Source organism: Cervus canadensis, chromosome 7 (genome assembly GCF_019320065.1).
Source record: "Cervus canadensis isolate Bull #8, Minnesota chromosome 7, ASM1932006v1, whole genome shotgun sequence".
In the NCBI taxonomy this organism is placed as follows: Eukaryota; Metazoa; Chordata; class Mammalia; order Artiodactyla; family Cervidae; genus Cervus; species Cervus canadensis.
Window position 1 is genome coordinate 35,322,462 of NC_057392.1, and position 105,191 is coordinate 35,427,652.

The 105,191-nt window shown below is 37.6% G+C and overlaps 2 protein-coding genes across 4 annotated transcripts; one reads left to right on the forward strand and one right to left on the reverse strand.

Moving 5' to 3' along the window:
• Window positions 1-11,646: 11,646 nt before the first annotated feature.
• On the reverse strand, window positions 11,647-41,390 carry NAA50 (N-alpha-acetyltransferase 50, NatE catalytic subunit). 2 transcript variants are annotated; one of them, XM_043474872.1, is made up of 5 exons: window positions 41,063-41,390; window positions 16,276-16,409; window positions 15,744-15,863; window positions 15,371-15,437; window positions 11,647-14,664 (listed from the first exon to the last, which is right to left on the reverse strand). In XM_043474872.1, exons 1-5 carry the CDS (start codon window positions 41,068-41,070, stop codon window positions 14,487-14,489), a joined length of 507 nt encoding a protein of 168 aa, XP_043330807.1. In that variant the 5' UTR covers window positions 41,071-41,390; the 3' UTR covers window positions 11,647-14,486. The 2 variants fall into 2 exon arrangements, with proteins under 2 accessions (XP_043330807.1, XP_043330806.1); XM_043474871.1 differs by having other exon boundaries at window positions 16,276-16,412; window positions 41,063-41,389.
• Window positions 41,391-42,013: 623 nt separating this feature from the next.
• On the forward strand, window positions 42,014-100,565 carry ATP6V1A (ATPase H+ transporting V1 subunit A). 2 transcript variants are annotated; one of them, XM_043474869.1, is made up of 15 exons: window positions 42,014-42,225; window positions 70,033-70,127; window positions 73,896-74,024; window positions 75,812-76,026; window positions 76,309-76,446; window positions 77,813-77,964; window positions 81,757-81,919; window positions 83,031-83,139; window positions 87,574-87,696; window positions 87,792-87,906; window positions 88,502-88,565; window positions 93,203-93,406; window positions 94,662-94,756; window positions 96,262-96,433; window positions 98,212-100,565. In XM_043474869.1, the coding sequence occupies exons 2-15, from the start codon at window positions 70,043-70,045 to the stop codon at window positions 98,302-98,304; spliced, it is 1,857 nt and encodes a 618-aa protein (XP_043330804.1). In that variant the 5' UTR covers window positions 42,014-42,225; window positions 70,033-70,042; the 3' UTR covers window positions 98,305-100,565. The 2 variants fall into 2 exon arrangements, with proteins under 2 accessions (XP_043330804.1, XP_043330805.1); XM_043474870.1 differs by lacking the exon at window positions 42,014-42,225 and adding an exon at window positions 43,077-43,098.
• Window positions 100,566-105,191: the final 4,626 nt, after the last annotated feature.

The window sequence follows — 105,191 nt, forward strand, 5'->3', positions numbered from 1 at the left end:
TAAAGGTAGAGTGATGGGCAGGACCGAAAGCCAGTAGATGAATGGGAAAGAGGTGGGCCTGGTTCCTTAAAAGGGACGCCTTGAGAACCTAGCAAAAGAGGTGTTTGAAGAAACTTCTTTTGTATCCTGTTCTCTGTTCTGCTTTACACGTCTTTTGTAAGAGTTTGAAAGTGGAAAAACTGGAAAGGAAGAGGACACGGAAGGCTTTCAAGAACGATTAGAGAGATCCTCTTATCCTAGAGGGCAGGAAGGCGATATGAGGCTCTGTAGTAGAAGGTGAGGAAGAATAAAAAGGAATGCATACATCTCCGGCTGCCATTTCACTGGAAGACCATTGCCGACCTGACGCTGCTCGAATTTGTTGGCTGCGATCATCTATCATTTTTCATTTGCCCCAAAGGCGGATTCCTGCGAACTGGAGATGACTATGTTAAGAAAGGTCCTGGGGGGCTCCTAATTAGAGAAAGCGAGTATGTGCCACTCGGGGGATGGATTTGGAACTTCAGGCTTGGGTTCCTAGATACCTAGATCTGGAAGGTACAGAGCCGCGGGTGATAGCATGGAGACCAGGGTCCGCTAATTCCAAGATGGGTTTGGGGCCTTGGAACTGTGGTCACATCTCCCTTTTCCTGGTTTCACTTCCTATTTCATAACCCCTCCTCTTCTGAAACAGGTGTCCTCCACCTAGTGGTGGTGAAAGATTTCCAAGCGCTTCCACCGCCAGGTTTGGGAATGTCCCAGATCTTAGACGTCCGGGGACTAGACCAGGTAACTTCCAGAAGGTGCACACGGGGCATGGTATGGTGGGAATTACTTGAGCCTGTGTACACAGGAAGCTGATCTTGTGTTGGGAAAAGGTGTAAAGTTAAATAGTAACCGCACCTTATGTTTGTACAGCAGTTTAAAAGCTATGATGAAAAGAAAAAAATAATAAAAATAAAAGCTATGATGAAACGAATACAAGGCTTTTTGTCTTGTTTCTAAACTATGGCACTGTGAACAGTCTGGTAATTTTCTTTAACTTTTGCATCTCAGCATATGAATTTCTAGTTAGTCTCTGAATACATTCAGCACACCCAAATCAAAGCTGCAGATAAGAACTACCCTAGGATTCAGAGGCTAATAGTAATGCTAATAGACCACCTCCATGAAATTGTATAGCATTAGTTAGTATGTCCAGCTGTAGGAAATAATTTCCATTGTAAACAGAATATAATGTATTCTGTTTAAAAAATTATTCTGGTTAATAAATATAGTATCTAGGGTATGTATGATTTTCTAAGCAAGTACAATGCGTCTAGTCTAAAGTAAAATAACAAATAGTTTTGATTGTTCAGAAAACAGACGGTAAGAGTTTCTTTGGATCACCATTGGAATACACATGAAAACCTTTCTGGGACAATGTAGAAGTGTTAAATAAGAGAAATTTCTATTTGATAAAATGTGGGGAGGGGGATAAATTGGGAATTTGAGATTAACAGGTACAAACTGCTACATGTAAAATAAACAATAAGGACCTACTGTATACAACAGGGAGCTATATTCAATATCTTGTAATAACCTATAGTGGAAAAGAACCGGAATCACTTTGCTATACATCTGAAACATTGTAAATTAGCTATGCTTCAAAAAAATTAAAATTAAAAGTAACACAACAAAATGTTCTAAATGTTTGCTTTTTAATTTAATCCTCATTCCTGACTGAACCCCAAATCCCAATCATAGATCTTTTCATTGACTTTGCCAATTCAACATTGGTTTATTGCTCTACATATGAGAGGATGACATCAAATAATGGCACCAGTCCTATTTCAGGCTAGCTGCCATGTGCTTACATTGCCGTTTTTTATTTATTTATTTATTTTTTAAGTCGCTCAGTCGTGTCCCACTCTTTGGGACCCCATGGACTATACAGTCCATGGAATTATCTAGGCCAGATTACTGGAGTGGATAGCCCTTCCCTTCTCCAGGGGATCTTCCCATCCCAGGTCTCCCGCTGGGTCAAACCCAGGTCTCCCGCATTTCAGGCGGATTCTTTACTAGCTGAGCCACAAGGGAAGCCCCCTATACTGATAATAAAATACGGTGGTCAAGTGAAACTGATCCCTTTGCCTCCAGGACAAGTCCATTTTTTACAGGGCTCAAGTAAATTTGATTTTCACCCACATACTTAAGATCCTTCAGTAGCTCTAAAACTCTTCTTAAAGCCCCTTGCTCGCATTCCCAGTTTCATTTCCTGACATCCCTTTTTTTTTTTTTCCTGTTCCTGGGGATGAATGACTAGAGAGGGGCGCCGACATCCGCAGGGAGGGGGGCGTCTCTGAGTTCTGCTTTAGTGAACCCTTCCCTGCTCCCCGAGCAGGGGACTGCGCAAACTGTGCCTACTTATGGGGGACCGTTGAGTGCAGAGCCTGGTGGGGCACGAGAACGGGGTGGGAATAGGGGGCTTGCGCGCATCCCTCTTCTCTCCAACCTCTGGGCGCCCTATATCCCAGGCTGCCCGACCCTTGGGGAGCTCCCGCTGCCCCCCGCCCCCCGCCCCGCTCCAGATGCGAGGCGGGCGGCGGGAGAGGCTCCAAGCTGGCATTTTCTTTTAAGAAGCTTTCAGAAATGAATGGCAACGGTATATGCGAACCGTCCATTGTTTTCCAAAATGGTCGTAGTATTTCTCATTGTCAACAGAAATATAGGCGGATTCCAGGTACTCCTCCTCATCGCCAACCCTTGATAGAGTCAGTCTCCTTCATTGTAGCCCACATACTGAGTGTGTCTCTCACGATTTTAATTTGCACTTCTCTTATTACTACTGGTGTTGAGCACATGTCCTATGTTTATTGGACACATGCACATCATCTTTGGTAAAGTGTTCAATTATTTAGCCCATTTTAAAAGCAGGATGCGGGTGGCTCAGACAGTAAAGAATCCACCAACAATTTAGGAGACACTGGAGACGCAGGTTTGATTCCTGGGTGGGGAAGATCTGGAGAAGGGAGTGGCAACCCACTCCAGTATTCTTGACTGAAGAATTCCATCCATTGGGTCGCAAAGAATCGGACACGACTGAGCCTCTAACACTAACACTGTCTTATTATTGAGTTGTAAAATGTTTTTTACGTTCTGGATAAACGTTCTTTCTCAGATAAATGTTGTGCAGATATTTTCACCTAGTCTGTATCTTGAAAGCAACAAACAAAATTGCTTTCTTGAGGTATGATTGATCTTCAATAAACTGAACGTTTAAAATGTACAGCGTGACAGATTTTGACATTTGCAAGCAGCTGTGAAACCATCTCCACAATCAAAACTGAACACATATGTCCCGCCCCGTTTCCTTCATCTCCCTTTATTCACTTGCCCTCATCCTGTTCTCCAGGCAACCACTGATCTACTGTCACTATACATTCTTTTCATTTTCTAGAATTTTATATAAATGTAATCTTTCTATTTATACTCCGTTTTTTCTGTGTCTTCTTTCATTCAGTATGGGTAGGGGGAGATTAATCCACTTTGTTGTGTGTATCCATTAACTTTTGTTGCTAAGTAGTATTCCATTATATGGATGTATCATGTATATTCATGTTGGTGGACAGTTGGATTGTTTGCAGTTTTTGACTATTACAAATAAAGATGCTAGAACAGTTGTGGACAAATCTTCTTATGGACATTTGCTTTCACTTTCCTTGGGTAATAACTGGGTAAATATCCAGTGGAATGGCCAAGTTAGATGCTGCTGCTGCTGCTAAGTCGCTTCAGTCGTGTCCGACTCTTAGCGACCCCATGGACTGCAGCCCACCAGGCTCCTCCGTCCATGGGATTTTCCAGGCAAGAGTACTGGAGTGGGATGCCATTGCCTTAGATGCTAAGTGTACCTTAAAAATAAAAACCTGCCAAATAATTTCCCAAAGCTGTACTAATTTATATTCTCACTAGTACAGTTTAGGGATCTGAAATGTACCATATCAACACTTAGTAAATCTTTTAAAATTTTAATTGTGACCTTAATTTGCATTTCCGTAACTAATGATACTGAGCATTTTTCATGTACTTATTAACCATTTGTATATCTTTTGTGAAGCTGTTTTAATCTTTTGCCCATTTTTATTAAGTTGTTATTGAGTTTTAAGTTCTGGATTCTGGACACATATCTTTTATCACATATGTGATATGCAATATATTCTCCCAGTTTTGAGTTGTCTTTTCATTCTTTTAACTGTGTTTTTCAAATAGTTGTTCTTAAAGTCAAGTCTATCAATTATGTCTGAGTCATGCTTATGGGATCATATCGAAGAAGTCTTTGACTAACACAAGTTCACACAGATTTTTCTATTTTTCTTCTAGTTTTACAGTTTCATGTTTTATATTTAGACCACAGCACACTTTAATTGTTGTATATTCAGAAGTATGATCAAAAATCCTTTTGTATGGAGAATATGGATCATATTTTTGTATTAAAGAATCCAATGTTTCAAACACCAATTGTAAAGACCATCCTTCCTCCACTTAGTTGTCTTTGAATTTTGGGCAAAAATCAAGTGACCACATATGTGTGGTTGTTAGTTGAACTCTATTCTGTTCCATTGATCTATTTGTTGATCTTGACACCAGTACTAGACTGTTTTAATCACTGCAACTTTGTAAGTCTTGAAGTCAGGTAGTGTAAGTCCTCCAATTGTCTTGTTCTTAAATATTTCTTAACTATTCTAGGTCATTTGCATTTTCATATAGACTTAAGCTTGTCAAGTTAAGGGGTAGAAAAAGCTTGCTAAAATCTTGAGTGGGATTTATAATTCAATTTGGAGAGAAATTTTAACTTAATATTTGGATGAAATGTATTCTCTCCCCATTTATTTGGGTCTTTTAAATTTTTCTGAGGGTGTTTTATAACTTTCTGTACACAGGTCTTGCATATATTTTGCTAATTTTTCTCTAAATATCTCATACATTTATGCTATTGTAAATGTTATTTATGAACTTAAACTTCTAACTTTATTAGCTGGAAATACAATGGATATTTGTATCCTGTGGACCTGTTACACTCATTATTAGTTCTAATATTTTTATTCATAATTAGCACTTTCTACTTCATATTAACTACAAATAATGACAACTTTCTTTCTTTCTATCCAGACTGCAGGCTTATTCAGTTTTTATATTTTGGCTGCCCCATAGGGCATGTGGGATCTAAGCTTCCCAACCAGGGATCAAACTCACACTCCCTCCATTGACAGCATGGAAGTCTTAATGGATCATCACTGGATTGGCAAGGGCTTTCAGAGCAGTACTGTACAGAAGTGGTGAGAGGAGTCATCCTTGTCTTCTTCACAAGCTGAAGTATAAAGTACCCAGGGTTCCCAGTTTGGTGAGCTCTATCAATTTTATTTTTTCAAAGAAGTAGCTTTTCATTTTAATTCTCCTACTGTTTTAAATTTTGTGGGTTTCTGCTCTTTATTTCCTTCCTTCAGCTTACTTTAGGTTTAATTGGCTCTTCTTTTTCTAGTTTCTTAAGGTAAAAGCTTAGATCTTTGATTCAAGATCTCATATACAAACAATAAGGATTTATCATATAGCACAGGGAACGATATCAATATCTTTAACAACCTAAAATAATATATATTTATATACACACACTTTGTTGTGCACCTAAAACTACACAGTATTGTAAATCAACTATACTTCAATGGCAAACAAGAACTCATATACACATTTAATGCTATGAATTATCTTTTAAGCATTTTAATCCTACAGCATTGACATATTGTTTTCATTTTCTAACTTTTCTTGCAATTCCTTTTTTAGACACAAGTTATTTAGAAGAATGTTTAATTTCCAAATATTGGTGGGGGTGGGGCAGGGCAGGTTTTCCAGACTTATTGATTTCTTGTTTAGTTCTGGTGAAGGTTAAAGGACATAGTTTGCACAGTATAGACCCTCTTTTATAATATACTCTGACATATCATCTACCAATAGTTCTAAATCACAAAAAAAAAAAAAAAATTTTAATATTTGGCTGCACTGGGTCTTAGTTGTGGCATGTGGGATCTAGCTCCCTGATCATGGATTGAACCCGGGCCCCCTGCATTGGGAGCTTGGAGTCTTAGCCACTTGACCACCAGGAAAGTCCCCCAAATCACCAATTTTAGTTGTGAATTGTCTGTTTCACATTAGTTTTTTATGTATTCTGAAGTTCTGTTATTAGATTCATATTCATTGAAGACTATATTCTCTTGGTAGACTCCTTTATCATAAATCTCCTTTAACCCCTGGAAATATATTTTGTTCCAAAATCTACTTTGGTTTAATCCACTCCAATGTTTCTTTTATTAGTGTTTACATTGTCTTTTCCATCTCTCTTCTGGTTCACTTGTGTTTAGTGAACCCATGCCCATTGCATTGGAAGTGCGGAGTCTTAACCACTGGACCACCAGGGAAGGACCCATACACTAAGTTTCATAGGACCTTCATATTTTATATAAAATATAACTTTCACTAATTTCCCTCCTTTATGATAATTGTGAATGGGTTAATATTTCATTATCTAGTTGACAAGTGCTGACAGTATGTTCCTAATACTTGTGTCTCACTTTTATTAAACTTAGTTGGTTCTGTATTGAAATACTGTTGAGATAACTTGGGCTATTAAGATCACCAGGGCAGGGTCATTCCTATCTTTTCCACTGTGGTACTGTCAGGGCCTCAGACATTGGGGGTACATTCTTTGACCATAACCTCTGTACTAAGCCTTTTAAGTTACAAGAATTTTTTTTTTTTAATAATTTTAAGGACTGGCAATAATCCAAGAACTATGCTCTAAATTTGTCCAAAGGGCTACATGTTACTAGCTGGATATGATCTGGAGTGAAGAGACACTAGGCAATCTTGTCCAAGGAAAGAGGGTTTCAGTATGCAGTAGTTAAGACTGCAGGAGTTATCAGTGCTCCAACTAAAACCAACTAAAAAAATCATCTGAGAAATGTGCACAGCAGGATCAAAGGTCATATAGATTTGCTTACACGTAAAATAAAGGAACTGAATCAAGTCCCTAATGGGTGGTCATTCCTAGGGTCAGTATTAGGGGGACGAAATCTGTTAATTAACAGAGAAAAGAAACCAGTGATGAAGGAAGACCTAGGGAGGCAAAAGTTTTCTCTGGATTTTGATGTAAAAGGTCAAATTGTGTGGAAAGTCATTCTTAATTTAGCTGATAGTATAATTTCCAGCTACCAGTTGAGCTCCTCTGCTGTTTCTGAATTGTAGCTTCCTCAAGGCAGTTTGTAATGGGACAGGCTGAGAACTGGGGGACAAGCTGAAACTACAACATGTAACTTACATGGTTTCTGTGATATAAATTCTGAATTTATATCTTTTACACTTCCTTTCATACTTTTAGTCTCAGTTCTTCCATGGGAATTATGCTTTTTGTTTACACTCAAACCAATGTTAAAAGACAGCAAGTCACTATAAGGAATATTCTTCTCCACCAAGTTCTTTCCAAAGTTAAGGTACTTAAGATCTTTGGGGGTTCTGGCTATTTTACTTCCCTTTAAAGACTACGTTTCTTATCTGCCTAGTTCATTTGTCCCTAGAGTTGAGAAACAATTTACAACATTTATGTCAAAAAAGCTGACTGTGGCTAGATCATGAACTCCTTATTGCCTAATTCAGACTTAAATCGAAGAAAGTAGGGAAAAACCACTAGACCATTCAGGTATGACCTAAATCAAATCCCTTGGAAGTGACAAATAGATTTAAGGGACTAGATCTGATAGAGTGCCTGATGAACTATGGAAGGAGGTGATATTGTACAGGAGACAGGAATCAAGACCATCCCCAAGAAAAAGAAATGCAAAAAAGTAAAATGGCTGTCTGAGGAGGGCTTACAAATAGCTGTGAAGAGAAGTGAAAAGCAAAGGAGAAAAGGAAAGATAAATCCATTTGAATGCAGAGTTCCAGAGAATAGCAAGGAGAGATAAGAAAGCCTTCCTCAGGGATCAATACAAAGAAATAGAGGAAAACACAGAAAGGGAAAGACTAGAGATCTCTTCAAGAAATTTAGAGATACCAAAGGGACTTTTCATGCGAAGACAGGAACAATAAAGGACAGAAGTGGTATGGACTTAACAGAAGCAGAAGATATTAAGAAAAGGTGGCAAGAATACACAGAACTACACAAAAATAGATCCTCAAGACCCAGATAATCACGATGGTGTGATAACTCACCTAGAGCCAGACATCCTGGAATCCGAAGTCAAGTGGGCCTTAGGAAGCATCACTACCAACAAAGCTAGTAGAGGTGATAGAATTCCAGTTGAGCTATTTCAAATCCTAAAAGATGATGCTGTGAAACTGCTGCACTCAATATGCCAGCAAATTTGGGAAACTCAGCAGTGGCCACAGGACTGGAAAAGGTCAGTTTTCAGTCCAGTTCCAAAGAAAGGCAATGCCAAAGAATGCTCAAGTTACTACACAATTGCACTCATCTCACACACTAGTAAAGTAATGCTCAAAATCCTCCAAGCCAGGCTTCAACAGTGAACCGTGAACTTCTAGATGTTCAAGCTGGATTTAGAAAAGGCAGAGGAACTATAGATCAAATTGCCAACATCCGTTGGATCACCAAAAAAGCAAGAGTGTTCCAGAAAAATATCTATTTATGCTTTATTGACTATGCCAAAGCCTTTGACTGTGTGGATCACCACAAACTGTAGAAAATTCTGAAAGAGATAGATGGGAATACCAGACCACCTGACTTGCTTCTTGAGAAATCTGTATGCAGGTCAGGAATCAACAGTTAGTACTGGACATGGAACAACACACTGGTTCCAAATAGGAAAAGGAGTACGTCAAGGCTGTATATTGTCACCCTGCTTATATAACTTATATGCAGAGTACATCATGAGAAATGCTGAGCTGGATGAAGCACAAGCTGGAATCAAGACTGCTCAGAGAAATATCAATAACCTCAGCTATGGAGATGATACCACCCTTATGGCAGAAAGCGTAGAACTAAAGAGCCTCTTTATGAAAGTGAAAGAGGAGAGTGAAAAAGTTGACTTAAAACTCAACAGTCAGAAAACTAAGATCATGGCATCCAGTCCCATCACTTCATGGCAAATAGATTGGGGAAACAGTGGAAACTGTAGCAGGCATTACCTTTTAGGGTTCCAAAGTCACTGCAGATGGTGACTGCAGCCATGAAATTAAAAGACACTCACTCCTTGGAAGAAGAGTTATGACCATCCTAGACAGCATATTAAAAGGCAGAGACATTACTTTGCCAACAAAAGTTCGTCTAGTCAAGGCTATAGTTTTTCCAGTAGTCATGTATGGATGTGAGTTGGACTATAAAGCTGAGCACTGAAGAATTGACGCTTTTGAACTATGGTGTTGAAGAAGACTCTTGACAGTCCCTTGGACTGCAAGGAGCCAGCCAGTCCATCCTAAAGGAAATCAATCCTAAATATTCATTGGAAGGACTGATGTTGAAGCCGAAACTCCAACACTTTAGCCACTGATTCGAAGAACTGACTCATTTGAAAAGACCCTGATGCTGGGAAAGATTGAGAGGAGGAGAAAGAGATGACAGAGGATCAGATGGTTGGATGGCATCACCGAGTAAACTCCGGGAGTTGGTGATGGACAGGGAGGCCTGGCGTGCTGCAGTCCATGGCATTGCAGAGTCAGACATGACAGAGTGACTGAACTGGTATCAATGAAAGGCAGCTAGTTTTTTCACAATGGAAGATGGTTAAGGAGAAAGTCATGCAAGTTTATTATAGCAGCTTTTAGGTTGCTATAATAAAGCTCTCATCTTGTCAGATTTTACTGTTCTGTATACTAATTATTTCAAGTTGTGTATTCAAATTTCACCTGCATGAGCAGTTTTACTTGTGGTACCTATTTTTAGTGTATAGTTTCATTTCATTTTAGTATATGGATTACTAGTGACAAATAGGATTCAAGATCCTTCAAATCTTTACAGAGAATTTTTTATATTGCCAATATGGTTTTTAAAAGATGAACTAGATGGGCTCAGAAGTTTGGTCAAGGAAACAAAAACATTAGTCATTTTCTTGAGGCTATAGCCATTTAATGTGATTTAAATTATAATTGAAATTGGAAGTGTTAGTTGCTTGGTTGTATCCAACTCTCTGCAACCCCATATACTGTAGCCACCAGGCTCCTGTCCATGGATTTCTTCAGGCAAGAATACTGGAGTGGGTTGCCACTTCCTTCCCAGGGGATCTTCCCAACCCAGGGATCAAACCTGGGTGTCCTGCTTTGCAAGCAGATGCTTTACGGTCTGAGCCGCCAGGGAAGGGGAGAATTAATTTATACTTAGATTCCTTTAAAAAGGATGTCTTGAGTTTTTGAAGGCAGTAATAAGAATTAAAAACTTGGATAAAGTTCAGCTATATGCAAGTTTTCAGCTTATCAGGAATATCTAATTCAAAGTTCACTAACACCAAATATCCCAACCCAATAGACTATTTTCCCAAATGCTGGGTTTAAGCTTCATCACAAATTAATATAAAACAGGCTGTAAGTCTTTGAGATTTAAATTCTAGGTAGTGATTGATTCATATTAACTTTATGCTCCCGATTCTTAGAGCAGGTTTTTTATTTTATATTTTTATCAAACTGCTTTAGAGAACTGAAAAGGTTAAGCACTGCTGCCCCAGTTAACAGATTATGTATTCTCTGACTTCACATTTCTCTATGTCTCATCAAGGTAACTAACTACACCTACATTTAAGAATCTGACTCACACCTTTCTCCATATGGCTATGTTACTTGGTTGTATCTCAAACTAGGACTAAATTCCTATAGCATGGAATTGTAAAGAAGTCCAATTCAGGATTCTCTTCTATATGGCTTATTATATCTGAAAAGTTCTCAAAGGCTCACCACTTCCACTCACTGTCACAGTACTCAATTTCCCAGGAATGTTCAAATTGCACAGCTAGAGAAGTTAGAATCATATAAGAGTATGGCTTCTGCTTACTCTCTAGGATCCCTCGCTCTTGGGCCAAGTCAGCTGCCAGCTGTCATTCAGGAGGCGCTGTGGAGACACCCACATAGTAAGGAACTGAATCCCTCCAACAGCCATGTGAGTCAGCCATCTCCAAAGTAGCTTCTCCAGGCCTGGGTGACGGTACTGTAACCCAATGAGACCTTAAGCCAGAATCGTCCAACTAAGCTGCCCTTGGATTCCTGACTCAGAAACTGTGGGTGATGATGCATGTTGTTTTAAGCCACATTTTTTAAGAAAAAAAATCTGAATATAAGTTATCTCTAGTCAATGAACATTGCTAATTAAATCACAGTCTAAAGTGTCTATAGTGTTTTTTAACAACTGCATTCAAAATATAGCAGCAGTAAGACAGCCCTTTGGATCTTACTTTTTTCTCTCACTGGGACTGAACTTTCAGCAGATTCTGAACAGTGTTTCTATCAAGTTCCAAAAGGTCTGAATTAGGAGGCCTTGATTACATTGGGCCTGTTTTAATTAAAGTTAGATCTTAAAGAAATGTGAAAGTACATAAAATAGTATGGGCAACAGTAAACAATGACTATATAGCTGCTGATCTCAGAATTCAACACAATGCATTTACATTTCTTTGACATTTACCAGACATCACAGATTTCTACCAGAACATCACATAAGTTTATTTCAGATGTAACAGCAATGTTAAAATCAACAAGTTTAAATCTTAACTGCACCAAGTAAACTTAGCTATTTAAGTATTTTTAAAGTTATTCCCTCCAAAAAACTGAGGGAGCTCTTCTTTTCCACCCCACATTCCACGGTTTCTCAATAGTTAGTTCTATTCTGGAGGACTCTCAATTGATAAGTAAACTGCTTTGGGGATATTTCAGAACTTTTTTCCCCAAATGAAAACTAATCTGGACGAATTACATATTGCATAGATTTCTCTGCAGATTTTCTTTAGAACCTAAATGTAATTACCATATAATTTTACCTATTTGCCCCACAGAAAAAAACTATCTTCCCTAAAAAATATGATGGATACATCTTGTGATCTTCTAGTTAATAGAATTATTTTACCTCAATGATAATTATCGTATTTCAAAATAACCTACTCAACATGGGACATTATTTCAGTCTTTACTGACTTCTAGGCACATGAAAGAGTGCCTAGCTTCTACCTCTTCTACATCCTCCTCTTCCATAAATGGATGGAATTATTTCATGTAAGTCTGATGTAGGACAATTCACCTTTTACAAACACAATTTAGGTTAAAGTCAGTGACTAGTGTGGAGAAAGAAACACTAAAATGATAGGGAGCCTACACACTCAATTCAAAAGTTAATATTTTTTCCTCCATAAATAATATGTACTTAATTGTCATGAGGCAGCTATTCGGTTTTCATTAACCACATCTAGGGATACATTCATAGGACTGATTAGATAGTCCAGGTGAAATGGTTATAGAAATAGAGGCAGTGTCATCTCACAAAACTCATTTATATATCAAAATCTATTTTGACATCTGAAGTTTACAAAAAGACTGAATTCTTCAAACTAATCTTGCCTTCTGTAACTCAAGCACTCTTCTCTTGGCAAGAGCAAGCTGAAGCTTATCCATGAAGGTAAAGGTGCTCAATGCTAAACTTTTCTTCTAAGCTTAGATTTGGACTGCTTAAGAAACTGATACCCAAGAAACCAGCAAGGTCTTTCTACATTTTTACTATCTTAAGATTAGAACTCTATGAACTCACTCATCAACTATCTTCCTTTTCTATATTATTCTTGGCACTCAACTAAGACTGTTGAAGTCTATTGTACCTTGCATTTTCACATTCTCAAATAAGAACTTAAGATTATAAGATGTGCATAAACATTGTGTAAAATAATTTTGTCATTCAATGTATTTGAAGAGATGAAACTTTTATGCCAGAATTTACACAAGAAGATAAATGTTATGAATCAACCTTCTTTTTAAAGTCAAATGACAGAAAATTCAAGCTCTGTGCATCGTTTTAAGTCTAATGAAAACATTTCTTAGGCCACTGGTATTGGCAATGTAGAAAATTTTGAATATTGGAGATGGGATTATGGAGGAAAACCTGAAAATTTTAGAGGTCTTCTATCTTACAGAAAGTTACTGACCTGTCAAAGCCACTCCCTAAGTGCCAGAAAATGATCTGGCGTAAACCAGTCCTGTCAGTATAGGAGGTCACAGTGACATTCGCATTATTAACACTTCTAGACTTCTACTTTTCCCAACAACAGAAGCAATGTGTTTAATAATTCCCCCTCCCCCAAATCCTTAAACTCAGTATCACAGGCACAGAATGTAAGCAAATCTGGGATGTTCTCCAACAGATAAGCAATAGCACAGCTATTTTATTCTCAAAAATACTGTCTAGATATTCTTTCCTCTAAAATCAAATGCTCAGTGGCCACACTTCTAACAGTCTGCGTTAGCTGACATTAAATGCATTTATTGTGCCACAAATCCATCTAAGCTTCTGTTTAGGTATTTTTTTGTATGTCCAGGAGACAATACCTACTTCAGGTTTATTTAAGGGCACTGACCTATAAAGGACATCAACTCCATATTTAAGGTCTGACCAACTACTGTGGGTTTACTGAAGAAAAACAACAGGAGAAAAAAAGCAGATCACAACAAACCTCTTTAGGTCAGTTAAAGGCTGTATCTCTAGCTGGGATATTAAAAAAAAATAATAATCTCACCAGCCCATATGCTAAAAGATAATGCCACTAGTTAACAATCAACAGCAGGAAAAACAAACCTGCTAACCAACAGCCCACTCATTAGCAAAAAGCAGTTTAACTCACATACTGAGACCAAAGTCTAATACTACCAATTCAAACTGTCCCACCCACTTTCAGCCACCAGCAAGGAAGGAAGGAATATTGCTTAACAGAACAAAATAAGCTTAGTATTTCTTACAAGGATAACAATGGCCCAACTCCTGAGATAATACTCAGAAGGACAAAAGGTGGATTGAAGGCAATGTATAGGGATTAGTATCCCACAAAATCTTTTAAAAACCCAAAGTACCACAAACACACTAAACTTGTCTAAGAGTTAGAGAACAAGATGTTGCTGCTGCTCCTTTTTGTCCTTTGAAATATACAATATTTTGTAGGCTCTGCCTTTCAATGTGAAAGCAGGACATTAAAAAAAAAAATGGAAACTGACACTCAAGATTTTTGGGACCATATATACCTTAACTGTGAAACTAAACCGATCTATACCTTCTCCTTCCTACAATCAAACCACCTCACAAAAATAAAAAAACTAAAACAATCCAAACATGATTAATAAGTCCTTAAAAGTTTAACACTTTTAGAGGAAAGGGAAGCAAGTTTTGAAAGGAGGAAAAGTAAGAACAAGAAAGGGGGAAAGTTTTAAAAGAAAGGGGGGAGGGGAATCAATGGGCCTCTCTTTTATTTGGCGACAAGCAAGTGCAAGAAAGTTCATCTGTAGTTTGTTCAGTTGTCTGTCTTTTGCACATCTGCGTTCTGGCCAGAAGGGACTTTGAGGTTTTTCTGCAGCACATGAGCATCTGCGGGCTCTATCCTCTTATAGTAGTTCTTCTTTGTCTCAATAATCTCAAAGCCAAACTTTCTGTAGAAGTCAATTGCAGACTCATTGCTGATCTGGACATGCCTGAGATGTAAAAGGGTATCAAAAAAAAAAGAAATGAAGATTTCATCAGCTTTTATGTATCCTCCACAGATAGCTTCAAATTGGTTGAAAACAAGAATAATCTTAATATCTGTATTATAAAAGAATCCACACTGGAAGCTATATCCAATATCCTATGATAAACCATAATGGAAAAGAATATTTTTAAAAAAGCATGTAAGTGTATAACTGAGTCACTTTGATGTTAGCAGAGACTGGCACAATATTACTGTAAACCAACTATGCTTCACTGAAAAAACAAGAACCCAAAGTTGCTATCTTCACCTTACTCTTAAGATTCAAGTATAAATCAGCTAAGTACCCTCTGATTTTGATTATTAAATTCTACTACTAAAGAGCGTGTCACTGAAAGCCCTGAACAAAACTCAGAATGACATGATAAAAGTAATATTAATGTTATTCATTTCTTAAATTCTGAAGACTTAATCTTGGCTTCACATCTGTGACTTTGGAACTCCCACCCGAAAGTAATAAAGCAAAGTAAGAATGTTTTGTCGAAGGTTCCTTAACTATTATTAAAACAAAACAAACTTCATAACTATTATTAATACTTCCATGGTATTTCCAAAAGACAATAAGTGACCAGATTTAAATTTTTCTAGTAAAGATTTCTATTGCCAATTTATTAAATTCTTTAGATACGATCATTAAATATGACTTTACTTACAGATAGATGTTGTCAAAAGTGCCATCTTTTTCACAGATGTTTAAGACATGATTTAACATTTTAGTTCCTATTAACGAGACAAACAACAAATAAGTAATCTCATAAAAATCAATTTTTAAATTAAACATCTTTTTGAGTCCTAAAGGAATTTGAGGTAAATATCAGGCAGCCTGATTTTCCAAAATTTTGTTCTCCCTATACTACCTACAATGTTTAAAACTTCTGGCAGAAAAGCAATCTTACACCCTTCCAGTAAGAAGGAAAACAGAAAAAGGAAAAGGGGTATTAGTAACAAATCTATACAGGGCTTGCAACTGAATTATGTTAATAAGCGTCTTTGAAGAAAAAAACAAAAACCACAAATAATTTTTACCAATTCCTAGCCTTCGGTATGGTGCCAGACATCCTAGTGTCATGATGTAAAGTCTCTTCTGATTCTGCGAATGATCCACCCTACAGCACACGGCACCCACTGCGATATCATTGAAATAGGCTGCCACAGAAAACAAAGACACAAGGTTTAGCAGACACAGACACATTTTATTGAATCTTCCCTTCCCTTAGACAGTTAAATTGCTGCTATCAGAATTAATTAAATTTTTATCAGATACTCTTAAGTATCAATACCCTCAAAAATATCCTAAACCTTAAGAATTTAAGACCCCTTTTGAGTAAAGCTAAATATGTGAAAACACGGACACAGCCTAAATAAGAAAAAATATTTAGCATTTCCTTCTAAAATTAAAGTATCTATCTTGATTCTTCTCAGAACCTGGACTGCCCCCACTTCCTCACCTGTAAAACAATGAGATTAAATTAGTTATCTCTTTTTTTTTTGCCCTATTTAAAACCGAGGTGTCAAGAACATGAATAAACAAATGAAAGGAAGAAAAAGAATATCCTACCAAGTTTTGCTAGTTCGCCAACCTCCAGCACATCCTTGTAAAACTTGTCATTGTAGCTGACTGGAAAGATGACCTGGTTTAATCTCTTCAGCTGTTTAATATTGTGTGGTGTCACATCTCCCAGCTCGATCCGGCTACTGGAACAAACCAAAATGTACTCAATAAAATATAATAAGCTTCATTTATTATGATGGACATAAAATTAAATTAAATTAAAAGGGTACCAAGTCTTTTTTACATGACTGACAAATTCGGCCCTTTCATAGCAACCTTATAGTCCTATGAACATCACCATTTATAAGTAGCTTTTGCCTGTCATTCCGTCCAGATTCCAACTCCTAGCTTTCATACAATTGTGTATACATTTAGAGACAAATACAATAAACAACAATTACTAAGAAGGCCAGAATAATAATCGACATAAAGGTCAACATTTTCAGAGAAATTTAAAGATACCTATGACTTATCAAAAAGATTTATGATACCTTATTGGCAAAGGTGTAGCAAGATTTTTATACTCTGCTGGCAGAGATGCAAATAGACACAGTATCTCTGGAAGACAATCTAGCACTATGCACTGAGAAGCATAAAAAGTATACCTCCTTAGTCAAAGCAACCCCACTGCAGGAATTTATTCTAAGAAAATAATCAAAACATGCAAAAATCATGTATATTCTATTCACTTGACACAGAAACCACACATGGGGTGGTAATCAAATGCAGATTACAGGAACCACCCACTCCCACCACACACACACATCTTCAGAAGCAGAATATCTGGAAATGGAACATGGGAATCTACATTTTGAAAACAAAACCAACCAAACAAAACAAACCCTAGCTTGAAGACTACTTATCAAAAACACAAAACACACAAACACAAAAAAACCTACTCTTCAAAAACAGCAGCATTGCTAAGAAACTATACTTAACCAAAACAATTTGGTTCCATGGGAAAAGACTAAAAAAGTTTTGGGATTCACAGTGATAAAGTTGTTTTGCCCATAGTGAAAGTGAAAGTCACTCACTCTTGTCCAACTCTGGGCAACCCCATGGACTATACAGTCCATGGAATTCTCCAGGCCAGATTATTGGGGTGGGTAGCCATTCCCTTCTCCAGGGGATCTTCCCAACCCAGGGATAGAACCCAGGTCTCCCATATTGCAGGCGGATTCTTTACCAGCTGAGCCACAAGGGAAGCCCAAGAATACTGGAGTGGGTAGACTATCTCTTCTCCAGTGGATCTTCCCGAGCCAGGAATTGAACTGGGGTCTGGTCTCCTGCAGTGCAGGCGGATTCTTTACCAACTGAACTATTAGGGAAGCCCAACCTGTCAACAAACAAAATTTTTAGGAGCTCAAGTCTATCTCACCACCACAAGCTAAACGTTGATCAACAGTGACAAGACAAACCTAAAATCTTAATAGTAGGTGGTAAAAAGATTTACAGAAAACAATGTCAAATCAAACATTGAATTCAAAAATAAACAAATGAATTAAAAAATAAACAAAACAATCTGGGGTCAACCAAATTAGAAAATTATGGAGGTCCTACTGCTAGGTGCTAGTTCCAGACCACAATGGCATTAGTCAATAGCAGGAAAATGCAAACAATGCACCCTAATTAATCATTTACATCATATGCACAGAGGTTTTGAAAACTCTCTGTTGGAGAAATGACTAAATAAAAAGGTTAATCATCACACTTTTATAATGACTTAAAAAAAGAAAAAAAAAAATCTGAGTGTCCACCATTAGAGGACTGGTTAATTAAATAAAGCATGATACATTTATACTACTAGCACAGAAAAATATTGATATATTGTTTTCTGGGGGGGAACATGTGTGTGTGTATCTTTTCCCAACTTTTGCTAACATACAGAAAAATGTGGTGAGAATTGTAGATAATTTTGATAACAATATTCTCTGAAATATTATAACAACAACAAAAACCTGATTACAGACCATTATGCTCATTTGGAACATTAGTCTTTCTAACTCAATTATTTCATTTTTATAGTACTGATTTTTATTGTTCCCTAATGACTGACCACACTTGTATATCTGGCCATGTCTTAAAATGTAGGCACACTGAATTTCTTAGCAACCACACAAATTTTAAGATGCAAGACATTCCAGTAAAAAACATAGTCTACTCTTTTATAAAGAAGGATTCCTTTCATTTAGTTAATTTTATCCATCAACTTTTTATTTTGGTGAGAACATTTAAGTTCTACTGTTAAAATTACACTATAGTGTTATCAACTATATTTTAGATTCTCTGACGTTATTCACCTTATAGCTCCAAGTTTCTACCCTTTCACCAACCTGGCAACCACTTTCCTACTGTTTCTATGAGCATGACACTTTTCTTTTTTAAAGAGTCCACGTACAAGTGACACTATCCAGTATTTGTTTTTCTTTATCTGGCTTATTTCACTTAACCAAATATTACTCTTCAGTATTATACTACAAACTGGGTACAGTAATTTATTTTAAATATGAGACAGGTTATATTGATTATATTTAGAACACACTAAAAATCACTCCAGGGAAATTTCCTGGTGGCCCAGTGGTTAAGACCCCACAGTTTCATTGCAGGGGGCACAGGTCTGATCCCTGGCTGGGGAACTAACATCTTGCATGCTGTGCAGAACAGCAAAAAGAAAAAAAAGAAAAAGAAAAAAAAACTCCATTGCTCTTTAAAGCCGGTCTCTGTATTTTAAGTGATTGAAAATTTACATTATGAACTCTAACAGTAAACAACAATAAAGGAAAACGTCAAAATCCAGGAAGTGAAGCTTCTAGATAATAACTTTAAAGAACTTGAGTTTTTAAGAGTTTAAGAATAATTTATAGGTAATTACCATGCAGATGGTGACTGCAGCCATGAATTTAAAAGACACTTGCTCCTTGGAAGAAAAACTATGACAAACTTAGAGGCTGTATTAAAAAGCAGGGACATTATTTTACCAACAAAGGTCCATATAGTCAAAGATATGGTTTTTCCAGTAGTCACAAATGGATGTGAGAGTTGGACTATAAAGAGAGCTAAGCGCCAAAGAATTGATGCTTTTGAAACGTGGGGTTGGAGAAGACTCTTATGAGTCTCTTGGACAGCAAGATCAAACCAATCAATCCTAAAGGAAATCAGTCCTGAAAATTCACTGAAGAGACTGATGCTAAAGCTCCAATACTTTGGCCACCTGATGGGAAGAACTGACTCATTAAAATAGACCCTGATGCTGCGAAAGATTGAAGACAGGCGGAGAAGGGGACAACAGAGGATGAGATGGTTGGATGGCATCACTGACTCGATGGACAGGAGTTTGAGCAAGCTCCAGGAGATGGTGACAGACAGGGAAGCCTGGTGTGCCGCAGTCCGTGGAGTTGCAAAGGGCTGGATACGACTGAGCGACTGAACTGAACTGAACCATGCTTCAAGATAATAAATAAATTTTTAAAAAGATAATAAGCAGGTACTGTGTGATTTCAAACAGAAGAAAAAGGTGGCAGTGGTGCGGTGTGTTAGACTGAAACTATAAAAAAAGGTAACTACTAAAAGTTTCCATCAGGGTGGGCAGTCATGACTGAACACAGAACTTTCCTTAGTGGTCCAGTGGTGAAGAATCTACCTGCCAATGCAGGGGGCACAGGTTCAATCCCTGGTCCCAGAAGATTCCACATGCCCTGGGGCAACTAAGCCTGGTGCCACAGCTCTGAGCCCGTGTGCCATGAAGCCCATGCTCTCCAACAAAAGAAGCCACTGCACTGCAACTAGAGACAAGCCCTGGCTCAGCACAACTAGAAAAAGCCCCTATGCAGCAACGAAGAACCAGTGCAGTAAACAAATAAATCTTTAAAGACTAAATATAGAATACAATACTGAATCATTAGGGAATACACAGTTTAATCTTTCCCTGCCTAATTTAAATCCAGCACCACAGAAATGTTAGGTGTATATAATATATAATCTTCCAATATTCTTCTCTGCACATACACAGTAACAAACGTTTAAGAAAGACATTAACCAAGTTTGATTTTTTAAATTGAAATATAGTTGATTTACCATGTTGTGCCAATATCTGCTGTACAATAAAGTGATTCACATAGATATATTCTTTTTTAAATATTCTTTTCCATTATGTTTCTCCAAGGAGATAGGATATAGTTACATGTGCTATACAGTAGGATTCTGTTGTTTATAATCAATGTTTATCATTACCAGACTGTCAGCATATTGGAGAAACAGAAACTCAAAATGTCTATTAAATGTAATTTTGTCAGCAAAATTCACCTTCAAATACAATTTAACTCTCTTGAACATGATATTCTGATTGAAATGGAACACTTTTGTAATCCTGATCACTTAGTTCCAAATTATTCCAAGATGTGGATATTCTAAATATATCAGAGTAGTATCAACTTATAAATTAAGTACAGAATGTGTAGTATTAAAGGCATAAACAGACAACTACATAGAAATGTCAAGTATTTAGAACACCATTTGGTTGACTGTAAACAACCAAAAAGCTTTTAAAAGTCTGAAAGAATTTGATTCAAAAATTAATAGCTTTAAAAAATTTTAATTGAAGAAAATTATTAGAGCTTTTAAGAATTCCATGTGTGAACCTAAAATTTTCTACAGTTCTTAAGAACATAGTAAGTTACCTATTAAAGCATAAATCAATTCTATTTCAGTATGTATTTCAGTATCTATGTGCTAACACCTGGAATGCAAAGGAGTTTACATCTAGTAGAAAATACAGGTGTATATAATACAGTGTGATCGTAAGAGCAAACATATCAGTTCAGTTTAGTTTGGTTGCATCTGAATCTTTGCCACTCTACGGACAGCAGTATGCCAGGCTTCCCTGTCCATCACCAACTCCTAGAGCTTGCTCAAACTCATGTCCACTGATTTGGTGATACCATCCAATCATCTTATCCTCTATCGTCCCCTTCTCCCCCTGCCTTCAATCTTTCCCAGCATCAGGGTCTTTTCTAATGAGTCAGTTTTTCCCATTAGGTGCATATGTATATAAAATGTAAAAATATTAGAATGGAAGTGATCCTGGGAAAGGTAATGGAGGATGACCAGGAGTTTGTTTTGTGGGAGGGCAAGAACTGCAAAATACATCCATGTACAAGGGCAAAGGAGAAGCCCCAGCAAGACAGTAGAAGGGGGGAAATCGCATTTACAATCAAATCATACCCGCCAGAGATGCTCAGAGGACTCAAACAAAACCTTGTGTATGTGTACCAGGAGACTCCAGAGACTGAGCCAGACCTGCCTTTGAGGGTCTGAGTGTCTCCTGTGGAGGTAGGAGTCAGCAGTGGCCTGCTGCAGTGTCAGGGACACTGAGTGTGGCAGCGCAAGCAGGTCACCATTCTCTTCATTACCTCCACCATAGTTTGGCCTCAGGTCAAACAACAAGGAGGGAATACAACCCCGCCCAACAACAGAAAATTGGACTGAAGATTTACTGGGAATGGCCCCACCCATTAGAACAAGACCCAGTTACCCCCTCAGTCAGTTTCGCCCATCAGGAAGCCTCTATAAGCCTCTTATCTTTATCCATCAGAGGGCAGACTGAAAACCAAAATCACAGAAAACTAACCAATCTGATCGCATGGACCACAGCTTTGTCTAACTCAGTAAGACTATAAGCCATGCCATGTAGGGCCACCCAAGACAGAGGTGTCATGGTGGAGAGTTCTGACAAAACGTGGTCCACTGGAGAAGGGAATGGCAAACCATTTCAGTATTCTTGCCTTGAGAACCCCATGACAGTATGAAAAGGCAAAAAGATAGGACACTGAAAGATGAACACCCCAGGTGGGTAGATGTCCAATATGCCACTGGAGATCAGTGGAGAAATAACTCCAGAAAGAACAAAGAGACGGAGCCAAAGCAAAAACACCCCCCAGCTGAGGATGTGACGGGTGATGGAAGTCAAGTCCAATGCTATAAAGAGCAATATTGAATAGGAACCTGAAATGTTAAGTCCATGAATCAAGGCAAATTGGAAGTGGTGAAACAGGAGATGGCAAGAGTGAACGACGACATTTTAGGAATCTGCGAAATAAAATGGACTGGAATGGGTGAATTTAACTCAGATGACCATTATATCTACTACTGTGGGCAAGAATCCCTTAGAAGAAATGGAGTAGCCATCATAGTCAACAAAAGAGTCTCAATAGCCGTACTTGGATGCAGTCTCAAAAACGACAGAATAATCTCTGTTCATTTCCAAGGCAAACCATTTAATATCACAGTAATCCAAGCCTATGACCCAACCAGTAATGCTGAAGAAGCTGAAATTGAACGGTTCTGTGAAGACCTACAAGACCTTCTAGAACTAACATCCAAAAAAGATGTCCTTTTCATTATAGAGAACTGGAATGCAAAAATAGGGAGTCAAGAAACACCTGGAGTAACGGGCAAATTTGGCCTTGGAGTACAGAATGAAGCAGGGCAAAGGCGAACAGAGTTTTGCCAAGAGAATGCACTGTCATAGCAAACACCCTCTTCCAACAACACAAGAGAAGACTCTACACATGGACCTCACCAGACGATCAATACTGAAATCAGACTGATTATATTCTTTGCAGCGAAAGATGGTGAAGCTCTAGACAGTCAGCAAAAGCAAGACTGGGAACTGACTGTGCCTCAGAGCATGAACTCCTTATTGCCAAATTCAGACTTAAATTGAAGAAGTAGGGAAAACCACTAGACCATTCAGGTATGACCTAAATCAAATCCCTTACCATTATACAGTGGAAGTGACAAACAGATTCAAGGGATTAGATCTGTTAGAGTGCCTGATGAACCATGGACGGAGCTTTGTGACACTGTATAGGAGGCAGGGATCAAGATCATCCCCAAGAAAAACAAATGCAGAAAGGTAAAATGGTTGTCTGAGGAATAGCTGTGAGAGAAGAGAAGTGAAAGGCAAAGGAGAAAAGGAAAGATATACCCATTTGAATGCAGAGTTCCAAAGAATAGCAAGGAGAGATAAGAAAGTCTTCCCCAGGGATCAATGCAAAGAAATAGAGGAAAACAACAGAATAGGAAACAATAGAATGGGAAAGACTAGAGATCTCTTCAAGAAAATTAGAAACACCAAGGGAACATTTCATGCAAAGATGGGAACAATAAAGGACAGAAATGGTATGGACCTAAAAGAAGCAAAGATATTAAGAAGACGTGGCAAGAATACACAGAACTATCCAGAAAAGATCTTCATGACCCAGAGAACCACAATGGTGTGATCACTCACCTAGAGCCAGACATCCTGGAATGCAAAGTCAAGTGGGCCTTAGGAAGCATCACTATGAAGAAAGCTAGTGGAGGTAATGGAATCCCAGTTGAGCTATTTCAAATCCTAAAAGATGATGCTGTGAAAGTGCTGCACTCAATATGCCAGCAAATTTGGGAAACTCAGCAGTGGCCACAGGACTGGAAAAGGTCAGTTTTCAGTCCAGTCCCAAAGAAAGACAATGCCAAAGAATATTCAAACTACCACACAATTGCACTCATCTCACATGCTAGCAAAGTAATGCTCAAAATTCTCCAAGCCAGGCTTCAACAGTACATGATCTGTGAACTTCCAGATGTTCAAGCTGGATTTAGAATACGCAGAGGAACCAGAGATTAAATTGCCAACATCCATTGGATCGCAGAAACAGCAGGGGAGTTCCAGAAAAACATCTACTTCTGTTTTGCTGACTAGGCCAAAGCCTTTGACTGTGTGGATCACCACAAACTGTGGAAAATTCTGAAAGAGATGGGAATACCAGACCACCTGATCTGCCTCCTGAGAAATCTGTATGCAGGTCAAGAAGCAACAGTTAGAACCAGGCATGGAATAGACTGGTTCCAAATCAGGAAAGGAGTACATCAAAGCTGTATATTGTCACCCTGCTTATTGAAATTATATGCAGAGTACATGGGAAATGCTGGGCTGGATGAAGCACAAGCTGGAATCAAGATTGCCAGGAGAAATATCAATAAGCTCAGATATGCAGATAATAACACCCTTATAGGAGAAGGAAATGGCAACCCACTCCAGTTTTCTTGCCTGGGGAATCCCATGGACAGAGGAGCCTGGTGGGCTACGGTTCCTGGGGTGACAGAGTTAGATATGACTAAGCACAAGCCACTTTTAGAGGAGATAAGATATCTCTTAATGAAGGAAAAATACTTAAAGAGAAAGTTAAGTGTATTCTGTCATGTGACAGGAAGAATAAATTGAAATGAGCAAAACAGGAAAAACTGAAAGTACATCAGAGGTCTCCAAAAGAAAGGAAAGGATCTCTTGATCATAAAAGTGACAATGCTAAAGTTTTGAATAATTGTTTTGCACAGATCAATCATGTGCAGATCAGTTCTGAAACTGAAGCCAAAAAAAGAAAATAAATTGTACTTTCTGAATTAAATAATGGAGGGGCAGAGGATCACCAAAGATGAGAAAGTGGAAGAAAAAAATATATACTATTAATTATCTATTGTGACATAATAAATAACTCTGAAAGTTAAAAAAAAAAAAAAAATAACACCCTTATGGCAAAAAGCGTAGAAGAACTAAAGAGCCTCTTGATGAAAGTGCAAGAGAGTGGAAAAGTTGCATTAAAACTCAACATTCAGAAAACTAAGATCACAGCAGCTGGGCCCTTCACTTCATGGAAAACAGATAGGGAAAAAAATGGAGACAATGAGAGACTTTATTTTTTTGGGCTCTAAAATCACTGCAGATGGTGACTGCAGTCATGAAATTAAAAGATGCTTACTCCTTAGAAGAAAAGCTATGACCAACTTAGATGGAATATTAAAAAGCAGAGACCTTACTTTGCCAAAATAGGTCTGTCTAGTCAAGGCTATGGTTTTTCCAGTAGTCATGTATGGATGTGAGAGCTGGACTATAAAGAAAGCTGAGCATCAAACAATTGATGCTTTTGAACTGTGGTTGTGAAGATACTCTTGAAAGTCCCTTAGACATTAAGGAGATCTAACCAATCCATCCTAAAGTCCTGAATATTCATTGGAAGGACTGATGCTGAAGCTCCAATACTTTGGCCACCTGGTGCAAAAAACTGACTCATTGGAAAAGACCCTGATGCTGGGAAAGATTGAAGGCGGGAGGAGAAAGGGATGACAGAGGATGAGATGACTGCATGGCATCACCGACTCGATGGACATGACTTTAAGCAAGCTCCGGGAGTTGGTGATGGACAGGGAAGCCTGGTGTGCTGCAGTCCACGGGGTCACAAAGAGTCAGACATGACTGAGTGACCGAACTGAAGAACTGCAATTTAAGGAGATGGTAGAACACCAACAAAGAGAAATCATGTACTCCCCAAACCACATGCAGTTTGCTATAGTAAAAGTATGTTTTTATGTAATAAACATGGAAGCTAGGGTTGAAAAGGAAGCAGAACCAATTTTATGAGGGCCTTGCACATCAAGTCGGTATTGCTCATGTTCTCTACCTACCTTTTCTTGGTGATTTCAATCCATATACAGTCCTATGAATTTAATGCTGCCAACCCAATTTCTGTCACTTCTTAGAAGTCACTCCCATATGCAAAAGCATCTCTAACAGACACTTCAAATCAAACATATCCAAAAATAAATATCTGATCTTACCCAGAAAATCTGCTTCGCCTGCAATTTGCCCTATCTCAGTTGGTGGCTTTTCCATCCTTGGCTGAAAGTTATTCTGTCATCCGCTTTGCTGCTGCTGCTAAGTCCCTGAGCCATAGGGAAGCCCAAAGTATGCATGCTTTTTCCATCCGGTTTCAGACTTGGACCTTTTGCCTGTGAGGCAAACCTGATAGCCACTGCTGCTGCTGCTGTTGCTGCTAAGTCGAGTCAGTCATGTCCGACTCTGCGACCCCACAGAGGCTCCGCCATCCCTGGGATTCTCCAGGCAAGAACAATGGAGTGGGTTGCCATTTTCTTCTCCAATGAATCAAAGTGAAAAGTGAAAATGAAGTTGCTCAGTCGAACTCAGTGTTCGACTCTTCGCGACCCCATGGACTGCAGCCTACCAGGCTCCTCCGTCCATAAGATTTTCCAGGCAAGAGTACTGGAGTGGGTTGCCACTGCCTTCTGCGGTCACCCCCTTTAAGTCAGTTTAAATGATACATCAGTAAGTCTTACCCTGACACAGCCTTCTCCCCCCTTACATATCTTTGATAGGTTTTCTTATCAATAAGGTTTACTGGCATCAAAGAAAGTTTGGAAGTCTTTCTTCTTGCTCTTCAGTTCTGTCAATGCTTGCTTCTATTTTCAACGTTTGGGACTGTTATGAGTTGGTGAATCAATCCTTTTATCATTTTGAAATGTCCACCTTTTTGATGTAATATTCCTCATCTTAAAGTTACTTCGTTTATCCCTATTGACAGACTGCCTTCTTCTAATCAATGTTGCATAGTGTATTTTCTATCACTCTTTACTTTGAACTTCTGTGTTCCTTAAAGTGTATCTTCTTGTGAACAGCATACGCCTAAATCTTGTTCCTTTAATCTGATAATCAGAGCATTCAGTCTGTTCAGATTTAACATAAGTATTGTTTTAGTCTATTCAAGTCTATCAGTTTGCAGTTTTCTAATCTATATCAACTATTAGTTGTTACCTCATGTTTCCAGGCTTTTTGAGGATAAATTTGCTTTCTTAGGAGGAAAAAAAAATTATTCCTTAGGTTAAAAAAAAAAAAGTTCACATAAAATTTTTTTTTAATTCTTTTTTTCCTTTGGTTACATCACACAGCTTACAGGATCTTAGTTACCCACCCAGAGATCGAACGTGGGCCCACAGGAGTGAAAGCACCAAGCCCTAAGCACTAGGCTGCCAAGGAATTCCCTATATAAAATTACCCTTAGGCATATGGTTCTGATTTTTGACAAATATGTACAGTCACCTAACTACCACTCAATTATCAAGAAACAGAATGATTCTATCACCCCAAAAGTCTCCCACATGACCTTTTGCAGTTTCACTCTACCACCACTCCCAAGAAGCCATTTATGTTTTGTTTCCCATAGTTTTGCCTTTCCAACAGTTATCATATAAACACACAATACACAGTTACTTGCATGGCTTCCTTCATTCAGGTAATGCCTTTGAGATTCACCATACTATTATTATCAACAATTCATTCTTACACGGATGTAGCATGAGTTTATATTTTTATTGGGTGTTTCTAGTTTTGGGAGATTATAAAGTTGCTACAATTTCTGTACAGATTCTTGTGTGAATATAAGTTTTTCTTTCTCCTAAATACGTAGGAGAGGGGGTGCTGGGTCATTAGCTAAGTATACAAGAGTTTCAGGTGTTCTGCATCCAAATTAGCATTTGGCACTATGAACTTTTAAAATTTATCCCTTTCTAATAGATTTGTAGTGACATTTCACTGTGGTTCTCATTTGCATATCCCTAAATAATGGTGAACATCTTTTCATGTACTTCTTTGCCACTCATGTATTTTCTGTGGTAAAAGAGATGTTGCAATCTATTACTCTTAAAAAACTGGGTTTGAAATATTGAGACTTAAGTTACTATGAATACATGTCCTTTGCAAGTTATGTGTGTTGCAGAAGATTTATCCCAGCTGTGGCTTTTTTCATTTTCTTAACAGTGTTTTTCACACAGCAGAAGTTATACATTTTGAAGAACTTCTGTGGATCATACTTTTCAGGGTCATATCTAACAAATCTTTGCCTGACCCAAGGTCGTTAAGATTTAGATTTTTGTTTTCTTCTAGAAGTTTTATTACATTTAGGTGTATGAACCCAATCCCTGTACATTGTTCTTGTTTTTCTCTTAAACAGCCTTCTTGAAGTATGATTTACATTGTATAAAATTCACCTACTTTAAGTGTACAATTCAAGGATTTTACTTTTTAATACAGAGTTGTGATCTTAACAATATTGAGTCTTTCTGCCCATGCACAGTGTGTATGTCTCCATTTACTGACCTTTTTTCACGCTTGTCAGCAATGTTCAGTAGTTTTCAATGTGCAGGTTTTTTGCATTTTTGGTCAGATTTGTCCCTAAATATTTCACTTTTTTTTTTTTTTTTAAATATTTCACTTTTTTGATGCTTCTGTAAACTTTCTTTTTAAATTCATTTTGGCCACACTGTGTCTTAGTTGTAGTGGGTGGAAACTATGACCTTCACTGCAGCATTCATGATCTAGTTCCCTAACCAGGGATCAAACCCAGGCCCCTTGTATTAGGAGCACAGAATCTTAGTCACTAAACCAACAGGGAATCCCAATGATATTTTGTTTTAATGTCAATTTTCAATAGTTTGTTGCTTCATATATGGAAACACAATTTCCTGTTTTAAGGATGTGAAGTATCTTAAATACTCAATGTATAATAAAAAAGTCTAACAAAAAACTATTTAGAGTTGTCAAACCGTCCTCTCAATTTAGCTTTAGAGCACTCAAATCATACCCCTCAAATCTCTCGCGCACAGCTGAGATAAATCCCCTTACCTACTCCAAGGCAGCCACTAAATTCACCTTCTTTCTCAAGACTTACCGTTTCTGACATTTCATATAAAGTGATCTTTTGAACTAGACTTCTTTCATACAGCATATTTCTGAGGTTCAACTATATTCCAATTTGTCAGCAGCTGAATAGTATTTCATTATATGAATATATCACATTTTGTTTATCCATTTACCACTTGCTGGGATTTTAACTGTGTTTACTTCATGGCTATTATAAACAATGCTGCTATGAATACTGCATACAAATCTGTATGCAGACATATACTTCATCTTTTTTCTGGTAGATACCTAGAAGTGGGACTGCTGGGTCATATGGCAAATACGTTTTACTTTTTAAAGAAACTGCCTGTGGTAGGCAGAATGATGACACCCAGAGGCTGTCTAATCCCAGGAACGTTTAATATGTTATCTTATATGAAAAATGAACTTTGAAAAAAAAAAAAAGAAAAATGAACTTTGCAGATGTAAGAACCTGAGACAGAAAAATTAACCAGGACTATCTGGTTGGGTCCTCTGTAATCATACAGATTCTTAGGAATCAGAGAAGATGTGACAACAGAGAAAAGAGATTTAAAGATGCCATGCTGCTGGCTTTGAAGATGAACCATAAACCAAGGCATAGAAGTAGTCTGCAGAAGTTGAAAAGGCAAGAAAACACTATCTTAGGCCTTTGGAAAAAACACAGATCTACTGTATCAGTTTCTTAGAACTGCACAGACTCAGTGGCTTAAAACAATAGAAATGTATTCTCTCAAAGTTCTGGAGGCCAGAAGTCCAAAATCAGAGTGTCAGAAGGGCCATGCTCTCTAGGCTCTGGAGCAGAATCTTTCCTCACCTTTGCCAGCTTCTGGCGGCCTCAGATGTTTCTAATGTCTGCCTCTATCTTTACATGATCTTCTGTGTGTATGTAGGCTCTCTTCTTATAAGGACATCAGGGCCCACCCTAAAGTATGACCTCATCTCAATTACATTTGTAAAGACCCTATTTCTAAATAAGGTCACAGTCTGAGGTCCAAGGTAGACAGGAGTCATTATACCTAACAACACCTTGATTTTAACACAGTGAAACCAATTTCAGACTTTTGATCTTAAGAACCAAGATGATACATCTGTGCTGTTTAAGTCACCAAGTTTGTAGTCATTTGCTATAGTGGTAAGGGAAAACTAATACCTTGTTAAACTTTCCTTAAGTGGCCACACCATTTATATTCCTATTAGTAGTGTATCAAGGTTCCAGTTTCTCCATATCCTCATCAATGTTTTTTTACTCCCTTTCTGTTTATAGCTATTCTACTGGTATGAAGTGATAATCTCATTGGATTTGCATTTCTCTAATCATGCTAAGCAATTTTTTTCCCCTTTGATTTGGTCATTAGCCACTGGTACATCTTCTTTGGTGAAACATCTATTTAAATCTTTTGCCCATGATCTAGGACTTAAACCTACAGTTTTTACATTAGTTCATAAAAAAAGAATTTCCATTTTAAAATTATCTCACTGAGTTGTAAGGATTTACATATTCTGGATATAAGTCCTTTATCACATATATAATCTGCAACTATTTTCTCTCAATTCATGGCTTGTCTTTTCATTTTCTATGTACCACACTAATGTGGGTTGCTACTAATAGGGGATAGTGGGAATATAGGGAAAATGGGTCTGCACCACCTTCAGAAATATAAATCTAAAACCATAACCAAAACTATTCTAAGTAATATTTTTTTTCTTTTTAAAGGAGGAAGAACTGTCAGATTATAAAAGATGACGAGATACTTCAGCCAACTGGGACATGTGGACCTTTATGGATGCTGACTTGAACAAGCCTAATACAGACTGGGTGTCAGATCATAATATGGTATTAGGTATAACAGTATTGTAGTTACTTACTAATGACATTACTTCTGATACCAAAACTCAGTAGAAAGCACTCAATGTCTCAATTATTCTTTACTATTTTAAAGAACAAAAGGAGGCTAGAAGTTCATACTTTTAACAAACTACTAAAACTTCTCTATTTCCAGCTGTAGCAAGCTTTCTGTTTTTGTAGAAGGGAAGCTGAATGAGAGGTAGATGAGAATGAACCTTCCATTCTGGTAAAGACCTAATCTAAATTCAGCAATCTCTAGCCTGTCATGGTCTGTTTTTGGTGTAACTGGCTACATGGCCAGACGAGCCTCCCCACTCTGCCACATTGAAACTACAGTGTCCCTCTGTTCCAAGACCTTCTGCTGCCCCGTGAGGAACCAGATCCAAGGAGGCTCAAGTTCCTTATATATAATGACACAGTACAGTTGGCCTTCTTTATAATACTGTCAAGTATTTTAAAGGTAATAATCATTAAAAATATTTATATAACCATTCAAATGCTACCTAATGTGACTGGATGCAATGTTGTTAAGTAGATAGAATGCACCTGAACTTTTTACTTTATTCTAACTCCTAAAGAAAGAATTCTCTTTTGTAAGACATCACTTTGAGAGTTGTTTCCTGGAATATCAATAATGTATAATGCAGATCTTCTATTTATGGGAACAGATCACATTACCAAGAATGTCTATACTGGGAAGAAAATCTAAAAACTACCAAAAGTGAAATAAAGTGAAAAATGTTAGTCGCTCAGTCATGTCTGACTCCTTGTGACTCCATGGGTTGTCCATGGAATTGTGACTCCTCTATCCATGGAATTCTCCAGGCAAGAAAACTGGAGCGAGTTGCCATTTCCTCCTCCAGGAGATCTATCCAACCCAGGGAATGAACCCACATCTCTTGAGTCTCCTGCACCGGCACCTGAATTTCAGAAGTAAAAGAACAGGAGCCCACAAAGATACCTGAAAAACAATCTTCAAGAGAGTTTAGGGATTAATCTGGAGAAGCAGTGTATATGACATAATTAGTATTGAGGAACTGTGACTCAAACTCAAATTGGCCTAATTCTGAAAGCTGGGTTTTTTAATCACTACACTAACTACTTACTTTAGATAAAATTTCAATATAATTTTGACAACATAAACTACTTTTAATGGATCAGTTTAAGACCTCTGCTCTGTAAATAAGCCCAAATTCCTAGCCTAAGAGGTAAATCAGCCACATGGCCTCATCTGTTTGAGTCAACAATTTTTTGTTTTTCCTAATTAAGTTGGCTGCTAATTTTTAAACCAGGAGATTTTCTACATAAACCTTACATTTCTTGTTTAACACAATTACCTTATATGCTTGATGCCAGGTCCTGGGTTCCTGCTGGCACTAGAGTTCACAACCCTAACTAAAAACCTGAAGACAGCAGTTATTAAAGAAACTATTAGCTCAGTAAATTCACATGATATGTCATTTTTTGTTTTTCAAATCCATAACAAACTCTTAAGACATCTCCATACCAAAATTTTGAGACTAAGGAAGGATCTAAAGGGGTGGGGGCAGACTGATACTGCACAAGCACCCACAGAAATGTGAACCAAATCCTTAGATCTGGAAAACACAGCTACTTGCCTCCTACTTTATAGAGCAGCAACACAAGATTTGCCTGTTACTCAGACAAATCTCATATAATTGTTGCACTTAGAATACAGTAGTAGGAAATCTTTACTCTTAGCTATGCTTTACTCTTTACTTTAGTGCTATGATAAAATGAAACAATCTGTGTAAAACATTTAGTAGCAACATCAGATAATCAGCACTTTAAATATTTCTAGCTTTTTAAAGGTAATGTCAATTATGGCCATAATTATAAAACAAAATTTAGGGGCAATATTCTGAAAGGCCACAAGATGGAGGCATGACTACACAGAAGTGGGTCTTTTTGTACAAAGTCTGACCGCTAAAGTTACATAGCAACAAGAGAAAATGATGTACAGAGAAAGCTTAAAGCCTTTATACTTTAGATGAGTTTTAAGTGCACCTTGGCACAAAATTTTAACTGGTCACCTCGTATGAAGAAGGGTTTGATTTGGAAGGGACCTCAGAAGCCAGTGACACTAATCCCCTTCATTTTATAGATGACAGAACTGAAGCCTAACAGATATGCCTGCAGCCAATTATCAATAAAGCCAGAATCAGGCCTATGTCTACAAGGTTAGCTACACTGTACGACTTTCCTCAAAGAAGTCATCTTTACTTCTCAAGGTTAAAAATACTTATCTAAGGTGTACTGATAAAGCAGCTTTGCATAAAATTTAAGTTTTCTAACAAGGATCAAAGTATGCCCATGGTCCTTTGATAAAAAATTTAAGGGGTTTAAAGGATAATTTTTTCTTAGCTAGCAGTAATCTGGTTCTAAACTCTTGCCTTCAAGTAAATTACATGGAAGAGTGATTCCTCTAAAGTATAAATTCCTTGAACCTAAAAGTAAGCCCACTCAGCATTTATCAACGCACACAGCTTAAATACTGTTCTTGAGGCCTTAACCTGTCATCCTGCTGAGATTTCTACCTCATTTGAACTATATCACAGTTGTACTCTTCCAAGGCACATAACCTCTGCACTGCTATAAGCATTTGTTTTTGAACCTAACCTCTACAAAACTTAGGGCAGAATCTCAACTACTTCACAGAATTGCTAATTTAATTTTAGTATATCTAAGAATCTCTAGGACCTTAGTAAAACTCATGAACTCTCTTTCATCTCATGTAGATTTTAGAGCAGTTTCTCAATTTTGGCCCTACTGATATTTAGGGCTCAATAATTCTGTTGTGAGGGGCTTCACAGAGCGCTGTGGGATGTTTAGCAGCATTGCTAGCCCTACCCACTAGATGCCAGTAACCATGCCCCCTACTGAGATTACTTATAATTGTCTCCAGACATTATCAGGTGTCCGGAGTGGGATGGGAGTGTGCCCCTGGTTGAGAGTCACTGCTCTAGAGGTTTAGCAGTATCAAAACAGCAGTGGTGGGTGAATCAGTTCTCCAAGCTGTGTGACTGCAAATATTAGATGTGTAAAAATCTCAGTAATTATTTGGTTGCATACTAGAAGCACTAGACACACACAGGGACATAATATATTTAAAGTTATAATGTAAAAAGAATAAGATTATTCCTTGAAAAAAATTTTCCATGGTTATCTGTATGTTCAACCTAAATACTGATGTTTTGGACTTCCCTAGTGGTACACTGTGTAAGAATCTGCCTGCCAACGCAGGGAGCATGAATTCAATCCCTGGTCCAGGAAGATTTCGCATGCTGCAGAGCAACGCAGCCAAAACTACTGAGCCTGCGTGCTGACAACTACTGAAGCTCACATGCCTAGAGCCTGTGGCCCACAAGAGAAGCCACCATGTTGAGAAGCCCCTACACTGCAATGAAGAGTAGGCCCACTTGCCACGACTAGAAAAAACCCTCATGCAGCAACAAAGACCCAGCACAACCAGAAATACAGGAATCAAGAAGAACTGACTCATTGGAAAAGACCCTGATGCTGGGAATGACTGAAGGCAGGAGGAGAAGGGGACGACACGAGGATGAGATGGTTGGATGGCATCACTGACTCAATGGACATGACTTTGAGTAAGCTCTGGGAGTTGGTGATGGACAGGGAAGACTGGCGGGCTGCAGTCCATGGGGTTGCAAAGAGTCAGGCACAACTGAGCGAGTGAGCTGAACAGGAATTACAAATTCAACACATCAAAAACTGAACTCATCATTCTCCATAGGAAATCTGTTCTCTATGCATAGACTCATCACTCATACAATACAGAAACCTAGCTTTAACTGTACTGTAATGTCCCATTTTAATCCTTACTGATTCTGCCTCCCAACTATCTTCATAACCTGTTCCTATACCCTTTCTCTTGGTAGTATGGTTCGGGCCATCATTTTAACCCATATCTTAATAGCCTAATAAGGGGGAAAAACTCTACAGCTGAGACAAAGCATCTCAATGCAGTCAGAATAATCCTATAAAACACAAATTTGACCATTTTACTTATCTACGTAAAATCATTCCAAAAAGCTGCACATAACCTACCAAACAAAAATTCAAATTAGCCCTTCATCACCTACCTGTGCCACTGGCCTAGCCTTGTCTCTGCCACCTCCCATTTTTTTTTGGCTATACACAACTACTCAAAAACCTCAGAACCCATTTGCTTTCTTTCTTGGCTCACCTCTGTGTCTGTTTCATACTATATTTATGGTTACATTAATAGACCATGGACACTATTTTAGATGAGGTTTATTGCCTGGCCTGTTGCCTTAACAGTGCCTCCACTGTAAAAGGTAATAGTGGCAAGGGAGAGAGATGGGAGAACAGGTCCCAAAAAGCAGACACAAGAGAAAAATGAAGAGAGCAGCTTAAAAGAGAACCATTCAACTATGATTCCAAAGTTTTGTTTCTTGGTATCACAGAAAGTTAGAATTGACAGAGACCAGAAATGGCAAACATATGACACATGTGCCATTAATAATCAATGATATCACTCCCTCCTCCACAGTCTGAGACCTCATAAAGCTTCCAACAGATTAAACATAATAATACTGATAAGATACTATCAACAGATTAGAACTGGCACAAGAATCTCTGGCCTTTCCTATTCAGGTTCAAGCTGTTCTCTTTAAAGAAAGAAATGAGAGAATTTCCTAGCAGTCCAGTGGTTAGGTACTGGGTTCAATCCCTGGTTGGGGAACTAAAGATTACACAAACTGCTAAAGAGACAAAGAAATGAAGGCCCAGAAGTTAAGAATCTTATTAGTTAGTGACTAACTAACTAACTAGTTAGTGCTAACAATTATTGGTGGCACACAGAACTATGACATGTGGTTGCTTTTAGTTCAAATGCTTTTTGCATTATAAGTCTCCTTTTTAAAGAAAAATTATGCTACAAATAATCAACTCTACAGTCTGGTTGGGGGGAGGATTCCAAATACATCTTTAAACATATCTTAGTTTTCTGGAAAGAGAAAAAAGAAATGTTTAAAATGCTTCTAAGTACAAAACATTTTCCTTGCCTACCCGAGCTTAATAAGCTCTGCATATAAAAATTTTTCTGATGATCTGGGTTCTAAATTGACAACACAAAAAATATTTACTAACGTGAATATCTCAAGCCCATTTTCTAAAGAATATTATATTTGATGTTTTGTAATTTGAAATCAAAAAAGCAATCTAAATCTAAATTAAAAACTGGGAAGTTTATGTAACAGTTAAGTCACAAAGATACACAAATGGCCAGAAAGATGGGAAATGTCCAACTTCACCAAGTAATCAATAAGAAAGGAAGAAAGGCCATTTATCACCTAGTCAGCAAAGTAAAACTAGAATTAAGGGTGTATGTGTCCTCAAAACCAGCTTGTAAAAAAGGAACTGTTATTTCCATCATTTATAAATGCTCAGTTTGTGTCATTCATCCCAGAAAAAGGTAATTTACACCACCCATGAAATGGTAGCCACAATGTCTTCCTCCATTTCCCTGAGGTTTCTGCAAGTGTTCCCCTGTTTCTCATCAGTCCTTGAAGAAGAGCATTCTCATACACTGCAGGCAGTATAAACTGTTACTATGTTTCTGGAGCTCAGGTGGCAACAAATATCAGAGCTTTAAAAATGGCAGTACTTTTTGATCCAACAAATTCTTCTCCAGTGAATTATCCAATCCAAAATAATTATCCAAAAAAGGTAAAATATAGGCTGCACTAGCTCAGGCAAGGCAAATGCATACCCCTCTTCCTTTACTCAGAAGATCTGACTGGATTATAATATTTTAATCTAAAACGAGGAGCAGTTACCACAAATGTGTTAACAGCCACACACTATCTGTTGTCCCACAGATAAATGTCCCACATTTACCATCTGTGTTCTAGATCCCAAGGGAAGAGATCATGTTTTAGACATTTATCTGTTCCCCACTCCCACAAGGGTCTAGCACAGCACCGCCCAAGAGAAATATAATTTGAGTCACATATATAATTTAAACATTTTTAGGTCCAAAGTTTAAGTCCCTGTTAAAAAAATTTTTTCCCTAGTATCTACATTAACAAGACAAAAAGAAATAGGTGAAATTATTGCAACATGTCATCAAAATAAAATTAATGATATTTTTAAAAATCATTTTTCATAGTAAATAAGCACTTATTAAATCCAGCGTACATTACACTAATGGTACATTTCAATTCAGATGCTAATTTTTCCTTGGAAATATTTTATCTGCACTTACATTTCATAAAATTTACACTGGACTCACATATCCAAGTTGTTTGAAACATACATAGAAACTGTCCAACAACTGACGTTTTAATTCTGTTCCTCAGTAACACAAGACACATTTCAACTGTTCTACAGCCAACTGTAGTTAGTCCCTACTGTATTGGACAGGACAGGACTAATATTTTGCTAGTAAGTCAGGCACTGAATGAGCGTGACTAGGAGATGATGGAAGAGAACAGCTTAAGAGAAAGGAGTGTTTTATGACAGCACAATTAAATAATTTTGTAGTTATTAAACTATATTATAATCCATACAATTCACATTTCTATGATGGAAAAGACATTTCTATTGATACTACTGGTAATCTAATGGTTTCTGTAGGCTGCACGTCTAAAAAAGAAAAAAGGACACCATTTAAATAATTGAAAATGTATATCTTCTCAGATGGCACAAAGCTGGAAGACATAAAACCAAGAGTCAAAAGGATTTCTACAGACCAAAAGAGAGGATTGATCAAAATGAAATTTAATATAGATACTCGTTTGGTTAGGCAAAGGCACTGGCTTTGAAAGATAATGCCTTTATAAATAGCCTTTAAAATCCTTTCTAATCCACAAATTCTTGATCATTCTGTGTTTTGTTCAGAACTTCACCAAGAGCTGTCCATAACTCGGGGTGGGGGGGCGGGGATCATAATAACACTGATGACAACACAGCATTATTTACCAATGCACACATCTATATTGGTAGTAGATATACTTTATAAATTTAGAGTTCATATTTACAGACAGATGCAAACATCTGATCTTATGATTTATGATGTTGTTATACCTGTTCATCTGGATCTTAAAATAGATATCATATTGCAGTTTACATTCATTTTAATCTTCTTTATATTTGTTAGGACATTTTTTTTTTTTTAACAGCTCAATGATTTTGCCAATGCAGGATACAGGAGTTTGATCTCTGGGTTGGGAAGATCCCCTTGGAGAAAGAAATGGCAACCGACTCCAGTATTTTTACCTGAGAAAGCCCATGGACAGAGGAGCTTAGTGGGCTTCAGTCCATGGGGTGCAAAGAATCAGATACAGTTTAGCAACTGAACAACACAGCCCTTCAACTAATACCCAAGGTAAAGATGTTGCGATTTGGGGCATTTAATGCTCTGACCAGGGATCAAACCCAGGCCCCCTGCACTGAGAATGTGGAGTCTTATCAACTGGACTACCAGGGAAGTCCCCAGAATCTTTGTATTTTAACACTTCAATTGGTAAACTACACTGTTTTATTTACTTTATTAGTGCTATCATCTTTACTTTGTTCACGTGTATTCACATCTAGTTAGACATCTTTATTAGAATTTACACCTCTTTGCTACAGTTGAAGGGTAAATGGATTCAGTTTTACTTTCTATTGTATTGACTATTGACTGTATTGACTGTATTGACACTGCCATCTCAGTCCGGGCTGTGTACAACATACCTTCTTGCTTGAGTATCACCCTCCCTAGAGAGGAACAGATAAAAATAATCAGCTTACCTCCCACAAATTCAATCATAGTCTCTGGTTCATAAAAAAAACAAGCAACCTTGGTACAAAGGAAGTAACATCTCAAGTAATATACTTCAAATTTCTAGACCATGCATATAAACACATGCGGTAATTAATAACTGGAAATCTATCTTGTTTGGCAGAAAAGCAAATACACGCCAATACCGTAGAAAGTCCTACTGCTACTAATAAACCAAAAATATGAAGAACAAACCAGGTAGGATACTTAAGTTTTAAAAGCTTAAAAATGATAGACAATATAGGTAACAATGCAAAATATTCAAACAGTACATTAATTTAGAGTTAGGAGTTCTACATGTTTCCAGTTTTAGGCATTTCTATCCAATTTACAGTTCAATCAGCTCAGTATCCAAAAAAAAAAAACACTTAGCAAATAAAATTTCCTACAAAAACCACATAATCAGACCCATTGTTTCATTTTCATAGGCCTTTATAAACCAAGAGGCAGGACTATTAACACTGACTACATTGTACACAGCAATACACATCTCTGAACTCAAGGACCTTAAAAATCTTTTAAATAACATCTAGTCTTCATTTGTTCAGTCTTAAGAATAAGACTAACAAGTGAAAAAAACTTTAAAGTTCCATCTTAAATAGGAGTTAGTTCATCTGAGAAGTAAAAGGTCTATTCCTCTGAAATCACGTTAAAAGTTTACCATTAGGAACAGGATCTTAAACTCCCAATCGTGAGAAGTGATAGGAACTCGACTTAAGGACTCTTAACTGCCTCATGAGTATATTAACTGATGGTAGATTATGAATATTAACTGCTGTTTGACCCCATTTCTACTGCCAAGTTAGTAACAGGAAGGGCATTACATCCTAGGCAGACTGAGCTAGACCAAAAGAATTTGGATATAAACATCCAGAATAATTCCTTGGAGACCCTCCTTTATAAATTCGCGGACAACCTCAACACTAACAACTCTTCAGCCTCGTTTTTATTACTTAAACAAAAGCAAGTAAGTATTGAGTGCCAATGAGAACACAAAAACAAGTAAGAGAAAGCACTCATACTCAAGGAAAGAAAGAGATAAAACTTGCCAAGTTATACTGGATCACATATAAAATAGCCAACATTCTAGATTATGATTCAAGTGCAGCACATACTTCCCATACCCCCAATTAGTATCCTGATTGGAACTCTTTAGAACTTGATGTGAAATAACGCACGAACTGCGAAAATTTCATTTTTTTCTAAACGTTAATACTAAGCAACTGAACAACAAAGATCAAATTAAATTTTCTTGGACCTCTTCTGCGGCCTCAAACACATACACACACCACGAAAAGTGGCGTGTGCGCTCAGTCGCGCGGGACTTTTTACGACCCCACAGACTGCAATCCGCAAGGCTCCTCTGTCCATGGAATTTTCCAGACAAGGATACTGGAGTGGGTTGTCATTTCCTCCTCCAGGGGACCTTCCCCAACCAGGGATCGAACCAGCGTTTCTTTTGTCTCCTGTATTGCAGGTGGATTCTTTAACAGCTGGGAAGCCCCATACACACACTAAAGTAGTATTTAAATCCTTGTTTTAGGCAGTATGAGATTACTTACAACACGGACTTTTACTCTTTCTTCAAAAGGGTTGCGGAACAGTTTGAAAGCCTTCCCTAACTCAAAACATAGTTACAATTCTTTAACTGACTTGCTGTAACAGAAAAAACTCAGCCACCTCAGAAAGCTTTTAACACTGATAAGATTCCGTTTCTTTCTCTAAGGAGGGTAAAGGCAAGCAAGGGCTAACTCCGTCAATATTTTAAAACAGTTTTATGTAATTAATACTTTAACAGTGTGTAACTGAATAGTAAGTTGACATCTTATCGAAATGGAAATAGTCGAACCAAAATAATCCCTAATTTTGTCCAAGAGGTAACCTGTGAAAGAATATTAACTTTGCCAAACACCTTAAGGAAGCTTGCTAGGAACCCAGGACTCCCTCTCGGCCCAGGAGCAATAGCTCCACCTATTGATGAGCAACACTTCCTTCAACATTTTGGCACCCCAAGTCTCCAGTGCTCACGCTCTCTCCCCCTCCTCCACTCGCTCTGACCCAACCCAAATCCAGTTGAGTCACTAGCTCTGAATACTACTATCCGTGCTCTTTATTCCAATTCCTGCTCTCTCCAGAAGGTTCTGGGCCGCTTCCAAGTGTGGATAACCCCGAAAGGTGTCAAAGACCACAGTTCTCAGTGTCGAGCCTGGATCTGAAGAGGACAACCGGACCGCTCCCTCGGAGTGCCGGGCCGCGGGTGGCTCTGCCGTTCGCTCCCGGGGAGCAGGAGGCCTCAGGAGCCTCACGACAGCTTTTCCCCGCCGCCCCGCTCAGCAGCTCTTCTCCAAGCAACCCGCACTCGTCCTCCGGGCCCCAATCCTGGGTTCCCCGGGTCCTACCTCCGCTGGCCCTTCAGCCCGCCAACAGCCCGAGCCGAGCCTCCGCCCCCTCCGTGTGCAGAGAAGCCCAGAAACCTCCCACCGCCGGGTCTTCATCCAGAGTCTCATCCCTCCTTCACAGCCCCTCTCCCGCGCCGGTCGGGCCTTGCCCCGCTGCCCTTCCTCACCCTTTCATCTTCCCCGCCTGCTGAGGCCGTTGTTACCGCCGATATCAACGCCGTTGTCGTCGCCGCCCTGAGCTCTCCGCGCCCTCAGCTCGGGCCACTCAACCCCACAAGCCGGCCTCCTCGCCTAAGGCAAGGAGCTGAGCGGGTGACGGAGACCGCGAGAGTTTAGCGCGGCCCTGCGTCTTCGGAGGGGGCGGAGGTGCCTCCCGCCGCCGCGCTAGTGCAGCAGCTTCTCCACACGTGCACACGGGGAACTAGCCTCCCGCCCGCCGCCACCAGCCAGACCCGCCGCCGCGCCTTGACCTTTCACCCCGCCCCCTCTGCGCGCCGGCGCGTCGGCCGCCCCTCGCGCAGCCGCACTCCAGGCCTCCCCGTACCCTTCCCCCTCCACTTTAAGACCTCCATCTTTCTACTGGGCTGTGCCCTCTGGCGTCATCTTCCTCCTCCCATTCTTTACGACACAACTTGTGAGGCTTGCTTGGTAGGCCCTGGCGGTAAAATCCGGATTTTTCCACCCCTCCCTCTCCCCTCTCGCACTTCAACAAGCTCAATCTTCCCTGACTCTGGTCTTCCCAGCTGGTAGTCTCCAGTATGACCTTCAAATGCACCTGTCTCCTAAAAAGATTTCATAAATCTTGTTCCTCTAAATGTAAAGAAGCCTGTGGAAAGTAATGAGGTGCTTTTAAGACAAATAAACGTAGTCAACAATTGGCTAGGTAACTTGGCTTACGTCCAACACTTTTCAGTTTCGATATCACGTGACTGACCAAACCTCTAAGCCTGGGGATTTTACCGGCAGGCCCCACGGGGACGGAACTCCATTGCCATTTCCGGTCCCTAGACCACGGCGTAAAGGTCACTTCCTTAGCAATGCACTTTAACCCGTTCCACCCACGCGTTCTGCGTTGCACTTTACAACCTGATCTTTGTGGACATTTTTTTTCCTTTCTAAAATCTAATCGCAAGGAAATTAATGTTCAAACGATCCGCTAAAATACAAGCCCCGGAGATGCAGCCAGCCCGGCTGGGGTTGACAGGGCGGAGCTCAGGATCACGTGACGACCTACGCCCGCCCCCGTCTGCAGCTGAAGACTTCCCCTCCCGCAGTGACAGAGCCTCTGGGTCGGTGATCGGTACAGTTTCTCCACCTCGCGCCCCGGCAGGTGAGCGGCGACCGGTAACCGGCGGCTGGTGGGGATAGAAGGGGTGGGAGGAGGAGGAGAAGAGAGAATGTGAATAGTGGCCTCTGCTGTCCCAGGCTCTCTCCTGCTGTCATTCTGCCCCGGCGAGGATCTCGTTTCTCCATTTATCTTGACCCCCGCACTGCCCCCCACCCCGCCACCATGGTCTCCCTTGCAACTTAGGGGTTGAGATGTTCACCTTTCTTGGGGCTAGGGGTGAGTGCGGCCATTATGGTTCCCCATTCGAGTCTTTGGGGCTTCGGGTAGTGGGGTTGATTCAGGCATTAGTTGGGATCTGCGATAGTCTCCAGGTCTCAATCCCCAAAGCCTGTTCTTTGGCAGAGGCCTTGTAAGGTCTTCCTCTTAAGCTCCCGACTGGGGAACCGGGAGATGGGAAAAACCCCGGAGGCAGAGGCGTCTCCTGTGAAACAGGCTTAGGAGAGAATGTCGCGATGCAGACACTCTCTCACTGCAGAGTCACTGCACACTGCTTCCTAGTGTGCATTTTCAGTAATTCTGAGTTTTTATCTGACATCCCTGCGAAAGATATTCACAACTTTTGAATGGGTCTGGAAGGGTAAAAGGTGGCTTTTTACCTTTCTCTTCTCCAATTTTATGGTGTAGAAACGGAGAGGATACTTGAAAGAGTAAAGCTGTACTAGCTTCAAAAACAGGCAGTGTTGTTACTGCGACAGTCTAGATTGAATGAGGAGGCGTTGAAAGATGGTGTTGCGATGTCATGATCTACAGGAGACCCAGGCTAGCTTATGCAGAACTGACTTCCCTGAAAGGGAGTAATTCTACAGAAACAAATTGAAAGATAATAAACCAGTGTGTTTGACCGTAAACGTAAAGGTAAGGAGGTTAAGTCTAAATATTTTTTGCCTTTGACATCCTTTTGCCTTTTCTCCCTAAAATCCTGCTTAATCTCTACTCCCAATCAATTCCTTAACTAATGCTAAATTAATATTAAATAGCATTTGTATCCTTCCTTTCCCTGTTTGTAAAACTCCAGGTGACCTCTTCAGATTTTGATGAATAGTATTTTCTGAAAATGCAGAAATGACTGTTTAGGTTTTTGCCCAACCCAGTGTACTCCCATTTCATGTAGTAACCAATGTAGTAATGTAACCAATGTTTTGACCCCAAACAGTGTGCTTTATGGAAGAATGTTTTTCTGTTTGGGGTTAAACTCTTGTTTACACTACAAATTCGGAAAGTGCCTTCCGGCTTTTAAATTGAAAGGACTTGCAGAAATTACAAATTTGATTTTTAAAATTTAAATTACACTTTTTCTTAATCTGAAAAATCATTTTCTCAGTTAAACCTTAAAGCCAAGTTCAAAAATAGAGAAACTCGCCTATTGATGCTCATTACTAGATAAGATAATCTGAAAGATCTTTCTTGCTTTCTCTAAGTAATGAAGACTACTATTATGCTTTACAGTTTTACTGTTTTATGCATATATCTTTATTGGTATATATCTTTTCTGTTGAGATGTTTATGTTTCAGTATGTCTGCTACTGATATATAGTTTTATCTATTAATTTGCTCCAGAGTGAGATTCCCTGATCTCTAGAGGGCAGAAAAACATAAGCAGTGTTTCTTCATTGCCCAGGTGGCATTTCACCAAATAAGAAGAATTCACCAAATAATAAGGATTCTTTAAGTCCAAAAATGGGATAGAGAAAACAGGCTAAAAAGGATTGAGTACTAGAGGAGAAAATGTCAATGTGAAAGAGATTGAATGAGTTTGCACTTTTACTTCACAATTCCCCTGATTTTAGGAATTTTATTAAAGCAATCATTTTGACCACTAATGAAATCTGGAAGATTGGCAGCAGGAATTGGTGACTGAATTACTATTAAAGTTGAATTTGAAAAAGAGTTCTGATATTGTACACAGTTTTCACAAACAAGTGATCTCTGTGTGCCATGGTGAGACTAGCTTTGTCTATCAATGAGTATTATATGTAGAAATCTCTCGGTTTTTTTTTTTGGCCATGCCTCACGGCTTGAGGGAGTTCCTCCGTCAGGGATCAAACCCAGGCCCTCGGCAGTGAAAGGGATGAGTCCTAACTACTGGACTGCCAGGATATTCCCTATATAGAAATCTTAACATTCGTTAGAGAACTGTGCTGAAGTTCAGTATTAAATGGCACACAGGGGTTCTTGTGTTTGAGTCCCCAACACCTCTTGTATGCTTACTCTGAAGTCTTGCTTATATGTCACTATCTTTATAGATTATGGCCGGCACCAAGAATGCTTTCTTCCTCTGTGAGCCAAGCTAGGCACTCACTTCTGTAAAATACTGCACAATATTCTATTCCTCCATTTTCACCTCCAGAACATTGTTTTTAATTACTCTTTGCTGGGCTGTACCTTAATAAACTATAAAACTCCTAGGAATTCAAGGAGTGTCCCTACTCTTTGTCTTTAGCTCCTGGATGATGAAGTACTTGATAGGCATTGAATAAATTGTTTATTGACTGAGTATGAGACAACTGGACAGGGAGATTAAGCTAGTTTTAAAATTCCTGCAGATCATAGCACCTTCTAAGGTAACACACTAGATACAAGCTTTCAAGTATAAATTGTCAATAGTGAGTGAGTGAAGTCTCTCAGTCTTGTCTGACTCTTTGCGACCCCATGGACTATAGCCTGCCAGGCTCCTCCCTCCATGGGATTCTCCAGGCAAGAGTATTGGAGTGGGTTGCCATTTCCTTCTCCAGGGGATCTTCCCAACTCAGGGATCGAACCGGGGTCTCCCGCATTCCAGGCAGACGCTTTAACCTCTGAGCCACCAGGGAAGCTCATAAATTGTCAATAGTAGCCATCAAAATCATGGTCAGTAGAATAGATATAAACCTCAGGTGGTCTTTATTAACGTAGTGACCAACTTATTTTCACAGCATGTTTTTAATGTTTTGGGTGATATGGGAGGGAAGGAAAGTGGAGTGAGTTGTATTTAATGTAAAAGGCTACATGTGCTATAGCACTAGACTAAAAGTCAGTAGATCATCCTTCACTGCCACTTTAGTTATATGCTTTTTAGAAAATTTGGGGTTGGGGGCTTAGGGTTTGATGTTTAGGACCTTTCTGTCAAGGGTATTAAGATTTCAAGTTAGAGAAACCCTAAATAATCTATGTGAAAAATATTTTTAAAACTAAGTGGTATTTAAATGTGAAGCAAGATTGTACAAACTTTACAAGAATAGATTTCTTGATCGAATAGACCTGGGTTCAAGTCTGGCCTTACCACATATTTAAGCTGTGTGACCTTGGACAGTTTACTTAATCTAAGCTTAAATTTCCTCATGTTTAAATCTATGCTATAGATACTGTTAAATTAGATCATGAATGCAGAGGGCTTAGTACATACTTCGTACCTTTTAAAAATTAATTTTACTGATATCTAGTTGCCGTCCATTGTGGAGCTGATGCTGGGAAAGATTGAGGGCAAGAGGAGAAGGGCGACAGACGAGAGATATTTGTATGATATCACTGACTCAATGGACATGAATTTGAGCAAACTCAAGGTGATAGTGAAGGACAGGGAAGCCTGATGTGCTGCAATTCCTGGGGTTGCAAAGAGTTGGATACAACTTAGCAACTGAACAACAACAGTTTGAGTATACATAACATACTGAATTTCTAATGGAGACTTTTAGATATACTATAAAATTAAGCAACAAGTTTGGGATATGGAGAAAGGAGTAAACTTTGAAATAAGGCTATTACCAATAGCAAGAAAAATGTACCTCTAGCAAAGATTCTGAAACAAATTTTATTATTTTTTTAATTATCTTTATTTTTGGCTGCACTGGGTCTTCGTTCTGTGCAGGCTTTTCTCTGATTGTGAGATGGGGCTATTCTTTAGTTGCAGACTTCTTGTGGTGGCTTCTCTTGTTGTAGAGCACTAGCTCTAGACATACCACCTTCGGTAATTGTGGCACACGAACATAGCTACCTCGAAGCATGTGGGATCTTCCTGAACCAGGGATCAAACCCATGTCCCCTGCATTACACTTGATCTTAGCCAAAAGGCCGAGAAGCAATGTCCCCTGCATTACAAAGTGAATTGTTAACCTCTGGACCACCAGGGAAGCCCTAAAACAGATTTATTAATAGAATCTAAGAAATAGCAACATAAAGCCCATTATTTTGGCGACTGCAAGGACAATATTTTCTGTATAAAGATTTTCCAGAGCTTGTGATCATTAATATGTGGAATCAGTTTAAAGAGGTATTTATTTCTGAATTCTTATAGAAATGTATTAAAGTTATCCCAACCTGTACAGGAGGGACTTTTGAGTTTGTGCTTATATTTTAAATTTCTGCCCTTTATTCTAAATGTTTTTATATCTTATTTTTGTTTTGGAAAATATCAGTAAATTAAATAATAATTGAAGTGTAGCTAGCATAAGTTTATGTTTCACCTTAATCCTGAAAAAATAACTCATTTGTTCTAAGGAAAGATTTTATGAAGAGATTATTGAATATTCTCTTTAATATCAAGTTTTCTATTACAGTGAAATAAATTATGATCAGTAACCATATTTTACATTTTTCTGTAGAGACTTTAAAAGCTACTATGTTTTTGTTCCCTGCTGTGAACTGAAAGTGACTTTGGTTTATATATTTATGGTGTATTCTTTTATATATACAGTATATACATATTATATATATATAGTAAACACATAGACACAGTGTGTGTATTTATAGTCAGCTGAAATAGATGTATATTTTCATAGTAATAAATTTTGTTACCTGGAACTATTAAAGTCATGTTTATAATTAGTTACTGTGTGAATAAAATTATCTGATGATTATTTTAAACTCACTTTTTTATTTGTTCATAGTTTGATTTAATGAATTTCACAACTGCAGTTAGTTTTCAAAAATTGATGGTATTTCATAGGTATTTTGAGATTTAACCTAATGTTTTTTGTTGCTGTTTTCTTGGCTTCAATATTGTGACTTCGAGTGCATGCTGAGTCGCTTAGCTCAGTCATGTCCAACTCTTTACGAATGCATAGACTGTAGCTCGCCAAGCTTTTCTGTCCATGGGATATTCTAGGTAAGAATACTGGAGTGAGTTGCCCTTTCCTCTTCCGGGAATCTTCCTGACCCAGGGATCAAACCCCATTCTCCTGCGTCTTCTGCATAAGCAGGCGGGTTCTTTACCACTGAGCCACTTGGCAAGCCCTCAATATTATGACTAGCTACTACAATAAAATTTTCAATTTTGAATTTTAGTACTATCTGTGGAAACTATTGTTCTTTTGTTGACAAACATTTTTAAAAATTATATCAACAACATGCCATGCATGATATAATGCAGAAGAGCTCCACCTGTGCTTGAGCAATGAAAAACAACCAGACTAATCTTTAAGTTTATTTAAAAATAAAGTAGAGAAGGCTGATTACATTTGAAAACATTTATAACAATGAAGAAAGGGCATGATTCAGAAACTGTAATAATGATTGTATATACATATGTGAAAAAGATGATGGAAATTCAGCAAAATAAGTAATTATCTCTAGATTAAGAGTTTTAAGAAAGATTTAAAATTTATTGTATGTTTTGAGTTTCTCCAATTAGTGTTAATTGCTTTGAGCGGCAAAAATTTTTTAATTTGAAATGGAGAATTGAGCCATTTGAATGATGATTTCTTCTTAGTTACTTGAATATCTTTAAGTGAAAATGTTTCAACTTATCTAGATAATGAACATGTTATTTAAGTTTATATGTGAAGGTATATTTTTAGGCCTTTGTAAGTTCAGCAGAATTTTAAAAAGCAGAAGTAAACCCAGAATATAAAGGAATTTAATATATGGCAAGGTGATATTTCAGTCCAGTGGGGGAAAGGGGGACATATGTAGTAAATGTAACTGACACAGCTTATCTGTCTGGAAGAAATTAAATTGAGCCAGTACTTTGTAGCATATGCAGAAACCAATTTCAAGATGGATTAAAAACTTAAACATTTAAAATATTAAAAATGTTAGTTCCTAAAATTTTTTTATATTTACATTCTAAATGTAGTAATGATCTTTTAAACCAAGATAGGGAATCTGAAAGTCATGGAAGTAAACATAGGAATGTGAGAACACAGAGAAATGAAAAATATTTCAATGGCAAAAATAGAAGATAGATTTAAGAGAATTGAAATATGCATAACAGTTGAAGAGTTAAAAGTGCACACAACAGAAACATGGGTAAAGCATATGACCAGAACTTAAAAATCGAAGCATTCTACAAACTTATGAAAAAATGTGTAACTTCACTAGTAATCAGTATTCTAACAATGAAATTTTTTTCTGATTAGTAAAAATTAAGTGGTATACCTACTGGTAGCAGGAATGTGTGATAGAGGATTTTCTCAAAATGCTAGTGAAGATGTAAATTGTTAGAATTTTGTGGGGTTTTTTTTAAGTAAACAATAAGACAGTATCAGTTTATATTAAAAATACATATTCTTCCATCCAGCAGTCCTGCTGTTTGGGATTGCCAGAAATGGCAATTGTCTGAAATTTTTTTTGTCTTATTAAGTATCTGAAGGGAAAGTGTATAAATTACACTGATAATTCCATAAACTCTCCTTAACTTTGTATATGTGATAACCCATGGGCACCCAATAAGAAGGTGTCATCAAAAATGCATAGGAAAGTGATAGGCATTATAAGATAGGGTTACAGATTTTATTTTTGTGTGAATATTAAGTCTTCCAGAAATGGTTTCTTCTTTGGGGATAATAGAACATATTGCACAAGTATGGAGTCTGTCACCTGATGTAATCATATGACAGCATAAGGAGAAGTCCACATTTGGGTTTTGGTGAGTAAAAAAACTAGGTAGAAGATTAACTCTCCTTGAGAAAGCTTCAAGCAAGGTTGCCTGTAAAGCAAAATTAAAAGTAATTTTAACCAATTACTAATCTTGTACTTGATTTCAGTCCTTTTAAGAGTCTGAAATTAATATATTATTCAAAGTCATAATGGAAAACAGCAGATGGTTTAGAGTGAGATTTGTTACCTGTTGAAAGCATCCACATCTATGTTGTTGGAAATAGCAAGATTTCATTCTTTTTTATGGCTGAGAAACATTCCATTGTATGAGTATACCACGTGATCTTTGTCCTTTCATCTGTTGATGGGTACTTGGTTGCTTCCGTAATTGGGCAATCATCAGTAATACTGCAAAGAACAGAATGGAGTGCCTATATCTTTTCTAATCAATGTTTTTACTTTCTTCAAAAAGAATAGCCAAGAGTGAAATTGTTGGATCATATGGGAGTTCTGTTTTTCATTTTTGAAGAATGTACGAATTCTTTTTGGAAAGAGTTGGGATATATATAAATAAAAAGTAATTTTAGGTCTTCTGGTAGTGCAGTGGATAAGAATCTGCCTGCCAATCTTCCATGGTCCAGGAAGATTCCCATATTCTGGGGATCAGCTAAGCCCATGCTCCACAACTATTGAGCCTGTGCTCTGGAGGCCGCAGACCACAACTACTGAAGCCCGAGTGCCCTAGGCCAGTGCTGCCCAACAAGAGAAGCCACCCACCACCATGAGAAACCCGTGTACCGCAATAGAGTAACCTCTGCTCGCTGCAACTCGGGAAAGCCTGCTCACAGCAACGAAGACCCAACGCAACCAAAAAGAAATAAAAGTAGTCTTAGAGTAGTACTGACAGGCAGTATAGCTGCAAGGGGGCTAGGTGCATAAGTACTGAAGCCAGACTGGCTCAAATCCTGGGGCAGTTTCTTCTATCTTCCTGTGTTGCATTTTCTTATTAGGAGTATAGTTATTTCATTAAGTGTTGTGAAGATTAAATGAATAAGAAAAGTGATTAGAATTACTGGTATATGTATAATAAGAGCTATATGCATGTTTGCCATTATTATTTAGTTACTATGCTCTTTGCTCACCTAATTAGATATATATAGTAATTTTATCGCCTGGCTTAGTTGTTTGAGCACACATCTAATCATTCAATATTTTTGATTAAGTTGAATGGATGATACATGTACAAATATAGTGAAAATTTTAGATTCTTACATATGTGCGTTTTCTCCCTCTTCATGCTTACTCTTTTTGTTCACAAAGGTAGCATCTCATCATATTCTGGGCATTACATTTTTCACTTAACAATATAACCTTGGAGATTTTTCCACATTGATACAGTTAAAGACGCCTCATTCTTTTTAATAATCCTCTAGTACTCAGTTGTACTAATGTACCATCATCATCCTATGACATTTATTGATAATTTACTCCTGTGTTGGGCACTTTTCTTCAATTAAGTCATGCAAGACTCACAACAACTTTAGGAGACTAGGTATTGTTTGAAGCCTCATTCAACAAATGAGGCAGTTTAGGCTTTGAGTGATTAAATGCCCACCAGTGTCACACAGTTCATAAGTAATAGAACTCTGAAGGAAAAGAGTCCTTTTCCAGATTACCATCTTAACACCACATCCTCTTATACTACCACAAGTGATGTTTGCTGTATTCTCCATATTAATGGACATTCTTTTTTTTTCTTTTTGCTGTAAGAAATAGTGCTATAGTAGATATTTTGTTAGGAGATAAAGTAAATTCCTGAAAATTAAAGAGGCAAGTCAAACAATATGTACATTTTGAATTTTGGTGGGTATTGCCAAATCATTCTTCCATTTAGGGATGCACTGAAGGTCAGGTTTGTCCTCAGTATTTTGCCAAAATCTGCCGTTTAGCTTGAGTCTTTGGGAAGCTGAATAGCTAAATGCCTTTAATATTTTTAGCATCCCTGAATTACATGTGACGTACCATCACGTGCTAGCATAGGTTGCCATCATATCTAATTAGTATAACAATATCAGTATGAGAATAAGGTCTGACAAATGTCATGACTTTTTGTTACTCTCTAAGAATGGTAAGCGTTGTAAATGCAATTTAAAGTGCTGTTTATGTGACTCATACGTTGAAATTCTATCAGTTGAAGTTTGAATGTAAATTATTAAAAGAATGGCATACTACAGTTGTTAATAATTGGAAAACTTGCTGATTTTATGTACAAAAACAATTTTGTTAGAGCTCTGAAATAAAACCTAGGGAATCAGATTGCCCATTAATATGAACATTGAGAGTGTGATAACTAGTTAAGTGTAAGAATAACTGTGTATTTTCTTGTGAAAAATAGACTTACTGGACTTTATAAGTCCTAGGTTTAGGCAGATTTAGGCAGTGAGAGACTTTATTAAGATGAGTTACAATATCCACAGATTATTTTGAATATAGCATGCCTCTCTTCAGTGTCCTCTTTGATTTGTTTCAAGAAGGAGAAAAATACCTCTTATTAATCCAAGGAATAGGCTAAGTGACACAAGACTCTTTAGTATGATCCAGAGTAGACACTTAAAATACAGGATGCTCAAGTCCTAAATTGGTACACCTACAGTGCTTGAATAGATTAATAGTACCTGCTGTTGTTATTTGTGTATGTTTTAAATATGATCTCATTCTCACACAAAAATACTGTTGGGTAAGGAGAGTGGGGGAAACACCTATAAACAGGCAAAGATAGATTATTAATTCTTTATTGTAAACTATATTGTAAGCTTTATTGTAAACTATTTCTATCTCAGAGTAGAATAAAACAACAGATAACTCCCTCCACTTTCACTCTCCAAATGAGTTACTGCATTATAGTGACTTTGATATCCAAAATACTAGAGTTTAGCCTGAGTTTTAGAAGACAAACCCTTCTATGCCTCACGGCTCAACAGTTCAACCTAGGATTCTTTTCCTAAATCCTCACCAAAGATACTGTCATTAAGCTTTGATCTGAAACATAAATGAGTAGGTACTTTAGAGGCATTTCTGACTAATAAACTCCTGAGCTCTTAAGGGACTATGGAAAGTCCCATGATTTGCTGAACTTGACTGGACAAGTGAGTACCCACACAGCCTTATCAGGAGCCACGTAAGTTGTTCAAAACAGACAAAAGCCCATTTGGTTGTTTTCAGCCATTGCATCTACAATATTCCCAGGGTTAAGCTTCTCTTATTAGTATAAGCCATATGGTCTTTAATTACTGTTAGCTAACAAGTAAAAATAAAAAAAAAAAGAATACAATTTATTCTGTGTAAGCATTATGCCCTTACAGGAGTCATATTGTCAATACTTTGTGCTTTTATTTTTTTAAGTGTTATTGAGGTATAATTGACATAATTGCATGTATTTCAAATGTATTGTTTGACATTTTGGTATATGTATACACCCATGAAACTGTCACTACAATCAGTGTAGTGAACATGTCCATCACCTTCAAAAGAAATTTCCTCCTGCCTGTTTGTGATCCCTCCCTTCCATACCTCCCCACTGCTTGTCCACAAGGACCACTGATCTCTTTTCTATCATTGTGGGTTAGTTCTACCTCTTTTATAGGCGTCAATGATTCATTTCTTTTTTTTGTTTGTTTGTTTTTTGGTTTGTGCTGGGTCTTCATTGCCGCATGAACTTTTCTCTAGTTGTGGAGAGCCAGGACTTCTCTCTAGTTGCTGTGGGCAGACTTCTCTGCTGTGGCGTCTCTTGTTGCACACAGCACGGGCTGTTGGGTACGAAGGCTTCAGAAGTTGTGGCTCTTGGGATCTAGAGCACAGGCTCAGCAGTTGTGGCACATAGGCTTAGTTGCTCTGCAGCATGTAGGATCTCCCTGGACCAGGAATTAAACTCGTGTCTGCTGCATTGGCAAGTGAATTCTTTACCACTGAGCCAGCAGGGAGGCCCGGTTCATTTTTTTTTTGTTTTAATTGCTGAGTATTCACTGTATTGGATTTCCCTGGTAGTTGAGCTGGTATAGAATCTGCCTGCAGTGCAGGAGACCCTGGTTCGATTCCTGGTTTAGGAAGGTCCCCTGGAGGAAGGCATGGCAACCCACTCCAGTATTCTTTCCTGGAGAATCCCCATGGACAGAGGAGCCTGGCAGGCTGCAGTCCATGGGGTCACAAAGAGTCAGACACAACTGAGTGACTAAGCGCACAGCACACCACATTCACTGTATTCATAGGTGACGCAGTGGTAAGGAATCCACCTGCCAATGCAGGAGACACAGGAGAGGTGCATTTGATCAGGGTCAGGAAAAACCCTGGAGAAGGAAGTGGAAACCCACTCCAGTATTCTTGCCTGGGAAATCCCATGGACAGAGGAGCCTGGTGGGCTACAGTCCACGGGGTCTCAAAAGAGTCGGACACGACTGAGCAACTAAACAGCAACAACAGTCGCTGTATACCACAAATGCCACAGTTTGTTTATCCCTTCACTTGTTAATGGATACTTGGGTTGTGTTTCCGCTTTCTGGCTATTGTGAATAAAGTGACTATGAGCTTCCATGTAAAAGTCTTTGTTTGGACATGAGCTTTCGTTTCTCATGGGTAAATGCCAAGGATAGAATGACTGGGTCATATGATAGGTGTATGCTTAGGTCTGTAAGAAACTGCCAAATTGCTTTTCATAGTGGTTGTACATTTTACATTCCTACCAGCAGTACATGAAAGTTCTAGTTCTGCATCCTTACCAACACTTCCTGTGGTCAGTCTTTTAAAATTTTAACCATCCTGCTAGGTGGCATTTCGTTGTTATTTCCTTTGCATTTTCCTAGTATTAAGCATATTTTCATGTATTTATTTGCCACTCATATATTTTCTTTGTGCAGTATATCTTCAGATCTTTTGCCCATCATTTTAATTGTATAGTTTTCTTACTGAGTTTTAGGAGTTCTTTTTATGGCCTAGGTATGAGTCCCTTATCAGATTTATGCTTTGCAAATATTTTCTCCCAGTCTATAACTTGTCTTTCAGTTCTAACAACATTTCTCCAAGAGCAGGCGTTTGTTACTTTTATGAAATACAGTTTGCCAATTTTTTCTTGTATCAGTTTTGCTTTCAGTGTTGTAACCTGTAAATCTACCTAATCCAGGGTCACAAAGGAAGTTTTGTAGTTTAAGGTTTTACATTTTAATCTGCCATACATTTTTAGTTTATTTTTGCTTATGGCACAAGGTATGGTTTGAAGTATCCTGTTTTTGCATTTACACATCAACTTGTTTTACTACCACCTGTTAAAAAACTACACTTTGTGCACTGAACTGCATTTCTATTTCTGTCAAAAGTCACTTGTCCATTTCTATGGTGGTTGTATAGCCTTTTTGAGCTCAGATTTGTTTCTAAAATTTTAAATAGTAATGCCAGGCAAAATAGTGGAGATAAAATTGTATCTGTTCTTTGTAGAATTATTTGGTGTTCTAGTGTTTATAACATCAAACAAAGTAACCACCTAAAGCTGTAACATTTTAAACTTTTAATAAACATTTTTGTTCTTTTACATCAAAAAGTCATTCTAGTTCTGTCATGGTGATATTTGGCTTCAGCTTTGGCCTCAGGTAAATACTGATTTTTAAAACCTTGGCCATTGAGCATTAGGCCAAAATGTGTATGCAGTGCCTTTCAAAGGAGATGTATCACTTTTCATTCAGTGAATGTGGGTGGCTATTTTCTTAGTACTATCTCTGAACAGTATTTAGTAATTGCCTTCTAGGTGTCAAGGTGCTTTACTATCTAACTGGGGTACACAATGAACAAAGCAGACTTGGTCTCTGTTTTCCTCACACTTCCAGTCTGGCAGTAGAGAGATCTGAGAACAATTCTGTTAACAGATTTTTTAATTACAGCAGTGGCAAGTGCTTCAGAAGAGCAGTATTGAAGGCTGGGGCACGTACCATGGGGAACTGGAAGTAAAATCCTTAGCAAACCATACTGTTGAAAGCATCCATCGTATCTTTAAATCCAGACTGTGTTTTTTCACCTCTATTAAGCAGGGTTCGTTTCCTTTTTTATCCTCAGTTGATGCTTTACGTCATATTTTAATTGCAGAGATCTTATGAACTCTTAAGTTAGAGGTTAGTTGATTTAGGGTGACGTGCTTTAGTCTCTCCGTCGTGTCTGACTCTAGCCCACCAGGCTCCTCTGTCCATGGGATTATCCAGGCAAGAATACTGGAGTGGGATTACTATTACCTGGCATTACTATTTAATACTATGCCCGCCTCCAGGGGATCTTCCCAACCCAGGGATCGAACCCAGGTCTCCCACATTGCAGGCAGATTCTTTACCATCTGAGCCACCAGGGAAGCCCAGTTAGGGTGATGCTTCCTGGTAAACATTGAGTTTTAATGAGTCTTTGCATAGTTTGTAAATCTTCTTTCTCTTCCATCTCACCCATGAAATAAATGCCAGGACAGATCAATTTGAATATGTAATCATGATTGCATAACACACGTGTAGTAGCATTCTTATTGCAGTACTGCTGATGCTAACTCTTCTCCTGTGTATATCATTCTCAAATACATGCATTGCTTATATTTGGCTTGCTCATGATATGTTTTCTTGGCAAAGCAATCAAGGAAATTTCTCATTAACATTCAGAAAAGTGGTATCATAATAATTTTAGGCAGTTTTCAAGAAGAGTTTCTAAGTGTTTTGAGCAATAGTTTTGGTTTTGGGTTTTTTTTTTAATAGTTATAACATTTCTGGGTTGACTGCTTTTGAAAGGGATAGTTGTCATGCAAGACTGTTTGAATTTTTTTTTTAATTAATTAAAGTTACTTCTTAGGCAGTTTATCTGAGAAAATCTGTCCAAAAGCTGAAGAGCCACTGCAGTGCTCAGAACCCACGAAGATTAAGAATCCTTTCAGAAGAGAATTTGCTACAGAGAGCCCTTGGTACTGTGAGCTTGGAGTTTAAACCATTTAACCCAAGATATTTCATTATTATTATTAAATATTTCTGGGAAGCAGGACTAGGATTTGAAATAAACTAATACTTCATTTTTTATCATTATTGGATTTTAAAGGTAATTCTAGTTGTTCATTCACTTTTGTAGTGTTAAACACATAGGGAATTCCCTGGTGGTTCATTGGTTAGGACGCCATGTTCTCACTGCTGAGGGCCCTGGGTTCAGCCCCTGGTCAGGGAACTAAGAACTTATAAGCCACTCAATGCAGCACCGAAAATAAACAAACACACACATATAGATAAATCCTTATATACATAGCGAACATATTTTGTGAAGTACTGTTTACAAATAAAAAGGTTTGAACATTTTTAAAGGCCTTGTTATGTATTGCCAAATTGCTTCCCACATTTCTTACAAAATAATAAACCCAAGTTGACCTTTGATGGTTGTAGGTCATTTTAATGGCCATTAATCAAATCATAAAGTCTTGTCTATTTTTTCCCTTTTTTTGGTGGTTTTTTCTTTTTTCTTGTCTATTTTCTATTCTTAGAGTGTAGCTCTTTGATGATTTGTCACTTTAAATCTACAGTAGTCTAAAATATTAGTAATAACTTTTAATTATACATAAATTGAGGCAGTAAGACTATACAGAGTTCCCTTGCAGTGTGCAGAATCTTGTAGACTGTTTCTAGCAGTATAGAGATCATAATTTTTCTATTTCTTAGGTCTTTATTCCAATGAAGGTTGGCAAGTCTGACCTCTTTTTATATAAACATTATTGTGCTATATTTAGTTCTAATACCATATATTATCATTCCTAGGACATACTCCCCCCACCCATATCTTATAGTTGAAACTGGTATCTGTCCTGCAGTTTCTGATGTGCCATAGTTTAATATGTAGGGTTTTAATAGTTCTTGAATATATTATAATTGATGGTATCTTAGATTAGATGAAATATGGTATTACTTCTAGGCAAGAGTGTATGTGTAAGAATTTCCCTTGTGAGACAGCAGCATAAGAGTATTAGTATGGATCCTCAGTTGGTTGCTTTACCTTGGCTTCACCTAGTCAGTGAGTTGTGAATGAACGTATTTGCAAAATGTAAAAAATAAAAATAGCAAAAAATGGGAAACCATAAAAACTACAAACAAACAAAAAGTGGACTACTGTAGTTTAAAGAAGATTGTTAAACTGTGGTATCCATTTAATGAACTATTAGACAGTTTAAAATGATGCTTATTAACAATGTACAAAGTTGTATTATAGTATTGATTATAGTTATGTAAAAAAATGGGGAGGAAATAATATCAGGGTCAACAGTATTCAAGTTGTGAGAATTTTCTTTAGGTATTCCTTAAGTTATAAGTATAAAAAAAAAAGTTATAAGTGTATTGCTTCTGTAAATAAACTTTAAGGAAAAGTACATAATAAATGGGCTTCCCTGGTGGCTCAGTGGTAAAGAAACCACCTGCCAATGCAGGAGACCAGAGTTTGATCCCTAGGTTCGCAAGATTCTCTGGAGAAGGAAATGGCAACCCACTCCAGCATTCTTGCTCTGAAAATCCCATGGACAGAGGAGCCTGCAGGCTATAGGTTGCACAGAGTTAAACACAACTTAATGACTAAACAATAGCAACAACATAATAAATGCTTGTTTTCTTTACTGTTTGTATCATTTAGCTGTCTTCTCAGCTGTTTACATTCTTGATAAGTTAAAGTATAAAATCATTGACTTGTTTTTTTCTTTGTAACTTGAAACCAAGAAATATGCTAAAAATTCACTTAGAAGCCTTATGGGCTATTAATGTTAGCTTCACTATAACTTTTAACTCTTTAGTAAGTTTTATTTTAGAAATAAGAATAAGAGGAATTTCTCAGGTATTGTTTAGATAACTTTTTTATTCCAAATTTATGACAGTCAATTAGCCAGAAATTTTCTACTACTATTTCCTGTAGCAAAATTGTGTTGGATCTGTTTTCATTAGTATTATTGTTTCCAAATATGCCCATTTACTTTGCAGCTTTTTTTTTACTATTATTTTCAGTTATTTATGTTGTGTTATAAACCTAGGCATTAATAAAATATAGCATTATGCATTATTCTTTAGAAATCTTAGTTCTTTAGAAGATGGATATTCTAGGAACAGCTGATTCTTGGTTGTTCTACTTGCTCTTTAGTTTGTGAATGGTCTGTTCTGTCATGTCTTTTTCATCTCCCTTTTGCTATTCTAATATAGAGTTAGTTAATAATGGAAAAGAGACATCCCAGGCTGTCCTTTAAGGTGAAAGTATTAGTCACTCAGTTGCATCCAACTCTATGTGACCCCATGGTCTGCAGCTTGCCAAGCTTCTCTGTCCATGGAATTCTCCAGGCAAGAATACTGGAGTGGTTTGCCATGCCCTCCTCCGGGGAGCTTCCCAACCCAGGGATTGAACCCAGGTCTCTTGCATTGCAGGCAAATTCTTTACCGACTGAGCCGCCAGGGAAGCCTAATTTTTTAAGGTAATAAAGGTTAAAGTTACTGGCTAAAATAAGGTCTTTTGAATTATTTGGTATTAATCTCCTCCATAGCTCTCATCTTGAGTGGGTTGCTTAAGTCTCAAAACCTATTTTCCTAATCAAACAATACCTGCCTCCTACAACTGTTGTTAAGGGTTAATGAAATGCGTTTCTTGTATAGCACAATGTCAGGAGTGTGATGTGTGCATAACAAGTGGTAGTTTATATCTGTTTTTAATTTCAGAACATATTTAATTGAGTTACTGATGTGCAGTGTGGAGGGAAGGGAGAAAAAAAAAAAGATAAATATACTCCTTGAAGGCAGGGATACCAGAGTCTGTTCGTATGACAGTTTTACCATTGGTCATAGGATTCTAGCCTATAAATTCATACCATAGAACTTATACACTAAATACAGTATTCTGTTATTCTGGTTAATACAGAATATTACACTCAGCTCAATTTTATTTATAAAATTTTGAAGTGAAAGGAATCTGTGATTATTTCTAGAAATGCTATAAAGGTTGTTTATGGATAAGCTTGTCATCAAACCATAAGCATATGTAGTGGATACATTTTGAATTCTCTTCCCAGCTAATTGTCCACGGGAGCTTTTACCTTTTCTGTTTCTTATACAGGATTCATTGTATTTTGATAAGTGAAGGGATGTATGTGTTTGTGCACTCAAAAAGATTTCATTGTGGTAGGAAGAACTCGTTCCTGATTCTGTTAGTCCAGTTTGCCATTTGTGATCATTCTGTACTTCTCTATTCTGATTCCCACTTGTGCCTGCACATTTCCTGTAATTCATCTCAGTAATTTTTATAAGCTAGTTATATAGTGACCTTATATTCACCTTTATTCTTAACCTTTTGGCCTATTTTTTTTAAAAGTAGCATTTTGAAATGTGTATATTGTGTAAAAATATTTATTCTTGAAGCCCTCTCCTTTTTATTATGTTAGATTCAGTGGACCAAGAAAGAAAACAAGGGCCTAGATGCTTTCTGTCTTTCAGTTTTGCTGTTCTTAGCAAGGTGGCCTGTCTGCTTAGATTTGCTCCCTTCGAGGTCCTAAAATGGCTTGCCTGTCCCATACAGGTGACCAGAGTGGGTTGCCATATTCCAAGGGAGTAAGTGTTTCTCATGGCCTGTATCTTTTAAAAGAACAAAAAAATCATTCCCAGAAGGTCCCCAATAGACTTTGCCCTACCTCTTACTGGTGAGAACATTGTTTCATGCTCATTTCCAAACCAGTCATTGCCAAGGGTACTGGAATAATACCTTGATATTTAAGGTTTTGCTATCACAAGATAAAAGGGGGGAACTAATGTGGCAGTCAGTAATCTGCCACATAAGTCTTTCTCATGGCGTTGTTCAGTAGGTAGATTAAATAAAATGAATAGAAAGGTGCTTCACAAAATTATTTTTGTACTATATAAATATAAGGTAATGTTATTAGCTGGAATTGTACCAATTCTGCAAGCATGAAAATATTAAACAGGATATTGATGCCTTGTCCCAAGGAGATAAACTGTGTATGAAAATAAGTATTTGCTTTTCTTCATCTTCAGAAAGAAATAGTCTTCAATCAGTTGGGTGGAATGTATTTTTCTAAGTGTTACACTATTAATGAAGTGTCCCAGTATTCGTGAACGATTTTGTATTTAAATAAAATATTGTCTTGGAACCTTGATATTTAGCTTTTACATAACACCTCACTCTTGCCCCCAACACCTGTATCATCTAAGACTGGTACTAAAAACATTTCTGGGATAATGAAATCACTACGTGTTGTGCATTAACCAGTAGCAATTTGTAAGGGATCTTGTAAGACAGAAGGAACAGAAGTGGGCCTCTGATGTCGTGATTTACCACTGCGGTGTTCTGCAGTGTGGGGGAGAGACTGATGACTCATTAAATCGGATGGTTGCCTGTGCTATCTGGATTTTTCCCTGTCTACAGCATGACTTTTTTTTTTAATCTTTCACAAATACGGGGGAGGGGTACTGTTTCAGTTTGTGGCTATTAGAATATTGGTTTTAATTGCATTTACTTTTTATCCTTAGAACAGGAGTCCAACAGCTAAAGGCATTGTTTATTTTTTTTTTTTAAGGCATTGTTTAGAATATAATCATTTGAGTTTATTCTCTGTGAGTGCAGGTACATATTACCACATTGTTTTCATAAAAGCAATGGTTTTTAAAGTAAATATCACGCTTTTATTTTTTAAACAATTGAAAGCATCAGTAATAGTTGCATACTATATTAGAAAAGAGTTATTACATAGCATATAAAACTTGATGTAGCATTAAATCACATCATGATTGCTTGGATCTTATGGAGATTTGGCATAAGTTTAATTTACAGTATAATCTAATTTTATAGATTATAATCTATAATTTTATAGATTATTATAATCTAATAATCTAAGTATAGTTTGCTTATTGCAAAGTTAAACTGTTTCAGGAGATTTTTTTATCTTAAAATGTTTTTAAAAGCCCATGCTTTTTCATGGAAAGACATAAGCATTCAGTAGTGAAGCAGATTTTAGTGGAGTTTTTTATTTTCACTCTTTTCATAGATAACAATGATGGGTGATTAGTGGATACAAATTAGTATGTTATATGGCCATGTCTATTAAACTGCTATATGCTTTGCCCAATTCAGTGATTAAGTCAATATGTCTGCCTAATTCATCTTTTTTTTTTTTTTTACCATTTTTATTTTATTTGTGGAAAGGAAGTACTTCTATCTTTTTCTTGTAAAACATACATGTGTATCATGAAGGAGAGGGCAAAACTTGTTTGGATTAAGAGGATATACAAGAGCATACAAAGAATTTCCCTGATTACAGTTGACTGCTATAACATTGTCCTATTGTCTGTCAAGATTCTGGTGGGAGGATATTTATTTATTTAAGGTTTACTTGTTTTTCTGCAGTTGGGGTATTTTGGTGAAAAAGCTTTAGAATTATAGTGTCTATCTATCCATCTGTATGTATGTGTATCCTTATGTCAGGGCTGCAGGAATTACAAATTTTAATGTTCAAGAGAGTCTGTTACCTTGGACTAATCCTTGGAAGTTTCTCAAAGTGCTTAACTCTTAAGAGGTTGGAGCCTGCAACTTCTGGAGCAAGGAAACATTTTCCAGTATCAGAAAATAGTACCTTAGACTTTTCCCCTGTAACTACTGGTGATGGGCTGTATCTAAGGTTTATGTTGGAGGAGGAGGAACAAGTTCTTTTTAGAAACTAAGACTTCGGTTGTATGGAAACCTGACCTCTATACTAATTGCTTGACTTAACCTGAGAACTGTCATATGGCCTCTGCTTTCTAAATCCGCTTTTGTATTTTTTTTTTCCATTTCAAGATTACTAAAACAGAAAACAAGCCAAATATTGTTGTGCTTCAGGTGTGAGTCTTAAGCTTCAGTTATCCAGGGAGCAATTATTCAGCTTACTCATTGTTTAAAGATTTGGATTCTCTTAAATCAGATGTCTAGACGGAAGTCTGGTGTATAAGGTGTTTCTTAGGGATCAACACACAGTGAGAGGAAGGGGGCAGGAGCAGAATTTGGCAGAAGTTTCAAGGTAAGCCCTGCAGAGCCTTAGCCAACCAGGTGGAGTGATCTGGACTGAGCATTTATTGCTTGTGATAGTATCCCACATTGGACTGACAGGATGGGGTCTTCATATATATACCTCCACTTTCCTTGGTCACCCAGCTCAGGTTGCTCTGTGAAGGGTGTCAATGTGGGCAAGGCAGCTCTTTGAATCTGACCCTGAAGGGCTGCCAGCTGTTGACTTTCCACTCCCTTGTCCTTCCTTGAAGTAGAATCTGGATTTTGCAGTTCTGTCCCTAATATAATAAAACATATGTCTTGAGAGAGAGACTGTTGTCCTCTGTACCACATAGGATTGTTTAGATGTTTATAATAGAAATCAGCCTAGTTAATTTTGGAGGCTGAGTGCAGTACTTAAAGATCATAGGCTTTGGAGTCAGGTAGTTAGGCTGCCTGCGCTCACAATTCCACCTTTAACTGCTGGTTAAGAGCTGGGTTTGGGATATGTTTGTAACCACGTCTCTGCATGTTGCACAATGGTGTACAGAAAGCTAAATTACTTGGAAACCGTCATACTTTTGTCCTCTTAACACTGACTTTTTTTCCTTCTAGTTTTATACGTATTGAGTATATTCCCTACACTGTACATTTCATGCCTGTGACTCATTTATTTTGCAACTGGAAGTTTGTACCTCTTATCTCACATTTCTGTCTTTCTCCCACCTGTCTTTCCTCTGGCAGCCACCTGTCTGTATCCATGGTTCTACATGTGTCTTATTAATCTTTCTTCATTTGCTTTGTTTTTAAGATTACACATTTGAGAACTCAGACAGTTTTGTCCTTTTTCCATATGACTTATTTCATTAAGAATAATACCCTCTAGGCTCAGTGGCAAGATTTCCTTCTTTCTTATGGCTGAGGAAAGTGGTAGGGCTTCCCAGGGAGCTCAGTGGTAGAGAATCCGCCTGCCAGTGCAGGAAATGCAGGTTCATCCCCTGGAAAAGGAAATGGCAACCCACTCCAGTATTCTTGCTACGGTAATCCCATGGACAGAGTAGCCTGGCAGGCTACAGTCCATGGGGTCACAAGAGTCAGACAGGACTTAACAACTAAAAAACAGTGCTCGCTTCAGCAGCACATACACTAAAACAACTAAAAAACAACAATGTTATATTATTTATGTGTTCCCCGCCTTCTTTACCCATTCATCTATTAATGGGAACTTAGGTTGCTTCCATATCTTGGCTGTTGTAAACACTGATTTGTTTAAAAACAGGATCATCTTGATTTGATATAATATTAATCAGATGAATGCAAATTTGTGGATCTGGTAAAAAGTGTACCTAAGAAAATATATATAGAATGATCACTTAAGACTTTTGATTTTCTTATTAGTTTGATGTCAGTGTTCTTAATGCCTGCTGTCTTTGGCATAAATTAAACAACATATAAATGGCAACCCACTCCAGTGTTCTTGCCTGGAAAATCCCAATGGACATGGGTTTGGGTGGACTCCCAGAGTTGGTGATGGACAGGGAGGGCTGGCATGCTGTGATTCATGGGGTCGCACGGAGTCGGACACGACTGAAGCGACTTAGCAGCAGCAGCCTAAAAATAAAGTTGAAAACTAGAGAATCATCAGTTTCCTATGGTGGCTAGAATTATCCAGCTGAGTAATATATCCACAAGGCAGCTGAATCATGAACAAACTCATTTGATTTCCACAAATTATTGCTCATACATTTGGAGGCTGTCAGTGTTTAAAGGGAAAAGTTGTAAATACCTGTATTTTAAAAATCAGAACAGATACCATTATTGCCTCATAAACATTTCAGAACACCTTTGTGACCCCTAGGAGATTTGAGGCATCTATAAGAAAGTTCTACTGTATACTCTAATGTCTCTTTATTCATCTTTCAAGTTTCAGTTTATTATTTTCTAAGTCACTCTTGTCCTGCCCAAGTTTAGGTCAGATCCTCTGCTTTATCTAAATCACTCTGCATTGCTCCTATGAGAGTACATTTGTCAACTTATTGTAACTATGTTTGCTTTTTATCCCACCAGGCTAGAAACTCCTTGGGGGAGAGATTGTGTCTTACTCCATTGTATTTTCAATCTATAATACTGCACTTGGCATATCACTGATGCTTAAAATCTGTTTCATTTTAGCAAATAAAGCTATGGTAAAACACACATAATAACTAAGGGAAAAAACTAGCCACTTGGCTAGATTTGGTTCAAATAACAAGAAGATAAGAATGTTCGGTTTGGTTCAGTTCAATTCAGTCACTCAGTCGTGTCCAATTCTTTGCGACCCCATGAATCACAGCACGCCAGCCCTCCCTGTCCATCACCAACTCCCAGAGTCTACCCAAACCCATGTCCATTGAGTCAGTGATGCCATCCAGCCATCTCATCCTCTGTCGTCCCCTTCTCCTCCTGCCCCCAATCCTTCCCAGCATTAGGGTCTTTTCCAGTGAGTCAATTCTTCGCATGACGTGGCCAAAGTATTGGAGTTTCAGCTTCATTATCAGTCCTTCCAGTGAACACCCAGGACTGATCTCCTTTAGGATGGACTGGTTGGATCTTGCAGTCCAAGGGACTCTCAAGAGTCTTCTCCAACACCACAGTTCAAAAGCATCAATTCTTCGGCACTCAGCTTTCTTCACTGTCCAACTCTCACATCCATACATGACCACTGGAAAAACCATAGCCTTGACTAGACAGACCTTTGTTGGCAAAGTAATGTCTTTGCTTTTAAATATGCTATCTAGGTTGGTCATAACTTTCCTTCCAAGGAGTAAGCATCTTTTAATTTCATGGCTGCAGTCACCATCTGCAGTGATTTTGGAGCCCAAAAAAATAAAGTCTGCTACTGTTTCCACTGTTTCCCATCTATTTCCCATGAAGTGATGGGACCAGATGCCATGATCTTAGTTTCCTGAATGTTGAGCTTTAAGCCAAGTTTTTTGCTCTCCTCTTTCACTTTCATCAAGAGGCTTTTTGGTTCCTCTTCACTTTCTGCCATAAGGGTGGTGTCACATTAGGCAATATTAACTTACACTGACAGAATAGAGTTAGTAGTTATCAGTATTTTCTATTAGGCTTACTGTTTGGTGCTTCACAACAATCCCAGTAGATTTTACAAATAAAATGAGTCTCAAAAGGTTGAAAGAATTTGATTTGCTTAAGGGCACAGTTTTTAATTTCAAACTCAATTTGTCTGACTCAAAGCCTTGGTCTCTGTTTCTCAATAAAAAGAAGCAGCCAGAATAGATAAAGTGGTACTCTTGAAGAGTTACTCATATGACATTTAGAATATAGTTTTTAATTTTATTTGCTCTGTTTTAAAAGAAACAGTGACATTGTAAAATACTTAGAGAACAGGGTATAGCCTCAGGGGAGGAAGAGCTGAAAAAGGCTGTCCTTTCAGGGACAGTTGAAGACACTAAAGAGAATTTCCTTGGAGAGGGAGTGTGGCTACAGTAGTTGGAAGAAACAGGGCCAGAGGGTACAGGTTATGAGCAAGTGTTAATAGATTTAGGTTGGATACAAAACAACCCTCTTAGAGGAGATTTTTCAAAATAGAATAGTTTTTTAAAAATTGAAGCCCTGTTTAAATAGTAGGTATTACTTATGAGAGTTTTGTAAGCATTTTACACCTCACAAGGAACATTTTTGACAAAACTGTAATTTAGTCATAACCCCAGGGTAGGGGTACTTCAAAGGAAGATACAAAGAGATTCTGATTTGTCCAAGATCTCCTGCTGTTTGTCACTGGTAGAATTAGGATCTTTCCTAAGTGTGACTCAGTTTTTCATGCTGTTTCCACTTTAATAGGCAGATGACCATGTATCATAGGAAATAACCATATTTGAGGAAGAAGTTAGACTGTATTGTTATAAATTTCTCTTCTGACTTTGAAAATCTTTGATTTTCTGAAGATTAAAATTTGACTTCCTTTGCTTGTTCACTACTTCAAAGCCTTTGCCTAACCCATCTCTCAAATAAATGCTTATCTTTAAACTTTGTTTATTCTCTTATCTAAGTAGTTTCTAAAAAAACTTCCATCTTTTAAAATTTAATTCTAATCTTTTGCAGTCCCATTCCTCCTTACTCAGCAATCCCTTCTGCATCTTTAGGAGGCTGGAAAATGCTAATAAACCAGTTTCCCCTTTTCTTTACTTCCTCCCTCAACTGCCCTTCCTCCAATTTAATTTTCCTACAGAATCCAAAATTCTTGATCCTTTATGCTGACATTTGTGACTATAATAAATATTTTTTCATGATTTCCAGTGACTTAGGCACTGACTTCATCTTTGCCAACAAATGACCAAAATGATGATAGTCTCTTATCTATCACCATCTTTTATCATCTTTAAGGTATATGGTACTTATCTTGCCCCTTTGCTCATATCCTTCTTACTTGGAAGGTCTCCTTTTTTGCCATATGGTTTTGATCTTTGTTTTTACTCTTGCTTGTTTCTTTAATCACTCTTTAATTCTTCCCTGTTAGCTCTGTCCACCATCCCCTTTCTGAAAGTACCAAGAATATAAAACCAGAATTCCACTTTACTGTTATACTCCCCTCCCAAATTGCTCGACACCTTGGTTTGTTGTTCTTGTTCATTTGCTCTGTCGTGTCTGACTCTTTGTGACCCCAGACTGCAACACGGCAGGCTTCCCTGTCCTTCACCATCTCCCGAAGCTTGCTCAAACTTATATCCATTGAGTTGGTGATATCATCCAGCCATCTAGCCCTCTGTCGTCCCCTTCTCCTCCTGCCTTCAGTCCTTCCAATGAATATTCAGGATTGATTTCCTTTAGGATTGGCTGTTGATCTCTTTGCTGTCCAAGGAACTCTCAGGAGTCTTCTCCAGCACCACAGTTAAAAAGCATCAATTCTTCAGTGCTCAGCCTTCTTTGTGGTCCAACTCTCACATCCATACATGACTACTAGAAAAACCAATAGCTTTGACTAGACAAACCTTTGTCGTCAAAGTAATGTCTCTGCTTTGGTACACTTTGGTTGAAAGTGGAAATTACTCAGTCATGTCTGACTCTTTGCGTCCTCATGGACTATACAGTCCATAGAATTCTCCAGGCCAGAGTACTGGAGTGGATAGCCATTCCCTTCTCCAGGGGATCTTCCCAACCCAGGTATCAAACCCGGGTCTGCATTACAGGCAGATTCTTTACCAGCTAAACTATCAGGGAAGCCACCTTGGTTAATGGATTACAGATCATATTCGAAGAAGTGTAGGATTCTGTAGTGATCCTTCAGTGACTCCAGAAAGACTGGAAAACATTACTCTACCCTGCCTGAGTGAATCCCCAAGGCTCGGGGTTTGATTTTCCTCTTGTTCTGTATTCTTTCTTTCTGGACTCAACTCAGCCTTGAAACTTCCTTTCCAATTACTGGTTCCGCCAACTCATCCCTGTTGGTTTACACATTTCCCACAACTGAGTCAACTTTTCCTCTGCTCCCTGTGTATTGTCATTTTGAACACTTAAGTACTTTTGCTTTATGGTACAGTTGTTTAAAGCTAGTGAAAACTCCTTTTACTCACAATCTTTATTCCCTAAGTTTAACACAGTACCTTTTCCTTGGTAGGAGCTTGGTAAACAGTTAATGAATTGAGTCCATTTGTTAACCAAATTAAGTTGTATGTACCCTGCTCAGGCTGTAGCCCACTGAGACCCCCTGCCTCCATGGGGAAGGCTTTATTCCCCCTTTCGTGTTCCGGCAGCCAAAAAATGAAACCAAAGCGTAATTGAAGCAACACAAACTTTATTCAGTGGCCAGAGAATGGAGAAGTGGGAACTTAGTTCAGTAGTCAAATTGTCCCCTTAATGGCAAGCTGCTGCTGCTGCTGCTAAGTTGCTTCAGTCGTGTCCGACTCTGTGTGACCCCATAGACGGCAGCCCACCAGGTTCCGCCGTCCCTGGGATTCTCCAGGCAAGAACTCTAGAGTGGGTTGCCATTTTCTTCTCCAGTGCGTGAAAGTGAAAAGTGAAAGTGAAGTCACTCAGTTGTGTCCAACTCTTCGCGACCCTATGGACTGCAGCCTACCAGGCTCCTCCATCCATGGGATTTTCCAGGCAAGAGTACTGGAGTGGGTTGCCATTGCCTTCTCCATAATGGCAAGAGGGATTTGCTTTCAAGGAATAAAGACAATAGGGAGAGCAAGACTAATGATGGGGAAGTATATGCATTAGTTTTCTGGGAAAAAGGCAAGGTTTTCCTGGAAACGGACACCACCACCTTTCTGTCCATTTTTGGTCAGTGACTTCCAGTCATGGCTGCAGGTAGGAGTGTCATTTTGTACACCAATGTAGTAAAACAAAAATCACTGTAGAAAGCGATTCAGGGTCTGTTGGAGATCAAATTCATCACCATCTTGATTTCAGTTTTTTGATATCCAGTTTTTTGTTTTTCTCTCCCTATAACTTCCTCTGTGTCCAGACCCTGTGATTAAAGATACATTAGTTCCTGCTCAAGGGAGGGGTTGGTTGGTTTTGAGCAAGGGTCTGGTGACAGCTCTGGACACAACCCATACTGTTTCCAGAGCTTTTCAACTTCTCGTCATGCCCACTTCCCCTCTCCTCTTAATTGATTGATTAAACAGCATTCTTCTCATAACAATCTTTGGTTGTTTCCTATTGTTGGTTGTTTCCTCTTGTTTGTAGGATAAAGTCCACTAGGCATTCGTCTCTAGACCCACAAAGTAATCTCTACCTTTGAATCCTTATTTCTCACTGTTGCAGTAACAGTGCAGTTTTTTATTGCAGTCAGGCTGGTCCATTAACTCTCCTGAAATTTTTATTTCCCTTCTCTTGTTCGTTATTTCTCCACCTGGAATGCCTTTGCAGGCCTCCTTTTCTTTTGCTGATTCTCCCTGATCTTCAAGATGTTTTCCATGAATGTGCTAATCTTTGAACTTTTAGTAAATAAGTGTATATATTATTTGGTACTTTATTATATATTGGTCTGTGACCTTTTCTTTAAGGTTGTTAGGAGACATTATTTAGCTTTTTATCTGTGCATGTATTTTATTTCCTTTATTAAATTGTCCATAATAAGTTAGAAAGTTACAGCAGTTACAAAGAAACTTTCTACTTTGGGATCTGTAACTAGTTTTCTATTTAGACTTAATACATTGTTTGGGTTTTTCAGGTTGTACATCTTAAAGTAAATAAATTGAACTAAATTTCCTAAACTGTTCTGTATTCTGCTAAAGGTGGGGGTGGGGGGTGGGGGGGAGGTGTTAGGGGGTGAGGATGATCACAGAAACATTTTAAAGATACATTATTCATTTAAGCATTTTTTTTTAACATAAGATATAATTTGTTAGATGGTAAAAAATAAAGTAGGGAAGGAGGGAGGTATGTTAAAATTTTGAATAGATGGGCAGATAGGCAAAAAAGCCTCTCAGAGTGGGGGATATTTGAGTGAAGGCCTGAAGGGGGTATGGGAGCTGACATCCAGGAGAAGAGTACTCTGGACAAGGGTAATAGTGTGTACAAAGACCCTGAGGCTGGATGTGTATGTGTTTTGAGTAATAACAGAGTTCCATGTTTATGCAGCATGATAAAGTAGTTGAGGAAGTCAGAGAGCTAAATGGCAGGGCAAGATGTTACAGGGCTAGAAAAGCCATTGGAAAGACATCACATTCCTTCTTATAGTCCATGGGATATTTTCTATGGAATACCTTGTATAGGGATACAATTCTGAGTTTTCATAACTGTAGACTATATACAACTACAGTTGTAATAACTGTAGACTATCCAAGAATGAGGTAATTTTAACCAAATCTTAAGAATTTTATATTCTATTTTACTTTGAAGAAGTGGTAATAACTCAAGTATACACCAGAGTTCACTACCTATATTGGTTCTTTTGCTTTAAAGTTTTTAATTATAACTTAATTACTTTTTTTATCATAGGTAAATTAACATGATGGATTTCTCCAAGCTCCCCAAAATACGTGATGAAGATAAAGAAAGCACATTTGGATATGTGCATGGGGTCTCAGGACCTGGTGAGTAATACATAATAATCATAATAGTAAAAAATCCCTAATATCAGTTAATATCTTTTCAAGGTGTTTTAAGCAGAAATACACAAGTTTCTCTTCACCTATGTAAATTCTGTCTTTAGAAGATTTCATACCTGCTGTAAGACTGAGGCAATACTTCTATCATAAGGGTTACTATGACATTTATTATCTAAATTTGATAATTATTATGTAAATGGATAGATAGTGTTACATGTCTTAAATTTTTTTTGTTGTTAAATCTGAGGTTAAAAGGCTATAAAGTTTATAGGTTTTATTTTGTGATACCTAAATGTCTGTTAATGTGATTTAAATTTTAGTAATTGCTTTTAGAACATTTCTCAGAAACATCAACCGTGGCTCTTTGCATGTATAAATCCTTCTGAGTGATGATTCAGATATCACGTAACTAGCTACCTGTAGCAAAGTAGTCTTATGACATGATAATGAGAATGGAAAGCAGTTTATGTTTGTTTTGCCCACAACTTGGAGCATTTTAAATAATAAATAAATCTCCTCCTAGTATTAAGTTTGTTATTCCACATTTCCACTGCAAAATGTAATTCAGTTTCTGTTGGTAAAACTACTCATTGATTTGTAATTTTTAGTGCCATGAAAATTCACTTTTCCTTGTCTTTTTATAAACCTCATGTTGTACTCTTTTTGATGTTCTAATCACAATAGAGGTGATGGTTCTTTGGGGTGTTAATACAAATGAAGATTATCAGTCACTGGGCCACTTATTTCTCCCTAGTAAGCTTCTACTGCTTAGAACTTGGTGTTTGAGCTTGAATTTTTAGCAAATATAATATATTTCACTATTTTCAATCTCTTCACCATTCAGAGAAACACCTTTTCACCTTGATGATCATAAGGCCTTTAAGGAAGACAGACTGTACATAGGAACTTTGAGGGAAAAGGCAAAGAACACTCTCAAAAGAGTTTATGTGAAAATATTTTTCTGAAATTTGTCAACACTTTAGTTATCTGTGGTATTTCAGTGTGGGCCTTCCAGGTGGCACTAGTGGTAAAGAACGTGCCTGCCTATGAAGGAGACATAAGAGATGTGGGTTAGATCCTTGGGTCAGGAAGATCCCCTGGAGGATCTTCCTCCCACTCCAGTATTCTTGCCTAGAGAATCTCATGGACAGAGGAGCCTGGTGGGCTGCAGTCCATGGAGTCACAGAGTCAGACATGATTGGAGTGACTTAGCACACAGCACACATTTCTGTGCTTCTTAATTATTCTTATAGATACAGAGGTAAATATTGATAAAAGAAATAAATTTCCATTGTTCTAATGTAAGTTAAATAAATATTAATTCCCTAATACTTTCTACTTGAATATTACCTAATTCATAGTTCTAATTAATTGTATCTGAAGGCTAAATATTTAAATAGACTTAATCCATTGAGGCCTGCGCAGGTCCCAGCCTGTCTGTGGTTTGGGGTTGCTATCTGCCTCATAGAGCAAAGTAGAGGCTTTGTCTTCTGGGAAGACAAAAGTCGTCTTCTCCTGAAAAGACCTCTTACACAGTTGGCATTGGCATATTCCAGGAATAGGAGGGCAGGAATTGAGACCTTAGGAGTCTGGTAGGGAGAGGCAGAGATAGAAAAATTGAGGTTCTAGGGAGACGATGTTGGTTGTAACTAGAAAGTTCAGAGTAGGGTATTGTTACCTCCAGAACTCATTACTGTTAACTCTGCTTGGCTTCGTGACAGTCATAAAAATGGATTCCTTAATAAAATAATAATACAGTTTCAAAAAAAAAAGCCATCATAGACTTACTCCTATACATATCTGAAAACATACAACCTTCCCCTCCTGCCAGAAAAGTAACTTTTGCTTGCTGGGCAACATGATCCAAAATAATAAGTGCAAATTCTAATCCAGTATTTATAAGAAATAGGGATTCTTGACGAGGCTTTCATCCAGTGGTCGTGACTGATTATAAACATCCTGTTTGTTGTTGTGCTCAATCATGTCTGACTCTCTGTGACTCCATGAACTATAGCTTGCCAAGCTCCTCTGTCCATGGGATTCTCCAGGCAAGAATACTGGAGTGCATTGCCAACCTACTCCAAAGGCTCTTCCTGACCCAGGGATTGAACCTGCATCTCTTGCATCTCCGGCATTGTCAGGCGGATACTTTTACCACTGCACCACCTGGGAAGCCCAAATGCAAATGGGAGTTTTTCTAGGTAGATCTGTCCAAGAAGAGTTTCAACAACCACTAGTATAAAGTGTTAGAAAGTAAAGTTGTTGTTTTATGTGATATTTCTCAAAGGAATGGTGAAAACAGAGCGTGCTGATGATTGTTTTAGTCTTTTATTATTATTATTACTTTTCCAGTACCCACCATTCCTTGTATTATAGCAAGCTAGGTTGATCAAAACTTGCCTAAGTGCTACTAGTTAAGAGTTTGACGTTTATTTGTCATATAGAACTTCAAAATGAAAATAGTATTCATGTGTATCATGTAAACAAGTAATCTTAGCCTAAAGCCTAACAAAATTTTATTCTGTTTATCCCATCTATGACATATGCTAAAAAATGTGTCTTTTTATTAACAAAACAAAAAGAAATGGAAGAAAATATTTGCAGTGATGTGACTATAGAGGGTTAATATACAAAATATACAAACAGCTAATGTAACTCAATATAGAAAAACCAAAACAACCCAATCAAAAAAAATGGGCAGAAGACCTAAATAGACATCTTAGCAAAAAAGACATACAGATGGCCAACAGGTACATGAAAAGATGTTCAACATCACTAATTATTAGAGAAATGCAAATCAAAACCACAGTGAGGTATCTTCGCACAGCAGTCAGAATGGCTGCCATCAAAAAGTCTGCAAATAATAAATCCTGAAGAGGGTATGGAGAAAAGAGAACCCTCCTACACTGTTGATGGGAATGTAAATTGGTGTAACTACTATGGAAAACAGTACAGGTTTCCTTAAAAATAAAAATAGAGCTACGTATGATTCAGCAGTCCCATTCATGACTATATATCCAGAAAAGAGTAAAACTGTAATTTAAAAAGATATATGTACCCCAATGTTCATGGCATAACTATTTATAGCAACCAAGACCCAGAAGCAACCTAAGTGCCCATCAACAGTTGATCAACTTAAGAGGATGTGGTATATATACACAATGGAATGTTATTCAGCCATATAAAGAATGAAATATTGCCGTTTGCAGCAACATGGATGAACCTAGAGAATCTTACACTTAGCGAAGAAAATCAGACAGATAAATGTTGTGTGATATCCCTTATATGTGGAATCTAAAAAATAATGCAAATAAATCTATATGAAGCAGAAACAGACTCAAATAGAAAACAAATTTATGGTCACCAGTGGGGAGAGGGAGGGAGGGACAAATCAAGAGTATGAGATTAACAAATAAAAACTACTGTACATAGAATAGATAAGCAACAGTGATTTACTATACAGCACAGGGAATTATACTCAATATATTATAATAATCTATAGAAAATGATCTGAAAAAATACATGTATATAGCTGAATTATGTTATATACCTGAAACGAACATAGTGTTTTAAATCAAGTATAATTAAAAAAAAAAAAAATGTTCTTTTTGAGAGACTGTGTGTCCCATAGTAGGTGTTTTATTTTTCCTATAAATATGTGAGAGAAGTATATTAACAAATTTATTCGGTATTTTAATCATCTGGAACTGTTCAGAGTCTTAAGTCATTAAAATCCTCATTTGTTCCTTTCAGTGGTTACAGCCTGTGACATGGCAGGTGCAGCCATGTATGAACTGGTGAGAGTGGGCCACAGCGAGTTGGTTGGAGAGATTATCCGATTGGAGGGTGACATGGCTACCATCCAGGTGTATGAAGAAACTTGTATCCTTTTTAGTTCAATTTCTGGCCATTTTCTACAAGTCAGAATTTAAAGATTTTTGGCAAAGGTAAAAGCAATACCAGTGGTATCAGAAACATGGAATGCTGGTGTTTTGAAGAAACCTGATATATAGAAGTTTATTGAAAGGTACTAGGAATTAGTGCTCTTATTTTGAGAAATCAGTATTATCTCCTGAACTTTCATTGCTGTTAATATTTCAGTGCTGTTACTTAAGCATTATTTCTCTGACTACTTATTTAAGTTTTATTTGGTACAGCCTTTTTGCCATGCTAAAATATATGCTTACAGTACTTCTTCTTTCTATGTCAGTATTGGAGTGCTAATTCTAAACAAAATCACCTGAAATTTTTAATAAAATTAAAAGTATTCATGGCTATGAAATCATCACTAATCAAAAGGACTTTTTTCTGTTGTTAGATTTATTTTTTATCTAGTCTTTCACATGGTTTAAAGATTTAAAGTAAACAAATGAGCATGTGTATATTGAGAACCTGCTCCACTTTTGTCATCCTGTATTTGGCCAGTTTTCAAAACAGACATGCGTTCATGCAACCAGTTTTGTTAGTTCCACTTACTGTATATCCTTCTAGTTTTTTATATGGACCATTATAAATGTGTATTTTTATTTCCTTTTTTTCCCCAGAAGATAGTGTATTATAGGTAATGTTCTGCACCTTTTATTCACTTAAAAATATATGTATTGTGGAAGATGGATAGATACATGATGAATACAATGCAGTGTGTATGGTAGATCACTGTAATATTCTTTCAACTTTGCTGTAGGCTTGAAATATTTTTATAAACAAATATTGGAAATTATATTTTGGAGATCTTTCATGCAAAATTCATAAAAGTACCTGTCCTTTTTTACAGCTACATAGAATTCCAGCATATGAATATACCATCACTTGTTAATAAATCTCTTAATGATTGTTAAGTCTTAAAATTTTTTTGGTTGTTTCTCAGTCTTAAGAGTTTAAGTTTCTTTTTTCCTAATTCTAATATCCTTTTTAAGGAACTGATATTCCTCATCAATATAGTTGAAGCAATGTATTATAGAGAGACTTTTGATTCTGTTTTTAGCCTGTGGTTCCCAAACTGTGCCAAGGCACTCTGGGCAGCTGCAGCAAACTCACGTGGTGCTCCGGGATGTTTTAAGGATTTGCAGTAAAGACAAGAATATATGACATCTTCTCAGACACCATGAGAACTAGTAGCTTGAGATAATAAACAGTTTCATTATCTGACTGCACTGCATTCTTGTTGATGATGTCATATCTTTGTGAAGCCGAGTTTTTGGCAATTGCTAAGCTAAAAACCAAGTGTCATATGAAAATGATGTGGATTGGGTATTCAGTCTGACTCCTAGGTTTGGAAATTATAGACTACCCAACAGGCACATAAATCCCCTTTGCAAGAATTGAGATTATTTAAAAATGAAATTAAAATGTTCTTTTTTCTTTCAATTTATGTGTCTTTTTGTTTCAGTTTATGTGTCTTTTTCTTTCAAAGTGCTACTCACTTGTTAGACATACAAACTTATTAAAATGTTTGAGCATGATTATTTAGTAGATCAAAATATTAAATGTATCTTTTGTTGTAGATCTCTATGAAAAAGTTACCGAAACACTCACGATGCTGTGGACTATAAGTTTGAGAATCTCAGGTTTAGCTTCTTATATCTCATTTCCTGTTAAGCTGCAGTACTTCTTTATTTTACAGTATCTCCAGTATTTCATAGTGAATTTTCCTCAACCACCTTTCCCAGCTGGTGTGTCTGTTGGAGACCCTGTACTCCGCACTGGTAAACCCCTCTCAGTTGAACTTGGTCCAGGCATTATGGGAGCCATTTTTGATGGTATTCAGAGACCTTTGTCAGATATCAGCAGTCAGACTCAAAGTATTTACATTCCCAGAGGAGTAAATGTGTCTGCTCTTAGCAGAGATGTCAAATGGGATTTCACACCTTGCAAAAATCTACGGGTATGTCTTTGTAATCAAAATTTCTAAAGTTGGTGAAAGAATGTGAAAAGAGTGTTTAGTGAACTATTTTGTACTGTTAGTCAAAATAAAAGTGGACCACAGAAGCATAGTTTACTTTTTTTTTTAAAAGCTCCACGAGAAGGATTGTAGAACAAATATATTTTATTGATAAGTGAGGCAAATGAGTTAAATAATGGCAGGGGAGTCTCCTTGATGTTTATTGAACATTAAATGGCTTGACGTTTGTTTGAATATTAAGCAACAAGTATGTTTGTTCCCTAGGTTGGTAGTCACATCACTGGTGGAGATATTTACGGAATTGTCAATGAGAACTCTCTCATCAAACACAAAATCATGTTGCCTCCACGAAACAGAGGAACTGTCACCTACATTGCTCCACCTGGAAATTACGATACCTCTGTAAGTATCATATAAACTTTAACTCACATGAGTGGCCCCACTGATATAGTTACCCAGTTGTAGAACTCTAAATAGTTATAGAATTCATATTTAATATGTAAGTTTTAAGTTACTTTCATAATTTAAGATATTCTCCTTTAAAACTTGAGCTTGGGACTACAAAAGGCAAAATATATTGTTTCTTTTTAAAGAGAAACAACTAGTACAGTGTTTTCTTACCTTCCTAACTTATGCTGTATTGTTTAAACCCCTGATTCTTTTCTCCTTTTTTATTTTGGTCACATGAGGGGTATGGGGGAGCATAGTTCCCCAACCAGAGATGAAACCCGTGCTCCCTGCAGTGGAAACACGGAGTCTTAACTGCTGGACTGCCAGGGAAGTTCCCAAACCCCTGATTCTTTAGGCATAGAAGAGACTTTGATCTTAATTTTCAGTCTCTATTCACATAATGAATCATGAAATGGATTGTAAGTTCTTACTCTCAGTGAACCATTTAAAACTTAGTCCTTTGCTATTACTGATAATCACATCATATCAAATACAGTAGATACGTGATAATCTTTGTGGGTATGAAGAATCTTTTTTGGGAAGGTCATTGTAGCATATAACTTTTTCCCAATGAGATATGATGATAATAATTTTCTGATCATCTCACATCAACAAGATCTGTGCTCTACAGTATAATAGAGAACAAAAGAATTAAGATTGGGGTTCTGGGCAGTCAGCTAACCTTACTCACTAGCTTAGAGAATCACTCACCTACACGTTAATTCAAATCCATGTATCAACAAGATTACAAATTTCTGTAGGTCTTTGGACCTTGAGATCTTTTGTGAATAGTTAAAATCATCTCACTGTTTACAAATGTTAAGAGTTACTCATTATCTTTTTGCTTTTGTAAATAATTTAAAATATTTAACTTTATTAAATATTTTAGGATTCTTAATTAGATTAGTATTTTTCATTAAAGCAGTGCAAGAAGATTATAATAAAGTAAAAAAACAAAGAATGGAAAATAAATTATGAAAGTTTTCGTTTCTTCCCTCCTTCAGTTCCAGGAATATCTTTTGTATCCTTCAGGAATTTTTCCTGTGTATATTCATGTAATTTATTTAATTGTTTCTCTATTACTTGAAATACTTCTTTCCCAAAAATTTCTAAACTTTTTTTTAATCATTAAAATAGTAGTAAGTGTACCTGGTTTAAAAAAAAAAATCAGAACTGTATATATTTATAATAAAAGATGTAAATCTCCCTCCCTACTTCCACATACCACCTCTCTAATCCCCCCTAGAAGTCTGGCATTACTTTTCTTTAGAGGAAGAAATGTTCATAGTATTCTGAAAGTCCCACTGTATTTTTGTAGGATGTTGTGTTGGAGCTTGAATTTGAAGGTATAAAGGAGAAGTTCAGCATGGTCCAAGTATGGCCTGTACGTCAGGTTCGGCCTGTCACTGAGAAGTTGCCAGCTAATCATCCTCTGTTGACTGGCCAGAGAGTCCTTGATGCCCTTTTTCCGTGAGTTTGAACTGTGTCCCATAGTTTTCCCTCAGATTTTTATATGTGCTTACTATTTCACTTCTTTATAAATAAGGTTTTATGTGCTAATCCTATAATATGTTTTATCTAGAGAAACATGTTTTATATTTTTGCCAGTGCTTATTTAGAGAGTCAGACCATTGAAGAGAATTTTTCACAGTTGCAAAAGGAAAGCATTATTTCTAAAACTTTCTGAAATTTTCTTGTTATTCCTATAATCAGTAGATTGATGTCACTTTAATTGATGATTTCTAAAATCACGTGGGTTCTCTGCTATCCAGCAGTCTTTCTTAACTTTATAGTCTGCTCTTTGCCATTTTCTTCAATTGCATAAAAACCTTTCTCTTTAAGGTTTTGGCATAAGCATACTATCCTTTACTTTTAACAAATAACTTCATCTTTTAATTTGCAGAAAAGACTGAAGCAGTGATATTAACTCTTAACTTCTGATCACCAACCCCTGTATGTCTCCCTTCAGCTCTCTTACCTTTAAACCTACTCTGTGTTGTTCTGTTCCTCTCTTATAAGATCTTCAGTACTCATTAAAAAGAATTCATTTGAATCAGTTCTAATGAGATGGATGAAACTGGAGCCCATTATACAGAGTGAAGTAAGCCAGAAAGATAAAGACCAATACAGTATACTAACGCATATATATGGAATTTAAAAAGATGTAATGATAACCCTATATGCAAGACAGAAAAAGAGACACAGATGTACAGAACAGACTTTTGGACTCTGTGGGAGAAGGCGAGGGTGGGATGTTCTGAGAGAATAGCATTGAAACAAGTATACTATCAAGTGTGAAACAGATCACCAGCCCAGGTTGGATGCATGAGACAAGTGCTCAGGGCTGGTGCACTGGGAAGACCCAGAGGGATGGGATGGGGAGTGAGGTGGGAGGGGGGATCAGGATGGTGAACACATGTAAATCCATGGCTGATTCATGTCAATGTATGGCAAAAACCACTACAATATTGTAAAGTAATTAGCCTCCAACTAATAAAAATAAATGGAAAAAAAATAAAAGATCTTCAGTACTTTGACTCTTCTTATTTAGTCAATACCTCCTGTTTCTATATCCTTTAGAATCCAGTTTAAATTTAATAGTATATCATTTCTATGAATATTTGTCAGTATATTAAATTTTCTTGTTTCTCTGTCTTCCATCATACCTGCCTGGTAAAGTATCAACTGTGAATCAGTCTGGCTATCTCCTTCTCCCAAATCTACACTCAGGCTGCTGAGAAAAATAAATAGTAAGTGCAAGTTGGTATCTCAGCACTGTGGCATAATCCTTCTGCAGTTCCCTAATTGTCATTCTTCTGCTCTCCTCAGTGACTATTTCAAACTCTCTACCTGCCTCAGATCTTCCGCTCTTCTTTCTCCTTCACTCTCACCAAATGGTCATCTCAGATCCTTCACACACAAATGAGGGGCCATCAGATTTGGAATTCTTTCAGTTAACACATGTTCCCATTTATCCTTTATTCCTCTTTCTTTTTCTGGTGTTGACCCCACCTCATATCTCCTCAGAGACCTTCTATTAGGTGATCTTCCTTTCTTCTCCCATCTAATGAAAAGACATCTGCCTTCTACCCTTCTCTTTCTGCCTTCCACTACTTTTCTCCTTATCTTCACAGCCAAACTTCTTGAAAAAAAGTTGTCCCCACTTTTCCCACTTTAATTCACTGTACCTCTATGGCCATGGTTCCACTGCTCAGTGAAACTACTCTCACTAACATGTCAGTCACTCCCATACTGATAATTCAATACATAAGTTAGTATTTTCTTAATTGCTACAACTTTTGATGTTGGATATTGCTTTCTACTCCTTCCTCCTTGAAATACCCACTTACTTTGCTCTTCCATTTACCTTCTTCTACAGGAAGCTATTGCTTATTCTCCATTGCAGTTTCCTTCTCCTTAATTTTGCTATTTCTTAGTTTTTCTCCTTTCTTTCCCTATTATACATCTTACCCTCTGTGAATGACTTCATCCACCCTCAAGATTTAAATGTTCACCTATATATGTTGATTTCTAAACCTGTATCTTCATCCCAGATCTCTTCTGAGTTCCAGGCTCATATATCCACTTTGGATTATACCTCTCCTTTTGAATATCTTACAGGTACCCCAGAGTCAGTGTTTTAAAACTAATATCATCATCTTAATCACCACTCCATTTCTTGAAACTTTGCTGCCTCTCAGCAAATGTCATTACTGTACATCCAGTGAATCCCTCTTCTAAAATCTGTGACTTCTCTCAAGGATTGTTTTTACCACATCTCATTAATGAACTAGTGCTATTCTGTTCCCTCAATATTTTTTTATCTGCATCTCTCATCCCTACTCCATGACTGTAATTAAGGATCTTACCCTAATTCCTGCAATAATCACATTTAATCAGACTTCACATCTTCAGTTTTGCCTTCTTTCTGAGTGGTTGTCCATATTACATAGTGATCCAACTAAAACACATATTTGATCCTGCACTGTTTTGCTTGAAGTGCTCTTTATTGCTCTCAAGACAAACACATAATCCTTAACCCCATACAAAGCCACCTGTGACCTGGCTCCTGCTTACCTTCCAGTATTGTCTCAGCCACTTGCTGCCCAACTGCTTCCTTACAGACCATGCTCCAGGCTTCCCGATGGGCTTTTAAATCCTCAAGCAGGGCTCCCTCCCGCTTGGCCCTGGACTTTTGCTTATGCTGTTCCCTCTGCATGGCATGTTATTTCCCTACATATGGCTGATTTCTATTTCCTTTCAGGTCTTAGCTTCTTTCAGAAAGAATTTCCTAACTCCACTCCAGACCAGTGTCAGACTTTGTACCCCTTCTGTGTACTCCCACAAACCTTGAATGGTCTCTGTGATAGCACTTTTCACATTAGATTGTTGAACTTCTAACATGGGACACACCCAGCCCTGCCTTCCCACCCTGACTTAAAAATGATTTGAAAGAAGTATGCAAAGCCATAGGATGAATGGCCTTGGCCTTCCTAGTTTATCAGAGTCACTGAAAGGTTTCAATGGGAAAACGTTTTAATGCATACTAGTTTCATATGAGAAAAGTATGTTATCCTTATTAAGGATGCAGTGTTTGTGTCTAAGTGTCATAACTGTCTAAGTTGGTCATAGCTTTCCTTCAAGGAGTAAGCGTCTTTTAATTTCATTGCTGCAATCACCATCTGCAGTGATTGAGCCCATCTTTGCATGAAAGGAAATTCTTATTTTTTACCTCAGAAGACAACTTTCAAAAGTGTTCATATTTTTCTTTTAGCTTTAATTCTTATTTTGTCCTTTCATAAACTGATTTATTTAAGCATTCAGAGTATCTTTACTACTATTTTATTTATCTTATTTTCATATTCCTGTTCTCCAGGTACCTTATGGAACATACTTTCACTTTCCAGCTATTACAGATGATTAATTATTATAAAAAACATATCCTACTTTAGGTGCAAATAGGGGAGCAATTGTTATATCTCTGTCAGCACCTCATTCTTTCTAAGTGTATGTACAGATACAGATGACAGTATTTTAAAGTGCTTTCTTTAACTTGTATCTTTAACTGTGTCACTTTTGTTGTTGTTCAGTCGCTAAGTTGTGTCTGACTCTTTGTGACCCCACAGATCATAGCCTGCAAGGCTCCTCTGTCTGTGGGATTGTTTACCATTGAACCACCAGGGTAGCCCCTGTCTCTAACCTACTTTTTTTATTGGTGTATATTAGCGAGTAAAGTAATCCTTACTTGTTTGCTTTGTGTAGATGTGTACAGGGAGGAACTACTGCAATCCCTGGGGCTTTTGGCTGTGGGAAGACAGTGATATCACAGTCTCTATCCAAGTATTCCAACAGTGATGTGATCATCTACGTAGGATGTGGTGAGAGAGGAAACGAGATGTCTGAAGTCCTCCGGGACTTCCCAGAGGTCTGTATCTATAAAGCTTCCAATACTAGTTTAGATACTAGTCTAATCAACTAATACTAATCAACTTTCATTGGCAATTAATAAAGCTTTGTTTTGGATCTGGAGCAATGCTCTTATTCATGAAAGATCTTTTAAGGAATTTTCTAATTATATTTATGATTCAATTTGTATACCGAAGGAAGGGAATTGGAATTTTTCAGTCAAAACACTTGAAAGTGTCTTTTTGTGGTCTGGTGATTTTCAGTTATTGGGAGAAAGATAAAATAGGCAAAATATTTATTGGTGTGAATGTCACATAGACTTTGTATGGTCTACTAGGTTACTGTAATAATAACATTCCTATTTCCATAAAATAATGGACTTTTTTTATGAAATGGAAATACTGACTGTTTTCTTTACAGCACAGTGGGATAGAGGAAATAGGTTTGAATGATGGGAAATACTTCTTTGGGGACACAGATTATAAGAAGGATTAAATATAAACAAGTTGTGAAAAAGAAACTAAAAAGTTCTATTTCAAGGATAAGAAAGCTGTGGTACATATACACAATGGAATATTACTCAGCCATTAAAAAGAATACATTTGAATCAGTTCTAAGGAAATGGATGAAACTGGAGCCTATTATACAGAGTGAAGTAAGCCAGAAAGAAAAACACCAATACAGTATACTAATGCATATATATGGAATTTAGAAAGATGGTAACGGTAACCCTGTATGTGAGACAGCAAGAGAGACACAGATGTATTAAACAGTCATTTGGACTCTGGAAGAGGGCGAGGGTGGGATGATATGGGAGAATGGCACTGAAACATGTAAATTATCATATGTGAAACGAATCGCCAGTCCAGGTTCGGTGCATGATACAGGATGCTCAGGGCTGGTGCACTGGGATGACCCAGAGGGATGGGATGGGGAGAGAGGTGGGAGGGGGGTTCAGGATGGGGAACACATGTATACCCATGGCAGATTCAAGTCAAAGTATGGCAAAAACAATACAATGTTGTAAAGTAAAATAAATAAATAATTATTATTATTTTTTTAATAATTAATTTTTTAAAAAAGTTCTATTTCAAAACTGGGGGAATCACTAATAGATTGTTTGTCTCTAGCTCACAATGGAAGTCGATGGTAAGGTAGAGTCAATTATGAAGAGAACAGCATTGGTAGCCAATACGTCCAATATGCCTGTGGCTGCTAGAGAAGCCTCTATTTATACTGGTGAGTATATGAATTGGAATGAAAGAGATTAACATGTGTTCTTTAGTTTAAAGCTAGCACCAAAATTTTTTTTTCCAAAGAACTTTTCATTCTAAAGTATCTTCATACATATAACCATATTCCTAGAACCTTTTTTTTTTTTTTAATATTGGCCTTCCCAGATGGCTCAGTGATTAAGAAGCCACCTGCCAAGCAGGAGACTCAGGTTCAATCCCTGGATCAGGCAGATTCCCTGGAGAAGGAAATGGCAATCCACTCCAGTATTCTTGCCCAGGAAATCCCATGGACAGAAGAGAGTGGAGGCTTCACAGTTCATAGAGTCAGATACGACTTAGTGATTAAACCACCACCACCACATTGCACTCATTATTATATCTTAAGACTCTGTCCATATAAGACATTAATGTGTGTGTGTGCGCGCGCGCATGCACACATGCACTCAGTCATATCCTACTCTGTGATCCCATGGAATGTAGCCCACTAGGCTCCTCTGTCCATGAATTTTCTAGGCAAGAATGCTGGAGTGAGTTGCCATATCCTACTTCAGGGGATCTTTCTGACCCAGGGATCAAACCCATAGTCTCTTGCATTTCCTGCAGTGGCAGGTGGATTCTTTACCACCTTGCTACCTGGGAAGCGCCATAAGGCATTAATAGAACTGCTTTAATCTTTTTAATGACTTTAAAACGAAGTATCTTATATTTTTTTTTTTTTCATGTTTTATCATTGCTCTGTCTCTGAATATATCTGTATCTCTATAACTTGAATTTTCAGCTTTGAATTATAATACTTTGATTATGTTTATGTATTACCTTCCATCTTTGCTCCCATTTTCATCCCAGCTTTTGGTATTTTGAATTCTACATATTCAAGAGTTATAATATTCACATTCTGTTCTGTATCCATAGATACAATGTTTGTATTAGCTTTAGACCTAGTAAAATGGAGTCAGTTTCCACTGGCAGCACAGTCCCTTGACTGTAATTTTTCCATTTGTTTTACAACTGGACAAATTTTGATTTTTGGAAGTTTTTTCAAGAAAGGCTCATGGAAACTATATTCTCTGAATTCTTACTTCTTTGTAAGTTTGGATTTTTTCTACTGCCTTATGATTTTAACAGTAATTTGACAGAATATAAAATTTTTCTATCAGCATTTCTTGTGCTGAGGAGAAATCTGACACTGGCCTACTTTTTTTCCTTTTGTAGGTGATTTTTCTTTCTACCCAAAGGAATGCTTCTTTAACTTTGAAGTGTTATAATTTTTTTTATTGAAGTGTTATAATTTTATTGGAATATATCCCACTATTGATCTGTTAATTTTTTCCTGAGGCATAGTATACCTTTACAGTCTGTGACTATGTCTTTTACTTTGGAAAAATTTTGAGAATTGTTCCTGAAAATTTTTCTCTTCCATTATGGTTATCTTCAAGTGGAACATATTGCATCTGCTTTATCTGTTTCCATATGCATTATTTCCTAATTCTTTTTATTTAGCCATTTGTTCATTTTTTCACAGGATAATCATTGTTTATTCTTTGTATTGCTTCTGATGAAACTTTTATGTTGTTCTAGTTCTTTGTTGAGTTCTGCTGGCTCATGAAGCAACCTTTTTATCTTCCTGTATATTCCTTGAGATTTTTATTTTGTGGTAGTATGCAGTATAAAGATTTTCTTTAATTAATTGTGATCTCAGTTCTCATTTGTTCCTTGGCAGGTTCATTGTTGTACTGTGCTCTTCTTTTTTTTCTTTTATTTTTGTTTAGTTCATATGCTGATGTTTATTGTTACTATCACTTATCTTTGTAGGAGATGGGAGGGGATGGTTGTTACTATGATTCAAAGTAGCAGGACTTCTTCCTTCCTGGTAATCAGTGAAGTTTGTTACAGCATAAAATTATATAATTTATTTTACTTTTTCTTCTGTCCTTCCAGCAAAATCCACAGCGACAAGGCCACTTACAATGAATTCTTTCTCTTCTACCCTGCTTCATTCACTTTTTACTTACTGAAAAGGGGTATCTTTCTGAATTTTATTTGTCCCCACCCCCCTACTTCCCCTTGAGGCCAGACTGGGTCCATAGAACCCCTGCTGCTAGCCCTGTACCCCTTTTACGGTGTTCCAGACAAAGAATTCTTGGTTTTGCTCCTCAGGATGTTCTTTCTAGTTTGCAGAGGCATAGTCTGAGGCTGTGTAGCCTCAGGTGAATTCTTGGTATTTTTTTGTTGTTGTTTGTTTTGTTTTAATCTCTTTTAGTTAGCTTTCCTCATTATTTTGTTGTGAAGCTAAACATGGCCCCTGGTTTTTGACAGTGGAGTTTGTGTTTCTGTATTTCTTGTTTGGTGGTCACTCTTCTGAGAAGGAGAAAGTGACATAATCACCTACTATTTTAAGACAAGAAGTCTACCTCCTTCTTTTAACTGACTACACAGATTCCCTTTGTATGGATATATTACAGTCTATTTAACCGGCATTCCTTTGGTGGACACTTGGATTATTAATAGTTTTTTTGCTCTCACAAGCATCACACCATAAAACATCCTTATGCATGTTATTTACACTGTTACATCATATGTTTTATGTGCATGTTTCTTTGTATTTTTGTCAGGTTAAGTTCTTAGAAGTAAAATTGCTGAGAATGTAACTGTTAATGTAGATTTTAGATTCTAATAGCTCTTCACAAGGAATAACAGTGGACACAAATTCTGTTTCTTCACATCTCACCAATGCTCATTTTTCCAGTAGTTTTTTATGATAATCATACAGAAAAGTTAAAAGAATACTGCAGTTAGTACCTATGTACCCCACACCTAGATTTGACAGTTAACATTTTACTCCCTCTGCTTTACTAGATGACTCTTGGTTCTGTATTCCTTACAGGGAGCTAGCTAGCATTTTTCCTGAATCTGTTAACCATTTGAAAATTGCCTTCTGTCCGTTTTTTGCATTGGTTAGTAGTTTATCATACTGATTGGTAAAGCTCTTTGAAATGAGTCTTTCATCTTTTGTGAGTAGCAGATATTTTCCTAGTTTGCTCATCTTTTGATTTTGTCTGATTTGTAGGCACTGATATCTTTAGGTTTATGAAAGTGGTCTGTCAGACTTCTTTGAGGTTTACTCTTGTGTATCTGTCTCTTTTGTCAAGTCTTTTTAATATATATATAGATACACAAGCATTAGTGAATGTCATCATAGAGACATAGCATGCTTGTGTAAGAGACATAGCATGCTTGTACCATCAGATTGAAATATGTGATACTGTGTTTTTTAAGCCTTAATAATAAGTGATACTACTTAAAAGACTTTGTTCCTTGGACCATAATTTGGAAGCCTTGGAAGTTAGTATTTTTTTTATTCTGACAGATGTATTATGATAAATAGTAAAGTTCTGAATTTTCCAGCAGCTATTTTATTTATACAACCCTTTGTTTCTTAACGGGTAAAATAAAGGAATTAAGGCAGTAGATTTTGGAATTGTTATGATGTAGCAACTAATATACAATTCTAATATCTTACAGTTGTATAGTACTTTGTATTTTTCAGAGGGCATTTATAGATACCATATCATCTGATGTGTACAGCTAGATGGGGTGAGAATTATTCCATTTTAACAAATGAAGAAACCACACTGGGAAGTGAGGTTACTTTGCTAACATTAATGACAGTATGGGAACTAGAACCCAGGACTGCTTTCTGTATACTGTATCAGCTTCTTCTGAGTGGTTTACTGAATGTGATTTTACAGGAGAGGACCCAGTCTATGTAGAAGAATGATCTAGATAATGAGTATTATTTCTCACATTAACAACATTTACTACTTTTGAAAAATAACCAAACAAGCTAATTAATTGAGGGTATTTTTGGTGCATATGTGTGTGAGATACATAGGAAAAAATGCATTGTAAATTAATTTCAGACTTAATTATCTGAACAGAGAATGGGAGAAAAGTCTTTTCCTACTTTTAAAAATGTTTATCAGGGTAGACTAGGCTATGAAAAACCCAAACATAATTGTTGAGTATAATAGATGTTTATTTCAGATGATGAGGGCATTCTCCTTTATTCTGTCATTTTGGGGTTGGGACCCAGGCTAAAAAGAGCTCTTTCATTTTAACACATACCTTCCATAGATCCTGGGCATTCTCACCCTCTCAGTAAGCCAGAAGGAAGAAGTAGCATGGAAGGATGTGTGTCTTGCCTTCTGAAGAAACACTTGACTCTACATTCCGTTAGATAAGGGTCAGTTACTTGCCAAATCTAAATGCAGAGGCAGGCTAGATAGTATGTTCAACTGTGTACCCAAAAGAACCACAAACCATGATGAATAGCTAGCAGTCTTAACTTAGGAACTTACCGCTTTAAAGTTTTCTTAAGGGTAAAAAGTCAGGATTATATATTACAGAATTATAATTTATAATATTCTTCCCAATGTAGGAATTACACTGTCAGAATATTTCCGTGACATGGGCTATCATGTCAGTATGATGGCTGACTCCACCTCTCGATGGGCTGAGGCTCTTAGAGAAATCTCTGGTCGTTTAGCTGAAATGCCTGCAGGTAAATCTTTATATTGCTTATTGTATAAGCAAGACTGATAGGATTTGGGGGTTGGCTTAGAACTTCTCTTTTAAAATTTTCTTTTCATTTTTCAGATAGTGGATATCCTGCATATCTTGGTGCCCGTTTGGCCTCTTTCTATGAGCGAGCCGGCAGAGTGAAGTGTCTTGGAAATCCTGAGAGAGAAGGGAGTGTCAGCATTGTAGGAGCGTAAGCACCCAAACTGTTTACTTATTATAAGAAAAAAGTTACTTTATTTTAAAGAGATAATATTTAGCCCCGCTGAGGGAAGTGCTTCTTAACCAAGATTGCACTGGAGTCGCCCAAAGGGCTTTTTAGAATGCACATGTTTAGGTCATCTCTGCTTGTGCTGGTTTCATAGGTTTGACTTATCTAGCAACAATTCAGAAAATTATAAACATGTTAAGGTAAGATCATATCACAATAAAAACAATATGAAGATTCACTATCCCCACATATAGCCATACCTTGTTCTCAGAGCTTTTCCTTCCTTCTTGCTTCATCTGTTTTAATTAGAAAAATGAAACAGATTGTGATTAAATGTCTGTCTCATTTCTCAAACTAGAAGGTTTTCATTAGTTGTCACTCTAAACTTTCAACTTAGTACTGGTTTTTATTCAAGGTTTTTATATAGGATTTTCTTCCCAAAGGTTGTATTTCTTAAGTTATTTACATTAAAATTGACTTCAAAGAAGTACTTTTGTTTTATTCATTTATTTTTTGAAATTGCTTTTATGTACAAGTTATTTTCCAAGCATTTCTAATGACTTTTTCCTGTTTTTAGAGTTTCTCCACCTGGTGGTGACTTTTCTGATCCAGTTACATCTGCTACTCTTGGTATTGTTCAGGTATGTCTTTTCCTAGTGTAGTCAACTTCGGAGCCCCGCCCCACCCCCATGCTGTCCTAATGTTGTCCTCATCATTGTGAAGCATTTAATTTAGTCACTGAAAAGTAGGCAAGGGTCAAGTCAGTTTTAGCAACATTCTTACTACTGAAAGTCTTTGATGCCCTATGTTCTTAGCTCTTTACCTAGAATTTATAATAGATTTAGTGTCTAAAGTAGTAATATATCCAAGTAGCAAACTTTTATTAGTGTTAGAGTAATACTGCACTCTTAACTTTTGAGTTAGAGTAACCCTAGGAATAGAAACAAATGAGCCCAAAAGGGCATAATAGCAAAATCACACAGAAGTTTTTCTCCTCGTTGTTTGGTCCAAGGCAGGTGATCATGTCAGAGGGTGGCTCTTTTCCATTCAATACTAATTCACACCAGCACTTCACCTTGGCTCCGCTTGCCTGGTAATGGTCTACGTTTGGCTGGTACAGGACGACTGGAGGAGGCTCACCTGCGTTTTGAACTTTGGGCTCAGACCTGGTTACTCCACTCATTCTTTTAGCCACACCCAGACGAAAGCAAAGCTGGAAAGTGTAGTTTCTGCCTAGGCAGCTGCTTCCCAGTGACAAGACATGAATTCTGGTGCATAGCTAGCCAACTTGGCCATTAAAAGTAAGCCTAAATGAAAGACATATATAAATCAGGGCTATAATTGTTTTTGATCTTGATATATTTATAGCACATGTATTATTCATATGAGAAAAATACAATACTTGCCTATGTTTCTGTTAATATTAGGTAAAAGGAAGTGGCAGAGGCTAAATTTACAACTTTCAAGGTGTTTAACATTTGCTAAAATTTTGAATTTTAAATAACAGGGAAGTGAGCAAAATTAGGAATGCCTAAAATATATGTGAATGTTTAGCCTTAGAAAATTGACTGTCATGGTGGAGAGTTCTGACGAAATGTGTTCCACTGGAGAAGGGAATGGCAAACCACTTCAGTATTCTTGCCCTGAGAACCCCATGAACAGTATGAAAAGGCAAAAAGATAGGACACTGGAAGATGAACACCCCAGGTGGGTAGATGTCCAATATGCCACTGGAGATCAGTGGAGAAATAACTCCAGAAAGAATGAAGAGATGGAGCCAAAGCAAAAACAACACCCAGTTGTGGATGTGACTGGTGATGGAAGTAAAGTCCGATGCTGTAAAGAGTAATATTGCATAGGAACCTGAAATGTTAGGTCCATGAATCAAGGCAAATTGGAAGTGCTCAAACAGGAGATGGCAAGAGTGAATGTCGACATTTAGGAATCAGCAAACTAAAATGGACTGGAATGGGTGAATTTAACTTAAATGACCATTGTATCTACTACTGTGGGCAAGAATCCATTAGAAGAAATGGAGTAGCCATCATAGGCAACAAAAGAGTCCAAAATGCAGTACTTGGATGCAATCTCAAAAACGACAGAATGATCTCTGTTCTTTTCCAAGGCAAACCATTCAGTATCACAATAATCCAAGTCTATGCCCCTACCAGTAATGCTGAAGAAGCTGAAACCTTCTAGAACTTCTAGAACTAACACCCAAAAAAGATGTCCTTCTCATTATAGGGGACTGGAATGCAAAAGTAGGAAGTCAAGAAATACCTGGAGTAACAGGCAAATTTGGCCTTGGAGTACAGATTGAAGCAGGGCAAAGGCGAACAGAGTTTTGCCAAGAGAATGCACTGTCATAGCAAACACCCTCTTCCAACAACACAAGAGAAGACTCTACACAGATGGTCAATACTGAAATCAGATTGATTATATTCTTTGCAGCCAAAGATGGAGAAGCTCTAGACAATCAGCAAAAACAAGACTGAGAGTTGACTGTGGCTCAGATCATTAACGCTTTATTGCCAAATTCAGACTTAAATTGAAGAAAGTAGGGAAAAGCACTAGACTATTCCGGTATGACTTTAATCCTTTATGATTATACAGTGCAAGTGACAAATAGATTCAAGGGATTAGATCTGATAGAGTGCCTGAAGAACTATGGATGGAGGTTCATGACATTGTACAGGAGACAGGAATCAAGACCATCCCCAAGAAAAATAAATGCAAAAGAGCAAAATGGTTGTCCGAGGAGGCCTTAAAATAGCTGTGAGAAGAAGAGAAGTGAAAAGCAAAGGAGAAAAGTAAAGATATTCCCATTTGAATGCAGAGTTCCAGAGAACAGCAAGGAGAGATAAGAAAGCCTTTCTCAGTGATCAATGTAAAGAAATAGAGGAAAACAACAGAATGGGAAAGACTAGAGATCTCTTCAAGAAAATTAGAGATACCAAGGGAACATTTCATGCAAAGATGGGCACAATAAAGGACAGAAATGGTGTGGGCCTAACAGAAGCAGAAGATATTAAGAAGAGGTGGCAAGAATACGCAGAAGAACTGTACAAAAAAGATTTTCTCGACCCAGATAATCACAATGGGATGATCACTCACCTAAAGCCAGACATCCTAGAATTCAAAGTCAAGTGGGCCTTAGGAAGCATCACTACGAACAAAGCTAGAGGAGGTGATGGAATTCCAGTTGAGCTATTTCAAATCCTAAAAGATGATGCTGTGAAAGTGCTGCACTCAATATGCCAGCAAATTTGGAAAACTCAGCAGTGGCCACAGGACTGGAAAAGGTCAGTTTTCATTCCAATCCCAAAGAAAGCAATGCCAAAGAATGTTCAAACTGCTGCACAGTTGCAGTCATCTCACAACGCTAGTAAAGTAATGCTCAAAATTCTCCAAGCCAGGCTTCAGCAATATGTGAACTGTGAACTTCCTGATGTTCAAGCTGGATTTAGAAAAGGCAGAGGAACCAGAGATCAAATTGCCAACATCCGTTGGATCATCAATAAAGCAGGAAAGTTCCAGAAAAATATCTATTTCTGCTTTATTGACTATGCCAAAGCCTTTGACTATGTGGATCACAACAAACTGGAAAATTGTGAAAGAAATGGGAAAATTCTGAAAGAGATGGGAATACCAGACCACCTGACCTGCCTCTTGAGAAATCTGTATGCAGGTAGGAAACAACAGTTAAAACTGGACATGGAGCAACAGACCGGTTACAGATCGGAAAAGGAGTATGTCAAGACTGTATATTGTCACTCTGTTTTTTGAAATTGTATGCAGAGTACATCATGAGAGACCCTGGGCTAGATGAAGCACAAGCTAGAATCAAGATTCCTGGGAGAAATATCAAAAACCTCAGATAGGCAGATGATAGCGCCCTTATGGCAGAAAGCGAAGAACTAAAGAGCCTGTTGATGAAAGTGAAACAGGAGAGTGAAAAAGTTGGCTTAAAATTCAATGTTCAAAAACTAAGATTATGACTTTTGGTCCCATTACTTTATAGCAAATAGTGGGGAAACATTTAGAGGCTTTATTTTTTTTTTTTTTTTTAGTTTGGAGACACTGCATACTGACTGTAGCCATGAAGTCACTTACTTCTTGGAAGAAAAACTGTGACCAACCTAGCATAGTAAAAAGCAGAGACATTACTTTGCCAACAAAGGTCTGTCTAGTCAAAGATATGGTTTTTCGAGTAGTTATGTATGGATGTAAGAGTTGGACTGTAAAGAAAGCTTATTGCTGAAGAATTGATGCTTTTGAACTGTGGTGTTGGAGAAGACTCTTGAGAGTCCCTTGGACTGGAAGGAGATCCAACCAGTCCATCCTAAAGGAAATCAGTCCTGAATATTCATTGGAAGGACTGATGCTGAAGCTGAAACTCCAATACTTTGGCCAGCTGATGCGAAGAGCTGACTCATTGGGAAAGACCCTGATGCTGGGAAAGATTGAGGGCAGGAGGAGAAGGTGACGACAGAGGATGAGATGGTTGGATGGCATCACCAATGTGATGGACATGAGTTTGAACAAGCTCAGGGAGTTGGTGATGGACAGGGAGGCCTGGCGTGCTGCAGTCCATGGAGTTGAAAAGAGTCAGACACGACTGAGCGACTGAACTGAACTGAAAATGACTGTCAGACCTCTGAGGACTGGCTCTTAATGATCGGCAACTGAATTTATTCAGAACACTTGGAGGTTTTAATTTTTAAAGTGAAGTGTCTGTCATAATTAGCATTTTCTGGTTCATATGTTTATATTGTACCATACCAGTTTTCAAAGGAGTCAGTATCTTTTGCTGTCAGATTTGATGAACTGTTAAGGAAATCCAGATAAAGTTTGATTCATAGAAGAGCCAACTTATTGGAAAAGACCCTGATGCTGGGAAAGATTGAGGGTAGGAAGAGAAGGGGGCAACAGAGATGGTTGGATGGCATCAGTGACTCAATGGACATGAGTTTGAGCAAACTTCAGGAGATGGTGAAGGACAGGAAAGCCCAGTGTGCTGCAGTCCACGGGATTGCAGAGTCAGGCACAGCTTAGTGACTGAACAACAACAATCCATATTGAAACTAAAAGAAATATTTTTCTGTTTGCAAGTTTTATTCTATTTCATTTATATTTGGTATATACTAAAAAGATAAATAATTTGACCAAAACGGTATAGAATTCCATAGTTAGGACAAACAAATATGCTTCAATACTTTAAAAATTTGTTTTTAAGAAAAATCTTTGTGTTTTGTTTTTGGTTTTGTTCTTAAATCAGGTGTTCTGGGGCTTAGATAAGAAACTAGCTCAACGTAAGCATTTTCCTTCTGTCAATTGGCTGATCAGCTACAGCAAGTACATGCGTGCCTTGGATGAGTACTATGACAAACACTTCACAGAGTTCGTTCCTCTGAGGACCAAAGCTAAGGAGATTCTTCAGGAAGAAGAAGACTTGGCAGAAATTGTACAGCTGGTGGGAAAGGTAAGTTGTAAAATCTTGTGCAGAACAGTCTGTGAGTTACACTGGGTCTTCATTCCGGTGCATGGGCTTCCCATTGCAGTGGCTTCTCTTGTTGCAGAGCACAGGCTTTAGGCATGCAGGCTTCAGTAGTTATGGCACACAGGCTTAGTTGCTTTGCAGCATGTCAAACCTTCCTGGACCAAGGATCGAACCTGTGTCCCCTGCATTGGCAGGCGGACTCCTGTCCACTGTACCACCAGGGAAGTCCACACTGGAGCTTTTTAAGGACAAACAGAACCTTGGAAAGGCAGATTCTTGCCTGGAAAAATTAGTATTTATTAAATATTTTTTAAACTAAGAAAATTGTAGATTATTCCTTTATTCAGCAAATATTTCAGGGGCCTGCTTGTATTGTGGAAAATAGAAAGATGATTATTGTTTATGGATTATTATCTGTTATTGAATAACAAACCACTTTGACATTTAGTGGCTTAAATAGTGCTTTATTGCTCATGATTTTGGGGTTGGTGGTCTTACTTGGGCAGTCTTTCTTGGGTCCCCTCATATAGTTTTTGCTGTCATGGTGGCTGAGACTAGTCATCTGAAAGTTTTTTCCCTCACACCTCTGGTGCCTGAGTTAGGATAACTAGAACAGCTAAGGATTGGGTAGGCATTTCTCTTTCTGTATGGTGTTTCAAAAAAAACACATCATGGGTCTATTTGCCATGTTCATAGCAGCACTTACAAGCGCTAAAAGGTAGAAGCAACAGAGATGTCCTTTCCAACACACATGTGCATGCACTCACATATGCATACACAATGAAATATTATTCAGCCTTGAAAAGGAAGGAAAATCCTAACACATGCTACAACGTGATGAACCTTGAGGGACCATTATGTTAATAAATAAGTCAAATTCATAGAAACAGAAAATAGAGTGGTGGTTACCAGGGGTCCAGAGGACAAAGGAAAAGGAGTTGTTTAATGGGTATAGTTTCAGATTTGTAAGGTGGAGAGTATTGGAAGTCATTTCACAGCAGTGTGAACATGCTTAACCTACTGAACTACACTTAGAATGGTTAAGGTGGTAGATGTACATTATATCAATAGTTTTTGCAACGAAAACAACACGAGAAAATCAGGAAGCAATTAGGTGAATTTATTAATGATAGGTGATCATGTTTTGATTACTTGGTTTATGGTTGCTAATTAATTGCAACAATTGGTCCCACATTGTGGCAGTTAATTTCTAAAAATATATTTTTTCCTCTTTTAGGCTTCTCTAGCAGAAACAGATAAAATCACTCTGGAGGTAGCAAAACTTATCAAAGATGATTTCCTTCAACAAAATGGATATACTCCTTATGACAGGTAACCTAGCCTGATTTTCTTTGGATATTCTATCAAGTTTTGAAGAAGGAGCTGCCTACATGCATGTTAACCGCCCACCAGCCTTTTTTCTCATACAGACACACACAGACTCAGTGTATAGGTTTATTTTATATTTTTATAGCATGCAGCTAATGATCCAATATGTTCCCTTATATTGATTTGGCTCATTTTCCAAGTTATGACTTTTTTCACTCATTATCCAGCCAGCTTAAATTAAATTATGGCTTAGTGTACAGAGCCCGAGGAATCACTGCCTCCTTCAGAAGCTTTACTCACTACATGTTGTGACAGCCCATACCTCTTCTACTCTTTGCCAAAACTTTTGTGCTCCATTGCCCAAGAGTCCTGTTTTTTTTCTTTCTACTATTGGACACCTCACCAGTCCCTATTACTCCTGCCCAACGCTTTCTGTTTTTTCGTTATTTATCTCTGCTACTACAAGGGCTTTCCTTGTGGCTAAGCTGGTAAAGAATCCACCTGGAATGCGAGAGACCTGGGTTCGGTCCCTGGGTTGGGAAAATCCCCTGGAGAAGGGGAAGACTACCCACTCCAATATTCTGGCTTGGAGAATTCCATGGACAATACAGCCCATGGTGTCACAAAGAGTCGGACACGACTGAGTGACTTTCACTTTCACTACCATGGCCAAAAATTTCCCATTTCTTTTAAACTTAGATAATTTGAACCTTTCATCATAGTCTATAACTTTTCCTCCCTCAGATCATATTTGGCCCCATATAAGACTGTAGAAACAAATAGATTAGCAGAATATAGGACAAGCAGGAAATATGACAATATAATCAGTAAGGCAGAAACTCTAGGAACCAGCCACACAAAGATAGCTCCACAAGGGAAAATTATTTGAAAAGAGAGTGTACATGAAATTGTGTATGCAAATAAGTTTAAATGTGTTAGAAAGTTTATTAGAATGCATGTGATTCAGTTGAATATTAACTTCTGTGTCTTTATTTAAAAAGTATGTATAAATGCAAATGGACACTTTTAGTGGAGAAAGGGGCTGCTTATTAGCTCTAGGAAATTACAGTTCCCTGCTTTCCTATTATTTATTCAACCTTAACTAACTATCACAAGGGACTCTTTACAACTTAGTTATTTTCCATTTGGGTTACTGCTTTAACTGCATTGTACACAAACACTCTCTCAGAGAGTCATTAGATTGTAGCAGTACTGTTTTATTGTTCTTCAGATAAAAATTAACATCACTCTTAAATAAAAGAACGCATATGGCTCCATCTCTCTATCCACCCCATATTCCTGAGACATCTCTGTCCAAAAACTCTGGTTAAGTGTTTCTGATCTTTTCCACTATTTTTTTTTTCATTCCTTAAGTATCATACCATAAACATAAGTAGTATGCATATCTAAATAAATAAACCAATGCTCTGGTATTTCACAGATGAAATAAAAAGTATGAACTTGCTTTCGATTTTCTGTTTTATTATTTTGACTTTCATTTATCCTAGGTTCTGCCCATTCTACAAGACAGTGGGAATGCTGTCCAACATGATCGCATTTTATGATATGGCCCGCAGAGCTGTTGAAACCACTGCCCAGAGTGACAATAAAATCACATGGTCCATTATCCGTGAGCACATGGGGGAGATCCTCTATAAGCTTTCCTCCATGAAATTCAAGGTATGTTTGTTTGTACCATAAACTTTTTTTAGTAGGAAGTGTTTCTTTTTGATTTTTTTGAAATATTTGGTTCTCAAACTTGGTGTGTGAAACTTGCATTTATCATTTTCACACATGCTCGGGTTATGTAAAAGCAGAGCAGACCTCAAAGCTGTGTTCAAATAGGAATTCTAGTGATAAAGATTATAGTATGTCATGTCTAAAATAAATGCTGACATGTTTTCCCTTTTGTCTTAACCACCAAGCAGTTTAGAACTAAAATCATTGCTAAGCAGCAGTTAGCTCACCTCAAATGCTTGTTGCTGTCTGTCTAAACTCCATGCTCCTTCTTGAAATGATTTCTGCTGCCTAGTTATTTTAAGTATCCTGTTATACACATCATTTTTACTTTTAAGTAGACTCTCATTACTTGGGAAGCGCACAAGACATAAATAGATAATTAAGTGAAATTATTGGTGGAAACTCAAATGTGTAAGATTGTTTTTATTTTTATTTTTTTGTAAGATTGTTTTTAAAATACTTGATCAGTCGAGTTGTATTTATTTCTAAATCATGATATCCAAGTATAGTTACTAATCTCCTGTTGAGATACTGAGACGGATTCTTTGAATGTGTATGTTAGGATTGAGAGTAAATTTGTACAAATAGATACTCACTGTATCAAGAATTTTAAAATATCCACATGGTTTGAGTCCTGTCTTTCCACTTAAAAACTGATAACCCAAGGAAATAATCAGAGATCTTGATATGGATACATGTAGAAGATTGCATATCAAACTTCGTAAATGTCATCCAAAAGTGAACAGAGCCAGCAGTACATTGTGCCATGTACCTTACAACAAAAATATTATGAAGGCATTAACATCATACATCTTTTTTTTTAAGGAACATCCAAAGACACAGGGACATGGTTATGGTATAATGAGTGAAAAAAAAGTCAGGTTGCAAAGAAATTCCACATGTAATTTGATCCAAATTTTATTTTTAAAAATTACACATTCATAGGAAAATGATAAAAATGATATGCAATAATGTAATAATGATGACTTCTGGTAACATAACTAAAGGTGCTATAATTTTTATGTTTACAGGTACATTGTATCAAATTAACATCTGTTATTTTTTAGTATCATTCAGTATTTTTCTGTAGCACTATTTTGTGGCTGAAGAATATTTTCCTTTTCTTAGGCATTTGGAAGTTTTTGGTATGGACAACTTTGTTAATGCAGTTGGGTTTGTGTATCTTCCTCATATTTGTTCTCAGAAGTAGAATGATTGGATCAGAGGGCTTAAACACTTTAAAGTCTCTTTTGTACATTTTACTCAATTAAGTGGGTTTCTATACAGATTTTAAATGGGGTGCATTTTGAGGTTATTTCATGTCCCAGCATGATGATGCCAGGCCCTGAATAGTAAATTCTGTTTTTATTAAATTAATTCCAACTTTGTATATACAAAGAGGAATGTATCTAATATGCGTTGCTGCATAGTTTCCTAATATTTTGCATATTGTCAAGGGTAAATCCTTTGGTTGTTGAACACAGTTAGCAGGCAGGGCACAAAGTTGAAATTTTGTCTTCTGTTTATGGTTAGACTATTCCTTTATGCATTTTACCCTTAAAGGAAAGAAAATAAGGTTAATCCTGCCTCCTGCCTTGTGTTTTACTAGTGCATCTCACTTAACCTCCTGCTCAAATACAGTAAATACAAATAACTCACTATGTGTCACAAAAATTATTTTCCAAAGGTAAATTGAATTCTGTAATGTCTTTTTTCAGGATCCAGTGAAAGATGGTGAGGCGAAGATCAAGGCCGACTATGCACAACTTCTTGAAGATATGCAGAATGCATTCCGTAGCCTTGAAGATTAGAACTGTGATTTCTCTCCTCCTTTTCCTCAGCAAGTTCTCATATGTGTATATTTTCCTAAATTTCTCATCTTGGACCCTTTGCTTCTTTACTGTGCAGGTTTCAGACTAGTGCCTCTGTGTGTAATCATTTGTTTCCCTATGTATTTGATAGGTCTTATATAAAACAAACATTCCTTTGTTCCAGTGTTTGAAGGGCCCCCCTGAACATTTCTCCAAAGTGGTGAATGTAGTAAATTTGATATACAATGGCTACACTACTGTAAACTTGTATGTAGGGTGACGTCTCTCCTTGTCCTAGGTTTACCCTTTCCTCATCACTATTAAATTGTAAACAGGACTGCTGCATGTTACTCTCTTTGCAGTGGATTTGGGTTGGAAGGCCAGACTTCTATACATTTTGACAGGTACTTTGTGAAATGACTTTACTTGCAGTTTAGCATTTTGCTAAGTAACTGCTTTGCAGGAAATAATTGCTTTTTTAAAAAACATGAATGATTAATGTTTTGATTATGTGTTGCTTCCTCCAGTATAAATCAAGAATATCTGTGGGAAACTGTTGAAAACTATACTGTTTTTAAAGCAGGCTTCTGTGGGACTCAGCACAGTAGATGAATCAGTGCCCTCTAAAAAAGTGAAAAAAGAGCCAGATGGTCAAACTTAGGTTAACATCACCTTGTTAAAGCCCATTTTACTTCACGGGGAAAAATTCAGTATCAAGGACTATTCTACTACATTACTAGGCAATTCTTTTTAAAATTACATTTAAAACAATCACGAGAACTTGATTTACATCACACCTTTTTTTTTTCCCTCAAACATCTTAGAAGGCTAAGCTTCTGAGAATCATGTGGCAGTGTGATGGGCAGAAAAATGCCACAGGAATATATTTTGTAGTGGTTAAAGGCTGTTTGCACCTCTAAGGACCAGTTGGGCTTTGGTGATTCTTGGGGCCAGAGTGGCATTATGTTTTTACAAGATAATAACATGTGTCACATGTTTGCATGTTTGTTCGCTTATTGAACCTTTAAACAACCAGTTTCCTGATTGTAGAAAACACTGTTCTTTCATGTGATTTTATGATTCACTGGCTCAAAAGATTTCCCAGAATATCTGTAGCTGTAGGAGCATAACAGTTCCAATTCTGTTTCATAGGAATGAAGTTAGTTCTAAAATCAGCAGATGCAAGATAATAGAATTTGGGTTATGTGAAAAAAAAGATTATTTCTGCCTATCTTTTAAGTATATGTTTTAAAATAATAGTTTCTGCATTTGTGTGATAAGGCACACTGTAGGGTAGCTCTAAAAACATCAGTTTCCCATGAAGTCTTTCTGACCAATCACGCTGGCGCCATTGCTTCCTCTTTGGGAAGAGGAAAGGGTATGTGAACATGTTCAACAATCTCAAATACTGAAATATAATAGCATTTATTTATGTTACACCTCAGTATGTTGTTATTTAAGTTTTTAAGTAATGTATTTCTCTTGGTCTATTAAGGAAAGATGCAGTCAATAGAGAATTCAGCTTTGTTTCTTACAGATTGCATTTTCTTATAGTGGCCTGCTATTCAGGATAAGTATCCTTCTTTAACCTTTCGGAGTATTGGAAGATAAAAATTATGCAGTGATTTGTTGAGATGTGGACATAATGGTGCTGCTTAATCAGTTTGCTTCCAGTGTGGTCTCCTACCTAGAGGCCCTAAGACCAGTGGAAATTAAAAGAATTTCAAAAAACTTTCAGTTCCTACCTTAAATCTACCAGCAAACTAGGATTGTGGTAGTAATGAATGATATGGCAAAGAAAGTTTGACCAAGTTGTCTTTTGTTGTTCTGAATTTGCAATATACATTCTTACTCCTTTTTAAGAAGGTTGGGGTGTGGCTATGAAGCTACTAGAGAAACTTCGCTCAGAGCCTCATTCTAAGTGTCCCTTCATCTGTATGTTGTAGAATTTCACAGTAGTCACTGATCAGTTTCTTTAGTAAGAATGTGTCAAAGTTACAATAATCTTTTAAAAAGATGATTCAGTTCTATATTTATTGTGCTGTGTCTGGTCCTAAGTGGAGCCAGTTAACAAGTTACATGTGTATTTTTCCAGTGTTAAATCTCACACATTGTACCCTTTGGAACTTTCCATCCTGAAGAGTGAATAGAAGAGGTCATGTGTATTGCCTCCTTATCCTTGAGGTTTCACTATCTTTATGTTAAAAGTTGTGTATAATTGTTAAAATCTATGAAAGAATAAAAAGTGGATTTAAATTAAATTTTTTTCTTTTTGGGGGTGTGTGGCCAGATCTGCTTTAAAAAAGAAGTGTCATGTTGTATTTTGGCTTGTTTTCAGTATGAACTTTTAAAGTTCTTTCTTTTTCTCTTTCTGCTTAAGATCATGAAGTTGAATTGGGACCCTCACTACAGACTGCATAAAGTCCTATAATCATATACCACTGTGATTGAAAGATGTAGTACATGGAATCACATAGCGTTCAGAATATTACTTTAAATTGAAAAAATGAATGGTTCCTAAAAATAGAGTTATAAATGAAAGGAAAACAGTGTTCTCATCTCTACTTTTGGAAAATGAACTAAAGCTTTGTAATTCATAGTTTTGCAAGGCAAATTAATTAAGATCCAATGTAGCGTGTTCACAGGGCATTTTATGAATATTTTTATTTCAATTGATGCTTTTGCACTGTGGTGTTGGAGAAGACTCTTGAGAGTCCCTTGGATAGCACAGAGATCAAACCAGTCAGTCCTAAAGGAAATCAATCCTGAATATTTATTGGAAGGACTGATGCTGAAACTGAAGATCCAGTACTTTGGCCAGCTGATTCAAAGAACTGACTCATTGGAAAAGAACCTGATTCTGGGGAAGATTGAAGTCGGGAGGAGAAGGGGATGACAGAGAATGAGATGGTTGAATGGCATCACTGACTCGGTGGACTTGAGTTTGAGCAAGCTCCAGGAATTGGTGACGGACAGGGAAGCCTGGCATGCTGCAGTACATGAGCTCACAAAGAGTTGGACGTGACTGAGTGACTGAACTGAAGGGTATTTTTAACAATTTCTAAAGTAATAAGAAGCAGTGTGAAATGAACAACTCTATATTACTATCGAGGGACAAGTTTCTATAGAGAAATCCTTAAAAATTAACTGAAAAGTTTATTGATTATAGATTTTTCGGGTGATTTTTAGTCTTCTTTGGTAATAATGCAATATTTTCAGATTATTTGTTTTACTGTGTTGCCACAACATAAGAGTATGAAGAAGGGAACTGATAAAATGCCACTGAAGTTGTTCTAAGGGCTCCCTTTTAGTTTGAGTTCCCCTAGAAGTTGACACTGAAATGTGTCTTTGATTGCAGGCAGTCTGTTTGGGATGTGATCCCAGGAAAGTACCAGTAGGGAAATAGAGAATTAAGACAGAACTGAAGGAGCCAGTAAGTGTTATCAAACAAGTCAATATTTTGGAGCACAGTCCTGCTGGAGAGTTGTGGGAACAGCTGAAAAATATGCACTTCATTATCCCACCTGGGATGCAAGGAAACTAGGGTACTTTTCAGCATCGCTGATGGGCAGTCAGCGATTCATTGGAAAAGACCCTGATGCTGGGAAAGATTTAGGGCAGGAGGAGAAGGGGGCGACAGAGGATGAGATGGTTGGATGGTATCACAGGCTCAATGGGCATGAGTTGAACGACAACGAAAGCTGCTGTCAGTCATCCACTGAAAATTGTTCCCACAAAGAGAAGGAGAATCAATGACCAGCACATACATATAAATAGATCAGGTTCAGATGGCCACAGAAAACCCTTTGCAAAGAGATTCACATGCATGTGACCCCATGGACTGCAGCCCTCCAGCCTCCTCTGTCCATGGAATTTTCCAGGTAAGAATACTGGAGTGGGTTGCTGTTTCTTGATCCAGGGATCAAACCTTCATCTCAGCTGTGTCTCCTGCATGGTAGGTTGATTCTTTATACCATTGAGCCACCCGGGAAGCCTGCAAAGAGACATAGGTGCCAGCAGTTGGGAGATCAGCTAGTGGGCACTGAAATGGTAGTCATGGCCAAGGAGATTCAGGCAGGGCAGTCCTAGCAACTACTTCAGGCCTCTTAAGAACCCAGGGGGAAAAAGATCATTCAATCAGTAACTGAAAAGCCATTGTTCTGCAACATAAAGCAGCACCCTGTAAAACAAACAGGACACTCTTGGAAAAAAGTGTTTAAAAGAGAATCTCTTCAAAAAGATGTTCATTAAAAAGCAGATAGTACACACACCAATTATACTTATAAATAGGCAGATTTGGGGTTTAATGCTTCTGAAGGTAGAGCAGCTTCTTGGACAAAAGGGGATTCTCCAACCCCCTCATAATACAGACGAGAAATGGAAGTCCAGAGAGGTTAACTGATTTGCTCTGCGTCACAGAAAAAGTAAAGCTTCCCAGAGCTTACTCAAACTTATGTCCATCGAGTAGGTGATGCCATTCAACCATCTCAACCTCTGTCATCCACTTCTCCTCCCGCCTTCAATCTTTCCCAACATCAGGGTCTTTTCCAATGAGTCAGTTCTTTCCATTAGCTGGTCAAAGTATTTCAGGATCGGTCCTTCCAATGAATATTCAGGACTTGTTTCCTTTAGGATTGACTGGTTGGATCTCCTTGCAGTCCAAGGGGCTCTCAAGAGTCTTATCCAACACCACAGTTCAAAAGCATCAATTCTTCCGTGCTCAGCCTTCTTTATATGTTCAACTGTCATATCCATACATGACTACTGGAAAAACTATAGCTTTGGCTAGACAGACCTTTGTTGGCAAAGTAATGTCTGCTTTTTACTATGCTGTCTAGATTGGTCATAGTTTTTCTTCCAAGGAGCAAGCATCTTTTAATTTCATGGCTGCAGTCACCATCTGCAGTGATTTTGGAGCCCCCCAAAAATGAAGTCTGTCACTGTTTCCACTGTTTGCCCATCTACTTGCCATGAAGTGATGGGACCAGATGCCATGATCTTTGTTTTCTGTATATTGAGTTTTAACCCAACTTTCTCACTCTCCTCTTTGACTTTCATCAAGAGGCTCTTTAGTTCTACGCTTTCTGCCATAAAGGTAGTGTCATCTGCATATTTGAGGTTATTGATATTTCTCCCAGCAATCTTGATTCCAGCTTGTGCTTCATCCAGCCTGACATTTCGTATGATGCATTTTGCATATAAGTTAAATAAGCAGGGTGACAATATACAGCCTTGACATACTCCTTTTCTGATTTGGAACCAGTCTGTTGTTCATGTCCATTTCTAACTGCTGATGCATACAGATTTCTCAAGAGGGACGTCAGGTGGTCTGGTATTCCCATCTCTTTCAGCATTTTCCACAGTTTGTTGTGATCCATACAGTCAAAGGCTTTGGCGGAGTCAATAAAGCAGAAATAAATGTTTTTCTGGAACTTACTTGCTTTTTCGATGATTCATTGGATGATAGATAGGATCATCAGGGAAAGAAAGGAACTAACTTAACAAACTTCCCAGGTAATTCTTAACCATGATACAAGTTTCGGGCAACAAGTATCTTTATTCAATATTTAGATATGAAAGGTAACACAGGAGATTTAAATAAATACCTTCTGACTATTAACAGTTCTACTGCAATCTCTACTGGAAGATTTTTCTGAACCATTTATCTTTTAACATGTCCATAGTTATTGCCCTTAAACAGTGCTCTCCTGATTTTTGTGTTTTCTGACTAATTTAGATTCAGAATTGTCTGGAAGTTTGACACAGTTTCCCTAAATCATGAAATTGGAGCAATAATAATTGTTAAACTCACGGATTTTAGACAGGATTCTGTTGTAGTGGTTTCAGGTATATATTGAATGCACTGCAATTTCTCTTCTCATTTCTTTCTATTCAGGAGATTTCAAAAAGGAGTCAAATCCTGTGACATATTTTAATTTTTTCCTTCACAAGCTTAATTTGTAAATAAAATGATAGAATATAATTTAGTTTCATGTTTTTGAAAAACTAGTATTTGTCCTGAGATTCAAAATTCCTTTTCCTTTAATCCATTACAGTAACTTTTAGTTTGATTTTCAACCATCATCTGAACAACTCTTATACTGTTATAGCTTCCAAGTAGTACATCCAGCATTTACTAGATGACTTGAAATTGCTCTAAGAGTCTTGACCACCTTGTATAAAAGCCAGGTTATATTTCAGTCACACAAAATCATATTCATGGACTTTATTTTTTTTTCATTTATTTTTATTAGTTGGAGGCTAATTACTTCACAACATTGCAGTCGGTTTTGTCATACATTGATATGAATCAGCCATAGAGTTACACGCATTCCCCATCCCGATCCCCCCTCCCACCTCCCTCTCCACCCGATTCCTCTGAGTCTTCCCAGTGCACCAGGCCCGAGCACTTGTCTCATGCATCCCACCTGGGCTGGTGATCTGTTTCACTATAGATAATATACATGCTGTTCTCTCGGAACATCCCACCCTCGCCTTCTCCCACAGAGTCCAAAAGTCTGTTCTGTACATCTGTGTCTCTTTTTCTGTTTTGCATATAGGGTTATCATTAGCATCTTTCTAAATTCCATATATATGTGTTAGTATGCTGTAATGTTCTTTATCTTTCTGGCTTACTTCACTCTGTATAATGGGCTCCAGTTTCATCCATCTCATTAGAACTGATTCAAATGAATTCTTTTTAATGGCTGAGTATATTCCATGGTGTATATGTACCACAGCTTCCTTAGCCATTCGTCTGCTGATGGGCATCTAGGTTGCTTCCATGTCCTGGCTATTATAAACAGTGCTGCGATGAACATTGGGGTGCACGTGTCTCTTTTTATTATTTATTTATTTTATTTTTGTCATACATAGATATGAATCAG

Excerpts from the sequence above, each read along its gene's own strand:
- NAA50 (XM_043474871.1), bottom strand. Across the intron at positions 15,864-16,275 it reads TGGCGAACTAGCAAAACTTG|CCTATTTCAATGATATCGCA; the intron begins GTAGGATATTCT and ends TTTCTGTGGCAG. Across the intron at positions 14,665-15,370 it reads ACTTTTGACAACATCTATCT|GCATGTCCAGATCAGCAATG; the intron begins GTAAGTAAAGTC and ends TTTACATCTCAG.
- ATP6V1A (XM_043474869.1), top strand. The coding sequence starts at position 70,043 with ATGATGGATTTCTCCAAGCTCCCCAAAATACGTGATGAAGATAAAGAA. Across the intron at positions 83,140-87,573 it reads AGAAGCCTCTATTTATACTG|GAATTACACTGTCAGAATAT; the intron begins GTGAGTATATGA and ends TTCCCAATGTAG. Across the intron at positions 87,907-88,501 it reads AGTGTCAGCATTGTAGGAGC|AGTTTCTCCACCTGGTGGTG; the intron begins GTAAGCACCCAA and ends TCCTGTTTTTAG.